General features: G+C 45.6%; 2 protein-coding genes across 3 annotated transcripts in view; one reads left to right on the top strand and one right to left on the bottom strand.

Moving 5' to 3' along the window:
* GFI1B (growth factor independent 1B transcriptional repressor) overlaps nucleotides 1–3,372 on the bottom strand; it is a 44,903-nt gene extending 41,531 nt beyond the window's left edge. The window contains exon 1 of the mRNA XM_068249909.1: nucleotides 3,286–3,372. The gene's annotated coding sequence lies outside the window, so the exon portion shown is untranslated. The remainder of the gene's footprint in view (nucleotides 1–3,285) is intronic.
* A 44,998-nt stretch (nucleotides 3,373–48,370) lies between these two features.
* On the top strand, nucleotides 48,371–143,963 carry TSC1 (TSC complex subunit 1). 2 transcript variants are annotated; one of them, XM_068248936.1, is made up of 22 exons: nucleotides 48,371–48,451; nucleotides 68,317–68,502; nucleotides 72,584–72,687; nucleotides 75,541–75,693; nucleotides 79,136–79,280; nucleotides 80,782–80,936; nucleotides 82,234–82,307; nucleotides 85,495–85,661; nucleotides 89,236–89,318; nucleotides 89,831–89,951; nucleotides 92,956–93,065; nucleotides 93,147–93,207; nucleotides 98,984–99,076; nucleotides 104,342–104,873; nucleotides 108,691–108,734; nucleotides 110,719–110,885; nucleotides 113,204–113,386; nucleotides 115,526–115,636; nucleotides 118,644–118,766; nucleotides 125,090–125,277; nucleotides 127,220–127,381; nucleotides 135,107–143,963. In XM_068248936.1, the coding sequence occupies exons 2-22, from the start codon at nucleotides 68,400–68,402 to the stop codon at nucleotides 135,582–135,584; spliced, it is 3,357 nt and encodes a 1,118-aa protein (XP_068105037.1). In that variant the 5' UTR covers nucleotides 48,371–48,451; nucleotides 68,317–68,399; the 3' UTR covers nucleotides 135,585–143,963. The 2 variants fall into 2 exon arrangements, with proteins under 2 accessions (XP_068105037.1, XP_068105038.1); XM_068248937.1 differs by having other exon boundaries at nucleotides 48,402–48,470.
* Nucleotides 143,964–144,179: the final 216 nt, after the last annotated feature.

The raw sequence follows: 144,179 nt of genomic DNA, 5'->3' as shown, positions 1-144,179 counted from the left end.
TGTGTGATTGCATGAATTTCTACAATCTCTAAGGACTCTTTCACACTAAGACGTTGTGTTTGATGCGACGTTAAGGTCGTATAACGTGCCCCGAACGCAACGCATGTTAGTTTTGGTTGGACATTATATTGAGCTGCGTTATGCGTCTCTTGATGCGTACTTTTGATGTGTACTTTTTGACGCATATTGATAGAACGAAAACGGCGCACGCGTCACATTTTTTAAAAAAACGAAAACATTACTGAGCATGTGCAAACATTGTAACGCAGCCAAATACGAGTATAACGCATAGCATGCTGCACTTTCATTTAACGTGCAGCGTTATACTCCAACGCAACGTAGGCACTGTGAACAGCCCATTGATTTTTCATTACTGTGAGTTGTTCTGCGTTAGGGGTTGCTGTAACGTGCGGCTGTAACATCGCACTGTGAAAGCAGCCTAAAGGTGGCCAGTGGTCACATACCATACAATTTTTTAAATATCTGTTCAATTCAAGAATTGCAATCAACTTTTCGGACTGATTGTAACATTTCAAAAATCTGACCAATGTACCACGCGCATATGTTCAATTTTTCCTCAATTGGGATACAAAATGATTGGAAATTCTGAGAAAATTGCTTGGGTGTATATATTACTAAATTGACAGTCTACCACACACCATTCAATTTTCATAAAAATTGATCAGAAAAAATCCACCATTCCCGAGAGACTGTTATCGAATAAAAATGCTTGAGAAAAAAAAAGCTTTAAATTTTTCAGGAAATCCGATCTTTTTTATTGAATTGCCGTAAAATCGGATCATTTTATTGTATCGTGTGTGGCCACCTTAACCCCTGGTACACATCATGCACTTTCTTGTCAGATAGACAGTCAGATAGAACAGATAATGGCCTCAATTCACTAAGATTATCTCCTATCTTTAATAACTCTTTTAGAGTTGTTACCATGGTGATAAGGCATGTAGTATTCAGGAAACATTTTACCTCAGGCAAACCTAAAGTTAACTCTTCTGTCTTTAAGTTAACTTTTCAATCCTTAAAATAACTCCAGAGTTAAAGACAGGCTGTTAATTAACTGCATGTGAAAATAACTACAGAGGAGGTAAATTAACTACAGAGGAGGTAAATTAACTACAGAGGAGGTAAATTAACTACAGAGGAGGTAACTTAAAGTGGACCCAAATTAAAAATACAAGATTTCAGAAATAAAATCTATTTTTTAAATTATAATAATAAATAGCAGCCTTTTTTCAGCTGCATGATGACAAATATAAAATATTTTACATTTATTGGAGGAACCCCTCCCTTCCTTTCAAATTGCCGGGATTTTTCCGGCAAACTGGTGAAGTAGATGGTGTCCGGCAATGGAGGAATTGCTAATGGCTGCCCCCAGTATATCCCTAGTTATGAAAAAAGAAAGGGTGAAAAACATGCACTTAAATGCTCAGAGGTTTGAAGGAGTGTTTATTTATCTTTGTATGTGTCAGAGTGGTGCAACTAAATATTTTTAATTAAAAAAATGTTTGGTTTGGGTCCGCTTTAAGGAATGAAGAGTTAAGATAAGTTTTCTCTTGCCTTATTATCTCCAGCATGATCGTAGTGAATTGAGGCCAATTTCTGACAGGTCTGATCTGATTTCCTAGCTTTTTTCTAATCGATTTTGTATAGAAGTGATCGGAAAATTGATCAGAAAAATTATCGGATATCAGATCGGACTTAACGGAAATGATCTACTCAACCTATACTTTCTGAGGGGAAATTGCATGGTGTGTACCTGGAATAACTCATGTGGCATACAGTTGCCTTAGTTTGAAAATCCTCTCTAAGAAAACAAATAAACACATGTAACTGTCTTTGGTATACCTACAGCTTAAATAATTAACCTTTTGTTACTTCTGTTTCATTAAAAACACAGAGTCCCTGATGTCCAACGACAAGTACACAAAACTGGAGCAAAAATTGGGCCACTTCCAATTAAAATCCTTGTTTCCTTTAACAGGTGAAACAAGTTTTTGTGTGCCATTTATATTTGCCTGTTTTTTAAAATAAACATAGCAGTGATTTACAATGATCGAATAATGATCATAATCACAAATATCATTAAAAGATAAGTAGGGGAGGAAAAAAAATTACAAACGAACTTCCTGACAAAAGTAAAAAAATATATCTAGGAACCAAACATATTATAGTGAAGTTAAATATACAGACAGTACCCTACTTACAAACAGGTTTGTACGTTGAATTTGTGTGTAAGTCGAGTCCTGCCCTGTGTTAAACATAGTGAAATATGGATTTGGTCATATAGTATGAACTATGTTTTTTGGTTGTTTTCAATGTGTTTGTGTTTTAACCTACTTACATCAGTTTATACCATACTGTAACAGTTAACAAAAAAAATGTAATAAAAAAATAGTATTATATATTTTGAGCAGTACATAAAGACAACTTTGTTAGTATATCTGAAATGTCGTAACTTGAATTGGTTGTATGTGGGGGGCTGTCTGTACAAAAATATATTGTTTTTGTTATTATTAATATTATTATTACTCAGGTGATTATTTGCAGTTATTCTTATTATTCATAAAATGTACCTTAAAACTTTCACAACACAATGATGGGAAAAAATAAACCAATAAAAGAAATGCAATAGCACAAAATATTTTGGAATGCAGAAGGGGTGAACTAGAAGTTGATATTGGTATCAATGACACATTTTAAAGAGTTAGAATCAACTGCAGATCTCTGCAAAGGGTTTGGAAAGTTGAGGGTCATGGGAAATTATCTTTCCTAAAAAAATGATTTATTTATGGTAACGCACTAAAGGCTCTTTCCACCTTTATATCATTTTTTATTTTCTAAGCCAGGGCTACAATTACATTTGTTGCAACATAAGACAGAGTACTAGACTCCACGTTGCCCATCACAAAATATTCAGATATCACCACCCTCTCTGTTAAACAGAAAAATAGCAGAGTGATGTAAATCACTAGAATAAACTAAAATAAAAGATGATGTTTGTCATTCATAATTATTGCAGTAAAAGGCGTCAAAATTTAAAAAAAAAAACAAAAAAAAAACAAAACCACAATTTCCTAGCCTTCTTTTTTTTTAGAATATTCTAAACTAAACAACTAAAATAAAATAAAAAATGTTACGTGAATTCACAATTAAAAGTCCAGTCATTCAAAGAAGGAGTAGCTGTGAATATATACAGCTATAAAAAAATTCTACAAAATATTTGAAAAGAAAAAAAAAAACAATTATAAAGTACTGAAACTTTAGTACCTGTGTGTTCTTGCTTCCAGGGATAATTAAAGGATCTCGGTCTTCTCCTTCCACTCAGTGATGTCAGTGATATACACACACACTGATGTGTAACACAACCGCCTTCACACCCTTGTATCTGGCCCATGCTGCTTCTCTTCCCCCGCCCTGATTTTTCAATCTGATTATTTGTGTCAAAATCTGGAGTCACAGCCAATGGGGAAGCTGTGAGCAATGACAATATTTGCTTATCAAAACTTCAGCAGACATGCAGGGCTGAGCAGAACTTCTCCTTTAGCGTGTGAGTATGATAAACACTTTAAAAGCTTTCTGTGAATTTTTTTCTTTGCAGTTGAAGCTTATCAGGGGCTGCCAAATGTGCGCTTTTTTCATGCAAAAATGGTGATTTTTCTCTTTTTTTTCCAACAATTTGATGAACTCATCTGAACTTTTTTTTATTTAGTGGCCCCTTTTCTTAGTATTTTTTTGAGAACATTGAATTCCGCAGAAGACATTTTTTGGGTGTTTGTGGGTTGTTCGTCTACTCCTGGGGATGTAGAAGGGGCGAGACAGGTAAAGAGGGCACCAGACATTTGGGTGCCACTGGGCACCACCATAGGCTGTAATGTGAATTACCGCTATAGTGGTGGCACTCAGAGGGGTAATTTGGGTGCCAGCAAAAGACGGAGCCCAATTACGAAAAAAAAACAGTGCAATTCAGTCGCCAGTAATAGTGTGGGCAGCCAAATTGCATCATACCTGTGAGTCCGTGGTAGCCTGGAGGTAGAATAGTAATCTACGCCGCCGAGAAATTTGCAATAGCAGGGTGAGCTGTTTTTTAGCTTCACCCTTCGCCTACATTTCCTAGTGCTCTATTTACTTGTAAGCAGGGAAAGGAGGGCTGTTGCAGCACTTTAGAAGGCCACAGATCAGTTCTTAAAGCATTTAAGGTGTTAAGTGACCTCACTTTCAATTCTTAAAGAGGAACTCTGAGCCCCTCCTTGAAAATATCTCAGCCATATTACCGACTCTCCATTGGTCGGATTCAGTTTAAATCATCACTCCAGGCACATCTGTTTTTCCATATCTGAGTGGGAGAGCTTGTTTTGGTCTGATGTCAGATCAGTAACTTTTAAAGTTAAAATGTTTAACATATTTTCCATTGTCCATCTGTCATTGCTGTTGGGAAAAACATGCTCTAGGGTTTACTTATCTATGTTGCTATTGGACTTTTTATCATTTTGTCTTCCTCTCTGGTCACCTTATTTTTACTCGTGCTTACAAGACTTCTCTCAATCTTCTCTCCTCCTCTGGAACTCCTTCCCTCAATACACCCGCCACTCACCCACACTTACTCATTTTAGGAGCAATCTGAAAACTCACCTCTGCAGGTAGGCGATGCTTACTAAACATACTCTCCTATCTAGGACACTTCAGCCACACATCCACCTACTTTCCGATACCTTAAACCTTTAGACTGTAAGGCTTTTTAGCCAGGGCACTCGTTCCCCTTCTGTCTCTCAATGCTGTGTAATATGCGCACATATCTTCCATCCCTGTGTAAAAATCTGCAGCCGAATTGTTCATTGCCTTAGCTGTAATCCACCGTTGTGTTGTATTCTAATGCTGGGAATACACGGATCGTTTTTTTCCGCTGGATTCTCCGCTATATCGATTTTGCTGCTTGATTCTCCACTCGATTCTCTTATTTTCCGCTCATTTTTCTTATCTTTTTCCATTTATTTATTTATTGTATTTATAAAGCACCAACATATTGCGCAGCGCAGCTTCCATTCACCTCTATTAGGAATCGAGCGGCAAAACGATCGAACATGAGATCGGGCATGTTGGAAATTATCTATCTAACCATCTATCTGCCGCAAAAACACGACCCGTGTATTCCCAGCATTAAAGGGTACCTGAGACGACTTAAAGTGGAATATAACCCAGAATGTCTTCTTTGCTCTAAAAGATTATTTACAGCATATAATATACTAACACAATGTTTTTCTTTTTAGTAAAACAGCATTCAAAGGGTTACATCACAGGGCTGACTCTTTCTTCTGCAGGGAGAACCCACATCCAAACTGCTGTTAAGCTTATCTTGTGTACACATTCTTTACTTGATACATTTATGTAAACATTCTCTGGCTGTGCTGGACTTCAGCTGATGAGTCCTGGGGTAAAACACAGGTCAGAAATCACTGGTGGCAGCATTCACAACAGAATCACAACAGTTATGAATAAAATGCACCAGCAGCTTTAAAAATAAATTAACTGAACTTTGTAAAGTTATAATATCTAAATGAATAATAATACTTGTGCACAAAAGCAAATACGATAATTGTATGGGTTATAAACAGTAGGAAACACATTTTTGTTCAAAATTTTGTCAGAGTTTTAAACCGCTTTAAAAGAAGAAATGTATACATACCTGGGGCTTCCTCCAGCCCCCTTCAGGCTGGTCGTTTCCTCGCCGTCCTCCCCCAATATGGGTCCCAGCAATTCTGTCAGTCGGTGCCAGTCGGGAGCGTTCTGCACCTGTGCTGTAGTACTGCGCAGAACTCTCCCAGCGAAGGGAACACCAACCTTATCCCCCACCCCCCATTACAAAATCAAACTTTCACATTGTTTAAGGTGGCCTTAGTTGTCATCCTTTTGTGTTATAACTGTACACATGTAAAAAAATCAGTAATAACTGTGAAATATAAATGAAAGAGTACTTCTCGTGTAAAATAGAGATCGTGCAATGTAAGGCTCTCTATTATTGCTGCCAGGATCACCGGCTGGTAGTGTTAATCACTCATCCGTTCACCTGTGGTTCATTAAAGACAGAAACTCCTCCCCCTCCATCTATAAGACAGCCATGGCCATGTTTCCCCCGAAGTCTTTCAAAGCTCTTTGGCCACCCCCACCTGCTTGGCGCAGCCAACCTCCAGCTTGGGAGACACCAATTAGGACATGGCTGGGGGCGGGCCATAACGAGCTTCAGAAAACTTTAGAAAAACACTGCTATCCTGGGGGGAGGGGCTTGGTGAGTAATTAACCTTACAACCTACCGATCTTTGTAGAAATAAAATAAAGCTCTCTATCTACCTAATAAAGCTTGGAAAGAGATGGACGGGACCTTGGGAACTTAGTAGGGTGGTTTTAGTCCCCCAGCTCCCAGGTTGACCTACTCCACGCGGAAAGTTACTGAGTGAAAAAAATGGAAAAATGGGCAATACATGTAGATATTATTATGACCTATATGTTATGTGATTTGTTTGAATCTATGTAAAATTCTCTTGAATGCATATCTTTGTTTTAAAGATACTATGCTTTATTTTTATGAAGCTGTTAAAAATGTTTTTGAAAACCCCAATAAAAACTTATTGAAACTAAAAGAAAGCTCTCTATTTTACACTGGAAGTAGTTTTTAATGGTGCTGACCAAGTATCCCATGTGCAACCTAGTCAATTCCTGTTACAGTCTTCTCCTCCTCCTTCCAACCAACCCACAACCTTCTCCTCCTTCACCTCTTTCCGCAAAGCCAATGAGCCAAACCTCAATTTTTTTTTGTATTAATACTCTTCTAGGAACCTTCTGCCTCTGCTGTGAGGCCTAGTACATTTTTGGAAAAACACCTTCAAAAGCTCGCTGCTTCACCTTTGAGACTCGATCTTTCTGCTCCCCAAAATGTGGCACTGTAGACTAATTAAAAAAATTACATTAATGGTATCAATAAATGGTATCCGGATTTAAACTATTCATATTTTGTGTCATGACATCTCTGATATCTCTGCCATGCAAATTAGGTGAAACATGTTAGTTTTGAACCCCCAATCCCAGAGAGCTGACTTTCTAAAGGTGCATACACACCTTCAGTCTTGATTAGCCAGTTTACCACTTCCATGTAGTATGAGAGATTACCTAATACCTACACAATCTGTTCATAGTATTCAAAATCTGTTGGCTCTCATACTACATGCAGGTGGTACAACTGGCCAATCAAAACTGGATTTCTTGGGCAGGGCGACCGCCCTGGGCGCAGACCAAAAAGTAGAAGGGGGGTGCAGGCAAGTACATAACTGCTAGGGAGCTGGTGACATGCGGTGCAGCCAAATAGAAGACAAAATATTACCAGCAAGATCACCTTCCTTGACTTCACCTGGGCTGCCTGCGTCAGATGTCAAGTCATCATTACTTCACCACCGCGTGATGACACCTAATGTCCTGTAGCGGTACGGCAGGCTGTGCGCGGCACCCATGGAGGAGTCGGCTTTCCGGGCTCTCTTCGCCTGTGTGTCCTCCTAGTCCCTGCTTCCTCCTGGATGAGTGGCTGGTCACTAGTAAGTATGCAGATCTACTTGTGACTTGTGGCTGTGTGACTGTCCCTAAAGATGATGGGACCGTAAGTCCACTGGGGTGGGGGGGAAAGGGACGCAATTTTTACACCCTCAACCTGGGTGCAATTTAGCCTAGAAACTACCCTGTGTGTACGCACCCTACCCTTTGGTTACAGTGAATGATGCCTACTATGAATGCTTTTAGCTTGCTATAGACCAACAAAACAACCTTTTTGCCATTGCTCATGTTAAAATAATGAAATAGAAAAAAAACGAGAGCCCAATATGGTGTAGTATGTTAAAGACAATTGATAAGTGGTTTAGTGAGAGAATTTATACTCACAAACATGGGTTACCATTCAGGCAACCACTCAATAGGCAGGTGAGGAGATTAGACCTGTCCTCACTCAGGATTAAGAAGTCGCTCTCTGTAGTAAAGAAACAAGAAAGGGGGTAGCACTCCCCTCCACCAGGAGTGGACACAGTATTTGTATGTAGAACAGAGGCGCCAGCAGGATAAAAGTCAATAAGATTTTTAAAAATTGCTTGGAGGAAGTGGTGGGCTTGCCTCCCAAAAGCAGACACGAGATCCTGTCTTCATATAAATCAATACATTTATTATACGGTACCCCAAAAACAGTGAAACGCGTTTTTCAGGCCCAGCCCGCTTCATCAGGCAATAAACGTTGGGACAAAACTGTAGACAAGAGACAGTACATTATGCTATAGTAAAGCCTGCAGTTACAAGTTTGCATATCAATATATTGCATATCATAAAGCATACCATATGAGAACTTGCTTCGTGGAGATGGCATGAAAGAGTTGGGTGTGCAAGTAAACAATAGGGGGTAGAGGCTGTGGTGCTCGTGATAGTAATGGGCTATGGGGTGTTTTTTACACAGATTTGCAATGAGTGGTATTGGTAATGGAAAAGGGTATATATCAGCAAGAGTAATGGGTAATAGAGCATGGAGAAGAGAACATGGCCCCCTCATTGCAAATCTGTGTAAAAAACACCCCATAGCCCATTACTATCACGAGCACCACAGCTTCTACCTCCTATTGTTTACGTGCACACCCAACTCTTTCATGCCATCTCCACTAAGCAAGTTCTCATATGGTATGCTTTATGATATGCAATATATTAATATGCAAACTTGTAACTGCAGGCTTTACTATAGCATAATGTACTGTCTCTTGTCTACAGTTTTGTCCCAACGTTTATTGCCTGATGAAGTGGGCTGGGCCTGCGAAATGCGTTGCACTATTTTTGGGGTTACCGTATAATAAATGTATTGATTTATATGAAGACAGGATCTCGTGTCTGCTTTTGGGAGGCAAGCCCACCACTTCCTCCAAGCAATTTTTAAAAATTTTATTGACTTTTATCCTGCTGGCGCCTCTGTTCTACATACAAATGTTAAAATAATGGGTTTTCTTAGACAGTATACCTAACACGATTTGCTAAAATTACACCAGATGAGGGTCAGACTGCAACAGAAAAGCTTTTTTTATTTGACTGACTGACATGAACTTGTGTGTTTCTTCCATTGTACAGTGTTTACAATCTTTTTTTACTGACACTGGGGCAATCTTGAACACACGTACTGTATGTGGTACCTTGAACAATTTCCTCAAAACCTCTAGTTAACAAAAAAATTGGTTCTGTTTGGTCAAAAAAAAATTGTAATTTGTATGGCCACTTTAAGAGTGTTTTTGGAGCGACTGTGTTTTTCATGCAGAAGTGAGCTAAAGATGGATGCTCACCCAGGATGAATATGAAGAAAAGTATTTACCACAGTGCCAGCCTTTGGACACAGGAAAAGGTGTTACATATACAGTACATTTATTGTAAGGGTGCCGAATAATGTTTTGTTTTATTTATCTTGCATACAGTTTCATTGTGCATTAAAAAAAAAAAACAGAGCTTACCTAAAAAGAAGATTTGATACTCACCTGTGGCCCATCTGAGTCCCACGCTGTCCTCCTGCAGTCTACCGTTCAGCTGTGATCAGCTCCGGTAATAGGCTCAGCCTCGTCACTCTGGGTCTACTGTGCATGTGCAGAAAACCGAGACTGGACCCGACTGAGCCTATTACCAGGGCTGATCACGGAAAGACGGAGTGGGACGGGTTTATGCTGCAGGAGGAAGCTGTGGGTGAGTATCAAATCTTTTTAGGTCAGCTCGGGTGCACTTTAAGGACATGTCTGCTCATCTTACAACCATCTGCTGTCTAAGGGGGTTTTATGTGTCCTCCTCATTTGTTTAGTCGACTACGACTCTTCTTCACCATAGTTACTTCTGCACGCCACTTGTGTCTGTCAATCACTGCTTCTTTCAGCTGTTGCATAGGCAAGTTCATAGCTTCACATTTACTGTCTATCCATCTTAGCCTTTGACGTCCTCTTCTTCTTTTGCCCTCAATTTTTCCAAGCATCAAGGATTTTTCCACAGAATCTGGTCTTCTCATTATGGCCCTTATGCAATCACCTTAACTTTCTCCTAAGTTTTCTCTTAGGTGATATGTTCACAACTTCTGCAATTCACTTTCTTCACCTGCGTTTTCTCTTACGAGAAATGTTTTTGATCTTCGATTTAAAATAACATTTTTCACTTTGTAATGAAAAAAATATCAAAAAAGTAGGTAAAAAGTACTATCAAAATTATTTTGAGTATTTTTTTGCTTTCTGATGCTTTAAAAGGCATTTTATTGACAAGTCGTAAAATATCACCAAGGAGAAAACTAACTACATATGGGCCCATGGCCCATATGCAATTAACTTTTTAACTTTTTCTCTTGAGTTTTCTCCTTGGTGATATTTTCAAACTTGTCAATAAATTGCTTTTTAAATCACCAGCAAGCAAGTAAATACTTAAAATAGTTTCGATTGTTCTTTTTTACCTAGTTTTTGGTACTTTTTCAGTTGCTAAATGCTCCGCCTCCTGAATCCTCTCCCGGTAACTTTGGCTAGTCAGTGCAGGCGCAATGTGGTCACGCGCACTCCCCTGTCATGCCTCTGAGGCCGGGAGCACCTGTGCCTGCGCAGTAGTACTGCGCATGTGCAGAATTCTCCAGGCACCGGGAGCACAACGGGGCATGCGCGCTCGGTCAGGCCATGCATGCGCAGTGAGCCCGACTCCTGAAGTTACCAGGAGCCATAACGGAGATTCCAGGAGGCAGAAGACGGCGGCGAGGGAGTGATCTAGCTGAAGGGGCTGGAGGAAGCCCCAGGTATGTATGAAGTCTTCCTTTTATTTAATCTCAAATTTACTTTAAAGGATTTCGAAGGTGAAAAATTAAATGTAGCCTTACTTACCTGGGGCTTCTTCTAGTTGTTTGGGTCCCTCGTCACAGCTCCGGTCTTCTCTGGGGTTCCGCTGGTAACCTCTGAAGGAATGTCGACCCCCGATGGGTCGGTGTCTTCTGCGCATGTGCGGCTGTTCACAGGCGCAGTATGCTCCTGATGATGTGGGCACATTCACACGTGAGACGAGCACACGCACCTGCATGCGCAGAAGATGGGTCGGCGATCCTTAAGAAGCTTCCAGCTGGAATAAGACCAAAGCTGCGGCCTGGGACACAAATGACTTCTAGGGCCTGGAAGAAGCAGGTAAGTAAAGTTAAAGTTATGTTTTAACCTCGGAAATCCTCTTCGCATTGCTTGATTTAATCTTCTTGCAGACCAGGGAACTCTGTAGCTTCCTCCAAACCCACAATTCAAAAGCTTAATGGAAGCTTTGGCAATGCTTGTGTTCCCAGCGACATGCGCAGCAGATTCGTCAGATATCGTGATGAGTTGACATGTGAATCCGTGCAGCTCTGAGCTGACAATCTGAACCCAGATAAGTTGCCCAGCAGAGATAAGAGTTGTCATGACTTGGTCATCTGCTGATATCATGCGGACAATTTCACAGCGAAAGCCACAGAACTGAGAATCCTCCCAGCCTCCCACCCTGATGGGCAGATAGCTCTGAACTATCAGGCCAATCGTAGAAAAACAGCGGCAGGACAATCTCGTGAAGGACATAAAGTGCTGATTGATGAAGTACCGGAAAAAGTTAAAGGGTACCTCCCATTACAGAAACGAGACTTCTATATGGCCTTGCTGAAATCCAATAGCCTATTATTAAAGGGGGTTGTAACATTCCAAAATAAAAAATGCCAAAGGTTTGAAGGTTGACTTTTTTTGTTTTATAAACACTTTTCTTTTATTGGTCGGATGAAATATGCTAATTTTTTGAGATAGGAATTTTGGGTTTTCATGAGCTGTATGCCAAAATCATCAATATTAAAACAATAAAAGGCTTGAACTACTTCAGTTGTGTGTAATGAATCTAAAATATATGAAAGTCTAATGTTTATCAGTACATTACAGAAAATAATGAACTTTATCACAATATGCTAATTTTTTTGAGAAGGACCTGTACATACCTGGGGCTTCCTCCAGCCCCATACGCACGGATTGCTCCCACGCCGCCATCCACCGCTGCCCGCAACTACGAGAACCGGTTCCCGTCACTGACGTCATCAGAGCTGGGCTACGCAGGAGAAGTGCGCCCTCTACGTATCTCTCCAGCGGCTGCTGCAGAGATACACAAACAGCGCACTTCTCCTACGCTAGACTGGCTCCGACTGACGGAACAACGGGGAGCCGGTTCTCCTAGCTGCAGGCAGCGGTGGATGGCAGCGTGGGATCGATCCGTGCGTATGGGGCTGGAGGAAGCCCCAGGTATGTATAAAATCTTTTCTTTAGATCGTCTCTGGTTCTCTTTAAGGCAAATCTGAAGCGAAAATAAAAGTATGAGATAAGGAATTGGATGTGTAGTACAGATAATAAACAGAACAACTGCAAAGTTATATTGCTTTATTTATAACATTGCATTATACTGTCACAGTTGCAGTTTAGAATTTACACTCTGGCCCATATGCAATTCACTTTTCCTCCTACGTTTTCTCCTAGGAGATCATTTTTCATCTTCAGTTTAAAAAAAACAACTTTTCAGCACACTGCAAATGAAAAAAAGTACCAAAAGTAAGTGAAAAAGTATTGTCAACATTATTCGGAGTATTTTCTTGCTTTCTGGCAGTTATTGACAGTGTTAAAATATCATGGAGAAGAAGTTAGGTGAAAAAGTGAATTGCATATGGGCCTTTGTAGTTTAAGCTGAAAAACAAAGCAGAAGCAATGACCCTTTTCACCTGAGTTTTCTCCCAGGAGATCATTTTTCATCTTTGATTTTAAATAACTTTCCAGTACTTTTCAACTAAAAAAAAGTACCAAAAAGTTGGTGAAAAAGTACTTTTAAAATTATGTTGAGCATATTCTTGCCTTCTGGGGGCTTAAAATGCATTTTATTGTCGAGTTTAAAAATATCACCTAGGAGAAAACCCAGGTGAAAAAATGAATTGCATATGGCCCCTTATCTCAAGCTGTCCCTCGCTGTTTCTTGGCTGTTTATGTTCTTCAGAAAACCGGACTGAGTTGGACCAAGTTGGTGGAGAAGCTCTTTTGCACAGATAACAACTCACGTTTTTATAGTTCTTGTGCTAGAAAACAACGTGAAAGTCTTTTCTTATGCTACTAATGTTCTGTTTATTAGCTGGACTACACATACAATTCATTATATCATAAGTTCATTTTTGCTTCAGATTTGCTTTAAGGGAAACAATGAGGATAGAAGAATTTATACTTACCTGGGGCTTCCTCCAGCCCCATGAACTCAGGAGGGCGACTCCGTTCATCTGAAAGCCTTCCTGTTAGTAAGGCTTCAGTTGCGTCCGGCATATAAATATAAATTCTTCCATCCTTAAGTCCCAGGTACACATTAAAGGACTCTTGGAGTTTAAGGTATATGGAGGCTGCCATATTGATTTACTTTTAAACAATACCAGTTGCCTGGCAGCCCTGCTGATCTATTTGGCTGCAGCAGTGTGTAAATCACACCAGAAAAAAAGTATGCAGCTAATCTTGTCAGATCTGACAATAATGTAAGAAACGCCTGATCTGCTGCATGCTTGTTCAGGGTCTATGGCTGAAAGTATTAGTAGAGGATTAGCAAGATAGCCAGGCAACTGGTACTGCTTAAAGAGAGTCTGAAGCGAGAATAAATCTCGCTTCAGACCTCATAGATAGCAGGGGCATGTGTGCCCCTGCTAAAACGCCGCCATCCCGCGGCTAAACGGGGGTCCCTGATCCCCCAAATCCCCTCGGTGCAGCGGGGGAGCGCTTCCGCATTGGGGCAGGGCTAACCGCCGCAGCCCTGCCTCCCGCGCGTCTATCAGACGCGTACCTCCGCCTCTCTCCCGCCCCTCTCAGTCTTCCTTCACTGAGAGGGGCGGGGGAGAGGCGGCGATGCGCGTCTGATAGACGCGCTGTGAGGCCGGGCTGCAGCCATTAGCCCTGCCTCCAGGAAGAGCAAAATTTAGGACCAAGTTGGTCGTTGATTTTGCAGGGGGGGGGGGGGTTGGGGGTGAAGGGACCCCCGTTTAGCCGTGGGATAGCGGCGTTTTAGCAGGGGCACACATGCCCCTGCTATCTATGAGGTCTGAAGCGAGGTTTATTCTCGCTTCAGAGTCTCATTAAAAGGAAGTAAATATGGCAGCCTCCATATCCCTCTTTCTTCAGTGGCCTTTTAAGTTTTTCCTATAAAATTTAGGTGAACTGCTCCTTGTTTTTCCATTTGTGAGTTGCGCCCTCTGGTGGGGAATAAAGGTGTTCATTTTACTGTCTCAGTTGTCCTCGTACACCTAGACTAGAGCTAAGCTACTTTTAGCAACCTATGGGCTTGATTCACAAAGCGGTGATAACCCAGTTATCACGCCTAAAAGACTTTAGGCGTGATGACCTTTTCACCACTGAGTTATCACCGCTTTTTCCTGCTCTTCGCGCGAAGTTACCGCGCGTAAAGTCCCATAGGGTTTAATTAGAGCTTCGCGCGAAGCGTCGGGTGCTGCGCGCGCACTTACGCGCGTACGCGGTAACTTCGCGCGAGTTTCTTCTTATCATGCCTAAAGTGAGTTTAGGCGTGATAAGGGCCTTTTCACCAGCGTGCAAACACTTTGCACCGCTTGGTGAATCAAGCCCTATGGGTTCTGATTCTGTTCCTTTAAAATGAAGTAAACTTACATGATATAAACTAACCATTAGAGATGGCTCGTATCTGCGAATTTAGGTTCGCAAACCTCTAACGTGAACTTTTGCAAAAGTTCGCGAACTGGCGAACTTTGCGAACCGCAATAGACTTCAATGGGCAGGTGAACTTTCATAACTTTAAACACTAATTCTGGCCACAAAAGTGATGGAAAAGATGTTTCAAGGGGTGTAACACCTGGAGGGGGCATGGCGGAGTGGGATACATGCCAAAAGTCCCGGGAAAATTACGGATTTGACGCACAGCTTGGTTTTAAGGGCAGAAATCACATTGCATGCTAAATTAGAGGCATAAAGTACTTTAAAACATCTTGCGTGTGTATACATCAATCAGGTGGTGTAATTAGTGTACTGCTTCACACTGACAGACTAAACTTACTGTGTAACAGCTGTTTGTGTAGTGATAGCCGTGCTGGACTGGTGTGCACGATGGCGAGAGTGCAGGCGATGGCGGTTTTCAAGCTCATATGGTGGCCGGGCTGAGGTAGCTCAATGACAGAATAACAGTGACTGTTCAGCTGATCGAATTTGGTCTGTCCACAAAGAAGCAACAACCTTATTATCTTGGGTGTGCCCCTCCCCCCCTTCCCCCAGACACTCATGTAGCCAGCAGTCATTGCATTATTGTGACACGCAAGCCCCTTCACCGCGGCAAGGTAACGATCACCGAAGGGGAATTGACACATGTACATGCCTTTTGTTTTGTTGTTGCAGCCGCAGTGCAGCCAGAAAAATTAGGCAGGCATGTACACGCACCAGAAAAAATTAGCTAGCCGTGGCCTTAAAAATTGAGGAATCCACCTGGAGTTCTGGTGGACCCTGTTGGTGGTGGCGGAGAAGGCAGTGAAGCGGCCTGCAGGCAGAGATGCTGTGTGGGGACTGGGGACCGACTTAGTCTTGGGGCAGGAAGTCACACGGCGTGCAGGCAGAGATGCTGTGTGTAGGGACTGACTTGGTCTTCAGGCAGGCCTGACCGTGATTTACAGACCAGGCATCCGTGGTCAGATGGATCCTCGACCCAACGCTGTGTGCCAGAGATGACACCACTTGCCTTTCAACATCACGGTACAGTTTGGATGGGCGGAGTTTATCACACGCCTGGCCGCCCTGCCTGCTCTCAGCTGGAACCTATCCGAGAGCCTCTGCGGACAGCAATGCCGGCGCACTGATTAGAGAGGAGAGTGGAGACCACGGCACACACTGAACTGGGACGCCAGTCAGCTGTCGGTCCATGCTACATCTATCCGGCCGACTGATCCACAGCAACAGACAAGCAAGGGCCCCAACACACCCCCCTGACTTGTCGGAGGAAGCTTGCAGCGCTGCAGAGAGCTAACCATTGCAGGTGAGATCCATCCATTTATTTCACCCTGCTTTTCAATAGTAATTATTTGTATTCAACAGTATCCATATGAAGCTCATGGAGCGATATAATGGACATTGATCCTTAATGCGAAGACCATTTGACGTATTGTTTAGGTCAGTGGTTCCCAGGTGGGCGATTTGGGTTCTAAGGGGGGCGGTAAATTTGTGGCAGGCGACAGGGGGTCGATCAGTATGAAAAGGCAGAAAAAATAAAGTGTCGCAGTGTCACTCGTTTTTAAGAAAATTATGGGCAAAAAATATGATCTGTATAAAATATGCAAGTGTGCATGATAGAGTTGCGTAATTCCTCAGGGCTCGTTGGTCACGCGCCGGTGTAATGTCAGATATTGCAGCCCGGAAGCAGCCTTCCTCACTGAGTATCGCGCATGCTCAGTGAGAAGTTAGACATTTTCCTGAAATATCTCTGCTTCCACACCACGTACACTCCCGAAATTTTCAGGGGAGGGAGGGGACCCCCAGATCTAGCTCTGTGTCGAATTGCAGCCCCCGAGCCCCGCTAGTTCCCGATATAGGTTTGCTGCAATCAGTCTCGGGAACCAGCGGGGCTCGGGGGCTGCAATTCGGCACAGAGCTAGATCTGGGGGTCCCCTCCCTCCCCTGAAAATTTCGGGAGTGTAAGTGGTGCGGAAGCGGAGATATTTAGGACGTTTTACGTGGCTGCACAATTTAATGGGACGCAGGCTCCTACTGCGCATGCGGGGCTGCACAACGTGCGGGGCTGCAATAGCTGACATTACACCGGTAAGGGGATTGGCACAAAGTAGTTGAGTCACCGGCTATTTTTAGCTGGCAAGGTCACAGCGCTACCCCCTCCACTGGCACCACCACCTGGCGTAAGGGTATACCGTACTAAGAGAAGGGGGGCGACAAGGGTGAGTCGTCTTCCCCTAAGGGGCGATACCTCCTAAAAGGTTGGGAACCACTGGTTTAGGTTTATCACTCTGGACTTTATCATATCAAGATATGATTAGTTAGCATATCATAGGCAGCGCTATCATTATATCAGGCAGACTGGGGTGGGAGAGTATGTATGCGCTGATTGAGCTGGCATGTATGGTGCACTGGCTGGCCAGGAATGTGTCACTTCTAAACTCTGCAACACTTTCCTTCTTTTAAATGTATGTCCTATCTTTTTATCCCTATTTTTGATACAATAAAGTAATATTTGTTTATAATTACACTTGATACCTATTATTTATAATTCAATACAGTTTGGGTATCGCCTTTTTTGAGAAATAATTGCGGCCTGGTATCTTCCACTATGGTGTGTGGCATTGCTTTTGTGTGCTGCTTTTCCTCAGGTGGTCATCCCATTGCAGTTTGTGCTTTTTCATCATGTGCCGTTGTAAGGTAGTTGTCCCTACGCGGGTCTTGGTCTTTCCACGGCTTAATTTTCTCTGGTAGAGAGTACAGTGGCATCGCCAGGGCCGGCCCTAGACTTTTTGCCGCCCGAGGCAAATTTTTAAAAAATTGCAAGCCACCGCTGCCCGAACCCCCCCCCCCCCCCCGTGGGGGGGCCACCGAGCTGGAGGGGTAGCTGGCAGGACGGGGGTATTGGGCCCCTCGCCTGGGTCCCCCGTCCTCCGCTCCCCTCCAGCCTTAAATAGAAGCAACCGCTATGTGTAAGAGGCACGGGCGGGGAGGACACTCACCTCTTCCCAGCGTGCGCTCCACTGACGTCACTTCCTGCAGCGTTGCAGGAAGTGACGTCAGTGGAGCGCACGCTGGAACGAGGAAGAGGTGAGTCCTCTCCGCACGTTCCTCTAACACATAGCGGCTGCTTCTATGTAAGGCTGGAGGGGAGCGGAGGACGGGGGACCCAGGCGAGGGAGGGGGGGGTCCGACCCCCCTTCCCGCCGCTGGCCCAATACCCCCGTCCTGCCAGCTACCCCTCCAGCTCGGCGGCCGGCTCCCCGCACCCACAGACGGGCGGGTGCCGCCCCTGGAAATTTGCCGCCTGAGGCAAAAGTTTCACCCCGCCTCATGAGCGGGCCGGCCCTGGGCATTGCTGTTATCTGAGGCAGACACACACTCAAAAATTTCAACACCGCTGGGCCCTGGGATGATGGCACTTTGGTAGCTGCCGACTGAGTGTTAAGTGGGGTGCCAGAATCAGAGCAGGAGGAAGAAGATATGTCACGGTTCCGTGCGAAAGCTGAGGAAGATGAGGTGTTCTGTGTTAAATAGTCAACTACGTCCTGACAATCTTGGAGGTGGATGGCACATGCCTTCTGAACACTGTACTTTGGTCCAGGGCCGCATGAAATCACTACAGTTTTCACATGTGCTTTATATTTACAGCTCACCTGAAAACGAATTAGAGGCCATAAAACCTTTTTGTGGCTTTGCAAACACTTAAAGGACAACTGTACTGAAAGGTAGATAGAGGCTGCCATATTTACTTCCTTTTAAGAAATACTCGTTGCCTGGCTATCCTGCTGATCCTCCACCTCTAATACTTTTAGCCATAGACCCTGAATAAGCATGCAGCAGATCAGGTGTTTCTGACATTATTGTCAGATCTGACAAGATTAGCTTCATGCTTGTTTCTAGTTTAACCTCCCTGGCGGTAAGCCCGTGCTGAGCACGGGCTATGCCACCGGGAGGCACCGCTCAGGCCCCGCTGGGCCGATTTGCATAATTTTTTTTTTGCTGCACGCAGCTAGCACTTTGCTAGCTGCGTGCAGTGTCCGATCGCCGCCGCTCCCCGCCGATCCGCCGCTATACGCGTCGCCGCAGCTGCCCCCCCTCCCAGACCCCGTGCGCTGCCTGGCCAATCAGTGCCAGGCAGCGCCGTGGGGTGGATCGGAGTCCCCTTTGACGTCACGACGTCGGTGACGTCATCCCGCCCCGTCGCCATGGCGACGGGGGAAGCCCTCCAAGAGATCCCGTTCTTTGAACGGGATCTCTTGATCTCCGATCGCCGGCGGCGATCGGAGGGGCTGGGGGGATGCCGCCGAGCAGCGGCTATCATGTAGCGAGACCTCGTCTCGCTACATGAAAAAAAAATTTTTTTTTTTAAAAAAACGTATTTGCTGCCCCCTGGCGGATTTTTACAAACCGCCAGGAGGGTTAATTCAGACATGACTACAGCCAAATAGAGTAGCAGAGCTGCCAGGCAACTGGTATTGTTTAAAAGGAAATAAATATGGCAGCCTCCATATACCTCTCAATACAGTTGTCCTTTAAAGAGAACCCAAGGTAGATCTTCAGGGGGCAGATAGGGCACAGAGGCATGTTCTCTGCCTAATGACATGGCTCTGTGTCCCCCCACCTCCACTCTCTCCCCACCCCCCACCCCCCACCGCCGCACTATAGCCCCCCGAATTTAGTGACGAGGAAGATCAGCAAAGATTTGTCACTTACTCGGAGGTAAACACAGGAGAGACGAATTTCCTATTCAAATGCCCACCAGAGGCATTCCTGCAGGGTTTCCTGAGGCTGAGCTGCCATTGGGCAGCTCTCTCTCCCTGGCGGCGCCTCCTGCTGCTCCCCCGCCTCCCTGCACTGCACGCTGCAAGAGACACACAGTCTCTCAGCGCAGCGTTGTGACCCAGAGGTCACAAAACTGAAAGTGGGCCATTGCGGCCTTTGGTAACAGCGGGGAGCGATGGTTTTTGCAGCTACCTGATCCGCTCACCCCCACGGATCAGGTAGCCTACTTTTTTTTTCATTGTTTGAGCCCACCTCGGGCTCTTTTTAAAAGCAGTAGGGATTTCTCAAAATTCCAACTTTTGCAAAACTATAGCATTTCACAATTTCAAGTTAAAAGTCCGACATCTAATTTCTGAAGTTATGCAAAATTATGTTTGCACTAGGCATAAGCCCGCCCATTTAAAACGGATGCTAGGGCTCAGCCGCAACCCCACTCACCACCACCTTGCCCATGCCGCAAGCTGTGCTCTCCGCTTCGAGCTCACACATGGCCGTGCTCCCCCGGCACCCATCCTCCTGCTCTCCTCCCGCGTGCTACACATGCCCAGTAGCGCAAACACACGGACACAGGGACAGGAGAGGACACAGGGACACAGGGATTTTATTATAGAGGATAATGCACATCAGATTTTTTTCTTTCACACAATGGGCTCGATTTATAAAACTATGATAACTGCTATCACAGCAGTTATCACGCGAGCTGCCGCTCACAAAGGTTTTTGCGCAAACAGCGTGACTTTACGTGACAAGCTGAGGCAGGGAACACACTTGACTTTCAGTTTTCCGTGCGCGTTTTCCTGCATACTTTTTCTGCACACCAAGTGTGTTTCCATGCAAGAAAACGCGCGCGTTTTTTCACAGCAGCTGATGTAATTGATAGAGAAAACTGACAAAATGTGCAGAGTCATCATGCAGAATGTCAGTTTTTTTTCTGCGCGCGAACAACACAGTAAGTGTGTACTAGCCCATTGATTAACATGAGTTCTCAGTTTTTCTGTGCAGAAAACGCGCACGAAAACTGTCAAGTCTGCCACGTGTGTGAAAACCTCGGCGAGCGGCAGCTCACGTGATTACTGCTGTGATAGCAGTTATCACAGTTTTATGAATCGAGCCCAAACAGTGAAAAATATCTATTAAGCATGCTCAGGGGACAAGCCTGGGAAAATTTTCACTGAAAGTGTAAAAGTTCTATGCAAAAATTCACAGCAAAATTATGACCTATTGTGGACATATCACAAATTTACACGAATCATACTTAACTCTATGGGCCTGATTCACAAAGCGGTGATAACTCAGTTATCACGCCTAAAAGACTTAGGCGTGATAACCTTTGCACCACTGAGTTAGCACCGCTTTGTGCAATTCTGCACGCAGCGCCCATAGGGTTTAATGGGCGCATCGCACGCACTGCACCAGGCGCCGCGGGAGTTGCGCGTGAGTTTCATTTTATCACGCCTAAACTGAGTTTAGGCGTGATAAAGGGCTTTTCACAAGCGTGCAAACACTTTGCACCGCATTGTGAATCAGGCCCACTGACTCCATGAAAATTTGGAATTTGTTTGGAATTCTATGCGGGTTTGAAAACGTTGGAGTTTTTGGAATTCAGCAATTCAGACCACCCTTAGGCAGTAGCAGTAGCTCAGGTACACACAATCAGATACTTAAAGAGAGGGAAACCTCAGGATCCTATTGAGGCTTCCCTCTCTCTTCTAACGGCCCCTGAAAATATTGTCAATAGGGCATGGCCACGCAATAGCCGACTGAGCCCGCCCCCACTCATGCGATGTAAGCTGGAGCTACGGCTCAGGGGCTTGTGTGCCATTAATACAGAATACAGAAGTGGAGCTGTGTGGTCCCGATTCGGAGGGGGGCCGCGCTCTGCAACACGAGGCTGCTGACAAGAGCCTCAATAGGATCCTGAAGCTTCTCTCTCTTCTGGGTAAGAACTTGTTTTGAACCCGAGCTTCGGCTCGAGTTCACTTTAGGGTGTCTCATAGCTTTGGACTAGATGAGGCAAGATTTCTGCTGCCATCTTGTTAAAGGAAACCTGAGATCAATAAAAAAAATTATACATACCTGGGACTCCTCCCCTTTCAGACTCATCAGTCCCTTGCCATCCTCTCAGACCGCCTGGGCCTGGATACTCCGCAAGGCGGCCCGGTAGTTCATCCAGTCGTGGGGGAACTGCACAAGTGCAGCTTGTCCATGCATGCTCCCCTATTGCGCTCCCGTCCATGGGAGTACAACGAGGAAATGCGCCTGCGTCAACTGGACCTACCTAGATGAATTACTGGACACCCAGAGGTATATAAAACTGAGTTAAAATCAGATAATACAAAAACAAAGAGGTGGCTTACCTCAATAAAGACAATCTCATAGGACATTGAAATTTATTTAGCACAGGCAACGCATTTTGTCGATCTGAGCCCACTTCCTCAGGCCAATTACAGTGCCAACAGGAATGATAACCAAAGTAATGAGCGCCTCTCTGGTTGGAGGGGTACAGGCTGGCCTCCCACAGTGTTTACCACAGTTGAGGTCAGCCACCTTTTTTCCTCAAGAGAGTTACCGCACCCAGTCCAGGCTGGACACCCGAGAGGAGTCGGATCATACATTTCCCCTCGGACCTCCCACGCATGCGCAGAAGATCCCAACTGACACGTCTGAACCAGTTACCGGGGCTGAATGGCAGACTGCGGGAGGACGGCGAGGGACTCAGACGTGCTCATGGGGCTAGAGGAAGCCCCTGGTAAGTATCCATTCTATGTATTCTAACAGCTCTGGTTTTCTTTATGAAGCTCTTCACGCCTTCTTCCTGTTAAGTCATTCAAATGCAACCTGGTTTTGGATGCTCTGCCAGTTAAAAAAAAATAGGGTCAACTTTAATAAATGAATCAAAAAAATATGCTAACAAAGCACTATACTGTACTTTCTGTGGGTGGTGTTACGTATTCCCATCAGCCCAAAGCAGTTCATGCCTCTTTATAGAATACTTCTTTTTGAAGCACTGTGTCTAATTTGACTTTACAATGGTGTCCCAGACTGACCTATAGCCATAATTTGCATGGGATGACCTCGAGGGGTTGTTTAGATGAGGTCACATTACTTTTGCAGCCTTTAGCAGAACTGTGGCTTTCTGTACCTGCAGCAGGTGAGCCTCTGTCATTCTTCAGCCTCTGTGTCTCTGTGTTGGTGAATAGCAATGATGACTTTGTATGATGAAAGCCATTTAAATTGTCCTGGTGGGCAGCACGGTGGCGTAGTGGTTAGTGCTCTCACCCTGCAGCGCTGGGTCCCCGGTTTAAATCCCAGCCAGGGCACTATCTGCATGGAGTTCGTATGTTCTCCCTGTGTCTGCGTGGGTTTCCTCTGGGCACTCCGGTTTTCTCTCACATCCCAAAAACATACAGATAAGTTAATTGGCTCCCCCTTAAAAATTGGCCCTAGACTACAGTACTTACACTACAAAATATAGGCATATGACAATGGTAGGAATTAGAATGTGAGCTCCTTTGAGGAACAGTTAGTGACAAGACAATATATATCCTGTACAGCGCTGCGTAAGATGTTGGCGCTATATAAATAATAATAATAATTCATGCAGGTTAAACAGTCACAGATTTATAACAAACTATGTCAGCTTTATTGCCAATGCAAGCAAAGTAGATTATCACCTGGGGCAGCAAAAAATCTTTCACAAAAGTGTGCTGTATGGAGGTGATTCACTGACGGTGGACATACACTTATCAATGTTTCCTGTCGATATTCAGCAGATTCAATCACTCTAATCAAACCTGTTAGAAATCTATGCCAATACGATGCTTGATCAATGGATTTCCTACCAAAATGGATCTAATCGAATTGGAAGAGAATTAGTGCCATAAAAAGGCCATCCAATTAATGTGTTGATTGATCTCCAGCCAAAATTGGTCAAAAGGATCAATCGGACATGATGGAAATTGTCGTCTGTGAGTGCTCGATCGTGTGCACACAGGCACATTCATGAGAAAATGGCACCGGGAAATTTGGGTGCAGGGTGAAGCTGAAAAACGGATCACTCTGCTCCTGCCAATGTCCCGGCGGCGTTAGTTTCTATTCCTCCTCCAGGCCGCCATGGACTCTGGGGTAAGACGTAATTTATCTGCCAGCTATTGCTGGCTCCTGAATTAAGCTATTTTTCAAGTGATTTGACGGCGCCCAAATTACTGCCTGGTATCAGAAAGTAGGTATCCACGCAACAGTCTTCAGGAACAAAAACAAAACAACAAGTTTATTGTCCCATTACACACATGCAATAAAGATCTGGCCAACTAGCCCACGATAGTTTCGGGGCCCCTGGCCGATGATCCTTTCAGGGCCCGTGAGGTCCCCTTTGTCAAGGCATAGGACAGAAAAAAGGGGACCCTAGGGACCCCAAAATGATGGTCAGCCAGTTAATCTTACTGGAAGTTACTGGAGGAGATTGGACGCGGATGCGGTTGGATGCGGCTGTGCGTGAATCTGCAGTATGCTGCAGATTCTCTGATTGCTCCGCATAACCAGCACGCAATGGAAACTGTTACATTGCCATGCATGGATTACAGTTCGGCCGCGGTACGAAACAGGCCCTTACAGGTTAAACTACTACCACAAAACTGTTTTGGTATGGAACGGAATGACTTAGTGAGTCTGAGGGTCAGAGGAAGTGGCTACCAGGCAAGTGGGCACCCAGGGTGCCTTATAGGTGACCTGCTCTATATCAACACACTAGTGATGGTCACCTCTAGTAGAACTCATAGAGAAGCATGTGATTTGTTCGATCAGCTGATAGATTTGCAAAGCTCTGATGTGCTATGATCACATGATCATGCCTAGCAAATCAGAGACTTACATATCTGTCATCTTACCAAACTGATCACATGCTTCTCCATGAGTTCTCCTAGACACGTATACTGAACTGTGAGCCAGGCAGAGTCGACTGTCATAGCTCCCAACTGTCCCTCTTTCGGAGGGGCAGTCCCTCTTTGGGAGCCCTGTCCCTCTGTCCCTCTTTCCTCCCCATTTGTCCCTCTTTTAGGACTTTGTCCCTCTTTCTATGTAAATATATATTTTTCTACTAAAAATGTGTTTGATTGACTATAAACTTTATTCCCATCCTTTAAATTGATGTATTTCTTATTTTCAATTGTTAATATGAAGGAAAATGGACCAGGATAGAAAGGACCAGTGTGGTTTGAATTATAGAACATATTTTTCATTTATACTGTATTTTACTCTAGGACAAATGCAGGGCTGTGGAGTCAAGAAGTCTGAGTCATTTTTGGGTAATTTTTGAGTCGTAGTCGGTGGTTTCATAAACTGAGGAGTCTGTTGATTTTTGTACCAACTCCACAGTCCTGGACAAATGTACATCTTTTATGTATGTATTTTACATTTTACTATTTTTTTTTTTGTAAAAGTTTATTTTTTTTAATGTACAAAACCTGTCCAACCTACATTTCCGATCTTACTCAGAGGTACACACCTAGCCGCTCACTCCGCTCTTCCAATGAACTTCGCCTAACCGCCCCCCGCATCACCCAGTCCCATGCACGCCTCCAGGACTCCTCAAGAGCTGCTCCAACACTATGGAACTCCCTACCTCCACCCATTAGGGCAGCCCCCTCCTTCAACATCTTCAAGAAAGCCCTCAAAACTCACCTTTTCACTCTGGCCTACTACCCCTCACAAGTGTTCTAAACCTACAGCTGAACTCTGGTCCCCTGCCATTCGTGTCCTTACCTCTCCCTCTAGATTGTAAGCCTTTGGGCAGGGTCCTCCTCCTTTTGTGTCCTACCTGATCTTGCACCTCCATTACTGTAAACCCATGCTATGCATCTGAGTGAATATAACTTGCCTAATCTCCATGCTTCATCCAGTGACTGATTAAGCATTACCTTGTACTAATACTGTGCTGTGTGATCTGGTTTTCTTGTATTCCTGTATTGTCATATTACTGTTTGTCACCCCTAAATATTGTCTGTAACCTAAATTAATGTTCAGCGCTGCGTAATATGTTGGCGCTTTATAAATACAATAAACAAATAAATAAATAATAAAATATTTTTCTTATGTAATCTTTATGGTACCCATGACGAGGGTTGTGACGGGGGCGTGATCAGGGGTGTGGCAGGGGCGTGGCTTAAGTGTCCCTCTTTCTCATCTCAAAAAGTTGGTGAGATGTATTGTATGGCTGCAGCCTGCAGGACTATTTGAATCAAAGAAGAAAAAAAAAAACATGAATAGAATACAAGGATCCTTCAGCGGGGAAGTTTCAGCTGTTTGTTTAGCTGGAGTTTGGCTTTAAGGTGCAGGTTGGAAAGAGGTCCTGTGTTGATTCTGCTGTTAGACCCAGGCACAGGCAGCTGCTGTCATTTCCCCTCTCCAGAATTTGATCTCTTTGCACAGTGAAGCTGCTTTGCATGAAAGAAACGGTAAATGACCAATTCCCAGGGTGCTTTGCATAAAACAAGAGGCTGCCAATTCCATATGAGCCACAACAACTCCTATTGTTAGGCAGCTGTATAGGACTGGAAAGAAATAAAGAAAAAGATAACAGATACATTATTGACTGAGCCCTCATCATGTAACTTTCTTTCTCCAGGCAACCTATCAGCTGTTACTTTCATTGTCTGATCTGCATTGGAAACATTAAAGGATACCCCAACTGAAATGTGACATGATGAGATAGACATGTGTATGTACAGTGCCTAGCACACAGATAACTGTGCTGTGTTCCTTTTTTTCTTTCTCTGACTGAAAGAGTTAAATATCAGGTATGTAAGTGGCTGACTCAGTCCTGACTCAAACTTGAAGTGACTACAATGTGACCCTCACTGATAAGAAATTCCCCTTTTTTACCTCTTTCTTGCTCTCAGAAGCCATTTTCTGCTAGGAAAGTGTTTTATAGTTGGAATTTCTTATCAGTGAGGGTCACACTGTAGTCACTTCCTGTCTGAGTCAGGACTGAGTCAGCCACTTGCATACCTTATATTTAACTCTTTCAGTCAGAAAAATAAAAAAAGGAACACAGCATAGGTATCTGTGTGCTAGGCACTGTACATACACATGTCTATCTCATTATGTGACATTTCAGTTGGGGTATCCTTTAAAAGGATGAACTGATTGGCTGTTAAAGTGTACCTGAGACGACAGGGTATAAAAGTTTTATACATACCTGGGGCTTCCTCCAGCCCCCTCCACACTGATCGCTCCTTTGCCGCTGTCATCTGCCTCCTGGATTGTTCGGTAGATTCCCTGTTATCTTTGGCCAGTCAGGGCGTACTGCGCATGCGTGGCTCGGCCACGCGCGCCACCCTACCACGCTCCCATCACCAGGAGTGTTCTGCACCTGCACAGTAATTCTGCGCAGGTGCAGAGCGCTACCAGCCACGGGGCAGACATCTACCAAACAATCCAGGCGGCGGAGGATGTTGGTGAGGGAGCGATCCACATGGAGGGGGCTGGAGGAAGCCCCAGGTATGTATAAAACCTTTATACCCTGTTGTCTCAGGTGCACTTTAAAGAACACCTGAACTGACTCCATAATTTTAAAAGACACGTGCCAATGTATGAATTATGAGGTCCTAATATTTACCTCCTTTGGTTTAGATGGGGTAATGAAAGTCAACCAGAATTTGCATGCAGTGTGCGAATTTACGCTGCAAAATGATTTTTCGCATAAATGAAAACATACAAACGCAATTCATTGACTTCTATTATATGTGTGGGGATCACATCTTCTCAAATTTGCTTGTGATTTTTGATAAGTGAAAATGCTGCCTTAAAGTGAACCCGGGGTGGGTTTGTGAAATCCTATCAAGACACAGAGGCATATTCTGTATACAATGACCAACCTCTGTGTCCTTCTATAGTGCGGCTAGCCACCCCGGGCTCTGCTGTCCCCCATTATAAAAGTGCCAGGCTATCGACACCCAGATTGTCGCTAGCCTGTTATTTATCTCCGCCCTGCTGCTCACCTCCGCTCCCCCGCCTCATGTATAGCGCGGCTCCCCGCCTGTGTCCCTTCCCTCCCTGCCTCCGTAAGCTTCCTCCAATCTGCCTGGGAAGGGAGGAAAGGGGACTCAGGGCGGGGAGCCGCGCTATACAGGAGGCGGGGGAGCGGCGCTGAGTGGCAGGGCAGAGATAAATAACAGGCTAGTGACACTCTGTGGGTCGCTACCCTGGTGCTTTTTATAATGGGGGACAACAGAGCCGGGAGGGGGGGGGGGGGGGCTTGACACACTATAGAAGGACACAGAGGCAGGTCATTGTATACAGAATATGCCTATGTGTCCTATTAGGGTTTCACAAACCCACCTCAGGTTCTCTTTAAAGCAGGATTGTCAGCCACAAAATCAAATTCCATTTACCCACTGCTCTGTGTTTATTATGTAGTCTGCATGGAGCCTGGCTCCTTTTTGGTTCATTGGTGGGGATAGGGAAGCTTGTTATCTCCCCTCCCACATTCCTGCTCCTCACTGATTGGGTGAGGGCAGTTCAGTGTTATAAGGCTGAGAAGGTAAATAAGTGGAAAGGTTCTGGATCCAATAAAGCCTTCCCGGTCCTCTCTCTGTCTCCTCGTTCCTCCGCTGTCCACCGTTTAAAATTGGCCCATTTGGGACTCCTTGGAAGGCTTCAGAAGCACTCGCATCCCCAATAGCTTCCAAAGAAGGGCGTATTTGAACTGCGCAAGCACGGACTTGTGTGTGCACAGTACAGATCCGCTGGCCTTTAGAAAGTACTTGGGGACACAAGTGCTTCCGAAAGCTGCCCGAGGAGGTCCGAAGACCTGCAGGTTAAATAATTTCACCATGGGTGACAGCACTGGAACAAGGGGATGGACAGAGGACCGAGAAGGCTCTATGGGATCCAGAGCCTTCCTCCTTCTTATGTGAGTATCTTAAAGGAGACCTAAAGTAAAAAAAAAAAAAAAAAAATTGCCCATTTACTTACCTGGGGCTTCTTCCAGCCCCCTGAAATTGTCCTGGTCCCTCCCCCTTTGTCCCTCCTTTTGTCCGGTTTGTGCCTCCTTTTGTTTCTGTTTGTGCCTCCATCTCCATTCTCCACCTTTGTGTTTTCTTCAGTCCCCCTGTGCTTCCTTCTGTCCCCCTGTTCTTCCTTCTGTCTTTATCCCCCTCCTGAGCTCCCCCAGCCCAGTGTGTAAGTACAGAGTATAGCTCAGCAGAAGCTGTGCTTTCCCCTCCCCGCAAGAGTCCTGCGCTGTGCCTGTGCAACCATTCTGTCTGTCTGTCTCCTGCTCCCTCTAGTGCTGGCACCTCACTCTCCTCATGTCACGTGTAATCATGCTACATGCGGTAGGAGATGCTGGGCACTAAGGTGAGTGGACAGGCGGAGAGATGAGAGCACAGCTTTTGCTGCGCTATACTCTGCATTTACACACTGGACTAGACAGGATTGGTGGGTTGTTTGTATCTCAGGGACTCTCTGTATTATGCATCCACCCTATACGGCACATGGTTTATAATCTCTAGTGTGTGGGTGTGTGATTTTTTTATTTATTTTTTTGACGGGGGACAGAACTTTTTGCCTGGGGTGACAAAAAAGCTAGAAATGGCCCGCCGTGGGATAACGGGGAGGGATCAGAAAGACTTCAGGGGGCTTGAAGCATTTTTTTTTTTTTTACTTAAGGTTCACTTTACAGAGAAACTTAAGCCACAGTAAAAAAAAAATCTGTTTTTCTTACCTGGGGCTTCTACCAGCTCTCCTGGTACTGTAGGATCCTCCGGTCTCCCGCCGTGGCCCTGGTCACACGCGTCCACATTCACGCTCCCGTCGCCTGAAGCGCCCTATTCAGGTGCAGTATAGATTTTCTCATTGTTTCTCATACTGTGCCTGCGCAGGACGCTCTGAGCAACGGAAGCTCAAATGAAAAGACGTGCGGCCAGGGCCGTGCAGGCTCAGTAGCTGGCTATTGACGAAATACAAACTGAGCCGCGACGGGGGACCGGAGGATCCTAGAGTACCAGGGGGGACACAGGGCGACTGAAGGGGGCCAGCAGAATGCCCAGGTAAGTAAACTGCCATTTTTTACTGTGACTTAAAGAGAAACTCCGACCAAGAATTGAACTTTATCCCAATCAGTAGCTGATACCCCCTTTTACATGAGAAATCTATTCCTTTTCACAAACAGACCATCAGGGGGCGCTGTATGACTGATATTGTGGTGAAACCCCTCCCACAAGAAACTCTGAGGACCGTGGTACTCCTGGCAGTTTCCTGTCTGTGAACCTTGTTGCATTGTGGGAAATAGCTGTTTACAGCTGTTTCCAACTGCCAAAAAAGCATACAGCAGCTACATCACCTGCCAACAGTAAAAATGTCACCATGTAATAAATGTCAGAATGTAAATCAGGGATTTAAAAGATTTTACAATGGGCAAACACTGACTAAATCATTTATACATAATTATTGTAAAAATGAAGCACTTTTTTTATTACATTATTTTCACTGGAGTTCCTCTTTAAGAAGAGCTGTTCTAACTGAAATGTTTTATACATACCTGGGGCTTCCTCCAGCCTCATACGCACGGATTGCTCCCACGCCGTCGTCCTCAGTCTCTCGCAGCTCCGATACCGGGACCCCACACTTCCGTCAGTCGGGCCAGTCTAGGCAGGCTCTACGTATCTCTCCAGCGGCTGCTGGAGAGATACGTAAGCAACGCACTTCACTTACGTCAGACTGGCCTCGACTGACTGAAGTGCGGGGACCCGGTATCAGAGCTACAGGAAGATTGAGGACAGCGGCGTGGGAGCGATCCGTGCATATGGGGCTGGAGGAAGCCACAGGTATGTATAGAACATTTTAGTTAGAACAGCTCTGGTACACTTTAAGTTTCCCTTTAAAGGGATACTTAAGTAAAAAAAAAAAAATGATTTTTACTCACCTGGGGCATCCCTCAGCCCCCTGAAGCTGTATGGTGCCCTCACAGCCTCCCTCCGATCCTCCTGTCCCCGCCGGCGGCTACTTCCGGGTTCGGCGACAGCCGCGGACAGGCTGGGAACGCGAGTGATTCTCCGCGTTCCTAGACGCTATATCACCCTCTATGCTGCTATAGCGTATAACATATACGCTATAGCAGCATAGAGGGTGATATAGCGGCTGGGAACGCGGAGAATCCCTCGCGTTCCCAGCCTGTCCGCGGCTGTTGCCGAACCCGGAAGTAGCCGCCGCCGGGGACAGGAGGATCGGATCGAGGCTGCGAGGGCACCATACAGCTTCAGTGGGCTAAGGGATGCCCAGGTGAGTAAAAATCATTTTTATTTTTTTTACTTAAGTATCCCTTTAAGTCTTTTTTCCCTCTGGCTTCAGAGTTGCTATAAGATTCCATGCCTTTTCCTCTGATGTGAGGACAGGTTTGAGGGGTGAGGCTGTGACCTCGATGTAACCCCTTGTTATTTACTGAGCTATAATTTAATGGCTTTGAAATGTCATAATCAGGCCACGATTTGCATGTCTTCATCCATAGGGCTTATCGCCAGTCTGGCCAAGTGTTCTATATGGTGTCATGTGAACACACTTGTGGGTTCCTCCTCTGCTCCTGACGATGTTTATGTTGGCACCGCTGTCTATAAATCTTTACCCTATCACATTTGCTTTGTGTTAGCTTTGTTCCGGCACATTGTGGGTACGTCTTTTTGGCTTTCTCAGGCCGTAGGCTGCATTGTTCACCTGCTGTCGTGTTTGTACGCCTTGCTTAATTACTGTATTCTTAAATCAGATTCACAAACAGACTTTGGATAAAGCAGTGGCATTTTAAAACTTACATCCAGGCTCAGTTCTAAATCGACTGTCTGATTACTTAATTAGCAGAGCGCCTAAAGCCTTGTACACAGACATGGATTAAGGTATAATGTAGAGTGACCATATTTTTGTGGGTCCAACCTGGGACGGGGGGGGGGGGGGGGCGGCGCGCTTAGCGCGCCGCGGCGAAAAGTGGGAAGGAGTGAGGAGCACGCAGCGGCGAAGACTGGGGGAGGGGGGCTGCGGCCGAAAAAATGGGCGTGGCCATGACATTGTATGGGCGGAGCTAACGTAATGATGTAACAGCGAGGCATAAGAAAGCAGTGTTTACGCCATGATGTGGACAAACGAGACTTTGTATCATGGGTGTGCAGAAACTGTGTGATGCTAATAGTATACCGTAACCACAAAGCAGCAAACATAGCCATCTATGACCATTAAATAATAAATGCAGTAACAGTTACCCCGGACACCAGAAAATAAACGCAATAGGCAACATGTCAGTATAAAATAAATGCAATGCGGGCAAACATGTCAGTACAAAATAAACGCAATGCGGGCAACATGTTAGTACAAAATAAACGCAATGCGGGCAAACATTTCACCAGACAATAAACGCAATGCGGGCAAACATGTCAGTACAAAATAAACGCAATGCGGGCAACATGTCAGTACAAAATAAACGCACTGCGGGCAAACATTTCACCAGAAAAGAAACGCACTGCGGCCAAACATTTCACCAGAAAAGAAACGCAATGCGGCAAACATTTCGCCAGAAAAGAAACGCACTGTGGGCAAACATTTCGCCAGAAAAGAAACGCACTGCAGGCAAACATTTCGCCAGAAAAGAAACAATGCGGGCAAACAATAACATTTCACTAGAAAAGAAACAATGCGGGCAAACATTTCACCAGAAAAGAAACAATGCGGGCAAACATTTCACCAGAAAAGAAACAATGCGGGCAAACATTTCACCGGAAAAGAAACAATGCGGGCAAACATTTCACCTGGAAAAGAAACAATGCGGGCAAACATTTCACCAGAAAAGAAACAATGCGGGCAAACATTTCACCTGGAAAAGAAACAATGCGGGCAAACATTTCACCTGGAAAAGAAACAATGCGGGCAAACATTTCACCTGGAAAAGAAACAATGCGGGCAAACATTTCACCTGGAAAAGAAAGCATTTACTCACCTGGCAGAAGTGTCCGGCCTCTGGCGCGCTGCTCCGTCCCGGGACCGTCTTGTTCCTCCTGCTCTGGTCTCCCGCGCTGACAGGGCTACGGCAAGATGGCGCCCGAAGCCCTGTACTAGTGACACAAATAGGTCTCCAGTACAGGGCTCCGGCAGCCATCTTGCCGTAGCCCTGCTCGCCTGCTGGTGTCGGAAACAGACACCGGAAGAGGAGGCTGGAGCGGGGCTGCGGGCAATGAACTGGCACGGCGTCTATAGACGCCGCTGCCAGTTCATTGAGGAGAGAGTGGCCAGAGTCCCGAGGCCGGGACGTCCCGCTGCTGAAAGCGGGACGTTTCCCGGGACCTCATTAAGCCTGGGACAGCGGACCCCGAATCCGGGACGTGTCCCGGGCAATCCGGGACGTCTGGTCACTCTATATAATGGGGCCCTAAGCAAGGTAATGGATTCAGGGCCACCTTGTAGACTTTTCGGTAAGCTAAAGTGAAGCGAGGTTAGGAAGGTGGTAGGTGGGCCCCTTGACACCCACTAGGCCTTAGGCACCTGCCTAGGTTGCCTGGTGGATGATCCTGCTCTGCTTGTACATACGCTAGAGGGTTCTTGGGCAAGGCGGGCAGTCAGGGCTGTATTTGCCGAGAATCTAGTGTCGCTACAGCCTCCCTATGCTGGAAGCCGTTCTGTCGTGCACCAGGGGTGTTGCTAGCCCCAAAGATCAGTGGCACATGCCCCGGATCTATTCTGGGGTGCCCCGGATGTCCCACAGGCAGAGCAGAGGCACCACAGCATCCAGCATGACACAACAGCACCCAGCATGCCCCATAGAGGCACTATACCACCCAACATAACATCAATGGGGGGTATGCTGGGTGCTGTGGTGCCTCTATGTGGGCATATTGGTTGCTGTGATGCTATGCTGGGTGCTGTGGTGCTTTTATGGGGCATGCAGGGAGCTGTGGTTTATTCTATGGGGGCATGCTAGGAGTTGTGGTGCCTCAATGGGAGGTCCATGGGAGCATGGGAGGGGGTCCACTAGAAGGCCAGGGAATGATATGGGGGGACTGGCAGCAGACCAGCTTGCCCAGCAGAAAGGCAGACCAGCCAGAACAGAAGCCTAGTTATGTTTAAGTGACCCTGCCTATTTATCAGATATGTTGCTCTTTTTTTTTTTTTTTTTTTTTTTTGTATAAATGGAGATGGGGGTTTCATCCAACATTTTTCTGAGCAGGCCTACTTAGACCGCTCTTAAGTTCATGTAATTCTGGCTCCACCCATGACCACACCCACATTCTGGTATATGACCACACCCATTTTTCGGCTGAGGTGCCCCAGATCTTTTAGGATCCTAGCAACGCCTCTGTCGTGCACTATGCCATCCTCTCTCTTTCCCACTTCATTGCACCAGAATGCATCGGTACAGCCCCGTACTGTTGTTCCAGGGATGGAGTCCTGATTCCCGTGGATGACATTCTTTGTGCATGTGTCCACCCATTTAGGCTTGTTTCCCATTGCAAATAATGGTTGCAAACATACTGCGATGCAAGCTCGATTTTTTATATTCCCACAAAAGCACAGCCACACCTGCACAGCAGCGTGGTGCCGCCCATGCCCAAGAGGCTCTGGCTTACTGCGCAGGTGCTTCTGTACTCTCACAGCCACGGTATGGCCAAGGTTGTGCTTGAAGAGGAGCACGGTCATGTTCAGAAATCGACAAGCTCTTGTCAGATTTTTGGGAGGGCTCCGCAAGTGCCAGCTGTGGTCTGGAGGACAGTGTTGGAAGCCTCTGCAGCACAGGTGTCAAACTCAAGGCCCGCGGGCAAAGTGCGGCCCTCATTGCCATTTTATGTGGCCCTTGAGAGCTTTAGTGAATCATTGTAAGCATTAAAAGAATAAAAACACACTGCCTTCCCATCCAGAGGAGCACACCGGTAATGGTGTTTCTGGCTTAAACATTGGCCTCAGTTCACTAAGATCATGCTGGAGATAATAAGGCAAGAGAAAACGTACCTCCACACATCGATCTTGCCTTATTAAGGTGCAGAGATAAGTTTTCACAGTGAGAGAGTTATCTTATCACTTCAGTACTTAAAGGAGTCATCAGGCGATTATAAGGAAAATAAGTGCTACTTACCCAGCGCTTCGTCCAGCCCCAAGCTCCCAGCATGTCCCTCGCTGCAGCTCCGCGGTGAGGCGTTCGCCTGTGAAGCTTCCCGGTCCCCGGCGATGACGTCGGGCCCACCTGGAGGTCGGCCTGTACTGTGCCAGTGCGAGCGCCGCTGTCAATCACCACCACATGGACCAGAGCATACTGCGCAGGCGCTCGTGCAGGCTGTGGGAGAGAGTTCCAAATGAGAGGTGACACTCGTGAGAAGTCCTGGATGTGAGAGGAGGTGACCAATCGGAATGAATGACAAGACAGTCTTGTGGGTGGAGCGAAAGTTCTGGGAGGGATGATATCTGGAGATGAATGAAGAAATGTATGAAGAGGATAGCTTATGTAGTGCCTTGTATGAGGCTACACTTGTACTGTAGCATGACATTTTAGCGTCCAAAAAAATTGTACACGATTTTTCTGATTAGCAATTATTTGCATGTAAATTTGTACGTGTTTTTATTCAAATTTTGTACGCGTAAATTTGCATTAGCCAAATTTAACATAATCTGCCTAGAAACAGCTTAGTCATGACTGCTGACAATTTCCTGTAACCATCCATTTAATGCAAATTTTCGCACAAATAATGCGAAAATTAGCATTGCATTGCGATGCCATTGCAAAGCATTATACGCGAATTGCGGCCGATACACATAAAATATCTAAAGAAAATGAAGCAGAACCTCTTACAACAATTCTATGGAAACGGCCTCATTCACTACCATTTGTTGCTAAACTAATACACATTTTCTATGCAAAAAAAAATCAAATACAAAATGCACAAGTGGAAACCTAGCCTAATGCTGGGCATACACGGCTCGATTTTGCCGATCGATTCTCCCACTCGATCGTTTCGCCGCTTGATTTCGCAGTCAATTATCTTACCTTCCACTCGTTTTTCTTATCTTTTTCCATTCACTTCAATACGGAATCGAGCGGCGAAACGATCGGGAGGAAGATCGGAAATGTCAGAAATTATCTATTATGTATTGAGCCATCTTAAAGGGAACCTAAACTGAAAAGGATATGTATTTTTCATTTTAAAATAATACCAGTTGCCTGACTCTCCTGCTGATCTTGTGTCTCTAATACTTTTTGCCACAGCCCCTGAACAAGCATGCAGATCAGGTGCTCTGACTGAAGTCAGACTGGATTAGCTGTATGCTAGTTTCAGGTGTGTGGCTCAGCCACTACTACAACCAAAGAGAGCAGCAGGAAGCCAGGCAACTGGTATTGTTTAAAAGGAAACATCCATATCCCTCTAAGTTTAGGTTCCCTTTAATGGCTCACAATTGAGCCGTGTATTCCCAGCATTATAGTGTTAGGAGTTTGAACTGGAATGCGGCCCTGTCTTGCATTCAGTGTATTCTGCTGCCCCTCCTGGCGCTTCTGCCATAGATGAATACATGGCAATCACAGTCAGAGCTCTAGTCTGTACTCTGAAGTTATATTACAGCTATGTTTACCTATCCGAGGTCCCTGGCATGAGGCCCGCACTGTCACCTGCATCACACCTGTTCCCATATGTTTCATTCTCTGCCTTATTTGCCGTCGTGCCTGGCCAACTCTATAAATATATATTCACGGCAGACTCAATGAAGGGGTGTGGAGAGCTGTATTTTTCCCAGGAAAATTAGTACATCCAGTATTGGGCCACACATTAGTTCCTTGACATTCTTAAAGCTCCAGATTAGACCGTCTCTTTAAAGTGACACTGAAGCAAAAAAAAACAAACGTATGATAAAATGAATTGTATGTGTAGTGTGGATAATTAATAGCACATTAGTAGCAAAGAAAAGAGTTCCATATTTTTATTTTCAGTTATATAGCTTTTTTTTATATCATTGCATCGTTGTCTAATATTTGCAGTTTACAAATTACTCTGCATTTTAAATGATGAAACAGAGCAGAGCTAATGAGCCTTTGAACTTCCTGGCAGAAAAGCCTTAAAGAGAACCTGAACTGAAAATTAAAAGTCAAAATAAACATGAACATGTACTACTTATCTCCTGTGTAATCTACTCCTCAATCTCTTTCTCCTCTCCTGCATCCCATTTGTCCACTATGATCAATGGAATTCTCCATCCTATATTTTAAAAATGGCCATTACCCCATAATAGCTTCCTGGTCAGTACACAGTTAAAATGTAATATTGCCCACTTGAGCCATAGCAAAGCATGGACATTACCTTGCACATTCAGTTGTAACTGGCAGCAGCTGATATATAACTGACAGCAACTGGTATATTTCAGTTCTGACAAAATATTGCCAGAACTGGAAGGGATCACTGTAAGAAGAAAACGACGAGCTTCTGAGAGGAACTGATGATGAGGTAAGTATGTAATATTAATTTGCAGCTACATCATGTGTTTATTTTAAATAATTTTACTCAGTTGAGGTTCCCTTTAAAGGGATATGGATATGGATGTTTCCTTTTAAACAATACCAGTTGCTTGGCATTCCTGATGATCTCTTTTGCTGCAGTAGTGGCTGAATCACACACCTGAAACAAGCATGCAGCTAATCCAGTCTGACTTCAGTCAGAGCACCTGATCTGCATGCATGTTCAGGGGCTGTGGCTAAAAGTATTAAGCCGCATCTACACGCGTAGATTCCCTGCTCGCTCCCCGCGAGGGGACAATGGCAGGGAATCGAGCGGAAGATAAGCGGCACCGGCGAAGACGAGCGGGGAATCGAATCTGGCGCACGCGCGGCGAGCGGGGAAGCGGCGGGTACGCGCGGGGACGCGGAAGAGGCGATCCGGCGGCTAATCGAGCCACCGGATCGCCACAACATCTCCCCGTGTAGACGGGGCTTTAGAGACACAGGATCAGCAGGGGAGTCAGGCAACTGGTATTATTTTTTAAAGGAAAAATCCATATACTTCTCAGTTTAGGTTCCCTTTAAACAATTAACAGTGAGAGACAGGTTGAGATAAGTGTTTCAGAAAATAGCATTGCTCTCTGACTGAATTAGTCAGAGAGCTCGGAGAAGCTCTTTTGCATAGATACCAATTGAAGTTTCTTAACTCTTTCTGTACTAGAAACAATATGCGACTCATATCGGTGCTGCTAATGTTCTATTTCTTAGCTGTACTACACATACAATTCATTATATCATTATATAATTTTCTCTTCAGATTCCCTTCAGATGTATTAAAAAGTTTTGCAAAAAAAAAAGAAAAATATAGGGTGTGTCATAGCTGTAAAACATTTACAGTAGATGAGCTGTGCTGTTTTTTTTCTGCGAAGAGTGATTTCTTTCTGAGTCTGGCTAGCATGTCTAATTTAAAGTGCCAAAAATTCTTGTTTCCAAAGCCAATTTTTGTGTTCCCAGCCTCTGCTATACAGATGCAGAGGCTGTCTATGGCGATTCAGGGGCAGGAGTTCGCCGGTGTGGTAGTGAGACCTCCTCAGAGGATACCATCATGGAACCAGGGATGGTTGTAGTCAGCCAACTTCGCTACGCTAAAACTACGCGTAGTTTTACGCAATTACGCTTTGCCAAACTACAGCTTCGAAATAAAATATTTGCTTCGTATGCATTTCGTAGACTACGCGTTAAAATACACAATTACGCGGATGCTTATGCCTGTATGTGGAAAATTTTAAGCATTAATTTCTCTTCTATGCGTACATTCCCCTTTCCAATGCGTAAATTTGTAAGTAAGTATACAATCGTACGCGTAAATATAGACACGAGTAATGTATTCGTAGTTCACTATGCAATATACATGTTAACTACGCATAGTGGGCGTAAGCTACGCGTGGCGGTACTTTGCTACGCATACATTCGTAAGGGTAGTTTTGAAACTTCGCCTACGAACTACGATGCGTAGATGCGAACTACGATGCGTAAATTCGCACTGGCGTAGTTTCTGCTCATCCCTGCGTGGAACCAGAGCCGGGACAAGGTCCTCCAGCACCCAAGGCTGAGACTGCAAAGTGCGCCCCTCCATCCCTCCCACCCCAGCCGTCACACACTAATTGCTATTAGACTAAGAGGTGCCCCAGGGCCCCCAACATCCCCAACACCTTAATCTCTAGTTATCTGGCTTGCAGTCAATGCTATGTATGTCCTTTTCTTATTTCTTTGCGCTTCAAACGCAATTGGGAATGACAGCTGCCCTGAGGCTGGAGCCTCTTCAGCCTCTGCCTCGGCCCGGCCCTGCGTGGAACCACTTCTGAGGATATCGTGGAATTATCGCAAGGTAAGTATCCCTGGTTAATTTAGAACAATAAAGGCCTTTTTTCGTAGTCGTGTTTTTCTTTCTTTCTTAACTCTTTGCAGAAATTGGTAAGGGGTAAGGGGTACTGTGTTCCCCTATACTAATTTCTCCTGGGGAGGGGGCGGGCCTCCAGGGATCCACACGTTAAAGGGGACCCCAGGTTGCCACCATGAACCCCCCCAGGACAGCGGTGGCCCCCACCTCCTCCTGGGATTGGACAAAGGCTCTAGGGGGGAGGGGGAGGCTTGGCCACCCCTCCGCTCCAGAGTCCCCCCCCCCCCATTCTATGGACTATGCGGGCTGGCATTGCACAGGGTGCGGAGCACCACGCGTCCAATGCTACACATTCTGGCTATCCCAGCTTGCATGGGGGTCAAGGGGTTAAGGAGGCTCAGGAGGGGGGACCCCACGCTGTCTGTTTTCATGAAATGTATACAATATGCATACAGAACTCGGAATGCAGCACCTTGCCCCGCAGCAAAGTGTCATTTTACACAGTTTAAAAAACATTTTTCCTATGAAACCTTGAAATCGCTTTTTTCATAAACTATACGGTCTTTTCACAAAATGTTTTTTACCATGTTCCTATTCATCTGCGTAATATATGTGGCAAATTCGATGATAATAGCATGTACGGGTGCTTTACAATTAGCCGCGGACGTTGGCGCTACTGAGTTCAATGGAAAACGAAATGCGGTACTCGGAAGTGCTGAATTTTCGAGTTTTCAATGTGTGCTCTGAACTCGGATTCCGAGAGCTCATCCCTACAGAAGACCACTTTTAAAACAATGTACTGAACCTGACACCAAATTGACCTTGAAGCGAAAAAAAATTATGATATAATGAATTGGTTGTGTAGTAGAATAATTACTAGAATATTTGTAGCAAAGAAGATATTCTCATATTTTTATTTTCAGTTATATAGTGTTTTTTTGTAACATTGCATCATTCTCTAATATTTGCAGTTTACACACTACTCAGCATTCTAAATGATTTTACAGAGCAGGCTAGTGAAATTTTGAACTGTTCTCTGCAGGAAAAAAAAAAAGAAACAATGCCAGACACTTGAGATAATAAGCTTCAGAAGACAGAGCTCTCTGCGACCTTGAAAGTCGTGGAGGTCAATGGCTCTTTTGCTTAGATAACAACTGGCTTAAAGGGGAACTGAAGAGAGAGGTATATGGAGGCTGTCATGTTTATTTCCTTTTAATCAATACCAGTTGCCTGGCAGCCCTGCTGGTCTATTTCTCTGCAGTAGTATCTGATTAAAACCAGAAACAAGCATGCAGCTAGTCTTGTCAGATCAGACTTATAAGTCTGAACCACTGAAACACTGGATCTGCTGCATGCTTGTTCAGGGGCTATGACTAATAGTATTAGAGGCAGAGGATCAGCAGATCTGCCAGGCAACTGGTATTGTCTAAAAGGAAATAAACATGACAGCCTCCATATACCTCTCTCTTCAGTTCCCCTTTAACTCTTCCTGTACTGGAAACAATATTAGACGTATGTCTCTGCTCCTAATGTTTTATTTCTTAGCTGTACTACACATACAAATCATTATATCATAATTTTTTCTTCGCTTCAGTGTCTCTTTAAAGCTACTGGACCCACCAGGGCTCAGGGCGGGTTCATTGGAGCAGCCGTTACTTAGAATGTACGAGTAAGTTATCAGCGCACGCTACACTGCACTACCACAGCATAGTGTGCATTGAGCTTGCTCCTCTCATTAAGCTGTGCTGCTTTAGCAGTGCAGCTTGATGAATAAAGCCCTATGTTTTTTTGTTTGTTTTCAAAGTTTTTTTAAAAAACCCTGAGCTAAGCCAAAAATCCCAATTTGCACTTACCTGGGGCTTCCTCCAGCCCCTCGTAGCCCCCGAGATCCCCCAGTGTCCTTCTGGCTCCTCTCCTGGTTCCACTAACGTCTGTATTAATCGCTGACCTCAGCTATCCGTAGTTAAAGCTACGCTGCACTTGTGACACCCTAAGCCTGATGCGGTGTGGTTTTAACGGCGCCCAAGTCTGTGCATGGGATGCAATAGCGCATCCCCTCAGCTCAGAACTCAGCTGCCATTGGCTGCTGACCTCATGATTACTGTGAGCCAATCACAGTAATCGGGAAGTGAAAAGACAAAAAGCCTCTGGTGCTTAAAGGACCTCTGTCGTGAAAATCTTAAAACTTTAAATACATGTAAACATACACAAATAAGAAGTACATTTCTTCCAGAGTAAAATGAGCCATAAATTAACTTTCTTCTATGTTGCTGTCACTTACAGTAAGTAGTAGAAATGTGACATTACCGACAGGTTTTGGGTTAGTCCATCTCTTCATGGGGGGTTCTCAGGGTTTTCTTTTTTTTTTTTTAAGCACATTATTGAATGGCAGTTGCTCCGTCCAATTGCCAAAAAATTGGGCAGTGAGCAGGGAGGCTGGGCAGCATCTTTGTATTATTATTATTATTTAGTATTTATATAGCGCCGACATATTACACAGCGCTGTACAGTATATATATATATATATATATATATATATATATATATATATATATATATATATATATATATATATATATATATCTTGTCACTAACTGTCCCTCAAAGGAGCTCACAATCTAATCCCTACCATTGCCATATGTCTATATTATGTAGTGTAAGTACTGTAGTCTAGGGCCAATTTTAGGGGGAGCCAATTAACTTATCCGTATGTTTTTGGAATGTGGGAGGAAACCGGAATGCCTGGAGGAAACCCACGCAGACACGGAGGGAACACACAAACTCTTTGCAGATAGTGCCCTGGCTGCTGGGATTCGAACCAGGGACCCAGCGCTGCAAGGCGAGAGAGCTAACCACTACGCCACCGTGCTGCCCACTGTATAAATCTTTGTATAAACCTTTTTCATGGAATGTCTTTGTAAAGAATAAAGGCCATGCTGAGAATCCCCCATGAAGAGATGGACTAACCCAAAACCTGTCGGTAATGTCAGATTTCTACTACTTACTGTAAATGCCAGCAACATAGGAGAAAAGTAATGTATGGCTCATTTTACTCTGGAAGAAATGTAGTCCAAATCTACACCAGTCCCCTGACAGTTCTGCTGCCCCATTTGGCTGCAGTAGTGCCGGCATTACACACCTGAAACAAGCATCTGCATGCTTTCTCGAGGTAAAAGTATTAGAGGCAGAGGATCGGCAGGACAGTCAGGCAATTTGCATTTAAGTTTAAAGTAAACCTAAAGCGAAAAAAAAAAAAGAGTTTAACTTACCTGGGGCTTGCACCAGCTCCCTGCAACCATTCTCTATCCACGCTGTTTATTCTGCAATGTTTCAGTCAAGCGCCCTCTTTCAGCCTGGCAACTCAGCGAGCTGGCGGCCACTGAGCACACGCTGGCGCATGCGTCCTGAATTGTGCTGCTGTTTCCGGGAGCGTTCTGCACGTGTGCAATAGATTTTTTACGTACTCTTATGTACGCAACCAGGAGGTGCGAAGACAGGGGCCGCACTTCCAGCTGAAAGACTGGTGCTGCAGGTGTCAGGAGCATCGTAGAATCACGGCGTGGGCACAGGATGGCTGAAGGGGGCTGGAAGAAACCCCACATAAGTTAAACTGTTTTTTTGTTGTTGTTTTTTTGCTTTAGATTTCCTTTAAAGAGAATCTGTACTGTTTGATTTGTACAATAAAAACATACGAATGGATCCCTCTTTGCCGTTTCCGCAGCTCCCCGCCGCGATCCTGGCTTTTAATCGCCAGTTTTAGGCAGTGTTTACAAACAAAAAACATGGCCGCCAACCAGGAAGTGACGTTTGTGTATATGTGTGTGTATATCACACACAGGAATAAACAATGCACACAGGAGTGAGCCTGGAGGGGGCGTGCATAACTTCTATTGATTACAACAGAGGCCGTCCATTCCTCCCTGGGTCGACAAAGCTTGACAAAGAAAAGAAGATTAGACATATTACAGAGACAGTGCAACTAGAAAAGGCTGCAGTAATCCACACCACATTAGAACAGGTATGGGAACGTATAGGATATAAGAAGTGAGGCTGAAAAGGTCTCTTTAAAAGTCACCAAGTATGGCAGCCTCCATATTCCTCTCACTTCACGTGTCCTTTAAAACTTTGAAGTCTGAACACAGACAGAGTAATCATTTGTGCGCAGAATAGAGCACTAACCATTCACACATGTCTACAGCAAAGGGCGAAGATGACCGCATCTGTGATTTGGACGATGAATGCCGAACACTGCCACTGGACTTCTATTAAAATCTATCTAGTCCTATCAGGGCCGGGCCGAGGCACAGGCTGGAGAGGCTCCAGCCTCAGGGCGCAGTGTAGGGGGGGGGGGGGGCGCACAATTCATTCAGCTGTCATTCATAATTGTGTTTGAAGCAGAAAGAAATAAGAAAAGGGGATACATGGCAGTGACTGCAAGCCAGATAACTAGATATTAAGGTGTTGGGGAGGTTGTGGGCCCTGTGGCACCTCTTAGTTTAATAGCAATCAGTGTGTGACGGCTGGGGTGGAGGGATGGAGGGGCACACTTTGGTGTCTCAGCCTTCGGTGCTGGAGGACCTTGTCCCACCTCTGAGTCCTATGTAACTCTGATCGCAGTCTGCTCCCACTATTGTTCTTGCAGAAAAACAAAATGCAGTTAGCTGATTGCCCTCTAGAGGGAGCATGGATTCACGTTATTAGATTGTTTACAAGAAGGACAGAGAGACTACTGAATTCTTTGCAAGCATGATTTCTAACATTTTGCTCTGGGGCAGACAGTTGCCAAACTAAAATTATAAGCATTTTCTCAGAATATTTTGAAGCCAATTTCTAGGAATACATTTTATGCAATTCTTCTCACCCAACCTAATGCTGTACAAATAGTCACAATTAAAAGGAACCTGAGATGGGCCACAATAAAAAAAAATATACAATATCTGGGGCTTCCTCCAGCCCCCTCTGGCCTGATAGCTCCCACACCGTCCTCTTCTGACTCCCCATTCGCCTGCAATTGGCCCCGGAAAGTCCTCTGGTCCGGGGGCCAACTGCGCATGTGTGGCCTGGCTGCATGCGCGCTCCCGCCGCGTTCACAATGCCGGGAGTATTCTGTGCCTGCGCAGTACAGTACAGCAACAGGAGCTAGACGGCCGGGGGAGCCCACCTGGGCATACTGCACCTGCACAGACTGGCCCCAACAGTAGGATTTTCCTGGTGCCAGTTGTGGGCGAACGGAGAGTCAGAAAAGGACGTTGTGGGAGCTATCAGGCGGGAGGGGGCTGGAGGAAGTATGTATATTTTTTTGTTGTGGCCCCATTTCAGGTACACTTTAAGCTGGCTACAGACTGTACATTGCTGACAGCGTTGCGTCGGGTACCGCACCGCAACGCCAAAACCAGGCCTTCGGGGATTACAGTGTTAGTATGCGGTAATCACTTTCTGGTCAGGATCCAAACAGGAAGTGACGCTCGCTTGCAATCGCTTCCTGTTTTAGAGATACGGAAGTGCGCAGAAGCGTATTGTAAAAATAGCCTTCCACGCATGCATGTCGTAACGCCTGCATTGTGGGAAACCCTGCGTCGCCATAAACTTACATGACTTCCGGTCCACTCCACGTCGCCGCAGGTCATCACAGAATTAGTGCGGTAACGTCGGTTTGTCCGCGCGGTAGATCGGCGACTTCCAGCGCACTGCACCGGACCGCATGCTGTATGAAAGCACCCATTGGCTTTTATTAGCATAGCGGTGAGGTGCGGTAAAATGACCCTCTGTACCGCACCAGTGTGAAAGGGGCCTTAAGGTGCCCATACAGTGGTAGATGGCCACCAGATTCGACCAGCAGATAGATCCCTCTCAGATCCTATCTGATCAGAGAAGGATCATTTGCACATACTGTGCACAGATTTCCATTAGAATTTATAGAACCAACTCCGCCCGAGATCTCCCCTTCTATGGGCTCCCCAGGGCTGTGCAGAATGTTGGCAGCGGAGTATACACTCACCTATCTAACGATTAGCCTCCCACATACATGCTATCTGTTCACGAGATTCAGGCGCCCTGGCTATGATGCAGAGAAGATACAGGAAGAGGCGTGTCGATGGATACGTGACCATACACTCCGCTGCAACACTCATCATAGCAGGGGGTGGGGGAGGACATTTTACATTGGGGAGACAAGCCAGGGGTCCGTCAGTTGTCCTGAAATTGAACGCCATTACTGCCGTGCACCCGACAGCCCCCTTTTGAGCGACATATTTCCATCCTGTCCAATCTTTAATTTTGATTAATTTCAGACAGAAATAACTCGCCCTCTGAGACCCCGTGTGCACCGACTTCTGGCACTTAGCCCTGCCCCCTTACAGACGAGTGCCATGGAACTCTTAATATTCGATACAGAGAACGCCACAATGCTTGTCTGTAAGTGGGCGGAGACAGAGAATGCCACAGTACTTGTCTGAAAAGGAGAGTCCTGCGCCTGTGAAGTAGTACTGCGCAGGCAGCTCCCAGGAAAGGGAGTGTAACGGGGCGGGTGTGCATGCCCAGGCCGCACAAGCGCAATAAACTCCTACTGGCCAAGATACCGTGAGCCGTTATGGAGGATACAGAAGGCATAGGACTGCGCTGAGGGAGCGATCAGGCCGGAGGGGGCTGGAGGAAGCCTCAGGTATGTAGGATTTTTTAATTGTCTTTTCCTCTCAGATTCCCTTTAAATCCCCCCCTTCCATGAGTTTGAACAGTGACATAAACCTGTTATCTAGGTGATGTTTGCTGTTACGAGGTACGGTTCTGTAAAACAAGAAGTAAATTAAAACTGAGCTTGGTTAAAAAAAAATGGGGGGGTACAAGTGACATCACAGAGAAACAGTAAAGATGGAAACCAGCAGAAATATATATATCCCATACTATAAAACCTGTGTCGCTGCGACCAACATTTGTCCCTGTGTCCGTTATATGCTACTGCGCATGTGCGTAGTAATGGACATGGACAGCTGGACGGGACCAGGGAGTGAGGCGGGTGCGCGCGCGGCGGTTGCGTGCATGCGCATGCGCACTGACTGGTGGCGGCGGCAGAAAAACAGACCACTAGTATATATATATTTTTCATATCACATTTTTCTTAAAGGAATACTGTAGGGGGTCGGGGGAAAATGAGTTGAACTTACCCGGGGCTTCTAATGGTCCCCCGCAGACATCCTGTGCCCGCGCAGCCACTCACCGATGCTCCAGTCCCGCCTCCGGTTCACTTCTGAAATTTCAGACTTTAAAGTCTGAAAACCACTGCGCCTGCGTTGCCGTGTCCTCGCTCCCGCTGATGTCGCCAGGAGCGTACTGCGCAGGCACAGACCATACTGGGCTTGTGCTATACACTCCTGGTAACGTCAGTGGGAGCGAGGACACGGCAACGCAGGCGCAGTGGTTTTCAGACTTTAAAGAGAATCTGTATTGTTAAAATCGCACAAGAGTAAACATACCAGTGCGTTAGGGGACATCTCCTATTCCCTTCTGTCACAATTTCGCCGCTCCTCGCCACATTAAAAGTGGTTAAAAACAGTTTTAAAAAGTTTGTTTATAAACAAACAAAATGGCCACCAAAACAGGAAGTAGGTTGATGTACAGTATGTCCACACATAGAAAATACATCCATACACAAGCAGGCTGTATACAGCCTTCCTTTTGAATCTCAAGAGATCATTTGTGTGTTTCTTTCCCCCTGCAGCTATTTTCCACTGAAGTGTCAGGCTGTTTCTTCCTGCAGAGTGCAGACAGCTCTGCCTGTATGTAATTCCTCAGTATGTGAAAGCCCAGCCAGCTCAGAGGAGGATTTATCCAGCTTGTAAAAGATAAGAGAGAAGAGAGAAGCTGCCCTAATCTAAATACACAGGCAGTGTGCAGAGAGGGGCCTGGAAGGGGGAGATGCATCACAGAACCACAACACTGAAGAACTTGGCAGCCTTCCAGACACAGGCTGACAAGTCTGACAAGAGAGAGATAAGTTAATTTATTACAGAGATGGTGATAGTAGAACATGCTGCAGTAAGCCAGAACACATTAGAATAGCTTTTGGAACTTGTAGGATGATAAAAAACAGGATGCAATTTTTGTTACGGAGTCTCTTTAACCTTCCTGGCGGTAAGCCCGAACTGAGTTCGGGCTATGCCGCCGGAAGGCACCGCTCAGGCCCCGCTGGGCCGATTTGCATAATTTTTTTTTTGCTGCACGCAGCTAGCACTTTGCTAGCTGCGTGCAGTGCCCGATCGCCGCCGCTACCCGCCGATCCGCCGCTATCCGTCGCGCCGCAGCCGCCCCCCCCCCCAGACCCCGTGCGCTGCCTGGCCAATCAGTGCCAGGCAGCTCTATGGGGTGGATCGGAATCCCCTTTGACGTCACGACGTCGATGACGTCGGTGACGTCATCCCGCCCCGTCGCCATGGCGACGGGGGAAGCCCTCCGGGAGATCCCGTTCTTTGAACGGGATCTCCGAATCTCCGATCGCCGGCGGCGATCGGAGGGGCTGGGGGGATGCCGCTGAGCAGCGGCTATCATGTAGCGAGACTTTGTCTCGCTACATGAAAAAAAAAAAAAAAAATTTAAAAAAAAAGATTTGCTGCCCCCTGGTGATTTTTTTGCAAACCGCCAGGAGGGTTAAAGTCTGAAATTCAAGAAGTGAACCGCAGGCGCGGCTGGAGCATCGGTGAATGGCTGCGCCAACACAGGATGTCTGTGGGGTAAATTCAACTCATTTTCTCCCGACCCCGTACAGTATTCCATTAAATCTGACAAAGAGCTCTGATCACAACAGGATAGTTGATCTAAATAAATAAACAATTTCTTATTGGATGATTTTTTTTTTAGTTAACATGGAGTTTCATCCAACTTGTAAGGTTTCTTCTACTTCCCCTGGAGTGGGATCAACTGGGATATGAGCAGATTCAGGATGGTGTTTTCTTTTTTTTTCTGTTTTTTTCCTTGATGGACGAATGCTTTTTTACAAACAAACTACAGTATGTAACTATGTAATTTTAAAGTAAAAGCAAAACAAAAAACAAAGCAAACAAACAAAAAAACTGGCTAAATGTAGACAGCTAATGTAGCAACAGGGTCACTCAGAGGGCAGATCTGTGCTGAAAGCCACTGAGTGCCAAGAACCACTCCTGCTCACTAGGATCTGGTCACCCGACACTCAGCTAGCTCTTCTTTGACCACTTCAAGTCACATGACACCCCCTCCCCTCTCGGAGTGGAGTTGAGATGACGTCATCGCAGCCGTATAGTCCCGGCTCCAGTCACGAGTGGCAAAGTGGCTATGATATCCCTCCGCAGAGATGATTAACAATTGTAGTCACCGGGCTTCAGCAATTGCCGGCCTAGAAATCCCGGAATGATGTTACAGTCCGCTGTGGAGGAGAGCTGAGAGGGCGGGTGGTCGGGAGAGGGCGCCAGGGGGGGAAAAGCAGCGGGGACTATTTTTCTTTTGGGCGGAGGGGGAACGACGGAAGAGGGAAGAGCTGCGACGCAAGATGGCGGCGCCCTGAGGAGCTGTGAGGTAAACAGCTTGTGGGTTGGTGAGTTGTGGAGCTGGGTGTCCCGGTGGTGTGGCTGCCCCGAGGACAGGGGTGGCTGGGGTAAGGGGAACGCTTGGCTTGGAGGTATGACATGGTGGATGAGGTGCTAGTGATCAGCCTGGCCATAGGGGACCTGGTGCTCGGGGCTCTGGCTCTCTGGGGCTGCAGGCATCATCAGTCTGACTTTGCAAGAGTAGTATTATTAGATGGGCTTTTCATGCAGTGGGATTATAATGAGCAAAAAGTGTTTTGCCTTTATGTAAATGAGTGTTATGTCATCTTATGTCTCACTTGTCTGGTGAGGTGAATGTTACTCTCCTGTACCTCAGCACAATGACAGCCCTCCCTCTGCTGGATGCTAGCCTGATGCCTGCTGCATGCCTCCATGCTACCAGAGTAGCTATTGCTGTACCCAGGGTTACCCTAGCCCCCGCCAAAGCTGTACCCAGGGTTACCCTAGCCCCCGCCAAAGCTGTACCCAGGGTTACCCTAACACCCACCAAAGCTGTACCCAGGGTTACCCTAACACCCACCAAAGCTGTAACCAGGGTTACCCTAACACCCACCAAAGCTGTAACCAGGGTTACCCTAACACCCACCAAAGCTGTACCCAGGGTTACCCTTGCCCCCGCCAAAGCTGTACCCAGGGTTACCCTAGCCCCCGCCAAAGCTGTACCCAGGGTTACCCTAGCCCCCGCCGTAGCTTTACCCAGGGTTACCCTAGCCCCCGCCGTAGCTGTACCCCGGGTTACCCTAGCCCCCGCCGTAGCTGTACCCCGGGTTACCCTAGCCCCCGCCAAAGCTGTACCCCGGGTTACCCTAGCCCCCGCCAAAGCTGTACCCAGGGTTACCCTAGCCCCCGCCGTAGCTGTACCCGGGGTTACCCTAGCCCCCGCCGTAGCTTTACCCAGGGTTACCCTAGCCCCCGCCGTAGCTTTACCCAGGGTTACCCTAGCCCCCGCCGTAGCTGTACCCCGGGTTACCCTAGCCCCCGCCAAAGCTGTACCCCGGGTTACCCTAGCCCCCGCCAAAGCTGTACCCAGGGTTACCCTAGCCCCCGCCGTAGCTTTACCCAGGGTTACCCTAGCCCCCGCCGTAGCTGTACCCGGGGTTACCCTAGCCCCCGCCGTAGCTGTACCCGGGGTTACCCTAGCCCCCGCCGTAGCTGTACCCGGGGTTACCCTAGCCCCCGCCGTAGCTGTACCCGGGGTTACCCCAGCCCCCGCCGTAGCTGTACCCGGGGTTACCCCAGCCCCCGCCGTAGCTGTACCCGGGGTTACCCCAGCCCCCGCCGTAGCTGTACCCGGGGTTACCCTAGCCCCCGCCGTAGCTGTACCCAGGGTTACCCTAGCCCCCGCCGTAGCTGTACCCAGGGTTACCCTAGCCCCCGCCGTAGCTGTACCCAGGGTTACCCTAGCCCCCGCCGTAGCTTTACCCGGGGTTACCCTAGCCCCCGCCGTAGCTGTACCTGGGGTTACCCTAGCCCCCGCCGTAGCTGTACCTGGGGTTACCCTAGCCCCCGCCGTAGCTTTACCCAGGGTTACCCTAGCCCCCGCCGTAGCTTTACCCAGGGTTACCCTAGCCCCCGCCGTAGCTTTACCCGGGGTTACCCTAGCCCCCGCCGTAGCTGTACCTGGGGTTACCCTAGCCCCCGCCGTAGCTGTACCCCGGGTTACCCTAGCCCCCGCCAAAGCTGTACCCCGGGTTACCCGAGCCCCCGCCAAAGCTGTACCCCGGGTTACCCTAGCCCCCGCCAAAGCTGTACCCCGGGTTACCCTAGCCCCCGCCGTAGCTTTACCCAGGGTTACCCTAGCCCCCGCCAAAGCTGTACCCCGGGTTACCCTAGCCCCCGCCAAAGCTGTACCCCGGGTTACCCTAGCCCCCGCCAAAGCTGTACCCAGGGTTACCCTAGCCCCCGCCAAAGCTGTACCCAGGGTTACCCTAGCCCCCGCCGTAGCTTTACCCAGGGTTACCCTAGCCCCCGCCGTAGCTTTACCCGGGGTTACCCTAGCCCCCGCCGTAGCTTTACCCGGGGTTACCCTAGCCCCCGCCGTAGCTGTACCCGGGGTTACCCTAGCCCCCGCCGTAGCTGTACCCGGGGTTACCCTAGCCCCCGCCGTAGCTGTACCCGGGGTTACCCTAGCCCCCGCCGTAGCTGTACCCGGGGTTACCCCAGCCCCCACCGTAGCTGTACCCGGGGTTACCCCAGCCCCCGCCGTAGCTGTACCCGGGGTTACCCCAGCCCCCGCCGTAGCTGTACCCGGGGGTTACCCCAGCCCCCGCCGTAGCTGTACCCGGGGTTACCCCAGCCCCCGCCGTAGCTGTACCCGGGGTTACCCCAGCCCCCGCCGTAGCTGTACCCGGGGTTACCCCAGCCCCCGCCGTAGCTGTACCCGGGGTTACCCCAGCCCCCGCCGTAGCTGTACCCGGGGTTACCCCAGCCCCCGCCGTAGCTGTACCCGGGGTTACCCCAGCCCCCGCCGTAGCTGTACCCGGGGTTACCCCAGCCCCCGCCGTAGCTGTACCCGGGGTTACCCTAGCCCCTGCCGTAGCTGTACCCAGGTGCCCCACAGTAGTGTTACCCAGGCTTAATCTTGTACCCACCGTAGGTTTACCCAAGTACCCCACGGTAGCTGTACCCAGGGTTTACCCAAGTACCCCACGGTAGCTGTACCCAGGGTTTACCCAAGTACCCACCGTAGGCTTACCCTAGTTCCCACTGTAGCTGTACCCAGGTTTACCCTGCTTCTCTACTTGCAGCACCTTCACCCAGGAATGGATGCTTGCAGCTAATTCTGTACATCTCTCCATATACTTTAATTTACTTCCTATTTATATCCTGCGAGCTTCCGGACCCCTCTTCCAGGGGAGGCAGGGGCTACAGTTGCAGGATGGTAATGCATGCATTTTTATGCCATTGCCTTTCTGCGGTTTTTAGTGCAATTGCAGTTTTGACAAGTGTGTGCATGTGTTGTTGTTTTTTTTTTTTTTTTTTTTTTTCTCTTCTTCCCTATTTGAATGCATAATTCACCAATCGCATACAGTTCGCAAGCAGAAAAGAAGCGCATGTTGTCAGTTGTCCACTCTTTTAGGAAAGTTTCTGTTGCAGGAGGTTCCTTTGAGAAGTGTGTGATGTATTTGATCAGGTGGTCAATTAGTATTTTTCTGATTGGCACAGGAAGCACAAGTGAAAGAATGACTATTACATCAAAGTTGAAATATGTGTAAATAAAAGATGTACCTTTTTTGTCCCAGAGTAAAATACGCTTTAAATTATTTATTTTTCATTTTGTTTGTTTTTTTATTGGTACTTGCTTAGGGCTCTTTCACATTAGGGCAGACTTTCTGCGTTAACGCAAACGGAAGCCGTTTGCGTTAACCAAGGTAAGATGAAAGTCCATAGACTTTCATTTTACCTTTCACACTCGACGCTGCGTTTCGATGCGTTGCGGTTCCGACGCACCCGGGCGCAGTTTTTCCTCCAACGCACCCGCGAGCCGGCGGTTTCCGTCGGGTTTAATTACCAGCTACCGCTGCTGATTGCGTCGCACCGCAGATACCCGACGACACGCCGCAGGCAGACAACGCGTGCAGGAGAACGGCTCCTGTTCGCGTTGTCTGATGTGAAAGAGCCCTTAGTAGGTCTGCTTGGTTGGCAGCCTGTTTCACATTCAGAATAGCTGTGATTGAAGAGCAGCTGATTTGCCATGAATCAGCTGCTCTGTTCCCTTTCACAGCTGAAAAATGAAAGTAATATAAGTGGGTTTTTTTTTTCCTCTCCCCAGATTTCTAAACTAGCCCTACTGTGAACCCTGCACCTAACCCTACTCCTCCCTGCTTAAAGCAGCAGGGTCAGCCATACTATGTCAGCAAAACCTGTAGAAGTAGATAACTACTTGCTCTACTTACATAACAGATGTATTGTACTGTCCATGTTTTGATTTAAGTGAATTTTACATAGTAAATAGAATTCTGTTGTAGGCATTTTTGTCTCTCTCATAGCTGCTTGCTTTGTAAACGTGAGTGCAGCAAGATCAGCTTTCAGCACTAGCTTCACACTGAGCTGCCCTCAGCCAATCAGTGAGGAGCAGGAATGTGGGAGGGGAGATAACAAGCTTCCTTTTCATCGTCAATGTACCAAATGGAGCCCGTTTGACTGAAATAAGAAACATTTGATTAGATTGGAGTGCTTGCAATGTAGGATGAAGTTCCAGGTTGCATAATGAACAGAGCATTGGGTAAATGGAATTTGATTTGACAATCCTTTTTTAACACCATTTTGGCACTATTACTTTAAGCAGGGCCTGTTAGTGTTAGGCATGTGGTTGACTGCAGAACTAGATTACTGGGCGCTACAATTTACCTCTTTTGGAGGCATATGTGCACGACATTTTTTTTTTGGGGGGGGGGGGGTTGACTCACTGCTACCTACAAGCTAGTTTTGGACTAGTCTATCTACTCATGTATGTTACATAGCTATTTGGGTTGAAAAAGACATACGTCCATTGAGTTCAACCAGAGGACAAAGTATAACGCCAGCCTGCTCCCTCACATATCCCTGTTGATCCAGAGGAAGGCGAAAAACCCTTACAAGGCACGTTCCAATTAGCCCCAAAAGGGAAAAAATTCCTTCCCGACTCCAGATGGCAATCAGATAAAATCCCTGGATCAACATCATTAGGCATTACCTAGTAATTGTAGCCATGGATGTCTTTCAATGCAAGGAAAGCATCTAAGCCCCCTTTAAATGCAGGTATAGAGTTTGCCATAAAGACTTCCTGTGGCAATGCATTCCACATCTTAATCACTCTTACTGTAAAGAACCCTTTCCTAAATAAATGGCTAAAACGTTTTTCCTCCATGCGCATCTCATGTCCTCTAGTCCTTTGAGAAGGCCTAGGGACAAAAAGCTCATCCGCCAAGCTATTATATTGCCCTCTGATGTATTTATACATATTAATAAGATCCCCTCTAAGGCGTCTTTTCTCTAGACTAAATAAACCCAGTTTATATAACCTTTCTTGGTAAGTGAGACCTTCCATCCCACGTATCAATTTTGTTGCTCGTCTCTGCACCTGCCTCTGCACATGTATTTTAAAATCTCCATTGTGTTCATGATGGTGGTCCTTGAGGGCATGGTCACATGATCACTATAAGCCAGCTAAAGAAGCACAAATTGTGTTTTTTTTATCTTGAGGTAAAAATTGCAAGGGCTTGTATGCACTGCAACCAGGGCTGTGGAGTCGGAGTCGGGCAATTTTGGGTGCCTGGAGTCGGAGTCGGGAAAAAATGCACCGACTCCGACTCCTAATGAATTTGTAACTGTAATTAAAATAGAAAATATGATAAAATGTTCTATTTCTCAGATAATAGTCATTAAAAATAATGTATATATACAGTATATATACAGTAATAGCTATGCTTAGTCCACAAAAATGAAATAAACCAATCAAAATTAGTTACTTGTGCTGCTTCAATAAAGCAGTCCCCGTATTTTTAAGGTCAGATATACATATCTGATTGTGACTGTATATATGATGTGTACACAGGAATCTCTTATATATACTAAATAACATCTATGCTGTAAGAATAAAGCCTGATGTGTAGCTGTGTCACTAATAGAGATGGTCAACGAGATGGAAATAATTCTGCATTGATGCTGATTTATGCAAATGTATGCACTCCCTTTGCTGATGAAATCAAATAATTTGATATGTTGTTAAAATTTGGTTTGGTGACTACAAATTAAAGGGTAACTGAGACGGATGAAAAGTAAAGTTTTATACATACCTGGGGCTTCCTCCAGCCCCCTTCAGGCTAATCAGTGCCTCGCTCTCCTCCACCACCCAGATCTTCTGCTATGAGTCCTGGTAATTCAGCCAGTCAGCGCTGTCCGGCCGCATGCCGCTCCCACAGCCAGGAACATTCTGCACCTGCGCAATAGTGCTGCACAGGTGTAGTATGCTCCTGGCGGCGGAGTGTGTGCATGCGCACTACGCCTGACTGGCTCAAGTACCTGGACTCATAGCAGAAGATCCAGGTGATGGAGGAGGACAACGAGGGACTGATTATCCTGAAGGCGGCTGGAGGAAGCCCCAGGTATGTATAAAACTTTAATTTCATCTGTCTCAGGTTTACTTTGTTACACAGTAGTACTATACTCTACATATGCACTCCCCACAGAGCTACAGGGAATCCACTGAGAATGCTGTGCACATTGAACACAGAGGTGTTGTCTGTTTACAATCTCCTCATTCCCCTGCAGAGTACCTGCACATCATTCTTACATGTACCCACACTACATTGCCTAGGGCCTGATAGATGTTCTTTGTTCCGGTTTGTACCTTATACAAGTACTCTTACCAAGGACTAGTTTTAGTCTAAAGGGAATAAATATAGTAGTCTACATATCCTTCTCACTTCAGTTGTCTTGTAAAATTCCTAAGCGTTGGCAGTTAAGAGACGAATTTCATGTTACATACTTTTAATCAACAAAATTGTAATATGCAAATTAGAGGAGTCGGAGTCGGTGGAATCCTAAACTGAGGAGTCGGAGTCTGAGTCGGAGGATTTTTGGACCGACTCCACAGCCCTGCCCACAAACATGCTGTTTAGCTGCCTATTTAAAAGCGTTACAAGTTTGAGGAACTGGTACGACATGAAGGCAAAAAGAGCAGATGGACAATTGATTCAAGACCAGTATAGAGAGGCCAGGAGCAGAGATGGATTAGGCTGGTTTCACAGTGGGACGTTACAGGCGCACGTTAGAGCAGCCTGTAACGCAGCCCACCGCACAGTAATGAAAAATCAATGGGGCTGTTCACAGTGCGGACGTTGCGTTACCTTGTAACGCTGCGTCACAAGGCAACGTACTGCATGCAGTACTTTAGACGCGGCTGAGCCGCGTTAGACTGCTTGCACATGCTCACTAATGTTGGGGAGGAACGGAGAGCGGCCAGGCACATGGCTAATTAATATGCACTGCACGTTATGACGTGCAGTGTTTACTTCCTGGAGCAGCCGCTCTGTGCGGCGATTGGCCGGCGGGACCATGTGATGCCGCATGCGCACAAGAGTGCGCATCACGGCATCACTGACGCCAGAGTGAGCTGCACAACGCGGCTCACTCTGACGTCCAGATCCAGCACCACCAGGCGTTGAGTTAGGGGGACGTTATGCGACCTTAACGCCCCCTCTAACGCAACGTCCTGGTGTGAAATTAGCCTTAAGGTGATCAGTATAAAGGAGATACTGAAAACCAAATGGGCATGTTACTTTTTCAGGTCATGTGTAGATGAATAGGTCAAAGAACAATCTTGTGGTACACCAACAGACAAGGGGAGATGTTAGAATCGATTGGCTAGAACAGTCAAACAGATAAGATGAGTTCCAAGAATGTGCCAGGCCAGTGGATCCCAGTGTGGATAGTTGGAGAAGCAGAGAATGATCATCAGTGTCAAAGGGGGCCAAGGTCTTGAGTGTGGAGAATAGGCCTGTGGATTTTGCTACCAGGAGGGTATTGTCATCTTTAGAAAAGAGTCTACCACATCTTTAAAGTGTGTGCTGAGCACTTCTTGCACATGTATGAGGCAAGTTGTCTTGCCAGGTTCGGGTCTCATTCCCTCAGGCGACTGCAGGGCTTAGTTCCCCTTATCCTCTTTGAGCCTGCCGCTGTTGGCCACAACCCTCTTTATCTTTGTGGTTGTGCTCCCATTCATATACTAACACAGTGTAATGCGCTTGCGCGACTACGGTCCAAGCCTGTGCAGTGACACAGACACTTGTACTCGGAGGAAAACACTGGGCATGTGCAGACAGTGCTTAGGCATGCCCAGTACATAGAAGCTAGTACTTGGATGGTAGTACCGCCACGTGAGCCTATCTGATGAGCTCTAGTCGAATAGGCTTAGGGGGACCCAGCACTGAAATAGTGGTCTCCAAGAGTATCCGGGAAGCCTTTGGACTATTCAGAAGCTTCCTACTACTGGGGTATCTGTCATGTATGTTTGTTTATTTATTTTCCCCCTCACAGGTTTGCTTTAACACCTTCTGGTCTCTCCACAAATTCTTCCCAGTTTTGTGTTTTTAAGCACAGCAGGGTTGTTGTGAAATTCATGGTATACAGAAAGAGGACTCTTGTCTTTTGCTCTATTTTAAAACGATTCCTGGAAGCCTATAGATAGCTGGTGGCAATGTGATGCAGTGATTACTGTCACAGACAATGCATGTGTCTGCCTCATGCACAGATGACTACACAGCAGCCATATCCATTCCCTGCTGCTGCTGTTTCCATTTATGGGAAAGGGTACACTTCATCAGCTGGATATTACAGGCATTGATTTTTCCTTTTGGAAAGCATTTAGCACCATCCTTGTTAAATATAAAAGCTCTGATGCCTTTTGAAGTTTAAATAGAATTTTATTTAAAGATTATATACCAGTGAAAAATACAGAACCGGTCATGTAAAGAGGTCTTCATCTCTTGAGGACCACAGGCTTACACCCCCTAGTGACCAGGCCATTTTTTACAATTCAGCACGCTGCAGCCTTAAAGAGAACCCGAGGTGGGTTTGAAGAATATTATCTGCATACAGAGGCTGGATCTGCCTATACAGCCTAGCCTCTGTTGCTATCCCAAACCCCCCTAAAGTCCCCCTGCACTCTGCAATCCCTCATAAATCACAGCCACACTGCTGACAAACAGCTTGTCAGAGCTGGCTGTGTTTATCTCTATAGTGTCAGTCTGCTGCTCTCCCCGCCTCCTGCAGAACTCCAGTCCCCGCCTGCATCCCTTCCCTCCCTGCTGATTGGAGGGAAGGGACGGGGTCAGGGACCGGAGCTATGCAGGAGGCGGGGGAGCAGCTGAGACTGACACTACAGATGTAAACACAGCCTCACAGCACTGCTGTGATTTATGAGGGATTGCAGAGTGCAGGGGGACCTTAGGGGGTTTTGGGATAGCAACAGAGGCTGGGCTGTATAGGCAGATCCAGCCTCTGTATGCAGATAACATTCTTTAAACACACCTCGGGTTCTCTTTAACAGTTCGCTGCAGGTCCATACAACTTGGCACACGAATCTTGCCTCCTTTTCTTGCCACCAACAGAGCTTTCTGTTGTTGGCATCTGATTACTGGTGTTGTGTGTTTTTTTTTTTTTTTTTTTTTTTTTTTTTTTTTGCCAGCCCGCAATCTCTCTGCTCCGAGCGAGCGTTCCCTGCTAATCTCCGCCCCCAGGAATTGCCGCCAGTCAGTGTTAAGCGGTCTCAGGGGAGCCACTCTGCGGCCGCCAATTAGCGTGAGACAGTCGCAGTGTGGTTAATGCTGCCAGGAGCAGTGGGTCTCAGCAGGGCTAATAACTCACCCGCTGGTGAGTAATCTATTAGACAGGTGAAGCTCCACCCCTTACATCGGCAAGACAGTAGCGGCCCTTTGCACACAGTAGTGATGCGGTGCAAACACTGCATCACACCGCAGAAACCAGCCTTCATATAACCCTGTCACTGCACCATGGCTTAGGCCCGCCCCCCAGCTAGTGGCCTACTCCTAGCTGGGCTGGAAGTACATCACTGGGATTCCCAGCAGTCCATGCATGTGCGCTGCACCGCGCTCCCGCACACATTTGCTGCATTGCCCATTAACTTGCATTGCTGCATAATCCGTGCAGTAGGCACCGATTATGCGGCAACACGCTGCAGACTTAAGGTCCGGAAGGTGGTGACTTTGATACTTCCCACACACCGTGTCACAACGTGTAAAGTGTGCATATTCTGCGCAGGCTTGCGAGGCCCTTGTGGCAGGGATGCGAAACGCAACAAAGTGCATATGTGTAAAAGAGACCTGAAGTGCATCGGAGATGAATAGTATTGCAGCATTTATACTTACCTGGGGCTTCCTCCATCCGGATGCAGGCTGAGGACTCAATCTTCCTGGGCTTCTCTGTTAACTTCTGAAATGGTGCTGGCCATGCCCCCTTGACCTGGAGATGCTGTGCCTGCACAGTAGTACAGCAGTATTACTTTGCAGGCGCTCCCAGAAGAGTGACGAGGGCGTGTGCACCTGGCAAAATTTCGTAAGCTGACCATAGGATGACAGAGAAGCCCAGGAGGACTGGGAGGGAGTCCTCGGCCTGCATGGGGATGGAGGAAGCCCCCAGGTAAGTATACAGCGCATCTGGAAAGTATTCACAGCTTAAAGGGAACCTGAACTTAAAAAAAATTAGTTTCACGTACCTAGGGCATCTACCAGCCCCCTGCAGCCATCCTGTGTCCTCGCAGTCACTCATGGCACCTCTGGTCCCCCGCTGCCAGCTAGTTTTTGTTTTTTGCCAACTAGGAGTCGGCCGGCCGCCATGCATACATTTTTACGCATTCCCGTTGTGCACGGAAGCTATTGCGGACATTAACAAGTACATTTTTACGTGTTACAGGTGCAATGCGTACATTTTTACACATTGCACCCGTGATGCGTAAAAAAGTACTTGTTAATGTCCGCGATAGCTTTCTACACCAGCGGGAATGCGTAAAAATATACGCATGTCGGCCGGCCGACTCCCAGTCGGCAAAAACAAAACTAGCTGGCAGCGGGGGACCGGAGGAGCCATGAGTGACTGTGAGGGCACAGGATGACTGCAGGGGGCTGGTAGATGCCCCAGGTAAGTGAAACTCATGTATTTTTTTTTTATTTTTTTTTTGGAGTTAAGGTTCCCTTTAAGCTGTTGGAGCTTGAGAGATGCTGCTAAGAGGAATGGGTGAATTGGCTAAGGATAGGTGTGCTAAGCTTGTGGCATCATATTCAAAAAGACTTGATGCCAAAAGTGCACCGACAAAGTATTGAGCAAAGGCTGTGAATACTTATGTACATGTGCTTTCTTTTTAATACATTTGCTAAAACTTCAAGTAAAATGTTTTTCATGTTGTCATTATGATGTGTTTGTGTGTAGAATTCTGAGGGATAAAAAGAATTTTCTCCATTTTGGAATAAGGCTGTAACATAAAGTGGAAAAGGTGATGCGCTGTGAATACAGTACTTACTGGATGAACGGTAAATGCTGCACTTTAGGGTGGACCTGAACTCTTGCACAGGACAGAAGGAAAACCTACATAAATGTACCCTGTATGTAGAGTTAAGCCTGTCTAATTCTCCCTCATCTGTGACTAATCACAACTGTAATTTGATCTCTCTGCTGTCAGCTGGCTGCCTTGGCAGAGCAGCTAATTGGTAAACATAGAATGTTAACCCTGTGTCTGCTTCCATGTAAGCAGGGAATAAACACATGGCAGATTTATTGTTGGATTTGTATCGGCTGTAACAAAGAAATGAAGTTCTGAGTTCACATCCGCTTTAAAGGATAACCAAGACGAAAATCTTCGGAGAAACGGCGGAAGCCAGCATATATAGTGACCTGTCCTGATTGCGACCGCTAGTCTCCACCCCCACCCCGTTCTCCTGTATCCCTCTCCTTTTGCTTCAAAAGCCCCCCAGCGGCCTCTTCCGGGTCCACGGAGTTGGGCTCCACTGTGCAGATGCTAGCATGGCTTGCGTGCATCCCTCAGCGCACAAGCTGCCTGCGCACGATTTCATGATTGTCATGCGTAGAGTGCTCCTGGCCACACTCGCGTACTTAGGTGATGCGCGCAAGCAGGTGAGCGTGCTAGCGCCTGCGCAGTGAAACCCGACATCGACCCAGAAGAGGATTTTGAAGCGAAAGGTGAGGGACACAGGAGAATGGGGGGAGCGGTGGCCGCCAGGTCACTAGATATGAGTTTCGTTCCGTTAGAAGATTTTCAGCTCTTGTATCCTTTAAGGCCGGATCCACACTGTAAGCACTTTTCTGAGCGCTTTGTGATTGATTAGCCACTTGCATACCTGATATGTAACGCTTTCAGGCAGAGGAAGAAAAAAGGAACACAATAGTTGTGTGTTAGGCACTGTACATACACATGTCTATCCTATCATGTCACATGTCATTTCGGGTATCCTTTTTAACATCGTGGTAAAAATCGATGTGATTTTTTTTTTTTTTTTTTTTGCGTACGTGGTTGCGGCGATTTTTTTACTACAGGGATTTTTTTTTAATTATTATTTTTTTTTTTTTTTTAATAAAAGTGAATGGGAGAAATTATTAAAAAGCGCTCCGAAACCACTAATCACAAAGTGCTCAGAAAGGTGCTTATAGTGTGGATCCGGCCTTAGTCAGATTTTTCTAGTGACAGAATATAATTTGGCAACAGAAGTAACATTTGGACTCTTGTTTACCATTCCGAGTCAGTATATTTAGAGCAGCACCTGAAGTGGGGCTTTGAAATGTGACGAAAAGTGACAAGTACTTTCAAGCAGTCTACTTGCTGCGTTCAGAGAAACCAATATTTATGTCAGGTGCATTTTCAGCATTGGTCATAACAGATCAAAGTTTATCTCCTATCTGAGGAAAATGGCAATAATTGGGACAGTTTCGATTGGGGTGAAAAAGCAGCAGCTAGTGATGAGTGATGCCCACTGATCTGACTGCAGAGAGCTAGACTGAGACTTGTTGCTAGAGCTTGCTACTCCTTTTCATGTCACCAGAGGACTTTTTACCGCCATACTGAATAAACCAATTTGTGCGACTGTTTGCTTCACTTACTAAAACATTCCCACGTATCACTGTGGACTTGCCCTGGGGAAGGAAAGCGATGGAACGTGTAATTTGGTGTGACAGATCTCAGTTGCGCTAGTCATATACTGTCAGAATAACTATTTTCTAGGCGTCGCAGTGGCGTGTCTGTGTCCCCAAGGCAATCTCCAGCAGAAGTGAAATCTTACTGCTGAAATACCAGATGAAAAGAAGGTGCCTTTAAAAGGCTGGGTGCACATATTTAAAGTGTGTCGCTAGTTAGAGAAATTGGACAGTTGCTAGGCTGACATCCTATAAGCTGTTAAAATGTTTTACTCTATTCTGGTTTGATCCTTTTATTGCTGTATGAGTGTTTTCTCTCCTGTTGTCTGTCACAAATGTCTGCCTTCTGGTGGTGGTTGTGTTTTTTGTTGTTGTAAGTAGCAGTAAGGCCTCGTTCACACTATACGCACAGCTTTGCGCACTTCAGCAGCTCGTACAGTATGCGATCAGAAGTGCATAGAGAGCACTTCTAGCGTTCAGACTATGCACGTTGCGCAGCAGTGTTATGCGCTACTGCTGCATGTATTTTTGCCAAAGCTCATTGTTGATCCCATTCACTGTAATACATGGGATCAGCAGCGCAATGCGGATGGCGTGCAATCTGGTGCGCTTGCGCCCTGAATGCACGGCCATACACTTTGCCTAATTTTCTTTTCTTACAAACTTTGTCTGCCACTTATCCCACTTAAAAGTAATCCCGAGTCAGGCTCGTTATGGAAAGCCACAGAACTGGGTGGTAATCCCGTAGCTGAGTGAGTTTCATGCAGGAGCTGCTGCAGACCACACGGAGGTATATTTATTTTTTTTCTTGTTTTTAGGGTCTAAAAGCTTATTAAAAAATTGGACAGCTTTTAGACTCTAAATCTGGAAATAATCATAATGCCAGGGAGGTTCAGTGCTATTTCTGTGATGTGTTTGAACTTAGAAAGGAACTTTAACCCAGGATTGAACTGCATCCCAATCCGTAGCCGATGCCCCCCTTTTCCACATGGAATCTTTTTCTCAAATAGATCCTCAGGGAAGCCTATATGGCTAATATTGTGGTGAATCCCCTCCCAAAGTGTGATGACATGCCCCTGACAGTTTCCTGTCTGTGACTTACCATGATGCATTGTGGGAAATAACTGCTGTTTCCTGCCAAGGAAGCAGTTTCTCCCTCCCTGTGCGTAAAACTAGAACAACCTTTTAGCTTATTACATAGTGGGTGTGTTTATAGATAATGCCAGTTGGTGCTGCTGGTTTGTTTTTGTTTTTTCCTTTAACAGTCAGAATTCTGCACGCCAAAACACCTCGGAGTTACTGTGCTGAAAGCAGATAAAATAAGCTAGACAAAGCTGCCGTAAGCTCCGTCCCAAGCACAGTCGTGCACACCGAGCGGTTTTTGGAGCGATACGCCGGCCGCATCCGCCTGGAAAAACGCTTGGCTAATGTATTGCAATGGGATGGTGCACACCGGCGGTTTGAGGTTTTTGCCAAGCCGCAAACGCGCCTCCTGCTGCACGTTTGCGGTTTTCGGAAGCGTTTTGTCCTCAATGTAAAGTATAGGAAAAACGCAAACCTCTCTGAAAAACGCTACTTCAGAGCGGTTTGCCAGGCATTTTTGTTACAGAAGCTGTTCAGTAACAGCTTTTACTGTAACAATATGTGTAATCTGCTACACAAAAACGCACCCAAAACCGCTAGGTATGTTTAGAAAACCTCTCTAAACATACCTAGAATCGCTCTGAAATCAGCTCCCAAAACCGCTAGCGTATTGCGGATCTGCTAGCGGTTTTGGTGTGCACTGGGCCTCACTGAGATAGTAGAAAAGGCCTGTGGATCACCAGTTATAATACACCCTCCACTGGTCATCCCTTTTATGGCTGAATATGCCTTGTCGTTTACTTTCCAATCTTGTAGGTGACTTGTGGGTCCAAACCATTTATGACCCACTGGCAGTGTACCCTTCCCACCAGTGTGGTACTCTCTCACCTATGCAATCAGAAATGGTGCCCCCTCTCAGCCTGACTGTTTTCGGCCTCTTGCTGTCCGGGGCCAAAACTAGTTGGGCTGAGTGTGGGCACCATTTCTGACTGCATATGTGAGAGGGTGCCACATTGGTGGGAAATGCACACTGCCAGTAGGTCCTAAATGGTCCATTAATTACACAGCAAATATCAATATCTTGAGATCTTGAGCTCTATTTTTTAACTTTTCACTTTGCAATGCATTTTTGTTCCCCCCCCCCCCACCCCACCTCCCATACTGGTTTCTATTTTGGTAAAGCTCCTAATTAAGCCCTGTACATATGCTAGATGTTTCTTGCACCCTCCCACAACAGAAGCATCGGTGAGAGATGCGGACTGCTGGATTATCTTGTCCGAAACGCCATCTGAGCCCATTGTTCTCCTTCTTACCCCTCCAGATTGGTTGTGCATCGGATGCTGGTTCTACTCCCGTTACTTTTTGAGTCACTTTTTATGCTGAAATTTCACATCTGAAGATTTCCTTAGCTGTTCACACTGCCTACCCATGTAACCAAAATAATTGCTGGGAAAAAGAACTGTATACAATCAAGAGCTTGGGAGTTTTTAGTAAACCCAGCGAGTGGTGTATTGTTACAAGAAAAGCATAATTTGAATAATTTGACATGTTGGTCAGCTTGTTTAGCTGACCATCTGCTTTTAAAGCGGACCCAAACCAAAATTTAGTTGCACCACTGTGACACATACAAAGATAAACACTCCTTCAAGCCTATGAGCATTTCAGTGCATGCTTTTCACCCTTCTCTTTGCATAACTAGAGTTATACAGGTGGCAGCCATTAGCAATTCCTCCTTTGCCGGACACCACCTAATTCACCAGTCTGACGGATTCTGTCCCGGCAATATGAAAGGAAGGGAGGGGTTCCTCCAATAAATGTAAAATATTTTATATTTGTCACCACACAGCTGAAAAAGGCTGCTATTTATTAGAATGTAGAAAATAGATTTTATTTCTGAAATCTTGTATTTTTTATTTGGGTCCACTTTAAGATCTGTTGTCATGCTAAAAAGAAAAGATCTTTCTTGGCAGAGAACCCGACCCACCAGGACTGATTTTCTTCAGCCAAGCATTGCATATGCATCGTAACCAAGCCTGGTGGTGAGTGGAATGCAGAACCTCCACTTGTTGTATTAGCACGGCACATAAAGCTTGGCTAAAACAGGCAGTAAACAGTTAGGGCTGGTGCACACCCTTTTCAGCGTTTGCGGATCCGCTTGGTCAATGTATCTCAATGGGGTGGTGCACACGAAAAAACGAAAAATGCCTGGGTGAGGCATTTTTGGGATTTCGGATGCGTTTCTGCCTCAATGTTAAAGAGACTCCGTAACAAAAATTGCATCCTGTTTTTTTTTATCATCCTACAAGTTCCAAAAGCTATTCTAATGTGTTCTGGCTTACTGCAGCACTTTGTACTATCACAGTCTCTGTAATAAATCAACTTATCTCTCTCTTGTCAGACTTGTCAGCCTGTGTCTGGAAGGCTGCCAAGTTCTTCAGTGTTGTGGTTCTGCTATGCACTCCCCCCTCAGGGGGGAAAGAAACACACAAATGATCTCTTGAGATTCAAAACGAATGCTGTATACAGCCTGCTTGTGTATGAATGTATTTTCTATGAGTGGACATACTGTACATCAATCTACTTCCTGTTTTGGTGGCCATTTTGTTTGTTTATAAACAAACTTTTTAAACTGTTTTTAACCACTTTTAATGCGGCGGGGAGCGGCGAAATTGTGACAGAGGGTAATAGATGTCCCCTAACGCACTGGTATGTTTACTTTTGGGCGATTTTAACAATACAGATTCTCTTTAAGTATAGGAAAAACGCAAACCGCTCTGAAAAACGCCTGTTCAGAGCGGTTTTGCCGGCGTTTTTGTTACAGAAGCTGTTCAGTAACAGCTTTACTGTAACAATATATGAAATCTACTATACTGAAAACCGCAGCAGCAATCCGCAAAACGCTAGCAAAACGCCATAGAAAAATTAAAAAAAAGCGTTTCAAAATCTGCTAGCATTTTGCGGATCTGCTAGCGGTTTTTGGTGTGCACCGGCCCTTTCAGGAGATTTTTTTTTTTTTTTTTTTTTTTCATGCTGTTTGTATGGGATAGTCCTCAGATGGTAGGTCAGCTTTAGGCATTTGCCAACCTTTTGTCTGAAGGCAACCATTTCAAGTCTATGGCTGCCTTAGATAATTTAAGTTTTGCCATAAAACGCAGTTGTGTTATCCTTTCAAATTGCACCAAAAAACAAACTGACTTTGTGCTGGATACAGAGGTTAGGGGTAGTCAATGCGTTGTAAATGATTCTGAATTGATGCATATTTTATGCAAATTTTTGTGCTTAGAGGCAGGGCTGGATTTACATCTCAAGCATATAAGCACAGACGTTCTTGCACCCTAAACTCCGCCCTCCAGGCATCCAGCCTGCCCTTCCAGCTCTCTGTATTACTTGCATTAAAATGGGCTGGTTACTGCTGAGGGCATAGAGAGCTAGATGGGGTGGGCTGGATCGATCTGCCCATCTAGCTCAGCCATCCAGCTCTCTATGATCCAGAGGCATTGACTCAGTGCGGCTCCAGGATTGTGAGCATGGGTTCACAGACGCCTGACAGCTGCCTCTCAGCACACTGTGCCTCTAGGCTTGTGCCTAGTGTGTCTATTGCTAAATCCAGCCTTGCCAGTGGCAGAAGGGACTTGGTTATCTGGAGCCTTGTTATGAGCCTTCTCCCAAACAGGCCTCCTTAAATTGTGTGATTGATCTATCTATAAACTCTCTTCTATGCTGGATTAATAGTCTTTATAGTAGGATTATACTCCTAAAGGCTGTGAGCCTAAAGCGGACAACTTTCTTTTTTATTTTTTCTCTGTCGTTCTCTGCTCATTAAGTGGAGAGTGAATGCCTCCTATGTCAAACGCCTTTACGGATCCATGCGTGAGTGGACCGCACTTCTGTGCAGTTCACGATAATCCCGGGACAGATGGATGCGTTCCCCATAATTAGCCTATGGGGGAGAAGAGCTGCCCCAGGCTCCAGCTGCATCATTTCGGAGCCCACATTATACTGTTTGCTCCCGCTGGCAGCACGTGATGCAGAAGTAAGTGAGACTAAACTAACATTTCAGGTGGCCATATATCAGGCGACTTGGCGGCCGATCGACCATCCAATTTGATTATAATCGAATTGGATGAAAATTGGTGCCGCCAAGTGCATGCCAGACCGACAAAGCGACCAATTTCGGGACTGAAATTGGTTGCATGGTTGATCGCGCACGCCGTAAGATGTTGGGCCGAAGTTGATTTGTCGGGTGTACAGCGTCGATTTCCAGGAACAAGCGACGAGATGAAACACCCGCCGCTACTGCCACAATGTATAAATGTGCCCGGTGTATGCGTTTAACCGTAGCCTGTCCTGTAGCAGCCTCCGCGCGGTGTCTGTAACCTCCGGGAGGCTCTCCATACATGCTACTGGCGCCTAGTGTCTGATGTTGGCATATAATGTCTGACGTCAGACGCTATGCACCAGTGGCATGTACAGAGAGCCGCCCGGAGGATTACGGACACCGCGCTGAGGCTGCTACAGGACAGGTAACGTATAAATGCGCACACTGGGGGGCACTTTATATATTGGTGGCGGCACGGACTCGGCCGATTCCCTGAAGATTTCATGCTGGAATCGGCCTGTAGTGTATGGGCAGAATCGACAAAAAACAATTTTATCTCTGATCAGATTCGATTATGATAAACTTGTCTCTTTGTCTGTGCCAGTCATCGCTAGATGTATGGCTACCATAGCTGCTCTTAGTTAAAGAGAACCTGTAACAAAAAAAAGTTCCACTGGGGGTTACTTACCTCGGGAGGGGGAAGCCTCAGGGTCCCAATGAGGCTTCCTCCTCCGCTGCAGGCAATCCAGAGCTGGATCCCCCGAAGTCTCTTGAAAATCAAGCTCGACAAGCCTGATAAGGCTTTCTATATTTAACTTCCCTGGCTCCAGCAGGGGCACTCTTGCGGCTCTCAGCATGGAGATAGGCTGAAATAGCCGATCTTCGTCGGGTCCGCTCTACTACGCAGGAGACTTGCGCCTGCACAGTAGAGCAGCCCGTCAGCGATCGGTTAACACTCACTGCAGGGAGCAGTAGAAGCTTGCTTATCTCTTGCTAATTGGCAAATATAATCATTGCTGATCAGAACCTCTCTGCCTGTGTCTTCAACCCCCCCACCCCACCACCACCACCACCTTCCTCCTCTTTTCTGCTGAAGTGACTCAGCTGTTGCCAGGGCGATTTGTCTTTACAGCAGATGGAGAAGGGAGCAGAATCAAGACAAAGGCACAAAGTGTCTCCTGGCCCCAATTAACCAGAGATTAGCAAGCCTGTGCTGCTGTATGCAGTAAACACACACACACACACATTTTAACACACAGGAAATGCATGGGATTGCTTTCAAATGCTCTTTTTTTGTAATTAATGCTGGGAATACACGTTTCGTTTTTGCCTTCGTTTTAGCCTTCGATTCGTTCAGTAAACGAATCGAGTGTTGAAAACGTATGTGAAAATAGTCATAATCTCATTATAGTTTCGATTAATAGACCCCAAAAACGACTAGTGATCGAACATGTTTGATATTATCTCTCTTTATCCATCTAATCGAGCCATTGGTAGGCTTGATGGCTGTTCAGATCGATTATATGTTCGTTTATGTTAGTCCGTCCCTGTAAAAAGGGATTTTTGTTTCTTTGCAGTCTTCGATCATTGGAAAAACGAAACAATCAGAATCGAAAAAAAACGAAACCGTGGGTGGTGATATTAACCGTACGTTAGATTATTTCGGGAACGAAAAGGACAAAAGGCACAATCGAAACGAAGGCTAAAACGAAGGCAAAAACGAAACGTGTATTCCCAGCATAAGATTGTCGTTTTGGGAGTGTAATCCCGCTTTTTAAAATGGTTATGACTACAAACATTCAATTTTTAATGTAATTAGGAAGGCAAGCAAATAACTGCTTATGTGTGCATCTATAATGAACATGTTTGGTGCAGGATTTCACTTGAATGATCTCTACTGATATGAAAAGCTGAATCTAGGGGATATCAAACTTTATAAATTCAGGAAATATGTCATGATTTTGAATGGTACTAATTGTTCTGACCAGTCTTCTCTTATGTTGTACCAGGTTGGAGGAGGCACAGATGAGGACCCTGCTGTGACCTTGAGCCTCCCGTGTCCCATCACCAGCACATACACCTGCCCAGCAGCATGGCCCAACTAAAAGTGTGGGAGCATGTCAACCTGCTCGAGTCTCCGGATCTGCAAGAACTGGACGAAATCCACAGGCTCATAAGAGAACACCTCAGTACCGGTACAGTGGAGGGATGCTACTATGGGGGAGATTACAAATACGTTTGTTACAAACATGTGAAACCTTAACGTTTAACACTTCATCTGCAGGATAGATTGTTAGATATAATCAGCAAGATAATTTTTCTGACTTGCATGCAAACTGGATAAAGTTCAGAACTGGGCCAATGGAAACCTGCAACTGCATTTGTTTGATCCAGTTCGAAGTTGCATGCATTTTGCGTTAGAGACACAGAAGCAAAAAAAAATTGATGAATTGGTTGTGTAGTACAGATAATTACAACAACATTAATAATTTCAGTTTGAGTTTTTTTTTTTCATAACATTGCATCATTCTCTAATATTTGCAGTTTACACACTACTCAGAATTCTAAATGATTTTACAGAGCAGCCCAGTGAACTTTTGACCTGTTCTTTTCTTTTTCTCTGGAGAGTAAAATAAATTACAGTGGCTGACAGTTGATAACAAGCTTCAAAAGACAGAGCTCTCTGCGACTTTGAAAGTCGTGGAGCTCAATGGCTCTTTTGCATAGACAACTGGAGTTTAACTCTTCCTGTACTGGAAACAATATTAGACTCCTGTCTGCTCCTAATGTTTTATTTCTTAGCTGTAGTACACATACAAATCATTATATCCCAATTTTTTTTTTTTTTTTTTGCTTCAGTGTCTCTCTAAAGTGAGTTTAGCTACTTGCTCTGTCCTGTTGTTCCAGCATTGTTCCCCATTGAAGTTATGCGACCTGCTAGGTGGAATACCTCTTCAGGATACCTACATAAAAAAAAAAGGGCACCTGGAAATGTGAATGCCTAGTAAAGCAGATAGTAGAATATCTGTAAATTTCCAACATTCTGAATTCCTCTCTCCCGAAATCTTAGTAAAAACAGTGAGCTTGTCACATGGGGTGAGTAGGAGGGGGTAAGTGGTATACCCAGAGTGACAGTGGTGGGGGATGGAGTAAGTGAGAAGATTTGTGGAAGGTAAGTATTTTTCAGTGTGAAATCTATAGACAGTAGTTCAGCTCCTGAAGGGCAAATTATCTTGGTGTAACATTTACCCCCATGATAGTCTGTAGAGTAGAGAAAATGTGGCCTATGCCTTAAAGTGAACCTAAACTGAGAAGGATATGGATTTTTCCTTTTTAAATGCCAGTTTCCTGACTCTCCTGCTGATCCTGTGTCTCTTAGGGCCCATTCACACCTGAGCGGGAATCGCACGATTCCCGCTCACGGCAAACCGCTAGCGGTTGTCCAAGAACCGCTACACAATGTAGCGAGTGGCAGTGTTCTCACTGCCGCGGTTGCGGTTAGCGATAACCGCAACCGCGCTGCATGCAGCGGTTTGCCGGCGACGAGCGTTCCGCGATTTGCGATCGTGATAAGCGTGCATAGCACGCTAATCGCGATCGCTCCAAACCCGCCGCAGTGTCCAGTGATTTTTCCGCGCTGATCGCGGGAAAATCACTCCCGCAGAACACCGGCGGTAATCGCCGGCGTTCTGCGGTTTTAAGTGTGAACGCCTTTAAGGGCTCTTTCACATTAGGGCAGATTTTCTGCGTTTCAACGCAAAGGGTAAAGTTTGCGTTACCCAAGGTGAAATGAAAGTCCATAGACTTTCATTTTAGCTTTCACATATAACGCAGCCTTTTTGTGCGTTGCATTACACTGCACCCAGGCGCAGTTTTTCGGCCGACGCTAGCTTTATGCGTTACAATGTTAGTCAATGTAAAACGCACACTATGTGCGTTTTTAATCCGTTAACGCAGGCAATCAGTCCCAGAATGCAACAGAGGAACAATGTGGAAAGTTGAAAAAAAAAATTACCTGCGTTTTTCTATGTGCTGTAACGCATTGAAAACGGATTAAAAACGCACACTCACTGCAGTGCAACGCATATCAAAACGCATTAAAAGGCATACAACAAAAGGTATGCTTTGAGCGTTCTCCAACGCAAGCTCTGATGTGAAAGAGCCCTAATACTTTTAGCCACAGCCCCTCAACAAGCATACAGATCAGGTGCTCTGACTGAAATCAGACTGGATTAGTTGCATGCTTGTTTCAGGTGTGTGATTCAGCTACTACTGCAACCAAAGAGATCAGCAGGACTACCAGGCAACTGGTATTGTTTAAAAGGAAACATCAATATCCTTCCCAGTTTAGGTTCCTTTTTAAAGGGGAATTTTAAATATGTGCAAACATAGACAAATAAGAAGTAGGTTTTTTTCCAGTGTAAAATGAGCCATAAATTACCTTTCTCCTATGTTGCTGTCACTTACAGTAAGTAGTAGAAATCTGACAGAAGTGACAGGTTTTGGACTAGTCCATCTCTTCATAGGGGATTCTCAGCAGGGCTTTTATTCTTTATAAAGATATTTCCTAAAACAGGATTTAAACAATGATGCTGGCCAGCTTCCCTGCTCGTTACAGTTTTTTGGCAGTTGGATAGAGCAACTGCAATCACTAAATGCTTTTGAAAATAAATAAATCCCTGAGAATCCCCCATGAAGAGATGGACTAGTTCAAAACCTGTCGCTTCTGTCAGATTTCTACTACCTACTGTAAGTGACAGCAACATAGGAGAAAAGTATTTTATGGCTCATTTTACTCTGGGAACAAATGTACTTCTCGTTTGTTTGCACATATCCTAAATTTTACAATGATTCGCCATAGTGCCCCTTTAACCTCCTTGGCGGTAATCCCGAGCTAGGGTTGGGGGTCAGGGTGGAAAACTGCAGCTAAGCGCGGTAATCCCGACCTCTGCTCGGGGTAGCCACCGGAGGCTGAATGCAGAGCAATGCGCGCAGCGTGAGCGCTTCTACATACCTCTCGAGGATCCTGACGTCGGCTGGCATTCTTATTCCCCTCCTCCGGTGCTCTGCTTCCTGCTGGTGAGATTGGCTATCATGACAGCCAGCATTCTCACTTTAGAGTTGCAGCGCCACCTGGAGGATGGAGGCATAACTGCAGCGCTGGAGCCCAGGGAGGTGAGCGATTGCTCGGGCTGCTGCAGATCTCCCTGGCAGCATGATTTTTTTTTTTTCAAGTTATAGGGTCTGAAAGGGGGCAAAAAAACATTGCACCGCTTTTAGACCCTAAAATCTGGAAAAAATCATAACGCCAAGGGGGTTAATCAGAGGACAGAAAGGGGGAGGGATACTTCTGTATTGATCTTTAGCATCCACTGACCTGTTTGTAAAGCATCATACTGTGCTTAGCTTCACTTGCCCAAAATGATTTTTAATGATTTTAGGTGACCGTTTTGATCAGGGCTGTCCAACTGTAGCCCTCAAGGGCCATATCTATGCCAGTGTTTAGTATACACAGTGAAATGTGTTCTACTTGATGAGCCACACCTCAATTAATTTGACCTGTGCCAAAAATGTGTGCGCACCTGTGCCCTTGAGAACTGGCTTTGGACAGCCCTGGCTCAGATGATTACCCTATAGACATGCTGCTCAGGTCCATGCCTAGCATCCTTTTCGGCATTCTGTTGCTGGTGGGCGAGTTAGGACAAGTAGGGTATTTTCCAGTGTGGCAGATTGCTGAAGTCAGTCGCCAACGTTGCGTGAAACCTCTACATAGACTATCACCTGAAACCATCACCAATGTATTATTTTGGGGCAGTGTAAGTCTTTCAAGTTCAGGCTTCATACTAATCTTTGTCTGGCTTTTTTTTTTCACTGTCAGATTTGTGGAGATAGAGGGCTAAAGGCTCGTACACACATCTGATTTTTCTAAACGACCGGTCATTTGGACGTCAAATCGGGAGTGTGTACGAACGGTCGTTCAGCTGATAAGACTGGTTTTGAGGGATCCACTTGGCGGATCGTTCAAATCCAGTCTTATCAGCTGAACGACCGATTGTACACACGGGCGATTTGACGTCAAAACGCCCGGACGCTCAAGCGTCCAAACGACTGGTCGTTTGGAAAAATCCGACGTGTGTATGTACCTTAAGGGTTGTTGGCAGGTGGAGATTTTGGAGCAGCCTTAATTAGCATAGAGGATACAGGGAATTGCTACATAATCTACAGGTTCTGTTAATTGACCCCCCCCCTCCCCCCCTACTTTATCTCCATTTTTAGACCGCTCTCCAGCCCTTGTAAACCTTCTGGTGGATCACTATCTGGAAACCAATTCTGAACAAGCAATGCTAATCCTCTCTATGGTACAAGAGCCCCATGACAAGGTAATGACTTGCCATTCTTATTTTCTAGGTTTATTTTCAGTAGAGGTCACCTGCTGCAGGGGAGGTCACATGCTGCAAGGGTTATCAAATATATTGACCTGGTCCCTGTGCTGGAACAGTGAATTTGAGGTGGTTGCTGAAGCCTCTGTTCTACCCAGAAACTCCTCTACTGAGGTAAATCTTTAAATATATCTTTTGGGTCACAGGTACACTTTATAGTAATTGAGGAAATTCCCTGTTAAGAGAGGCAGCCAGTATTCTATGAGAGCTCCGTTGGGAGGGTTTCAGATTTTCCAGGAAGAATATATAAATGACCACAGTAACTTTTTTTTCAACTGTAAGAAAAACATGAAGCGCATGATAAATCCCTCAGAGGCTCCTTATGTCTTCATTAGCTCCTCCCTAAACACCAGATTATGTCCCGGTGTGACTTGCCAGAATACAAGAGCAGGCGCCGGAATATAAATAGTATATACAAGAACCGGAACATACTTGCAGATGGTCTAAAATTCCTGCACAGGACTGACTGTAATCGAGTTATTTACTTCTGCAACATCAGCAGGACAGTCGGTGAACTGTTGGGGGTGAATTCATTCCCTGTGTGGAAAAAAAAAACCTTACCTTATGGATATTCTTCTGTATGAAAAGGGGTTTTAAAACCAAACTTGCTAGTATAACTACCGGTTTTACGCACACGCACACACTTTTCTGATCAATACCGTTGTGTTTCTCAATTCGTGATCAGTTCCTTGGGTACACTTCAATTTTAGTCCATGCTCTTGTATGAGCAAATTTGTAAATTTTCCTTATAATTGTAAGAGGCTTGTTGGTCCACACTGCTCATGCACAATATTTCAATTCAAATTCAGATGCAACTATCATTAGACTCACGGTTCCCAAGACTCACGGTTTCTGAGTCCTGATGCTGTAACTCTCATAGATCAGTCTCTTATCACAAGTGACTGCACTCACCGCGGATTCTTCACTAAAAGCCGCTATAGTCAGTGTTAGTCTCCACCGATCTCCGCGCTGCCTCAAATCCTTCTGAAGAGGACCGACGTTAATCGGTCGAAACGCGGTAAGGTTCTAGTTTAAATCAACCACAACGATCAATTAAGGGCAATGTTTTGGTGGCTGCATAGCGCGCTGTGGCCATTCAGAACAAAAAGATCCAATACCCTTTAGCGGTGACGTCACCCAACACTAGCGCAGACCGGAACCAGCTGAGCGGAAGTGTACAGCGAGAGGACTCTGGGATTGACGCACAACCAGAGCGGCCCTGCCGGAGAACGGCCAGCAGAGGGAGGGAGCGCAGAGATCGGTGGAGACTAAGTGTGTGTGTGTGTGTGTGTAGTGAAAACCGGTAGTTAAAATGCTAGCAAGTTTGGTTTTAAGGGCTCGTTTCCACTATTGCGGTGCGGAATCGCCTGGATTCCACCGCTGATGGAATCGCATGCGGATGCGATTCCCCATGCGTTTTTTGCCGCGAATTCGCATGCGAATTCGCATAGGTGAGGGTATATGCGATTTTAACCATGTCATTGCCTGTGTGAATTTACATCAGGACCTATGCGAATTCGCGGCAAAAAACGCATGGGGAAAACGCATGCGATTTCCCTATTAAATACATTGCATGCGATTCGCATGCATTCCACTCTCAGGCGAAATCGTTGGCTCTTATGTGCGTTTTTTCACCACTCAAAAAAACGCACATCACCAACGCAACAGTGGAAACAGGCCCATTCACTTGTATACCATGTGCGAATCCGCATGCGTCCAACGCATGCGGATTCGCGATAGTGGAAACGAGCCCTTAAAACACATTTTTATTTTTTACCAATAAAGTACATTTTATATATTGGAACTATTAGTGCGTGTTGTAAAATTTTACATTTTGCGTGCAATATTCTGAATAGAGGGTTTAACGTGTCCCTCTTCAACGCGCAGCTTGCTAGGGATCACACCCACCAGCCCCATTTTAATTTACATATTGATTATTCTTCTGTATGGTCAAAGCGTATCTGAGCAGAATCTTGGGTACAAAATTGCATACTTGCCTAAGCGGGTGGATGTCTGCAAATCCTATTGTTGCACAGAGCCAATCGTGCATGGAGTAAAAAGCCATGCAGGTGTGGGCCGTAGCTGCGCAGTGCGGCTGCACTTGTACATAGAGGGAAACGCAGTCTAGATAAAGTTGTAAAGCAGAAGAGCATCCTATTGGTCTGGAGGAGGATTGGAGAAGACTGTATCTTCCAGAGGCTTCCCTCTACCTAGGTATCTACAGTTGTCCTCACAAGTTTACTTATCCTGGCTAAATTTATGATTTCTTAAAGTTAACCTGTAAAAACAAAACTCTACTGTGGGGGGGGGTGGGGGGGGTACTCGAGAGGGGAAAGCCTCTGGATCCTCTGTCCTTTCGATCCTGCGCTGGAACCCCTAAAGTGTGGCTTTCATATACGCTAGCTACGCCCCGCTCAGGGCCATACAAGGGTTTGGAGTGGGAACAAGTTAGTGTTTCCTGTTCAGCATAGATCTCCTGCCCCTGCTTTCCCCTTCCCTCTGCAGGGAAGTGATTTGTGGGCAGTCCTGCAACGCGTAACAAAAATCTGTAGCTGAACTGCTGTCCAGAGAGTGAAACTCTCAGCAGCATAGGAAAGAGCTGGAGTGTGAAAGGTGCTACCTCATTGCAGGATGTCCACTCTGCTGTTAGCTGTGTGCTTGGTGGGGGGATGCCTAGGTCACATGTCTAACTTCTGTAAAGTGATTTCCTGCGCAAAGGATAAATCTCATATGTGTGAATAGTGACATCTGGGAGGCCAAACTAGGCCTTTTACCTGTACTCCTCTCCTACAGCACCTTCTGGACAAGATGAACGAATATTTAGGAAAAGCGGCAGCCCGACTATCCACCCTGATGCTACTGGGCCATGTTGTGCGTCGTCAGCCATCTTGGAAGCACAAGTTGTCACAAGCACCCATCCTGCTGTCCTTGCTGAAGTGTCTTAAGGTACTGTAGATACCGCTGTCTTTAATCTGTACTTAGCTTTCTCATTGGGTCACCATTTGTTGAGCTGAAGTTGCACAGCAGTGTATAAGAGGCAGAGCCCACTGGCTTCACTGCTATGCAATTATCCATTATGCTGCTCTTTGCTTAAAGTAGAACTCTAGCCAAATTCAAACCATAGTGAGATTCAAATAGCTATTAGTGTTTTACACTCTGTTATCAATGTCCTAAAAGAGTGCATCATGTCGCAATTCTAGCTTAAAAGGACACTTAAGCCAGAAAAAAAGTTTTACTCACCTGGGGCTTCTACCAGCCCCCTGCAGCAGTCCTGTGCCCTTGCAGCCACTCACTAATCCTCTGGTTCCCCGCTGCCAGCTAGTTTCGTTTTTGCCGACAGGCCCGACAGGACTGGCCGTGCGTAGCTTTCTCTGCATTCCCGATTGTAATTAGCGCTATTGCGGAGATACGCGTTGCCGCATTACCTACGCATAGATATGCGGCAACGCATATTTTTGTGTGCGTTGTGGCCCGCAATAGCGCTAATTACAGTCGGGAATGCAGAGAAAGCTACGCGAGGCCAGCCCTGTCGGCAAAAACGAAACTAGCTGGCAGCGGGGAACCAGAGGATTAGTGAGGGGCTGCGAGGGCACAGGACTGCTGCAGGGGGCTGGTAGAAGCCCCAGGTGAGTAAAACTTTTTTTTTTTTTTTTCTCCCCCCGGCTTAAAGTGGACCCAAATTAAAAATACAAGATTTCAGAAATAAAATCTATTTTCTAAATTATAATAATAAATAGCAGCCTTTTTTCAGCTGCATGATGACAAATATAAAATATTTTACGTTTATTGGAGGAACCCCTCCCTTCTTTTCAAATTGCCGGGATTTTTCTGGCAAACTGGTGGAGTAGATGGTGTCCAGCAATGGAGGAATTGCTAATGGCTGCCCCCAGTATATTCCTAGATATAAAAAGGGAAGGGTGAAAAGCATGCACTGAAATGATCATAGGCTTGAAGGAGTGTTAATTTATCTTTGTATGTGAGTGGTGCAACTAAATATTTTTAATAAAAAAAAATGTTTGGTTTGGGTCCGCTTTAAGTGTCCCTTTAAGGCTGTATTCACAGTGGAAGTTGCGGTTTAATGCAATGTTAAAGTCGCAACGTGTCTGCGTTACCATAACGAAACATTTTTTAATGCGACTTTAACGTCGCACTGAACGGCCCATAGGATTATCATTGCAGTGCGGTAAGCTGCGTTATAAGACTTTAAAACACGCGACCTAAAGGATCTAGCATTCACCACACTTTTTTAATGATCTAGTGGAATTGCAGTTATGATTCTCACTGTATCCAATTTCTTACTTCCTGTTGCCAGTGGCACAGAATGAAGTAAACCAATACCTAGATTAGGGCAAAAAAAATTGTTTGTGAAGGTGTAATATAAAGTTTAAGCTAAAAGTAAGCCTGCATGTCCAGAAGTCACAGTAGTAACAGTATTTAAAGGGAACCTTAACCCAATAAAGCCTCACTTACCTGGGGCTTCTACCAGCCCCCTGCAGCCATCCTGTGCCCTCAACGTCACTCCCGGATCCTCTGGTCCCCCACCGCCAGCTAGTGTTGTTTTGCCCACTCGGAGGGCCGCCACGCGTATCGTTGCATGCGTTACCGTAGTTACAGGATGCATTAGCTGGTGTCAACACGTATCTTGTATACAAAGCAAGGACACCCGCAATAGTGTCCTGTAACTACGGTAATGCGTGCAACGATACAAGTGGCGGCCCACCGAGTCTGTACGCCCCAGGTAATATGGGCCCAAGTGCAGGTGCAGAAGAGCTAGCTGTCGGCGTAGCCAGCAGGATACCGAGGAGAACCGGAGCTGCGGTGAGGTACTGAAATGGCTGATGGGGGCTGGAAGCAGCCCCAGGTGAGTAGAAATAGATTATACTAGTTCGCCTCGGGAGTACTTTATTGGCTGAGCTTCACTTGGTGTCTCAGGTGTGCTGCTGCTCCTTGGTGCTATGGCTGAATCGTGGACTTGGTTAAGGGCAGTACCTCTGACATAGATGATCAGGGTTTGAATCTTGGCTGAAGCTAGTAGCTATTTGGTAAGCGCATACAGGGGGCACTTTTATACACTGGTGGCGGATGTGGCCGATTCACAAGAGATTTCATGCTGAAATTGATCGGTAATCGACCTGCCGTATATGGGCAGCCGACAGATCTCTCTCGTCAGATTCGAACAGAGAGATCTGTCTCTTGGTCGAATTGGTCCATTGCTAGGTGTATGGGTACCTTAAAGAGACACTGAAGCGAAAAAAAATATGATATAATGAATTGGTTGTGTACTATGAATAATTACTAGAAGATTAGCAGCAAAGAAAATATTCTCATATTTTTATTTTCAGGTATATAGTGTTTTTTCTAACATTGCATCATTCTATAATATGTGCAGATTACACAACATTCAGCATTCAAAATGAGTCTTTCAGAGCAGTCTGTGAACTAATGACCTCTCCTCTGCCAGAGGAAAAGTAAATAGTTAACTAACAGTTGAGATAATAAAAGTCAGAAAACAGCCCTCTCCACCACTTTGAAAGTTGTAGAGATAATGGCTTTTTTGTATAGAGATAACTGGAGTTTCTTAACTCTTCCTGTACTGGAAACAATTAGACTGATGTATCTGATCTTAATGTTTTATTTCTTAGCTGTACTACACATACCAATCATAATATCATAGTTTTGTTTTTTTCGCTTCAGTGTCTCTTTAAAAAGGAACTCCAGTTGTAATAATGTAATAAAGTGCTTAATTTTTACAATTATGTATAAATTATGTAGTCAGTGTTTTCCCATTTGTAAAATCTTTCCTCACCCTGATTTACATTCTGACAATTACCACATAGTGACATTTTTTTTTTGTGCTGGCAGGTAATGTCAGTGGAAGGAGATGCTGCTTGCTTTTTTGGTCGTTTGACTCAGCTGTAAACAGTTTATGTCCCATGGTCCTGACATCACACTGTGGGAGGGGTTTCACCACAATATCGGCCATACAGAGCCACCTGATGATCAGTTTGTGAAAAGGAAAAGTTTTCATGGGAAAGGGGGTATCAGCTACTGATTCGGATGAAGTTCAATCCTTGGTCACGGTTTCTCTAACCGTCCTCCAGATGGACTCACAGTATGTCACTATGAAAGGCTACAACAAACTTTAGGGAAGGCTAAGCAATCTGCCAGTATGGGATTTTTTGTATGCCAGAGAAAACTGGAGAACCTGTGATAAAAACAAAATTGTGGTCAGGATGTACTAATTACACGCTAGAATTTTAAATAGGAGAGTTTTACAAAGTCTGCAGAGTCTGTTGTCTTGTGAAGTCATTTGATTTGGGAAGTTCAGCAGCCTAAACTTGCATGAAATCCAGTATAGTTTCGCCTGAACTTGTTTTGCATTTTACAGACTGACACAGATGTTGTGGTTCTTACTACCGGTGTTCTAGTGTTAATCACTGTGCTTCCAATGATTCCACAATCGGGGAAACAATATCTGCCTGAGTTCTTCGATATATTTGGCCGCTTGTCAGGCTGGTGCTTGAAAAACCCAGGTGAGTGTCTAAGACTGTTCCCTCTCCTGTTCACCTCATTCCAGTGCTCACACTGAGTGATATAGAGTAGATTCACTTTCTGAAAGTCACCCTGGCAGGCAGGGAGCAGTTTTGCTTTTCCCTTGGTAGACAGCCTCCTGCGTCATGGGAGGAGGTGTGACTTGCACTGCCAGCCTCCTTCAGTTGTCAGTGGAAAGGGACAAGGCTGGGTACAGTGACTTGTGGGAGGAGTGTAGCTCTATATGGAAAGGGTTGACACTGAGCAGGTAGGACCTCTGCTGAGCTGCAGTGCTGGCCACAAAGGTAAACTCTTAGTTGTAGAGGGAGGAGGTGGGTGGGGTCAGATTTTTTTTGCTCTTTCCCTGGGAAAGTGAGATTTGCTCACTAGGTGTGGAAATAACAATTTTTCTGGCAGCTGCCTGCATTATTAATACACAATAATTGCCTATTTAGGGAAAGTCTAGCTTGAGAAGGTTCAATGTTAATTAAAACTTAACCTTTAATATTTCAATTAAAATGAAACGCAGAGATTGGCTGTTTGATGTATATGTGTATATATATGTATGTGTTTGTATGTTGACCTAGTCTTCCACACAAAGTGCTAGTGCATAGGTGCCCAATAGGTCGATCGTGATCTACCGGTAGATCACGACTATTTGGTAGATCCTGGCCATACATCCCATTACATCTTGCAGCCAGCAGCTGTATAAGAGAGGAGTTTCGGGAATATTCATGGTACAAATCCTGCTCTACGTCGTGTGACAAAATCTCACAAGTTCTTTTGAAATGTAGCCTATGGCAATCTATCAAATAGCCAGATGCAGAATGCCCGGGCCATGCAGCTGCAGTGGCTTACGACATTATAGCCGAAAATACCAGAAGTGAGCCGCGGCGGGGACTGGAGCATCGTTCTGTATCGGCACAGGAAGCCTGCAGGGGGGGAAGTGTTACAGTACTTTAAGTTTTTAATTAATTTTGAACCTCCTTGGCCTAGACTTTCCCTCCATAGGCAATAATTGTGTCCCTGTACACTATTGCAGATTTACACTAATATTGTGCTGCTTCTGCATCATCAAGTTTCCTTTTTTTCCTTGTAATTTTTGTACTATAGAGTGGCAGCTGTGTTTGTATTTGTCTTTGCGCTGAAACTTGTCAAGCGACAGTAAAATGATTTTTGGTTGCTATGGCTTCCTGTAGTTTGCTTGTGTGATGGTTCATTCTCTATTATGCAAGTCCATGCAGAATTACATCCAAGGTGCAGTTCTATTTCTTGCACTATAAAATTCACACTGCTGTAGCGATATTACACCCTCACAGTGTGTTGTGGCAGGGGTCCTCCTTGAGTACTGTACAGGCTATTTTTATCTGCAGGCCATTGATACCGGTACGCTGTGTCCTGCTTGCAAAGATGGAAACGTCTCCACTACACTTTACCGTTGGCTTGGAATCAGAGAGATGACCGTGAAGTAACTGGCACATGTACATGTTTTTTATTTGCCAGGTCATGTAGCAGAAACGTGTCTCGTCCATCTCCACGCCAGTGTTTACGCCCTCTTCCATCGCCTCTACGGGATGTACCCCTGCAACTTTGTGTCCTTCCTGAGATCCCATTACAGTATGAAGGAGAACCTGGAGACATTTGAAGAAATAGTCAAGGTATTGTGGACTTGTTGCCAGAAAGAAGTAAGCCAGTACTTTGTAGATGCAGTGAAAACTGGGAGTGGTGATGTTTCCTGTTGCAGTATACTTGAGGCAAAATAAGAAAAAAAAAACATTGCCTAAGAGTGAAGCTTCTGGATCCTGTGGAGGTTTCCCATTTCCTCCTGGCCCCCACCGTTGCTGTGAGCGGATCCCCGGAACATTTCCGACAAGGGCTTCTCGAAAATGTGATCGTGACTATGTGGGCACAGTACGGCCTCATTCGAAGCATGAAGAGCATGGCTGCTAACCTCCGGAGGGTCCTGGGCAGTGGGGGTGAGGACGACACAGGAAGCCTCTCTAGGATCTGGGAGGGGGGGGGGGGTGTTTAGGTTTGTTTATTGCTTACTTTAAAGTGTAACTGTCGGGCATGAAATCAAAAATCAATTCTTTATTTATAACAAGTAATAAGGATGCTAACCAGGCAATCCAAAAGTTAAAATCACTATTACTTTTCTTGTTGATAAATGATCATTCCCCAGTTTCCCTGACTCTTATTTGGTGCTCAATTTGGTGCACACAAAATTTGGTACACAGAGGAAGTTGCAAGGCATGCTGGGTTGTCCTTTTTTGCTTCTATACTTCCTCCTCAGACTTAAAGGAGACCTAAACTGAGGGGGATATGGATTTTTCATCATATTTTTTTTTTCAAGGTTTTCAATCACTTTGTTGTAGTAGCATCACTCTCCTTATCTGAGTGTTTGGAAATTGGTTGGGGGGGGGGTCATGTTAATGCTTCCAAACAAACTGTAACTGGTATTGCGCAGTCGTGTGACAAATGGTGCAGGGTCAGAAGAAGTTAACCTCACAGGTGCAAGCTGAGTCGCACAAATGTCTGCCACACAACTTGTGGTCACAGAACTGATATGTGACTTGGAGATAGATGATCAGAAAGATGGTCATAGATCTAGCCTTCATATGAATTTAGAGGACATAAGGTGGATGTTAGAGCATAGGTGGTGAACAACAAGAGGCTACTATAGGTCTCACAGATACTAAAGAAGCAATAAAGAGGTTAGATTACTTGGAAATGTCAGGTCCAAGCAGTAATTAGGTGGGTACAGGTTAATGATGTTTCTAGAGAGGAGCCTCCAACAGGAGAGCTTATAGGCAGGTGCCTATATGGGAATTCTGGCCATGAACCTGAAAGTCTAAAAAACACAGTTAAAGCAGAATTAACCTAAAGCAAGTAATCTTATAGAGAAGCCATTACACTGTTAGTATTTGATATTGATAATCTTTCTGTTCCTTTCAGCCAATGATGGAGCATGTGCGAATTCACCCAGAGTTGGTTACTGGTTCCAAAGACCACGAGCTGGATCCAGGCAGGTACTGAGGAAGATATTTCTTAGGTTACTCATACTGTGGTGTGTACAATAAACGGTGGTAAAGCAGAATTACGTGTGTAATGTCTAACTACACAATGGCTATCATTCATAAAGCATTTTTTGCATGCGGAAATGCTGAAAACAGCTCACTTTACCGACGACTTAGCAAAGTCTCCATTCATAAAGGCTCTTTTTTCTGCATGCGAAGCTGACATTTCCGAGCAGAGCGCTAAATCACCGCCTTGTGCGGTGATTATCATAAAAAATGTAACAAACTGTCAATTCATAAAGATTACCGCAAGCGGTATGAGGACTGGGAATACCGCCCCCTCTGATGTGGCGATAACAATGTTAATGGAGACACAGACCTCCCCAGGCAGCTGCAGTTGAGCGGAACACGGAGAAATGTATCAACTCCGCAGCTTCTCCTGTTTCCGCAAGCCTACCGCCAGCCTAGTTCGGGAAATCTCTGCACTCCTATCGCAACTGTATACATTTTTATGAATGCCCACCCAGAAGTCTAAAATACCGCTTTATGAATGATGACCAATGAGTAGAGCAGTATGCAATACATTATATGCAGTAAAACTGTGGGAAAAAATGCTGATAATTTCACTTTTTTACCTAATCTGACAGTTACTGAATGCAGGGAAAAAATGTATTTGAATTCCTTTCAAGGGTACCTAAAGTGAGAGACTTATGGAGGCTGTCATATTTATTTGCTTCTCAACAATGCCAGTTGCCTGGCAGCCCTGCTGATCTTCCTGGCATCAGTCGTGTACGAGGTTCAGAGGTGCCTAAGTGAAATAAAATTATTAGTGAACCAAACACCAAGGGGTAAAGGTAATAAAGTGTGACTCTCTCAACTCTTTGAAGCACGTTGTCCTATCCCCCCCACCCCTACTAATAAAAGCTTTTGTTTGCTCTCTGCTAATGTGTGCAATATAATAATTACAGCAGTCCTTATCTGCCGGAAATGTCTGCAGTTGGGCAGGCCCTGCTGTCTGTAGAAGTAGGGTAATATAAGCCTCTGCTAAACTTTTAAATGTAAAATGGAAGTTTTTTTTTTTTTTTTTGAGCCACATGCATTTTTAATGTGCTATTGAGATGCTTTGGGTGCTAAAGATGGTGCTCTGTTCTCTTTAAAAACAGTTCAAAGTAGAGGAGATAAAAGTTAACTTAACTCTCCTCTCTGGGGGAGGGAAGGAAGGACTCAATGGTGCAGTTAAGAACTGCCATTTTATTGATCGAAAAAACAAAACCCATAGATTGCAATGCTTTTCTCTGGATTAGGCTCACGCTTAAGGCATATAAAGCTCTCCAATCGGTCATAGTTGAGCCTTGTGCCTCAATGCCTCTATTGTTAAACTGTTTTTAATCATTGTATTTAACTTTGGTGCCTCTGTACATTGTACATTAAAGAGGAACTCCAGCCTAAACAAACATACTGTCATTAAGTTACATTAGTTATGTTAATTAAAATAGGTAAAATAATCTCTTACCCACGCTGTTTTAAAAGAACATGCAAATGTTTGATTTCATGATGGCAGCCATCTTTTTGGTTGAAAGGAGGTGACAGGGAGCATGAGACACAGTTCCAACTGTCCTGTGTCCTGAGCACCTCTCCCAGTTGCTAGGCAACGGGAATAACATAGGAAATCCCATCATGCTCTGCACAGCATCAGGGAAAAAAGCCCAGGCAGTTTTCTTTGATGAGTGGAGCTTAGCTAAAAATGCAGCTAAAAATTATGCTTTGGTAAGAAAAACCGTTCTGGTGCTGTGAAACTGTTAAAGAAACACCAAGCCTTTTCAGTTCTGCGGAGTAGATTTTTAGTCCGGAGGTTCACTTTAATCTTACCACCTTTCGTGGAGGGTATATCGTTGAGTTGTTTTGTCCATAATTGCAGAGGGACTTTCTAACCCCAGTGGGGTTGGGTTTGTTCTCCCCACCTGCCCTACTGCTGTTGCGCACAGATATAAGTATTATTATTCACATCTTCTTAATCCCTGCATCACTAGGGATATGGAGGCTGCCATATATTTTATTTTAAAGTGGACCCAAATTAAAAATACAATATTTAAGAAATAAAATCTATTTTCTAACTTATACTAATAAATAGCAGCCTTTTTTCAGGTGCATGATGACAAATCTAAAATATTTACATTTATTGGAGGAACCCCTCCCTTCCTTTTCATATTGCCGGGACAGAAATCGGCAGACTGGTGGAGGAGATAAAAAAAACAAAACACAGGCTGCTACTGATGATGTCACAGGGGAGTTGATCTCAGCTTGTGTGAGTTTTCACATAGACTATGCCCCTGTGAGGGAAGGTAGCTGATGACAAACACACCCATGAAATGGCTGCCACCTGTATGACCCTAGTTATGAAAAGAAAAGGGGGTCAGAGTGGTGCAACTAAATATTTTGAATTAAAACATTTTTTGGTTTCGGTTAACTTTAAGCAATACCAGTTGTCTGGCTACCCTGCTGATCCTCCCCCTCTAATACTTTTAGCCATTGTCCCTGAACAAGCATGCAGCAGATCAGGAGTTTCTGACAAGATCTGACAAGATTAGATGCAAGCTTGTTTCTGGTATTATTCAGACTCTTATTGCAGCCAAATAGACCAGAATAGCCAGGCAACTGGTATTGTTTAAAAGGAAATAAACATGGCAGCCTCCATATTCTTCTCTCTTCAGTTGTACTTTTAAGTCAGAAACATATGATCTGCATGTTCGTTCAGGTTCTATGGCTGAAAGTATTAGAGGATCAGCAGGACAGCCAGGCAAAATCTGCATTGTTTTAAAAGATCTCGCACTCCTATTTAGGTAAAACAACGTGGGGCTCATGGTTATCTAAATTACTAATTAGCAGAAAGCTTCTTCTCATCATGTAACCGTAACACCCCTACATTTCCCTCTCACTGTTCATTTCAGCGCCCCACCTCCCCAGACAAGCCCAGATACTTAAATAGTTGCCGAGGTCTCAGGTGACACAGAACTTTTAAGAAATCGATATTGTTGAAAATATTGCATCAACCTCTGGATGTTTTGTGCTCAGAGTAAAATGGCTGCCAAAGCAATCTGTGGTGCAAATGCAGTCCATTTCTTACAGAGTGGATGTTGGCTTCATGTATCTAGTGGAGTTCTGGCTTTTACTACCAGTCCTTGATCTCTCTTTGACATAGGTGGAAGAGGTTGGAAACTCATGACATTGTTGTAGAATGTGCCAAAATATCTTTGGATCCCAATGAAGCCTCCTATGAAGAAGGATATTCCCCTCTTTCTGCCCGCCTCCGACAAAGGCAGCAGGAAACCGCGTCCAGTCCCTTCTCCGAGCCCCCTGGCAGTTCTGGTAGGTGAAAGACGCCGTCTAGTAATGCTGTGATTTGGTCTGTCTTTCTCTGACGTCACCTGTAAACTGAATTTTAGGTGTCTTTTTACTTGCATATATTTGTTCGATTTTCAAACTTGTATTTTAAGTATAATTGTAAGGTAAAACAAAATAAATAATATAATATACCGTATATACACTCATACAAGCCGAATTTTTGACCCCCAGAAGTTGGGGGTCGGCTTGTATGCGAGTCTTGGTGGGTGGTGGTCCCCCCCCGCCCCCCGGGGCCTCTCCGCTCCCCCCCGCGGCCGCCGCTGCTATTACCTGTTCGGCCAGCGGCCGCTTCCTCTAATCCGGCAGGTTCCCCTCTCCAACTCCATGCGTAAGTGTTTGTGACGAGGCAGGAAAGAGCGGTTCCCCTGGTAACGGCGATACACATCGCCGCTACAGGAAGCCACGCTCTTTCCTGCCTCGTCACCGCAGCAGCGCCGGGCGCACTGCTGTGAAACACTTACGCATGGAGTTGAAGAGGGGAACCCGCCGGTTTAGAGGAAGCGGCCGCTGGCTGAACAGGTAATAGCGGCAGGAGCGGGGAGGGAGGGCGCGCTGCGCTATACTGGGCACTATACTAGCTATACTGGGCAGCACTATACTAGCTATACTGGACACTACCTACCTATACTGGGCACTATACTAGCTATCACTTTTAAAGCTGCTGCGCTGCCTAGTACTGATCAATCCCCTAACAGTGCAAAAAAACAAATCATTCAAATTGACATGAATATCACCATAAATGTCACACAAAAGTGCGCTGTGGTTCCTTCTGTAAAATAGTCAAAGTCCTTCTGGTGCTATGCACTCCACTGCGCGCTCCTCCAGAAACCTAGAACAACATCTCCACATAGTGTGATACTGTATAATCATTCAATAATCATCAATACTCCATGGTGCGAGTGCGAGTGATAAGTGTCCACACGTGATCCCCACTACCCTAGAGGTCAAAAAGGCTCACCAGATGTAGACCACCGTGATTCAGGTGGCAATCTCGCATTCACAAATATGTATCACTCAGGACATCAGTGATCATATCCAGTTCCAGTATAAAAAATCCTTTAATAAAAGTATAAAACAATTTCATCGCGCAGTATGTCAATCCAAACTAAGTACACACTGCGCCTCTCGCGCACTTAGGCAACTTACAGACTCCCTTTAGGGATGAATTAGCGTGTCATAGCGGCAAGTCTCTCCAGCCTCAGATACGTCAATGGCCTCTCTGCGGCGTCCCGCTGTTCAGGCTCCCGAGACTCCAGACTTCCGCACTCCGACCCACGTGACCTACGTCAGGCGTACTGGAGCGCGCAGTGGAGTGCATAGCACCAGAAGGACTTTGACTATACTGGGGCACTACCTACCCATACTGGGCATTATACTAGCTATACGGGGCACTATACTGGGGCACTATACTATCCATAAGTTAGGATAGTCTTTGGAATAATTTTTTTTTTTTTTTTTTTTTTTTGGGGGGAAGGAAGCAACCTAAGTCAAGTATATTTATAGGCATCCCTTATAAAAAAATCCCAGTAAATATTTGGAGCTTTTCTACTATTCTTTTCTATTACACAGCCTGAATAGGAACACTAAAACCGCAATAGTAATTCCACTAAAAACTGTGAAATGCACACACATTGACTTTACCTCCAGGTACGGGCAAGTCTTAAACTGATCGGTGTGCTAACATACCTCCTAATTCCTATGAGAATAGCTATTTTCAGTAAAATTAATGCACATTACCTCATAATTTACGGCACCTCATTTAGCAATTCTGGTAGGTTTTAGTCATGTCTTAACTCATGTCATTACCTCATGAGGTAAGTTACCTCACATGAGGTAATTTTTTTAGATAACCCTACCAGAATTGAGGCCATTAGAGGAATGATAGTTGAGTGACTTGTGCGCCCCCTCCTATACTGCGCCCTGAGGCTGGAGACTCTCTCGCCTCGGCCCTGAGATCCATTGACACTACTATAGATGATACATAAAAAGCACAAGGGTTGGCTGGAATCCCAATTTTCTTCACCCAGTTCATTCCATAGCTTGCAGGACAGAGTTACACAAATCTATAAGGGATGTCGGTCTTTTTTTCACTATGAATGGGGTATGCTTGATCCATAGTAACCACTAGTTGGTGCATTTCATATAACAAGAATTCCAGCAGTTTAGAGACCTCCCTACATGGATGCAGGAGTTTACGTATTTCACTTTTCCCCGGGAGCGCGGTCGGGCATAACTGGTTCCTAATTTTACTTGTCTATTTTGATTGGAAGATCATTGGGATTTTCAGAACTTGTAAGAACATTTCCCTTGGATCCTTTTCAAATATGATTGGGCTGTGCTGGTCTCTTGCAGCCATTCGATTGTGCAGCCCATAGAAGTACAATATCTCCTGCAGTATAAAGAGCTTGCTACATGAATGCTGGGGATGCAGCACTTTTGTGGGGGATAACTGACCTCTAATTGTAGCTGTCTGGTTTGCCAGGGATCTCATTAGGATTCTCGGGATTGGGCAAGTGTGAGTCAGTCAGTTTATGATGTGTTGTGCTACGGCTGACGGCCCGTACACACACTGTGTCGCCCAACAGGCACTGGGACTTGATACCTTGGGTGAGATTGCAGGGCTGAGGCTGTGTAGATTTGTTCTGTTCTATGCAGGGGAGGAATAGCAGTGCGGTAAGGTTTGGGAAGTGTGTGTGTGTGGGGGGGGGGGGGGGGGGGGGGGGGTTGGGGGGGGCAGGCAATGCTATTGGCCATGGTTGTATTTACCATAAGGCACAATAGGTTCATGGAAGGCGAAGTCTTGGGTGCCAGGACATCTATGCCTATAGGCTCCTGTGAGGTAAATCCGGGCCTGCTATTGGCTGTAGCTCGGCCAAAGTAATCTGCCAGGACTGGCTGGCTGTGCGGTTGGGGGCTGCCGGACACACGTTGGATTCTCGGCAGAGGCAGTGATTAGCTGCCTTCAGAGTTTCATCTGGTGTGTGTATGGGGCCTTAAAGAGACTCTTAAGCGAGAATAAATCTCGCTTCAGAGCTCATAGTTAGCAGGGGCATGTGTGCCCCTGCTAAAACGCCGCTATCCCGCGGCTAAACGGGGGTCCCTTCACCCCCACCCCAACTTGGTCGTAAATTTTGCTCTTCCTGGAGGCAGGGCTAACGGCCGCAGCCCTGCCTCCAGTCGCGTCTTGCAGACGCGCATCACCGCCTCTCCCCCGCCCCTCTCAGTGAAGGAAGACTGACAGGGGCGGGGCAGAGGCGGAGGTACGCGTCTGATAGACGCGCGGGAGGCAGGGCTGCGGCGGTTAGCCCTGTCCCAATGCGGAAGCGCTCCCCCGCTGCACGGAGGGGATTTGGGGGATCAGGGACCCCCGTTAAGCCGCGGGATAGCGGCGTTTTAGCAGGGGCACACATGCCCCTGCTACCTATGAGGTCTGAAGCGAGATTTATTCTCGCTTTAGACTCTTTTTAAGTGCTTGCTTTGTTCTTCTTTTTTTTTTTTTTTTTTTTTTTTTTTTTAATCTTTCCTTCCTTGTGTTTAGGAAACAACTCCACAGCCTTTTCCACTCCTAAAGGATGCTTACGCGAGCTTGCCCAGAGATTTCATCAGGATTCAGAAGAGCAGGTAAGGTGGACAGTGAAGGCTGGTAAATTATACACTGGTGGAGTCAATGTAAAGGGACTCCAAGCACCTCTCTTGGGTATGCCTTTAAGACTGACCACTACTGCAAAGTACTTAAAGATGCATACCTTCCACTTTTGCTCTCCTCTTTCATTTGAAATGGCCGTTCTACACCAAGTGGTTTTCATTCGTTTTCAATTTAAAAATCGCGGCTGCCATCTTGGTTATGTTATAACTTCCGGGTCACCCCTGTCTTCTCTGTTAGAGAAGTGCATCACTGAATGAAGCAGGAAGAGGAAGTGACATGCATGGCCATTGGAAGAGGCTCCTCCAGAGGGGTCCTAGCACTACTTTGTTGGAAGTCATCTGGCTTAAAGGCATACCCATGAGAGATGCAAAACAATTTGTATGTTAGTATGTCGTCTCAATATTTAGCAGTGTTGGGTCTTTGGTTTTTTTTCGTTTTGAGGTTGAAATATTAATGGCACCAAATTTTTGTTTTGGAAAAACAATAGGTACCTATATGGAGTCCGGCTACTATGTGTGGCATGACCACGCCCCCCAGTTCTCCTCTTGGCCCTCCACCGGAATCCTCCCTGACTTTCCAGCCTTCCAGCAAAGTTCTCATCACGCCAGGTAGGTGTCGTCGTCTTACCATGTTGAGAGGTGCTCCCGTTTTTAAAGGGAGCAGTATATTGTTTGTTCATGCACTTATTTTCTGTACTAGAATATTGTGAATGAATATGAAAACAAATAGATCAGCAGCCACATCCATTCATAAAATGGGAAACAGTCGCAGCTAGTTAATTGTTCGAACAAAAAAAAGTGAACACTTTCTATAAACGGGAAAGTGTTCACTAGCGCCATCTTTTGGCCAAAAAAGTAAAATTGCACACACAATATCAATAAAATGAATAACTTCTACTTCCAAAGCCCCTCCCCCAACTAGCAATCACGCTAAACGCTAGCGATTCGGATTTAGCAAAAGTACAAAATTTCGTGTCGATTTCCCGACGTTTGCAATCACGATTTTCGTTATGCTATGCACTGCATAGCAAAAACGCGGCAATTATCGCTCTGCTGCGTGTTCACTTACGTAAAATTTGAATAGCGGTAGTGGAAATGACCTACCGCGATCCCTATGTTAAAAAGCAAGCCGTAGGGATTTGAAAATCACTGGTATTTTGCGATTCAGCAAACGCTATAGTGGAAAAGGGCCCCTGCCGCCGGAGGGGTCCGATCGCTGCGGCCGTTTTTTTTTTTTGTTTTTTTTTTCCACAGCCTCTGAGGCTCTCTCTCCCTCCCTCCTCCCCTCTGTGAACAGAATTGGAACAGGACGGCGATTCGTCCTGTTCCGCCTCTCATAGGCATCAGCCTATTAGAGGACGCCAATCCCCGGCCACTTAGAGGCCGGGAATCGCCGGTCTCGTACAACGCTGCCGGGGGCCGCAGCGCTGTATGCTTGTAAACAAAGAGGATTTCTTTCCCCTTTCGTTTACAAACAGCCTGCTAGCTGCGATTGGCGGCTAGCAGGCTAATCACGGAACTCCGTTTTGTGAAGTGGCAGGTTCCCTCGTTCCGATCGCGCATGCGTTTGGCCGTTCCCTGGGAAACTACAGCCCCAGGACTTGACGCCAAATGGCGTTAGGCGGTCCTGGGGCTGCCGCCGCGGTCACGCCCGTTGGCGAGAGAGTGTCTTTAAGTAGTTAAGGAGGGTCCTGGGCAGTGGTGGAGGACAGTGTGGGAAGCCTCTGGAAAATACAGAGGCTTCCCTCTCCTTAGTTAATGAATTTCCAGACTAAAAATCTACTCAGCAGCACTGAAAAGGCTCGGTGTTTCTTTAACAGTTTCACAGCATCACAACTTTGTTTTTCTAATCCAAGCCTCATTTTTAGCTGCACAGAAGACCACTGCCCGGGCATTTTCCCCCTGATACTGTGCAAAGCATGATGGGATATCTGATATTCTCGTTATGCTGTTTCGGTGCAAACTTTTTTCTTTTTAGTTTTGATTTTGAGATTTGAAACCTAGCGCGCAGCTGGGAGGGGGGATCAGGACACAGAACAGTTGGAACTGTCTCTCATGCTCCCTGTCACCTCCTTTCAACCAAAAAGATGGCTGCTCCCCTGAAAAAGATGGCTGCTCCCATGAAATCACATTTGCCTGTTCTTTTAAAACTGGGTGGGTAAGAGATTACTCACCTAAAGGATTATTAGGAACACCATACTAATACGGTGTTTGACCCCTTTCACCTTCAGAACTGCCTTAATTCTATGTGGCATTGATTCAACAAGGTACTGAAGCATTCTTTAGAGAAGTTGGCCCACTTTGATAGGATAGCGTCTTGCAGTTGATGGAGATTTGTGGGATGCACATCCAGGGCACGAAGCTCCCGTTCCATCACATCCCAAAGATACTCTATTGGGTTGAGATCTGGTGACTGTGGGGGCCATTTTAGTACAGTGAACTCATTGTCATGTTCAAGAAACCAATTTGAAATGATTCGAGCTTTGTGACATGGTGCATTATCCTGCTGGACGTAGCCATCAGAGGATGGGTACATGGTGGTCATGAAGGGATGAACATGGTCAGAAACAATGCTCAGTTAGCCCGTGGCATTTAAATGATGCCCAATTGGCACTAAGGGGCCTTAAGTGTGACAAGAAAACATCCCCCACACCATTACACCACCACCACCAGCCTGCACAGTGGTAACAAGGCATGATGAATCCATGCTCTCATTCTGTTTACGCCAAATTCTGACTATCGAGACTCATCAGACCAGGCAACATTTTTCCAGCCATCAACTGCCCAATTTTGGTGAGCTGGTGCAAATTGTAACCTCTTTTTCCTATTTGTAGTGGAGATGAGTGGTACCTGGTGGGGTCTTCTGCTGTTGTAGCCCATCCGCCTCAAGGTTGTGCGTGCTGTGGTTTCACAAATGTTTTGCTGCATACCGCGGTTATAACGAGTGGTTATTTCAGTCAACGTTGCTCTTCTGTCAGTTTGAATCAGTCGGCCCATTCCCCTCTGACCTCTAGCATTAACAAGGCAGAGGACTTTGTTAAGTAAAAGGACTTTTTTTTTAATCTATTCAGGACTATTATCTAGTGAGCGCACTGATACATTGTTTTTTGGAACAAGGCTTTTTCGCCCACGGGACTGCCGCATATGGATGTTTTTCCCATTCCACAACATTGTTTGTAAACCCTAAAAATGGTTGTGCATGAAAATCCCAGTAACTGAGCAGACTGTGAAATACTCAGACCGGCCCGTCTGGCACCAACAACCATGCCACGCTCAATTGCTTAAGTCACCTTTCTTTCCCATTCTGACATTCAGTTTGGAGTTCAGGAGATTGTCTTGACCAGGACCACACCCCTAAATGCATTGAAGCAACTGCCATGTGATTGGTTGATTAGATAATTGCATTAATGAGAAATTGAACAGGTGTTCCTAATAATCCTTTAGGTGAGTGTATGTTCCCTATCTATTTTAATTACCATAACTAATGTAACTTAATGACAGTATGTTTGTTTAGGCTGAAGTTCCCCTTTAAGTATTTGCTTGTGGGCTTTTATTATGCCTCGGGTTTTCTATAAGGTTTGCGTTAACATTTTCTGCATGGTTTATATTGTAGGTGGTAAAATAGCTCTCATGAGCACACCAGCAACCTCCCCACCAACACTTAGCTCTGATGACTCCGCATTTCTTGGAAACATTTCCTCTACTTCAGTTACCCCAGCCAAGGTAAGAAGCTTTGTGTCATTGAGAATACCTGCTTGTCACAACCCTTGACAGTGTAATGATGTGGTAACTGTTTCTGTGTAGAGCGATGGCTCCGATCAGTACAAGGTCAAGCAGCAGGTCCACAGGGGAGAAAAGGGCTCTGGTAAGATGCCGCTTCACTCTTATATATTTAAAGACCTACATGTTTCCTCGTTTTCTTCTGGGTAATAACTTTGTCTCTTGTCTTCTACAAATATTTGGTCAGGAGAACAATTTTTGTAGTAGGAAGAAACTCATACAGTACATTTTTTATTAACTTTTTGGGGTCACTAAATGAGTGAAGCTTTTCCTGCGAAGAGTTGTGTATTGTGTTGGCAAGGAAACTTGGTTTCTGGAAGGAAAATTAAAAACACACGTACATTGCTCTATGGTTTCTTCTTAAAGCAGAATTGTCAGCCTCAAAATCAAAATCAGTTTACCCACTGCTCTTGTGTTTATTATGCTGTCTACAACCTGACCCGTCGTTTTAACCATTCAAATATAATCATAAATGTTATGTAATATTTTCTCAGTCAGCCTGGCTCTATTTGGTACATTGCGACGAGAGGGAAGCTTCTTATCTCCCCTCCCACATTCCTGCTCCTCACTGATTGGCTAAGGGCAGTTCCATATGACACGTGGCTGAGAAGGGAGAAGCTGCTGAAAAATGATCTATGCTGTGCTCACATGTGCTCACATGTGTTCACAAAGCAATGTAGATATGACAGTGCAGGTTCTAGGAGTAAAAAAGGGTAAGTTTCCACTACTGCGACCCGATTTCTGCTGGAAAATCGCGGCAACGAATCCGCATGTGTTTGCGGTTTCGTTGCAGTTTCTATGCGGATTTTCATGCGGAAATGCTTGCGGTTTTCACAAGACTATTTTAACCATGTCAATGCCGGCAAGCATTGACATGGGGTTTTCAGCGAAAACTCACGCGGAAACGCCGGGAAAACTGCAAGACTAATACGCTTGCTGTTTTCCTATTTAGTTACATTACCGACGATTCGCATGCGAGTGTGCGGCGTGCAAATTCTGATGGTTCTGCCGTACAGACAAACCGCACAGAATCCCGCACAAGTGGAAACAGTCCCATTATTTTTAATGGGTTATGCGAATCTGCATGCAGAAAACGCATGCAGAGTCGCTGTAGTGGAAACGGACCCTAAGGGCCCTTTTGCACTTAATCAGTTGCTCTCAGTTAAAACGGAAAGAAAACTCATTTTCAAAGTAAGTCCCATGTTTTCCTATGGCACCTTTCACACTTAACTGAAATCTTCTTCCCAATGTACTGCTATGGAAAAAACGCATACCAACACGCACTAACGCGTACTAACGCATAGTAACGCACACTAACGCATACCAACTGATTAAGTGTAAAAGGGGCCTAAGGGAGAATATTACATCAGGATTGGCTTCAGTGAGAATCAGTTTTTTTTTGTTTTTTTTTTTTTATAGTTTTTTTTTTATTTACTTACTTTATAAAATTCACTGAAATCAAAACGTGGATAGTACAATACATACAGTATGTAAGTAGAACACTTATTTACTTATATATGTGTTGTTTTTTTTTGTTGTTTTTTCCTGGGATAGTATGGCTTTCCCTGCTGCTTTTCTTTCTCTCTATTCCTTTGCATTTTTCCACCCAGTGTTAAAGGGACTCCGAGCAGTGCAGAAGCTATGGAAAGATGCATAACATTTTAAAGCTTTCTCCTCTTTCCAGTGATATATAAACCGCCGCCCTATGCCTTTTAGTTTTCGCTATTTTTGCGATTGAAATTGCTGCGGCCGCGATTTCAATCGCGAAAATAGAGAAAACTAAAAGGCGTAGGGCGACGATTTAGGTGTCGCCAGAAAGAGGAGAAAGAGAGCTTTAAAATGATATCCATCTTTCCATAGTTACATTGTATTACACAGGCCGACTTTTTCTGCTGAATGGAGCTGCTGACACTGGGGAAAGTGTCGTCCTGTGTAATACAAGTAACTATGGAAAGATGGATATCCATTTTAAAGCTCTCTTTCTCCTCTTTCTGGCGACACCTAAATCGTCGCCCTACGCCTTTTAGTTTTCTCTATTTTCGCGATTGAAATCGCGGCCGCGGCAATTTTAATCGCGAAAATAGCGAAAACTAAAAGGCATAGGGCGGCGGTTTATACATCATTGGAAAGAGGAGAAAGAGCTTTAAAATGATATGCATCTTTCCATAGCTTCTGCACTGCTCGGAGTCCCTTTAAATCAGACAGAAATCTGCTATATTTTTTTTCTACATGATGAGCACATTTGCAATTAGTGTATTCTGCCATCTCCAAAGATCGCAACAAACACAGAATATTGTGTGCGGGAAAGCGTGAACACCGCGCAAACATGGGGCTGCCGAAGCCCAGGATTCGCAGGGAAATAATGCTTGGACAAGTGTGCTTCCTGCCTCAGGGAGTGCAAGGAACGTTCACCAGGCTTTATGCACTCTACAAAGCACATTTACTCAAGTAGTGTAACTCACATTTTTACATGCAATAACTATGCTGCCTGTTATACAAACAACTTAAGAATTGCATGTATAAAGGCAGTTGCGTTATTTGCTATATGAAAATACAAAGGATGACTGATTGTTTTTCCTGTTTTAGTGCCCCCCCCCCCTTTTTTTCCCCCAGCTATTGCAAATCCCATTGAATGGACATGTGCAGCAATCACAACAGAAAATGCGACAGGCAGGACTTTGTTTTCAAGTACACACACTTGGGTTACCATGGTGGGAATGGGGTGCCACAGTTCACGGTGCACGGCCGGATATCCTTACAATTTGCTAATTGCAAGTGTTCCAAAAATCGATCGATCAGTCAGCGTTTGTATCACAGCAGATTTGATCAGTGATCAAATCTGCTGTCTATCGGCGGAAAATTCGAGTAAGTGTATGGGCACTTTAAAGGTGGCCATACATCAGGCTACTTGGTGGCTGATCTACCACCCAATTTGACTATTTTAATTGAATTGGATGAAAAATCGATGCCGCCAAGTGCATGCCCAAACTACAAAGCGAAATTGTCGATAGTGCATGCTGCAAGATGTCGTGCTGAAGTTGGTTGTTTGGGTGCACGGCTGGAACGGCATGCAATTTCCCGACTATACCATCTGCCGCCTTGCCGCTGTGTAATGTCCCCCCGTGTAACGTATAGATTACGCGGCCTCTGCTTGTCCCCCCCCCCGGGTTTCCGGGATTCCTCTTCTGCATACACGCACGCCCCACATGGTTTCCTGGTAAGGGGGCGCGTGATTCACTTATGCGCGCCCTTACTATGAGACCATGTGGGGAGCGTGTGTATGCAGAGGAGGAAACCTGCGGGGGACAAGCAGAGGCTGCGGACGCTTAATCTATACGTTACACGGGGGGACATTACATTAAGGGGCACAGCGGCAAGGTGCTGCACAGGGCCGATTCTAGATCGATTTAATGCTGAAATTGATCAGGAATCGACCTGTGGTGTATGGGCAGCTGACAGATCTCTCTCAGATTCGAGAGAGAGAATTTTATCCTGGGCGAATCTGCCCATACATCGCTAGATCTATGGGCACCTTAACCACTTGACGACCAGGGGATTTATGGCTGATCTGTGCTGCGTGGGCTCTCCAGCCCGCAGCACAGATCAGGATGGAGCCAGGGCGATCAGACTTACCCCCTTCTTTCCCCACTAGGGGGATGTCCTGCTGGGGGGGTCTGATCGCCGCCGGCTTGCTGCGCTTTGGGGGGCTCTTCAAAGCCCCCCTCCGCAGCGTTCTCTGCGCTCCGTCCCTCTCCCTCCCCCTGTGAGCTTCGCAGGATGAATATCCGTCCTGCGCATTGAAGGATAGGCTTCAGCCTATCATAGGCCGGCGATCCCCGGCCAATCAGAGGCCGGGTATCGCCGATCTGCCTTACGGCGCAGCAGCGCCGTATGATGTAAACAGCGGGGATTTCTTCCCCTCGTGTTTACATTTTGCCGGCGAGACGTGATCGGCGGCTCTCCGGCTGTTCACGGAGACACCCTCCGTGAACGGACATGGAAAGGCCGTTTCCATGGAAACCCGCAGACGACCAGTTTACGCCAATCGGCGTTGTCTGGTCGTCAAGAGGTTAAAGGAGTTGTCAGGCATATTTGAATAAAATAAACGCTACTTACCGGGGGCTTCCTCCAGCCCCAAGCTCCCAGGACCTCCCTCGCCGCAGCTCTGCCCGCAGCCGTTTGCTGGAGCTCCGACCCGGTCCCCGGGTATGACGTCACAGCGAACTGGAGGCCGCTCTATACTGCGCCTGCGCGATCGGAGCTGTCAATCACCACGTGGGCCGGAGCGGACTGCGCAGGCGCAGTAGTTCTGCGCCTGCGCAGTCCGCTCCGGCCCACGTTGCGGGTATTGATGACGCAGTACAGAGCGACCTCCAGGTCGCTCTGACGTCATCGCCGGGGACTGGGTCGGAGCTCCGGCAAACGGCTGCGGGCAGAGCTGCGGCGAGGGAGGTCCTGGGAGCTTAGGGCTGGAGGAAGCCCCCTGTAAGTAGCGTTTATTTTATTCAAATATGCCTGACAACTCCTTTTAAGAAATAGAACAATAGTAGCAAAGATAAGAGTAGAAACTTTAGTCGTTATCTATGCAAAAGAGCTTCTGAGCTCTTGGGTCAAACGGTCCTGTTTTCTGAAGCACTTGTACATCAAAGAAACAGTGATGATAGCTTATGATAAGGTTTTACTGCAGGGAAGTTCAAAGGGTCTATAGCTCGGCTCTGTTTAATAGTTTAAAATACAGAGTGTTTTGTGAACTGCAAATATAACAGAATGATGCAATGTTATGAAGAAAAAAAAACTATATAACTGAAAATAAAAATATGAAAATGAGAGACTCTTTACTTTGCTACTTCTATTAATTAGCCTGCAGTGAAGTTTTAATTGCACTGAATGTAATCCTTAGTGTACCTGAAGGTAGCTTTGGCGATTGAATGGGTATATAAGTATTGTTGAATCCGGTGGCTACCAAGCTGGGCGTGGCCCTAGAGTTCTGGACCTCATGGGAGGGCCTTGGGGCAAGAAACACCACAGCGATTTTGCTGACAGGGTTTAACAATAATGCTCATTTCCTGGCAAACCTATATCCGTTCAATCACCATAGCTACGTTCAGGTACAAAGATTACGTGAATTGCATTTAAAACTTCACTGCTGGTATTCTTTAAATTTGCATGCAAGCCAGGATTATTGGCTTTTTACAAAGGATCGTGCTGCTGGTAAGACTGCTGTTTTGGACAGCTCTGTGTCCTTTTTCAAACCAAAGGTACGTATGCTTGTATTGCTCAAACTATAGGGTCACTTTAATTGGTGAATAGTGAGTAATAATGGTGGGGGTTAGCACAGTCTGGGTTTATCTGGCCTGTGGCTCAAGCTCCGCTTTAAAGGATACATGAAGTGACATGAGACACTAGCACACTAATACCTATGCTGTGTTCCTTTTTGTCCTTTTTATCTGCCTGAAAGAGTTAGTCAGGTATGCAAGTGGCAGTTTCTGTCATGTTGGGCGCGGGTTGGACAGTACCGTAACACTCACTGATAAGGAATTGCAGCCATGAAACCCTTTCCTAGCAGGAAAGAGATAAAAAGGGTCAATAGCTTATATATTTTAGCTCTGGCTTACTTTCAAAGTATGTGTCATTAAGCTGAGACAGTGAAACAGTAAAAACTTAAAAAAAGTAGATTTAAAATGAAAGAAAACTGATGTCTAAAAAACCCAAACAAAGTAATTATTAGGAGAAGGTTGGATACAATTGTTTCTCATCCGTTTATTTCCACCTCGTGTTTCTGTTAATAAACTGGAAATGTATTATTTGTACTACTATCAATGTTCTGTCACGTTTACCTTTTCTCTCTCCATCTCTTGCAGAAGACTCTCCCAAAGTAGTGAAGACGGTGTCTATGAGCGAACTTCCTGCAGTGATAGGAGAGTTAGGTGCTGACAACAATAATACAGAGGAAGGTGAGAGAGCGCATGCCACTAACTCTGATCATAGAAATGTCACATGACACATGCAGCCTGTATTGTAACGAGTGTTTTTAAACACTGCTGGTCAGAGTAACTTGGTAACATTGATTAGCACACCTAACTCTGTTTGGCCACCGCAATGAGGTGGTGTCGAAAGGGACCCTAACCTATGTTTAAGATCACCCAAATCCCTCGAAAACATGCAAATATTAGTGTAACCCGGGAGCAGCTCACCATGAAAATGGAATTTCAAGCCCATCAATAATTAATAGTAGTAAAATTTTTATGTAACAGTCTTCACAAAATAGGAAAAGGGTAACCGACCATTCCAACTCCTAAATCCTCATCACCTCCTCATTCTCAATCTCCAGCTTCTTATAATCCTATCTCTTCCCCCACCCCAAAATGCTGTCAATCAGAACTGGAGGCATGACTAGTAATGCACTCACTCTTCCACCTCCATACCCATTTGACTAAAGGGCATGGCTTGGCAGTTTTGGCATAAGAAAAGAGATGTAGTGCAGCCCATCTCCATACCATGAATTGTGTGCAATGATTGTTACCCATAAGAACTGGGACTTAATCCCTTCAGGCAACAGTTCAGGGCCGAGTGACGTGCAGACGTTGCTAGGCTGCAGTTGATCAATGCGTTCTGTTACTATGGAGCAGGAATGATGACCCCCATGGCTTCTGTCAGGCAGGGTAAGGAGGGGAACGGTGTACTCTGCTGAGATGACCCAGAATTCTTTTTCACATATGGGTGTTTGCATAGAGTGGGATTTAACTGGTTGATTTTGAAAAAAATAATTTTTTTAAGCTCTGCTAAACAAAACCATTGAAGCTAGCCCCACTCAGGGAAGGTCATTTTGAGTGCTGTGCAAGAGTTCAGGTCCACTTTAAAGTCTTCATTCCACATCTAGTTGCTCAAGAATTCACTGCTGTATGTTCTGTGTGTTTAACCTCTTGAGGGCCACAGGCTTACACCCCCATAGTGAACGGGCCATTTTGTACAATTTAGCACTCTGCAGCTTTAACAGTTTATTGCACGGCCTTACAACTTGGCAACCAAATAAATCTTGCCTCCTTTTCTGCCCACCAATAGAGCTTTCTGTTGGTGGTATCTGATTGCTGCTGCTGCAAAAAAAAATTGTGTATTTTTTTTAAATAAAATATGCTATTTTTTTCCCCCACCCACCTTCCTTCCTGAGATCCAATCACTGAGATCGCCTCTCATAGGCATCAGCCTAAGAGAGGGATCGGTTTCCCTGCCACTCCTGGGGACATCTGAGTGACAGAGCTGTCCCCTGAACAGCGCTGCACTAGATTGCAGCACTGTACAATGTAAATAGTGGATTCTTCTTTCGCGAACAGTCATGGTTGCGGGCTGATAGGCTGATCACGGAGCTCCGCATCTCGGCAGGGAACGATCTCTCATGCGAGTGTGCGTTCCCTGCTAATCCCCGCCCCCAGGGCATGATGCCAGTAGTAGTAAGGCGGTCCTGGGAGCCACTCTGCGACCGGTCATTGGCGTGAGGTGGCCGTGTAATGGTTAAGGATCAGCCTGTCTAATTGGCTCTTATCAGCAGCTGTGAATCAGAGCTGTGTGCTCTGCTCTTTGCTTATTTTTGTGCTCCCAGGAATGTCAAGGAAATTCAAACTTCGGGGTTTTTATTTTAAGGATTTCCATAAATTGTAATCAAAGTATTCTTCCCCCTAAAGGTTATGCTGTGGCTTATCTTTTACAGCAGAAAGGAAGTTCTGCGTTTAGTTCCACTTTAAGACATCCTAACTATTGATTAGATGCAGTATGATTCCTTACAACATTGTTTTCCTCTTACAGGGACAACAAGACCTGGTAAGTTAATGAGATCACTTACGGTAGCTCTGACTACTGAACAAGGCACAGTGGTCTGGTGATAGGTGGAGGCTCACATATGAGTGCAGTGTTCCTTTACACAGGTGCTATTCTTTCTGCACAGTTAAGATACCCATACACTATTCAAGTGCTTTTATAGATTAGATGTTACATTTGATATAAACCTTGATTGCACATAGACTAGACATGTCTGTTCCCTGACGGATTGATCGTAGGAGCCCAAGATAGTGGGGGGTAGTTTGTGATCTGTAGTGCACTGGGCTGCACAAAGCTTCTGGCTTCAGCAGTGTGATCTATTCTAGAAAATATTCTGCAGGAAATGGTGCAAAATGTTAATTCTCTAATTCTAACATTTGTATAGCACTTTTCTCCTGTTGAACTCAAAATGCTCAAGGGCTGCAGCCATTAAGGGCACAGCCACCCTGCAGTGTTAAGAAGCCTTGCCTAAGGACTCCTTACTGAATAGGTACTGACCCTAGCCAGGATTTGAACCCAGGTCTCTTATGTCAAAGGCAGAGCCTGTAAACCATCATCGCCTGGAAAATATTGAGCGTTAATCTGATCTGCCACTAACCGAATAGTGTATGGGTGCCTTTATACTCTATTAGGCCTGAGATGCACTGTGAGTGGTTTTCTGATCGTCAGTGTTGTCTGCATTTTTAAAAAAAAAAACGCTTCCATTGACTTGCATTAACCACTTCCTGTCCCTATGACGTGAATATAAATCTCTGCACTCTCCTCCCTGCAAAATCTTAGATGACACTGTTTATTTCTGAGCTGATAAAAACTCTGTAGTAGTGATGGCTAACTTTGGCTCTCCAGCTGTGGTGAAACTACAAGTCCCATGAGGCATTGTAATACTCTTGACAGCTCCAAGCATAACTCGGGGAGGCAGAGGCATGATGGGATTTGTAGTTTAATCACAGCTGGAGTGCCAAGGTTAGCCATCACTGGTCTATAGAGTTGAAAAGGAAGACTGCAATCCCCTCTACTCCCCCCAGGTAATTCAATAGCGGAGCTAATTGGTAAACAAGTGTAAAATACACATTCCAGGAGCAGACAGTAGCAGATTGTATAAATTACTTAATTGTTACATCTAATTATCAAAACACATGAACTGTTTAATTAAACAGGGGGGATAGACAAAATTTGTGGGTTTAATGTACAAAAGAACTTTACATTAAAGTTACGCTGTATGAAAGTGGATAAATTGTGTATTTTTCACTTTTTATCCTTTTTCTTTTAAAATGCATAGAAAATAAGGTAATTACTAAAAACAAATACCAGCCACAAAAAGCCCAATTTGTCCATAAGAAAAAAAGATATAGATAATTTAGCTGTGATAATTATTGATAGTTATTGCCAAAGTAATCAGAGCTGAACTGTGAAAATGACCAGGGTAGGGAAGTGGTTAAAATTGCACAATCGCCGTAATTGTGTTTTTTAAAATAAAGTAATTGCATCCATTTTGCCGCGAGTTTAATGCAAGTCAATGAAAGCATTTTGTATAATGCTGATGGTCAGAAAAATCAGTGTGTCTTGAGCCGTACCAATCACAGAAAGAGATTACTTTCCATAAGCAAGCCATTTGTATTGTATCTTTCACCGCCCTGGAATTTTAATTCAGGTGTAAGTTTCTCCCCTCTCTTCCTGTTTGACCTGCATTCTTCTTTTTATAACCTCCTATATTTATTTTTTTCTATATCTTGTCTAAGCAAATCTCTGTAAAGGACAACTGAAATTAGAAGAACAAGGAGGCTGCTATATTTATTTTCCTTTAAAGAACACCAGTTGCGTGGCAGCCTTGCTGATCTATTTGGCTGCAGTAGTGTCTGAATAATGCCAGAAACAAGCATACAGCTAATCTTGTCAGGTCTGACAATGTCAGAAACACCTGATCTGCTGCATGCTTGTTCAGGGTCTGTGGCTGAAAGTATTAGAGACAGGATCAGCAGGGCTGCCAGGCAACTGGTATTGCTTAAAAGGAAATAAGTATGGCAGCTTCCATATCGCTCTTGATTCATTTGTCCACCAAAGCTCTCTGCACATGCTAGACTCTTGTCAGAAATGAATGAGGAATGACGTGTCGCCCAGAGGGTTAAATGCCCAACAATGGAAAGGGCAATGATTATCGTCTATTGGTGAATCCTTTCGGATGAGAATCTGTTAGCTGGTTGAAAACATATGTATTGGATGATAAGCAATCAGTACATTCAGAACCCTTGTGTATGACTAGCTACGGACTTCCACATCTTTATTTTTATGCTTCTGCTAATAATTGGATCGATAGACCGTCTTGCTGCCGTTTGAATTAAAATGTGCTATTTTGTCAGACATCTATTATTGGGTGCTGTAATACTTTTAGCCGTAGACCCTGAACAAGCATGCAGATAAGATATTTGACTGAAGTTTGCCTGGGTTTATCGCATGCTTGTTTCAGGCATGTGATTCACACTACTGATTTATGAAAGCCCATCAGGATGCCAGGCAACTGGCATTCTTATACAGTTGGATAAGCGCACATCAATAATACATAAAACCACAGTAAAACAATCACTTTCACTTCTGGGATATTCACCCACCACCAGGGCACTCGTCGGAACAAACTCACCAAATATGATGTAACCTCTGCTAGATAGATTATAGTGAGCTTTAGGGAACTCCTCCGTGCATCAGGGTCCAAGTATCCCAGCCAGTCCTCAGCAATACAGGCAGCAGTACAAGTGTACCTCAGATGGGTAAAAAAACGCCTGTTCGGCCAGTCTGATCGAGCGCAGTGCGCTCCCTCTGTCTCCCTTTGGCGGAGAATAGTACTTCGTCTGCGCAGTACTATTCTCGCCCGCAGAGAGAGCTCTGCGAATTCCTCAGACTGGCCGCGACTGCTGAACTTACGGGACCCGGTGCAGAAGAGGCAGAAGACTGAGGAAAACGGCGTTGGAGCGATCCCATACATGCATGGGGCTGGAGGAAGCCCCAGGTATGTGTAAATCTTTTAATTACATTCGTCTCTGGTTTCCTTTAGGCATAAGCACCTGCGCAATAAGTCTGAGCAGCCCGTGCACGAGCGACTCCGTGCTACAGCGCAGGCGCAGCCGTACTTGCGTGGCTGCAGCTTGGCTGTGTCGTGCTTGAAGAGGAGTGTGGCCGAGATGTTCTCTAGGGTCCTGGCACATGGTGGCAGTAGCGAGGAGGCCCCGGGAAACCTCTATAGGATCCAGAGGTTCTTCTTAAAGTAAACCTGTAAAGTGAAAAAATATACAAAAAAACAATTTCCTCTAACACAGTACATTCTATCTATGTGCTTTGAGACCTATGCAAGAAAAAGCACTTCACAAATATTGTTGTTGTATATTTGACTGTTACATTCACTGTTTGATCTGCAGCTGCTATATCCCAGGAGCTGTGCCAGATCACATCGGACCGTGAGCTGGCAGTACGTCGCGGAGGCTTCGATTCCCCCTTCAGTCTCCAGTGTGACAGCCAGACCAGCACTCAGAGGAGGACACAGGTCTGTGACCAACCAGCCACTGAAAAGCACCGCTGCAATGGGTCCCAAGATGCCTCGAAGCAGGCATTCACCCCCATCGAGCCACCCACTGGCACAGAGAATAACTCAGGGAAGCCACAGACTACGAACTCTATGCCTGACGACAGGAACATCCTCACCCCCAGCCCTTCCAATTCTCAGGCTCGCTGCAGATCTTGCTTCAATCCTGCCCCATATGAGCACCTTTTCGAGTTGGCTCTGCCCAAGACTGCAAGCTTTTTCATCTCCAAAAAGACAGAGGAGCTGTACAAAAAATTCAGAGGGAGCAACGAGGAGACAGAGGAAAACGGCAAGTCTGTCTCTCCCGCAGAGGTGCTCGACCGGCTCATACAGCTAGGAGCTGACGCCCACACCAAAGAGCTGAACAAGTAAGGACCGGCCACCTTGTGGTGCAGATGCACGTATCTCTCTCTCGCCCCCTATGGATTAATGGGAATAATAGCACTGTTTTACGCCTTCATTTGACATCTGAACATCCCTTTAGATATGTTCGAGTGTGTTAGGGACCCAAAGCCTGTTATGCTTAATTATACAAATGTCATCACCCTAAAGCAGTGTTCCCCCAACCCTGTCCTCAAGGCCCGCCAACAGCACGTTTTGCAGAAAACCACAAACATGCACAGGTGAGGTAACTAGTGTCTCGGCAGAGCTGATTAACTAACTACTTCTGTGGATTTCCACAAAACATGTACTGTTGGTGGGCCTTGAGGACAGGGTTGGGGAACACTGCCCTAAAGCCAAGATCTACCTACTCAATAGCCTTCTGCATATCAGTATGCCTAGCCAGTAGCGATGGTTATGTCCAGGAGAACTCAAGGAGAAGCATGTGATTTGTTTGATCAGCTGATAGATTTGCAAAGCTCAGATTTGCTGTGATCACATCCTGCTGTAGCACATGATCATAACTAACAAATCAGGTACTTGCATATCTAGCACTTTACCAAACTGAACACATGCTTCTCCTTGAGTTCTCCTAGACATGCTCATCACTACTGGCCAGGCAAAACATCACTATGAGGAACTAGTGTACAGTATTGGCATCTTGAACAGTTGGCAAGATATCACATTCAAGTATCCAAATTTTTTTATGGAGTCAAAATTCAAGGCACAGATTATGGGTACAGCCAGTAGTACTAAATGGCAGGCACAGGTTAAGTGAAGCATATTTATTTTGGAAAAGCAGACAATTACAGAGGAGGCCTCCGGTGGGAAGTGCCTGTTTCGTCGGATGTACCTACATCATCAGTGATGGTGATTGAGGGCGCATGGAGGCCAGTATTGTCATCGTTCACCCTGTTCGTTATATGCTGCTATATGGTAGGGGGTAGCTCTTCACACTGGAGGCCTCCTTTTTTTTTTTTTTTTTTTTTTTTTTTTTTTTTTAATGGTCTACTCTTGCAAAATACATGTGTGTTACTTTTAACCTGTGCCTGCCGTGCTGTTCTACTGGATGAAGCCAGTGTCTCATGATGGGCAGTAGCACAGTTATGTAGGTGTACACTATAAAATAGATTGACCAGCACACAGCAAAAACGCAGATTCAGTCTATGGATTCTGAAGAGATTATAGGTTACTGTCCTTCAGGAATCTTCAGATTTGTGATGTGTGTAGGCACCTCAAGTTTTCCTCCCATGTGTCTGTTCCCTCAGTGGCTGTTCGTAGCTCTTGCTAGCAGTTTATTTTTAAAGACCGTACAGTGTTTACTGATTCTTTGTGATCCGATGTTACTTAAAGGGAACCTTAACTGAGGATATGTATTTTTCCCTTTAAAATATCAGTTGCCTGACTCTCCTGCTGCTCCTATGTCTCTAAAGCCCAATCTACATGATACGCTTCTTTGTGCAATTCGATTACGATTCTATTTACGATCCGATTGAATCCGAACAAAACAATGGCAAATCCAATTGAATTGAATCGGACATGTCGAATTTAATCGGATCGTAAATAGAATCGTAATCGAATCGCACAAAGAATTGTTACGTGTAGATATGGCTTAATACTTTTAGCCACAGCCCCTCTACAAGCATGCAGATCAGGTGCTCTGACTGAAGTCACGCTGGATTAGCTGCATGCTTGTTTCAGGTGTGTGATTCAGCCACTACTGCAGCCAAAGAGATCAGCAAGACTGCCAGACAACTGGTGTTTAAAAGGAAACCTCCATATCCCTTGAAGGCCTTAAAGGACATCTGAAGCAAGAGGGATTTGGAGGCTGCCATATTTATTTTTTAAACAATACTAGTAGCCTGGCAGCCCTGCTGATCTTTTTGGCTGCAGTAATTTCTGAATCACACCAGAAACAAGCATGCAGCTAATCTTGTCAGATCTGACAATGTCAAACGCCTGATATGCTGCATGCTTGTTCAGGGTCTATGGCTAAAAGTATTAGAGGCAGAGGATCAGCAGGACTGCCAGGCAACTGGTATTGCTTTTAAAGGAAATGAATATGGCAGCCTCCATGTCCCTCTCCCTTCGGTTGCCCATGAAGTAAGAGGAATATGGAGGCTGCCATATTTGTTTCCTTATAAACTATGCACATTTTTAAACACAGATTAGCCTTGAAAGAGGAAAAATAAATAAAGCATAACTTTTAATAAAAGATCAAAGATAAAAACGTAGTAGCGCTGCTAACACATACTAGTTTGGTGATAGAACAGTGGAAGGTGATACAAATGAACGGTAATATCCTCAGTTTACATTGCAGGAGATAAATTCACTCTTCTCACTGCACTGATACATAAAAAATACCCCCCCCCCCCCCTCCACATTAACAACCCGAACAATGCAAATTGTCTGGCTGCCCTGCTGCTCCTCTGCTTCTGATACTTTTAGGGTGCATACACACATCAGACCATAGTCTTTGGAAAATGAAAGATCACAGACCAATTTTACCCCCTTCCATGTAGTAGGAGAGCCATACTCTACACAGTCTATTCTAGGGAGCTGCACTCCCCATCAGATAAAATCTTTGCAAGATGCTGCACACACAGATGCTGTAGACATGCAACAGATCAGTATCTGCAAAAGATCTGTTCCTGCCAAAGATCCGTTCCCTCAACATGCATTCGTAGTCTATATCTGCAGATGATCATACACACCTTGTTTAACAGACATTCATCTGCAGATCTGATCCACCAGGATGGACTTTCAGATCTGCAGATGAAGTCTGTTAAACAAGGTGTGTATGAGGATCTGCAGATATCATAGACTTAAGGTGCCCATACACTCGTCAGATTGGCAGAAGATAGATAAGAAATGCATCTGATGATCTATCTGATGCGTTTTTAGAACATTTTTTACCAGGATAGAATTCCAATAGATTTCAGTTTGAAATCTGTTGAAATTCGATCTGATGGCATTTTTTTGCCATCAGATTTCCATTAAGGCCAATGCAAACTGATAAGCAATCTCATCAGATCGACCTAAATTTTCCACCCTGCTAGTTCGATGGAAATCCATCGAAATCGATCGAAATCGACCGTCGATCGGTCGATTGGCCAACCGATTTGCGATCGATCGATCGATCGATCGCGATCGATCGGTCGGCCAGAAAATCGGCTGAGTGTATGGGCTGCTTAAGAATGCATTTTGCAGGAATGGATCTTTTGCAGGAACAGATCTTTTTGCAGATAATGATCTTTTGAATGTGTACAGGCATCTTTGTGTGCAGCATTTTGCAAAGATTTTATCTGATGGGGAGTGCAGCTCCATAGAATAGACTGTGTAGAGTATGGCTCTCATACTACATGGAAGGGGGTACAATTGGTCTGTGATCTTTCATTTTCCAAAGACTATGGTCTGATGTGTCTTTAGCCACAGACCCTGAACAAGCAGGTAGATCAGATGTGTAACTGGATTTGCCACATGCTGTTTCAGGTGGGTGATTCAGACACTAGTGATGCGTGAAAGATCAGCAGGCCTGTTTAAAAGGAAATAAATATGGCAGCCTCCACATCACTCTCACTTTAGGTTTGCTTTATTGTATTTAATGATACTTTATTAGCAGAATGGGCAATCATGCTGAAAGCTATTGTAAATTTGTGGCAGCAATAGCTCTCTCTGATCATATTTAACCAGAGAGTAATTTATCTGACGGTTGAATCTGCTTCCCAACTGCCAGCGTATGGGCACCATTATTGTCTGTGAGTTTGATAGAGTATGCATTCACTGCTTTACTCTCTACCACAGGTTGCCTTTACCCAGTAAATCAGCTGACTGGACTCATTTTGGAGGTAAGTGGTTTTTATAGACTAAAGCCTAATTCACGTTATGTCCACTGCCCTGTATCTTGACTGATTGGGCTGCAATCCCAAAATAGACAAATAATGCTCTTATATTGCAGCAATTTTGTGTGTAGTTAACATTTTTCCGCTCTGTGTGTTGTCCATTGTAGAAAAGTCCTATTGCATGCAGTTTACAAAGAACCGTACCAAATCTGACAAAATGAAAGTCTTTGATAACATAACGGTCTTCCCCAAGCTTTAACCGCCTATAGGCAGGGCCTACATTGTCACAAAGGCTGAGACGGCCACCACCATAACAACATTGAAGAATCTAAGAGTCTCTCAGTCCAAAGGCCCATACACAGGTTCAGTGTTGCCCAGTGGGGATTAGAAGCCAATCCCTTGGGCGGCAGTGCAGGACCAAAGCTGTGCAGATGTGTTGCTGGCTTGCGAGTGACATGTTCTGCTGTATGTGGGAGTGGGCGGAGTGCTGCAGGAGAACAGTGCTCCGGGACGGATCGCTAGCCAAGTGGTCGAGTGGGGACAGTGGCTGCCGAACATTGCCTGATTCTCGCCAGAAGCGATTTCATCTAGGGTGTGTATAGAGCTTTAATATGCAAAGAGAGGACAGAAATATCTCCACTTTGCAAAGTCCCACTGTCCATGTGATGGACACAGGGCTTATCAGCACCTCGTGCTAGGAAACTTTGGGGGAGGAGAGGATAGTAGCAAAAAATGTTTGAGGAAAGGGAGGAGAGGAAAAATCAATACCCAACACACAAAACTTAAAAATAAAATTCTCTAATTTATCAGCCACTGGCAGTGTGCTAATCCTCTCACTGCTTGTCTCAAGGGTGGCGCAAGGGAATAAATGGGTGCCGAGACACACACTCTCACACACACTCACACTCTCACACACACACACCCAAACCTCCCTGCGACCTCAGGAAGCGGATCCTCCAACCCCCCCCAACACACACGCCACCCCCGCCCTGTGGGATTTTTGAGTAGACGGTGGACAGAATTGTGGAATTGTTGGATTACTGTGTTTCGAATTGGGCATAGCCAATTCACTACTCCCAAATACTTCCATCTGCCGCTGTCCAGCACCAAACAAGCGGACAGGATTAGAAGTTCACTGACTTGTGAGTCACGTTTTATTTCTTAGGACTCCAATGCTTTTTCCTTCCAAACAGAAAGGAAGACGTATCAGTCACATGAAATGCAAGGTGACTCACAAGTCGATGAACAACTCCAGATCCTGTCAGCTTGTTTGGTGCTGGACAGTGGCAGATGGGAGTATCTGGGTGTTGTGAATCATATGCTGAATTCAAACACTGACACGATTTAGAATGAATCCTCTCATAAGAGAACTATTGAGACGGTTGCCAGTCCAGATTTACAATTCATATGCTCAGAGCGCCCAGATCTGGCAAGCAATTAATTTCCTAAGTGGAAATCGGGTTGTAGAGCTTGATATACTACCTTCCACCCCACTACTTATTCTTCACTGCTTTACAAATGTCTCCAATCAATTTAAAGTTTGTTTGCTTAACCACTATTCATTGGGCAGCAGCTGAGTCTTGTGTGGAAGTCCTTTCACCAGATCACCAGTCCACCCTAGTGGAATCCATTCTGGTCTTACTGGTCAATGAGCTGTCCTGGTCTGAGATCTATCCTCAAGAATCATGAGCTGTGTTCTATGTTCCTGAGGCAACTCCATACTCTGGAAACTCTGAATCTGTAGCTCTGAATACCAGTGGCCTATAATTAGAGCGACATTGGACGAACCTCAAGCATTGAGAAGTTTGATCAAGAAAAGTTTGTTTTGTTTCCGATATTTGAACTTTCTACAGCTCTATGTGTTTGTGTAGGTATCCGTGTTTAAGTACCTCTTCCTCCATCAGAGCTGCAAGTCTCCTCCTACAAGCATCCTCTTACTGGTTGTCTACCTCATTTCAGTTTATCCTCTCCCTTTCGTCGACTCCATCAGGTTCTCCTCCATCCGATGAGATCCACGTGTTGCGAAACCAGTTGGTGCTTCTACATAACCAGCTTTTATATGAGCGATTCAAGAGGCAGCAGCATGCCCTACGCAACCGCCGTCTTCTGCGCAAAGTCATCAAGGTGACGGCACTCGAGGAACAGAACGCTGCTATGGTGAGTTGGGTTTTCTGTTATTTCTGATGAGTCTATTAAAAATTCTGAAACCTTCAAAGAAAACTTTTGTAGGAAAAATGGATAAGGAAAGATGAAACAGAAGGTGGGATCTGGAAACATTTGCAGTTGAGCTGCTCAGAGACTTAGGTGTACCATTCACGTAGCGCTATATGCGGGTATGCGCTGTTGCCCCAGTTGGGGCCGTCATATCTTTTAAGCAGGGGCCAACAGGGTGGGTAGACCGGCAAAACTGAGGGGCCCCGCAGATTATTGGAGCACTGAAGAAGCCCCAGAAAAGGCCACCTTGTAAAGGTTTACTTTAGGTAACCTTTAACTTCACTTTTAATGGCAGCTTTAACTTTACAGCTGCATTATTGATGGTGGCCACTAGAGGTCTTGTCTTTTTTATTTATGCCAACAAAATACGATAACCTATTGAAGTAAAGTATTCTAAAATTTAACTGGTAATGCTCATAAGTTACAATTGGAATGTACAATTGCACACGACCCTTGAGGCTTCTTGCACACCAAGACGTTGTGTTAGGTGCCACGTTAAGGTCGCATAACGTGCACCTAACACAACGTATGGTGCTGCAAAAGCCGACGGTAGAGTGAGCCGCGTTCGGCGGCTCGATTCCTATAATGTCTCCCAGAGTGGCGCTGATTGGCCAGCGGGACCACGTGATGCGGAGCGAGACACTCCGCATCACGTGGTCCCGCCGGCCAATCAGCTGCCGCCAGTGCAGTGAATATTAAGTAGCCATGTGCGCGGCTACTGTAGCTGGCTCTCCCCGCCTCCTCTCCGCCCCCCACTGCGCATGTGCAAACAGTCTAACGCGGCTATAGCCGCTCCAACGCCGTAGCATGCTGCACTTTGCACCGAACGTGCAGCATTACATGTAACGCAACGTGGGCTGTGTGAACAGCCCACTTGTGTTACATTGCTGTGCGTTGGGGGAGCGTTACAGGCGCACTAACGTGCGCCTGTAACGTCTTGGTGTGTAAGCAGCCTAAAGTGACAGTGACTGGCTTGGGTGGAGAGAACCCGTAAGGCAAATCAATTGATCCCAATCGACTTTAGTTATTTAGCAGGAATGACAGTTTGGTCCCTAAAGTCCATTGGGATCAATTGATTTGCCTTACGGGCGCTCTACTCTCGTCACTGTCACTTTATGGGTTGGCTGCAATTTCCCTAGTTTTGTTTTTAGAATTTGCCCTTAAACGCGCAAAATCGCCATAGCAAAAGCGCTAGCGTTTTGCGATCAGCACGTGTGAATGGGCTCTTACAGTGCGTGGGCAGCCAGTAGATCCCTCTTATCAGATGGAGAAGGAACTATTTGATGGTTGATCTGGTGGCTATCTATAGGTGTATGGCCACCTTTAGTGCTAGCTGAGGTTATCCTGTGGATCAGAGAAGGCACATTCCAGGGGAAAGATGAAGAATGTTATGTCTTTTCCTGTTGTACCTCTTGTAGCATTACAGTTTATTTTGGTACAGACCGCAGAATGGCTGTTCTAGTGTTTTAAACATAGCAAAGAAATGAACAGCGCTACTTAAAAACAGATGAGTGCTTACCTGCAAAAAAGTGCACACCCCACTCATGGGATTCAAATACACAATGAGCATACACATGACCTGTCTACCACTTGGAGGATGTTAGTTTCACTAACAATTTGCAATTTGTTAGGTACTTGTCCCTCCCACTGTCGAAGAAGTCTTTCCTCCATGGGAGGGGACCTAACACTAACTAAATTCTACCTATGCATAGCCTGGGCGCGCTACCAGTAAAAAACTGGTAGCGCGCCCAGGCTATGCATATGCATAGGTAGAATTTAGTTAGTGTTAGGTCCCCTCCCATGGAGGAAAGACTTCTTCGACAGTGGGAGGGACAAGTACCTAACAAATTGCAAATTGTTAGTGAAACTAACATCCTCCAAGTGGTAGACAGGTCATGTGTATGCTCATTGTGTATTTGAATCCCATGAGTGGGGTGTGCACTTTTTTGCAGGTAAGCACTCATCTGTTTTTAAGTAGCGCTGTTCATTTCTTTGCTATGTTTGATTGATTTATTTCTGGTCAGCTGCTCCCACTTAATAGTTTTCCTTTGGTGTATATGCAGAGCCTCTGTTTGGGTTCAAGGTGCGTTTGCAGTTTCTGGGGGGGCTCAGCGCATCTCTGAGCTGGGGCCATTCAGAGGCGGCCTGGTGATGCGCTGATCCCACTTTTTTTGTTCTAGTGTTTTGTATATTCTGTGCAGCCAACCTGTTGAAAAGTGAATTTTGTTTTCTGCTCTCATTCCTTAATGTTTCTACCACAGAAAAGTCAGATGAAGATGCAGGAGACGGACGTGCAGACCTTGAAGCAAAGCCTCTTTCAGGAGCAGGCCCGGTTCCGGAGGCTACGGGAGGAGAAGGACACAGTGGTCCAAACTCTGCAAGGCCAGGTCCGCCAGCTCCAGCAGGAGAGGGAGGAGTTCTACAGTCAGAACCAGGAGCTGAAGGTGACCTGGTAGATCGCAGTAGAACAGACTGGAAACGGTTCTCTGTGACGCTTGTAGCGACTGTTTGTTCAAGATTAGGGATGTGCCCTCCTCTGCTAGCATTTGTGTGACTAAAGGTGCGTACACACGCACTACAAAAGGAAACGACGGGTCCACTGGACACTCCTGCTGGGCGGTCTTCAGCCGACAGTATGTGCGTGTGTACGCGCTGTCAGCGGACTGATAAAAGTACTGAATTTCCTTCTTGAATGTTGCAGCCACATTAATAAATGAGTGAAAAATAGAAAGACCTGGTGTGTGTGTGTTTTCCCCCAGTTTGGATTGTGTACAGCTTAGCAGTTGTTGTAAGCTACCTACACACCTAGGATATTTGTTATTCAAAACTATTCAGATTGTTTTGCATGAAAGTCTAGTAGCGATTGTTGTACAAGCATATTGAAGCGCTTGCTTTTGGCAGGGGGTAGGCGGTGTTCTCGGCAGTGCCATAGCCTATGTTAATTGCAGCTATGTTGTGCCAGGGTTCTTAGACTGGCGTACTCTGCAATCGTGTTTTTTTTTTTTTTTAAGCAGTGTAGCGTTATTACAATCTGCAACGGTAACGCAGTCAGCAAGTGGCAATCTTTCATCAGTAAGTAAGGAAGTAGAAGGGTAAGGATTGGAAGGTTAATGCTAGGTGTAGAGGTAGTAGGAGGGATAGTGTAATGCCTTGTACACACCAAGTAATTTTCCGTCACAAAGATGGGTCAAGGCGTGATCTGTAGCGGTAGAAGAAGGGATAGTGTTAGGTGTAGCAGTAGTAGGAAGGTTCGTGTTCAGTGTAGCGGTAGTGGGAGGGATGGCGTTAAGTGTAGCTGTAGTATGAGGAGGATAGTGTTAGGTGAAGCGGTAGTAGGAGGGTTAGTGTTAGGTATAGCGGTAGTAGGAGGGGGATAGTGTTAGGTGAAGCGGTAGTAGGAGGGTTAGTGTTAGGTATAGCGGAACTGTATAGGAGTTGGGGGGCGCAATTAGACACCAGGGAACTTTTTTTTATAAGGTGGCCAGTAGACATTGAGGTTGGCCCGTGGCTAGGTCCCAGCGTTCAATTTCGGCCCACTTTGTATTTGAGTTGGACTCCACTGCCCCACAGTGTATCCAGATGGGAAGGATAGATGTAGGCATTGGGTTACCTTAATCTGTAGACAGGGCCGGGTTTAAGCCATGGCCTAGGGCACCACACCGGCAAGGGCACCAAAGCTGCAGGCTAAACTGGTGCAGCATTTGCAAGCTTACAAATGCTGCAGTACAGGGAGATCAGGTGAGTGTGTGACCATGGTACTTTGCTGCCAGCCGCCTGTGCAGCGACTGCCCTGCTCTCTCTGCACGTTTGCATTGTGGACAGCGGCTATGGACTTGGGCAGCATTGCAGAGTTACAAGCTGAGGATGTGGAATAGCAGCCGCCAGTCGCTCACATCTCCGCTCGTCTCCAACGTAGAAGCTTCCTCTTCCCATCTTCCCATCTGATATGCGGGCAAGTCACAAGTGAGAGATGCTGGTTGGAGGGACAGATATACAGCAGTGGCTGATGGAGACAGGGGAAGAGGAAGCTTCTGCGTAGAAGACGAGCGGAGAGGTGACACTTGGCTACTGCGGTGTCGAGGCGACCTTACTACCTATACTAAAAGGAGGGATTAAGGGTGTCCTCTAGCTACCTACACTTGAGGAGGTGGGGTCAGCAGGCTACCTATACTAGAGTGAAGGGGGAGGGGTTATATCGCTACCTATACTAAAGGGGGGCGTTTGGTGGCCTTGGGCGGTAAAGAATAGAAATCCGACCCTGTCTGTAGATCGTGTATACCGGTCTGTGGCCAACATTTCTCAGTTTGCAGTGTCCAGATATATTGCCTCTGCTGCTTTCTTCAGACATTGCAAGAGACAGCAGGGCTAGAAATCTTTCAAATTTTAAAAGGTACTCCTGCTCATCAGGGCCTGACATTTTGGCAGGGTACCGGAGGAAAGTGGATGGTGGATCCATTATATGCTTTGTTTTATGCAAAAACTATTTGAATCCACATGATTCTGGGAGTTAAGTGAACTGCTTACTTTTAACTTAATATTTTTATTATGTTAACGCCGTTTCTGTTTTTGTTCTGCCCCCAAAGTTGAGGCTTGAGGAATGTCGCACTACAATCGCCGAGCTGCGGACTGAGCTGAAGTTAGTCAACCACAAGGCGTGCAATTTCCAGTTCAAATTTGAAGATGCATCTCAGAAGGTGAGGAGTGCCAGTTACATGTGTGGAGTTGTGCTGTCAATTCTCTAAGGGGGTGATTCTTCTCTTTGCACAGTCCTGATTGGCTGGTCCTGTTTTAGCCACTCAAATTCCCTGAAGTTAGATGCCCCACTGTGCATTGGCTTGTGGCCATGTCTGTTACAATGACAACTATCATAATAGGTCAAAAAAGACACAGTATTTGTCTAAACATGCTCTGAAAAACGGAGGCTTTTTTTAAAGGGAATCTTGCGTTACTTTTTTTTTTTTTTTTAAACTTACCTGGGGCTTCCTCCAGCCACCTGGACTACTCCTGTTCCCACAGCATCCTCCTGATCCCCTCCGGGCAGCTGCGGTGACCCCTGCAAAGCTGGACTGTTGCTGCCAGTCGGCAGCTGCCGAGCACGTGTGGCCCTGAGCTGCACGCTCCTGTGGCCGGGAGCATTCTGTGCATGGACAGTATCCCAGCACTACCAGGATGCGTGTGGCCCAGTATCACGCCTATGCAGTGGCTGCTGACTGGCAGCAACAGCCCAGCTTTGCGGGGGTCGCAGCTGCTGCCCGGAGGGGATCAGGAGGATGTTGTGGGCACAGTAGGGTTTTTTTTTTCCCTTTACGGTTCTCTTTAAATGGAAACTTATGTAAAGAGAAACCGTGACCAAAGATTGAACTTCATCCCAATCAGTAGCAGATACCTCCTTTCCCAGGAGAAATCTTTACCTTTTCTCAAACGGATCTGGGGCTCTGTATAGCTGATATTGTGGTGAAACACCTCACAGTGTGATGTCAGGACCGTGGTGCTGACATCACACTGTGGGAGCATTGTTGCATTGTGGGAAATAACAGCGGTTTCCAACTGCCAAAAAAAGCAAGCAGCATCTCCTTCCACTGACATCACCTGCCAGGATAAAAATGTCCCCGTATGATAAATGTCAGAATGTAGATCAGGGAGAGGGAAGATTTTACAATGGGCAAACACTGACTAAATAATTTATACATAATTGTAAAAATTAAGCACTTTTGTTCACTACGGCATTTTCACTGGAGTTTCTCTTTAACTGAGAGAGATGGATGTTTCCTTTTAAAGAAACTAAAGCCTCCAAAAAATGAGGTTTTTACTTTAAAATCCTCTTTAAAGAGAACCCGAGGTGGGTTTGAAGAATATTATCTGCATACAGAGGCTGGATCTGCCTATACAGCCCAGCCTCTGTTGCTATCCCAAACCCCCCTAAGGTCACCCTGCACTCTGCAACCCCTTTATAAATCACAGCCACGCTGCTGACAAACAGCTTGTCAGAGATGGCTGTGTTTCTCTATAGTGTCAGTCTGCTGCTCTCCCCGCCTCCTGTAGAACTCCGGTCCTCGCCTGCATCCTTTCCCTCCCTGCTGATTGGAGGGAAGGGATGGGGGCAGGGACCAGAGCTATGCAGGAGGCGGGGGAGCAGCTGAGACTGACACTACAGATGTAAACACAGCCTCACAGCACGGCTGTGATTTATGGGGGATTGCAGAGTGCAGGGGGACCTTAGGGGGGTTTGGGATAGCAACAGAGGCTGGGCTGTATAGGCAGATCCAGCCTCTGTATGCAGATAACATTCTTTAAACACACCTCGGGTTCTCTTTAACATAATTGCCCATCCTAAAACGCTGAAACCCCAATTACTACCAACACCCTAGCCAAAATCCACAACTTTCTTGGTTGTGGATTTTGCTGCTCTGAGGCAGAGCTTTGGGCTGTAGCTCTGCCTCCATGCGCGTCAACCAATGCTGATCGCCGCCCCTCACAGTGGAAGAAGACTGAGAGGGAAGGGGGAGAGGCGGTGATCCGCGCTGATGGGACATGTATAGAGGCAGAGCTGCAGCCAAAAGCTCTGCCTCTATGCGGAAGGAGCCCCAGGGAGTTTAGGGTGATTTATGGAGTTTTAAGCCGCGGAGATGCAGCGTTTTAGGAGGGGCAATTATGTTAGAGGATTTTAAAGTAAAAACCTGTTTTAAGCGGACCCAAATTAAAAATACAAGATTTCAGAAATAAAATTTATTTTCTAAATTATTATAATAAATAGCAGCCTTTTTTCAGCTGCATGATGACAGATATAAAATATTTTACATTTATTGGAGGAACCCCTCCCTTCCTTTCAAATTGCCAGGACAGAATCCGGCAAACTGGTGGAGTAGATGGTGTCCAGCAATGGAGGAATTGCAAATGGCTGCCACCTGTACAACCCTAGTTATGAAAAGAGAAGGGTGAAAAGCATGCACTGAAATGCTCATAGGCTTGAAGGGGTTTTTATTTATCTTTGTATGTGTCAGAGTGGTGCAACTAAATTATTTTGAATTAAAACATTTTTTGGTTTGGGTCCACTTTAATCTGTTCTAACCAGAATGGAGAACAGTTCTGCATAAGAAGCTTCTTAACTCCTAGGTAATAGTGGCAATTTAGCATGAATTTCTAGAGATGCACTACAGTTAAGAAAAGTGCAAATCCATCCCTAAACTGCTGCTGATTAAGAAGAGCTTGGTAGCAGTTCTACAGATGTAGAACTGAAGGCTAGACATGATTGCAGAGTGAAGGCTAGACATGATTTGAATGTGCTCCTTCCCCCGCTGAACTCCTCCACAGAGCCTGCTGCTATCAATACGGCAGGTGTGTTGGTTATCTCAGCAACAGCAATTCTCCTCACACACTGCACTGTCTGAGAGACCTTCCTAGGTCCTATTTTACAACTGTTTTAGAAGGAATCTGCAGTATCTAATGATTTAGATGCCTGAGACAGTTCTGCATGGATTTCTAAAAACCTACTAATATTGTCTCAGACACTCTTGATAAATCTGGCCCTCTGTAAGGATAAAGGAAAACCCTCCCTTTATCTGTATTAAATTCCTAACAAATTGCAATGTGCATGAACCTCTATCCTCAAATGTTTGAAATCGCTGTCTGTCTTTGTTCCTGCCTATCTGTGTAAATCCATGAAAATGTGTAACTGAACTGTATTTCTGCTTACATGTGAAGCTGGACAACAGTGAGGCAGCACAGCAGCAGATGGAGCATCTGAACAGGCAGCTTATGATTCTCGGGGAGGCCAATGACCTGTATGTGGAACAACTTCGGCAAAAATACACCAATACTGTTAAGGTAAAATTGACTCTCCCTACTTTAAAATGTCGTCTGGTGGGGCCCTGTTACCCTGCAGTATCTGTAGTTTGTGATTGGATATGCAGTGTTCTCCCCAGGCTCTTTTAGCCGGGTGCTCCACCCGGCTAGTTTTGGTGAGCACCCGGCTGTCATCGGCTCGCCACCCCCTGCTGTAAGCAGGGTTGGTCAGAAAAGTGCTGATCCTGCATTCTCTCTCACCCCACCCAGCTACGGTTTCATGCCACCCGGCTGAAAAAATGTGTGGGGAGAACAATTGATATGTGAGTAAGAGGTTGCATACATGCCACTTCCATGTAGTATGAGGGTCAACATATTTTTGAATGCTACAAGCACATTGTGTAGGCTCATGCTGCATCCAATCAAAATTGGATGTGTTTGCACCCTAATAGCCTTGTACACACTACATTAAATTGGCTGAGGTGGCCGATAACCTTGTCTTTCGATTAATCTAGTGTGTGTACAGCGGCCCCAGATCGCTTTAGGTGTGTCAGCAGGGGTCTGCCTTACAGATAGACTCTGCCAAGGGCATTGATTCTCCACTCTGCCCGCCTGCTCACTTTGACGCTCCTCATGCGCTGCTCCGTCTGCCCTTCTCCTTTCTGCGTAACAACATAATGAATCGCTTGCCTGGAGGCTAGCAACAAACCTCTGTACAGCCTTGGCACCACACGGTCGACTCAGAGAAAGCGTCCCAATTCATGCCGGGTGACAGTCGTCATGTGTATACAATTCTTAAACGACAGCTGTAGTGAAAGGTATATGTAGGCTGCCATATTTTAAGCAATACCAGTTGCCTGGCTGTCCTGCCGATCAAGTGTCTCTAATACTATTAGCCATAGACCCTGCACAAGCATTCAGTAGATCAGGTGTTTCTGACATTGTCAGATCTGACAAGATTAGCAGCATGCTTGTTTCTGGTGTGATTTAGACACTATTGCAGCCAAATACAGCAGTAGGACTGCCAGGCAACTGGTACTGCTTAGAAGAAAATGAATATGGCAGCCTTCATATCCCTCTCGCTTCAGTTGTCCTTTAAGTCCTGCTGTGATGGAGGGGTTTGGAACGCAGAGAGAAAAGCAGGGAAATAGACTTTCAGTGATGACTAAAAACCAGCAAATTGCACATTCTAGCTTGACCGGAGCTGCAATTTGCAGGTGTTGGACTGGAACTTTTTTGAAACTACTAATAAAGTTCGATAACTGCTGATTAACCTGACAACAGATCATGGGAGAATACCACAAAATGGACTGTGCCTTTTTGTTACTTATACTTAAAGTGGTTCTAAACTCAGAACTTCCTATCTGCTCTAAAAGATAAGCCACAGCATACTAACATTTAGAGGTAAAAAAAATCTTCATTACTAAATATGGAAATCCTAAAACAAAAACTGGATGTTTTAACAGGATGAACTGTGCAAGGAGCACAGAAAGGGTTAAGCTTCAGTCTTTCCTGTGGAGGTAGAGCCATGGTGGTGCTGTGAGTCACAGCTACTGATGAGCTACTCTGATGTAGCTAATCTCACAGGGTACAATGCAATTGATTTCTACAGCACTTATGGTAGATATGAAGTGAAAACCTTTCATTGTCTGCTGTGCAAGACTTTGGACCCACTTTAATTTGAAAGCATTCTCCTTAATTTTTGATTGGTGGACAGCTCCTGAAACTACGTTGATGATTTTTAATCTCAGAAGTTTAGCGTCTGTACATTTTACCACTTCCATGTAGTATGAGAGCCAACTTATTTTGAATGCTTTGAACACATTGGGGTTGATTCACTAAACCGTGCTAATGCGTAACGCTATAGCGCTAAATGCATTACGCGCGTTGCGTGTCGGGGATACACAGCGTGCTTTATAAATATACAGTGACTATTGCAAGAAAGGAAGTACCCTAAAAAACCGCACCACTCAACCAAAAATACCAAAAATATGAAACCTCTTTATTAAGTACATAACATCATAAAAGTACATAACATCATAAAAACACTTAAAATCACAGGCAAAGGGGCACTCTATAATGTACATCAATTGGCACATAAAAATGGCACATAATCATAGTACCTTGCATAAAGACACCCATATACATAAACAGTATTGCAAAAAATTTCTATACATAGGTATAATAGGAAAATAGGGGACCCTCAGGTAAGTACCAGTGCTCAGTAATTGAGTGTAGAACAGAGGCGCCAGCAGGATAAAAATTCATAAAATCTTTAAAAAATGCTTGGAGGAAGTGGTGGACTAACCTCCCAAAAGCAAACCAGAAATTCTGTTGATGCAAGTTTAATACATTTATTATACGGTACCCCAAAAAAGAAATGCAACGCGTTTCGCAGGACAAGCCCGCTTCATCAGGCAAAATTGGGGACAACAGAATGTCTGTAGTAGCAGGAATAGCGCCTCAGTGTTTTTTTTTTTAGGGAACTTCCTTTCTTGCAATAGTTATAGTATAATTTGGTTCCTTTCTGCACACTCCCTTTGATCCATATTCTATGGTTTTTGTGGATGGTGCTTGCCCATATTTTGTTGTTTTATAAATGTACAGTGCACGCTGCAAATATACTTCCTAATTTTTCATTGCGCTTTGACGATCACGCGCGTTTAACTTCATGCAAGTATTTTGATTAGTTGGGCTTCTTTAACATTTGTCAGCTGTTTGTGGACTATAAATGCTTTGCTCATCAGCACCTGCTTCATACTAGTTTGCACCTGGGCAAGTTCCGTATATTCCGGTGTATAAGACGACCGCCCAACTTTTCCAGTTAAAATATAGTTTGGGATATACTCACATATAAGACTACCCCTCTGCCAACGTACACCAAATAAAAATAAAAAAAAAATCATATACAGTACTGGTGCTATGTCGAGCCCTGACTTATCAGAAGATTTTCAAGGGTTAAAAAGTAGTCTTATACGCCAGAATATACAGAAAGTGTTATTTGTATGTGTCCCTTAATTTTTTCGTTTTGTTTTATGGATTACGCGCATAATGAATTACTGGTCTAATAAAAAATGCACACATCTTTCACAACTCCCTTTATGATTTTAACTACCAAACTCTATCTAGAAAACACGCACTTTGCCGTAATCACCGCTGTCGCGCACTTGCGTTAGGCGTTGCACATGTAAAGAAATAACACGCGCGTTAAGAAATAACACTCTTTAATGATTTAACCCCATTGTGTATGTAGTGTGTCTCTGGATGAAGTCGGCACACCATCAATTGTTTTGGGTGCTTGACAAAGTGGCATAGGCAGTGCCACAGCTAATACAGATTCCAAGGAATGGCAGCACACCACTTATCCTACAGCACACACTTTACTGTGCCAGTTTCCACAAGAAAGTCCAACCATTGTTTCGGGGGCCACACGGGGTCGTCCTTTATCAAGGCATGTGGTTACCATTGTGTATGTAAGCTCTCATACTGCATCCAGTCAAAATTGGATATGCATGCACCTGAAGGTTAACGCTAAAGCTTTGTACACAACCTATATTAAATTGACCAAGGTGCCCAATAACTACGTCTGTCCAGAATCTAGTGTGTGTGTGTGTACAGCGGTCCCTCTGGGACAAGGCAAATTCTAATAGTACAACAATAAATGGGGGGGGGGGGGACTTGTCTGAACCATCAGCATCCGCTACAGTCATTACCCCTATAAAGTGAATGTGTGCCCGTAAGCCGTGAGGAAGCAGCAGAACCACCAAATTGCGTTTGTAATGTTCTAGTTAAAACCTAAATAGTGACGCCCTGGCAGGAAGTGATGAGGGGGAGTGCTTGGTGGGAATGTTTCAGATGCTTCTCTCTTCTGTACTTCGCTCCACACCCTATCCTCAACAATCTCCTCCCTCAACCGTGGGTATGCTGCATGGAAAATGTCATATACATTCAATTTCAAACAACCATTCTAGATCAGCCATGGTGCTGCCTCACAGTCCACTAGATAATATCCACCAATAGTAGGTTCTTATGCAGGTTATTCCACTCCGTTCTTCAGATCCAATGCACCTCAAAATAAGAGGAAGAAAAAGAAAAGTTAATCGCATAGACTGTAGAGCTATGGAGACCTTCCACCTGGTATGCCCCGTGTGGTATGTTATGGTAGCACCGCTTTTCTGTGATCCACCACCACTAGGAGCCGCTCTCACCTTCTGACCTGGCTGCCCAGACCCACAGACAGCTCATTCAAACAACGTGTAAGATCTCCAACTTCTCCCAGCTTCAGGTTATCCTCACGCACATTTATATAAAATAATAAAAAATAAACAGATCATTGCGTAGGCCAGGGGTCTCAAACTCGCGGGCCATTTGCGGCCCTCGATACAATATTTTGTGGCCCTCGCCGGCAAAAGCTTCCTTATAGTTCGCTTCAGTGCTCCCAAGTAATCCGCCGCATCCCCGACGCTAAACTAGGGCTGCAGAGCCCCCAAATCGCCCGGGGGACAATCCGCCGGCATTTCCTGGAAGGGGCAGAGCTTTCAGCTTCAGCTCTGCCCCTCCTGACGTCAATCGCCGCCTCTCCCCGCCCCTCTCTGTGAAGGAAGAGTGAGAGGGGCGGGCAGAGGCGGCGATGCGCCGCGGTTGGGAAATTCCTTATGCGGCCCAGCCTCATCCTGACTTTGCCTCCTGCGGCCCCCAGGTAAATTGAGTTTGAAACCCCTGGCGTAGGCGGTTTATCTTGCCTAGAGCAGAGGTCAGGAACCTGTTTGGCTGAGAGAGCCATAAACGCCACACATTTTAAAATGTATTTCTGTGAGCGCCATTCAATATGTTTCAAGCTGACACAGTGCGCATGCGCAGCAGAGGGCTCATGTCCCTGTTGCCATAGTAATGTGTATACAGTTGATCTGCCAGGCAGCAGAATTGTCAGACATGTCTTCAGCTTTTCTTGGGTTTCAGCAACATCAGCAATTTCCCCCGAGAGCCAGAGAGGAGAAATACCGACTAACAGCTTGTACAATTAGCTAGCTGACACGGGGGTTGATTCACTTTGTAAAAAGAGATCCCCGCACTTTGGCCCAATAGGCTGCTTGTCAAGTGACAGACAGCCTATTGGACCAAAGTGCAAGGATCTAGTCCTACAAAGTCACTGGACCTGACAGGATCCAGGATGGGACAGTTGAAGCAGCTGTTAGTTTTGGGGCAGCACGAGTAAGTTAGTAGTGCATGCTACAGCAGTAGCGTGCCTACTCTGAAAATTTTACTTGCTCTGCCACACTAAGCCGAGCTGCTTGAGCAGTGTACTTAGTGAATCACCCCCTATTGATTTGTCTGTGAGCCAGATGCAGCCATTAAGAGCCACATCTGGCTCCCGTGCCATAGGTTCCCTACCCCTGGCCTAGAGGCACAAAAATGCACAAAAACAGAAGGCAAAATTTCCTGCAGACTTCTGGGCCAGCCCTGAGTCAGTGGCATAAACTGAGATCAGAATTCTGGAAAACACGGTTGCAGTAGCCAATAGGGTAGGCCTTAAGTCTGTATGGATGGGTACACAGCTAAATGATCTACCAATATGAAAGGTTCAGTTCCAGACATAATGCTTATAAATTGGGCAAATGCAGTGATCTGCAAACTTTGCTCTCCAGCTGTTAGACACTGTAACATCAAAATTCCCCTGGGGGGGTACTCTCCTCGGGAGGGGGAAGCCTCAGGCTTCCCACGCCGTCCCATGGGGGTCTTGCTGCAGCCCTCCGAAGAGCGGCCCGACAAATCAGTCAGCCTGTTCAATATTTACCTTTCCAGGCTCCAGCGGGGGCGCTGTTGCGTCTTTCGGCTCCGAAGTAGACGGAAATACCCGAGCTGTCGCAGGCGCCGGAGACTTGCGCCTGCTCAGTAGAGCAGACCCGACGGCAATCTGGTATTTCCGCCTACTACGGAGCCGAGAGCCGCTAGAGCGCCTGCGCAGGAGTCGCGAAGGTAAATATTTACATCGCTGCTGTTTGGAGGGCTGCAGCGAGACCACCGAGGGACGGAGGAAGGCGCGGGAAGCCTCATTGGGACCCTGAGGCTTCCCCCTCCCGAGGAGAGTACCCTCCAGGGGAACTTTTTGATGTTACAGGTTTTCTTAAAGTCCCACAATGCATTAGCCTTTATGAATCATGACTGTGGCTGTCAGACTCCTGCAATGCATTGTGGGACTTGTAGTTCCTTAACAGCTGGAGAGCCAAGTTTGAAGATCACTGGGCTAATGCAAAAAACATTAGCCCAGTTGGACTAGCTGCTATTGGCTAATGTACCATGTATGGCCTAGGCTTCTTAGACACTGAAGTAACTGATGGCTGATGTTGGTCATGTATTCCCTGTAGGAAGCGGAAATGCTACAAGCAGCGGTTAGATATGACTTCGACTTGGCCTCGTACACGATACCTGTGCAGGTTGCAGCGGGGGATGCAACCGCGAAGCGAATAGCAGATCTAGAGGCGCAGCTGGCTAAAAAGGACGCGCTTTTCCTTGAGCAGAAGAAATTTCTGGAGGATGTCAAAATCAGGAATCGGTAACTCAAACAGCATATTTCTGACTCTCATTCACTTGTTGGGCACTTTCTCTTCCTCTCACTGCTGCTTACTTTTTGCTCCCGCTATTTCCACCCCTCCCACTCTGCTTGCCATTTTCCCATGCGTGTTCTGGTGTGCGCATGCGCTCTCTCTCTGTCTCGCTCCTATGTTTAGGGATGATCAATGAAAGGCAAATACGAGTTCATGCAGGGTTATGTATAAATTCTGCATACTTATATATGCGGCTTGAAAGTGGACCAATCAGTTTAACATCCTTGGCGTTCTGATTCTTTCCAGATTTTAGGGTCTAAAAGCGGTGCAATATATATATATTTTTTTTTTCACCCTTTCAGACCCTAAAACAAGGAAAAAATCATGCTGTTAGCGAGATCTGCACAGCCCCAGCAATCACTCACCTTCCTGGGCTCCAGCGCTGCAGTTATGCCTCCATCCTCTGGGTGGCACTGCAACTCTAAAGTGAGATGAAGGGGAAGAATGCCAGCCGACGTCTGGATCCCCGGGAGGTATGTAGAAACGCCTGCCGCGCACAATTCTCTGCACATATCCTCCGGCGGCTACCCCGAACACAGGTCAGGATTACCGCCCCTAGCTGTAGTTTTCCGCCCCGACCCTAGCTCCGGATTACCGCCACGGAGGTTAAACCTTGGCGGGACTTGATTGGTCCATTTTTATGCTGCATATATTTGCATAGAACATTTACATAATCCGGCATGAACTCCGAATTATTTGCATGTTGCCTCCCCCCCTCTGTAAAAGGATATGGGGGGTTGAGGGTTGAGGTGGCCATTAACATTACACGTCCCTAGACAGATTGTCTGATTTAATCGTAATAATGGGTAGTAACAGTCATTCGGGCCCACTAAAAGAAGAAAAACTGCTAACCAATTCAATCTGATCCATTTTCTGCATCCATTCCATCAATTTGATCTGATTGGTTAGCAGTTTTACTTCTGAACTTTATCTGTAAGACTTCCATTTCCGATAGATCATTGCGATCAAATCAGGTGTTTGATCGTTTGGGGAATTGTATCATTAATGGGCAATGGGAATGATCAGATTACAGTACATTCTTGCTCCTTTCAGTCTGTGGCAGGCGGTGATGGCGTGTGCCGTGATTGTCACGCCTATCCCAGAAGAATGTAACTTTCTCCCTTAAAGAGGAACTGTAGTGAAAATATCATTATGAATACATTTTTTTTTTTTAACAATATTCATTTATAGGTTATTTAGTCAGTGTTTTCCCATCGTAAAATCTTTCCTCTCCCTGATTTACATTCTGCAATTTATCACTGGTGGTGATATTCCGTTCAGATCACCTGGCAGAACTAAAGATGTTTGTTACGGAGAGTTCTATGCACAGAGGGAGATGCTGCTTGCTTGGCAGTTGGAAAAAGCCATTATTTCCCACAATGCAATGAGGTTCACAAACCGAAAACTGCCAGGACCATGGTCCTGACATCACACTGTGGGAGGGGTTTCACCACAATATCAGCCATACAGATATCCTTGATGATCTATTAGAGAAAAGGGAATAGATTTCTCATGGGAAAGGGGGTATCAGCTACTGATTGGGATGAGGTTCAATCTGGGTTAAAGTTCCTCTTTCAGAAGTGTTTTTGTTCCTCCACTCGCTCTCCCTTTTCCCGCTTACTTTCTCCCTACCTCTCCTAGGGATTGCTCTCCCCCTTCTCATGCAATTGTGCTCTTCTTCTCTTACTGCTTTCTTTCCTTAGCTTGCACTTTCTTTTTTTATGATTTTTCCCTCAGATTTCTTATTTTGAGCGCTTTTCCCTCCCTTCCCCTTTTTTGTTGACTTTAACTGAAGCATGAAATGATGTTAAAACACTAAAACAAAGCCTGGACTGCAGAAGTAAGAAAAATCTCAGATAATCTGACCCTTTCTTGCATATTCCGTTTCAGAGGGCAGCTGCAGGCCATAGAGAGCAAGTACGAAGCACAGAAGAGGATATGCCAGTCTTTCGAGAGGGAAATCCTCTCCCTGTACTGCCAGCTGGAGAGGGAAGGGTTAATGAAGGGTCGAACGGAAGAGAAGACAGAAACCGCGGAGGTTGCAGAGGAGAGGTGAGACTCTTTCCTTGCTCCTAAAGAGATTGAAATGGGTAGGGTCAAAAAACCTCAAAAATAAAAAGGACCCTGCTAAGAGCCACAGGGATAAAGTATTTTAAAAATTTAAGGGGAAAAAATATATATAAAAGGAGGGTACTCTCACCATGATTGTCGAAAAGACATCCACTGTATAGGCAAAAGGGAAAAGTGACCCTGTCATCTCTCAGGTGGACCATGGTCTCTCTGTGGTACTACAGTTGCACTCTGGAGAAAAATGTTAGACCACCCTTAGCAACCTCACTGGGTTTTAAAGTGAGCCTAAAGTTAAAAAAAAAAAAAAAAAAAAAAAAAAAATTAAAAAAATGCCCATTTACTTACCTGCAGTGGTGGGCTCGTAAAATTTGTGATTTAAATGAGGCTTAATTGCCTCAGCTGTGCCGCTGGGAGAGGTGGTTTCTTTCCCATAAGTCTGCTGTCTTCTATGCGTTTCAAACGTCTTGCAGACATCCTATTGGACACCTTGCAAGACTTACTACCATGCAATTCCTCCTTCAAGCCGGAAGGAGGAAGTTAACGGTAGGGAGTCTTGCAACGCGTCCAATAGGACACGTGCAAGATGTTTGAAACGCATAGACAGCGGACTTATGGTTAAGAAACCACCTCTCCCAGTGGCACAGCTGAGGCAATTAAGCCTCAATGAAATCACGAATTCGAGTCCTTACGGACTTGTGAGCCCATCCATGCCTGCTTACCTGGTCCCTTGCCGTCGTCCTGCAGTGCACTCAGCCATTTCCCTGTTGTCCCCTTCCTTAATCCGGCTGACTGACGAGACGGCCGGCCACTGAGCGTCCTCCATCGCTATCCTGCTGCCAGCGTTGGAGGGGGACAACAGAGGAATGGCAGAGTGTGGGATTATTGCGAGGGACCAGGAAGACTTCAGGAGGCTTTAGATTTCCTTTAACAGTGTACAATAGAAGTTCTTGGGACATAAAGGAATAGATCTCTAAAAACACTTTGTTTAAAATGGGAAAAGTAAGAAAAGCTACTTCCCAACAGGGCATGTGAACCAAATACATTATGAACTACAATGGGGGGTGTATTAACTAAACTGGGATAAGTACTGTATGTAGCATAACATGCATAAAGTCTTACTGCACGGTGAGTACTAGAGCAGAATGTGACATATGACATGCAATGCATTACACTCTGCTCATTGTGTGTAAGACGTTACTCACCATATTCTGCTTAACACAGTTTGAAAAATATACCCCAATGCGCTATGTGGTGGTTGTTCCTCTTACTCGGGTCATACCGTGGCTAGGAAATAATTCCATAGCATTATGCGCCTCTCAATTCCCAATAAGGCCTGTTTTTTTAGGATATTTTTGAGTACCTCCCATTTTGTCATATTGTCTTGTGTTGTATTACTGGGGTTCTTCGACTAGAATTTACTTAACCCTCCTTGGCGGTATTCCCGAGTGTAGTTGCTTATTATTGCAAATGGCAGTAATCCCAAACTACCCTCATGGATACTGCAGGGAGGGTCGTGTGTAGAGCACCCAGCAGAGCTCTGAGATCACTCACCTCCCCCAAATCCGGCTGACGCAGCCAGTCTTCTCTGTGTTTTCCGAAGGTCCTATCGCTATGCTGACAGTCATCTGTCACATGACGACAGAGGGCGATCTTGGCATAGATTGCCCCAGGAGGACTTGAAGCTGGATCCCAGGGACGTTAGTAATATATGCCCTGATAGGGAGGGAGCTCTATATGGAAACCTAAACTAAATGGATGGGAGGGGGGGGGGGGAGAGAAGAGGGCACTTTTATAACCACCTATACTGAGCAGGTGCACTCTCTGACTGCCTGCAATGATGGGACTGCTCTGGCTACCTATAATAAGGGGGGAGCACTGTCTGGCTTTCCTATACTAACTGTCTTTCAACCTATAACCTTGGGGGGAGGGGGGTGGGCTCTGCTTTCCTATACTTTGGAAACTTCTCTGGGGAGGGGGGAAACTTTACGGGGGATGCTCTCTGCTACCTACACTGGGGTGGGGGCTCGCTGCATGCTTATACTTAGCAGTGTGATTCTTTCCAGACAGAACATTGCGCTGCTTTTTTTTTTTTATGCTGAAGTCTGGAAAGAATCAGAACGCTGAAGAGGTTAAAGGAATTATGTGAAAATGTCTGCCCCATCCTTAATGGAGAGTTGAGTGAATATTCAACTCTTTCCTTTATGCCTTTGTCATGCCTCTTTCACACGGAGACTTAAGGCATAGAATTCACTTCCTGTCAGCTGTTCCCGTGCATAGGCCGGGTGCTTCTGAGGCCACCCTCTGATTAGTTTTTACCCCAAGGGTAGGGTTTGGGAGAGTGTTACAGGTTACCCAGCAAAAGTGCAACTATGGGCAAAATTTAAATCCTCCTGCAGAAACTATGCAGCCGCCAAAACCACGTATACTGGAGCCAGTTATCTGACTTCACACACCTGTTTCCTCTGTATGTGTCATGTGATTCCCCCACCAGGGGTCTGCAACCTTTAAGACATAAAGAGCCACTTGGACCAGTTTTCCGAAAAGAGAAAAAAACTGGGAGCCGCAAAACCATTATAAAACAAATCTAACACTGCATATATTGTTTCTTACCTTAATGCTATATACAGGATCAGATATGACCCCAATATGCACAAATCGTTAGCAGATATGACCCCAATATGCACAAATCGTTAGCAGATATGACCCCAATATGCACAAATTGTTAGCAGATATGACCTCAATATGCACAAATTGTTAGCAGATATTACCCCAATATGCACAAATTGTTAGCAGATATGACCCCAATATGCACAATCCTTCAGCAGATATGAAAAGAAAAACCCATTTACTCACCTAGTCAGAAGACCTCCTGTCACGATCTCCTCCTGTCCCGACCTCCGCTCCCGACCTCCTTGTGGCGCGCAACTCCCACGATCCTCTTCCTTCCCGACGTCACGTCCTGCCTGCATTACACTGCAGGGCTACCGGTAAATGGCCGCCCTAAGCCCTGCATTGCATCGGTCCGGCGGCCTCTCTAATAGGCTGCCGGCCAGCGGCAGCACACGTAACACGCGCGCCGCAGCCACTGACACACACTACCGGAGCCGCGGCAAAGGTGAAAAAGAGCCGCGGGTTGCCTACACCTGCCCCAGACTGTAAAGTGAGAGGCGCTGCTGGGAGATGGGGGCAGGATGCATTCTCGCAAATGGAGAAATTAATCCAATCATCTAAGGCACACCCAGTACACAAAGCTTTTTGGCTCTGAGGCTCAAGTAGAGAGTAAGAGAATTCACTTATATAAGTGCATGCTGCCCCCTTCTCAGTCCTTTCTTGTATGTGTCTGTTAGCCAGAATATTAAGACAGGACTTAAATAACTAAAAGGAGAGCGATTATAATGCAGCACACTTGTATTTAACTACTTCTCATCCCTATGATGTGAAAATAAAGGTAGCCATACACTGGTCGATTTGCCATTAGATCAACCAACTGACAGATCCCTATCTGATCGAATCTGATCAGAGAGGGATCGTATGGCTGCCTTTACTGCAAACAGATTGTGAATCGGTTTCAGGCTGAAACCGATCACAATCTGTTGAGCTGCTCCTGCCATCCCCCCCCCCGTATGCATACCTCCCAACATTTTAAAATAAGAAACCGGGACACTGGTCACACCCCTGGCCACACCCCTAACCACACCCCCTAACCACACCCCCAACACGCCTACCATCGTTTTTTTGATGATTTTTTTAAATTAAATATTTATACCCTTATATTTTTTTTAATAAGTATACCTTCATACACCCTGCCCGTGGGTGGGGAGGAGGGTAAGGGTGCCTGTGGGTGGGGAGGAGAGTGCCACTTTTAGGTTGGGGGGGCTTGCCTGGGCAGATAATGGAGGCGGAAAAACTGATCGAGGCTCCAGCCGCGGTAATGAGGCATGCGGGAGCTTCACTGCTTCCTCCCTCCCTCTCTCTGAATACCCCCCTATGTATGTCTGTGTGCCCCCCTCCCCTTCCTGTAGGCAGAGTGAGCGCAGCGGAGCGGGCAGTCGGGTCCTCTTACCGCTGATGCACGCGTACACTGTCTCTGGCATCCGACCTCCATGTGCTTCCTGTTTACTATGACGTCACAGGAAGCACATGGAGGTCCGATGCCAGAGAGACAGTACGCGCGGCGTGCATCAGCGGTAAGAGGACCCGACTGCCCGCTCCGCTGCGCTCACTCTGCCTACAGGAAGGGGAGGGGGGCACACAGACATACATAGGGGGGTATTCAGAGAGAGAGAGGGAGGAAGTAGTGCAGCTCCCGCATGCCTCATTACCGCGGCTGGAGCCTCGATCAGTTTTTCCGCTTCCATTATCTGCCCAGCCGGCCGGGATTCAAGAGGGGGGGCCCGGGACAGCGGGAGGGCCCCCCCAAATCGGGAGAATCCCGACCAATCCGGGACGGTTGGGGGCTATGCGTATACATTACCTGAAGCTGGCTCCGGGTCCTCTTCTCCGCGCTGCACCGCATCCCAGCGTACACTGTCACTCCGTGACCAGGAAGTTCAAATAGAGCGCCCTCTATATGAACTTCCTGGTCACTGGAGTGACACAGGAAGTTCATGTACGCTGGGATGGAAGCAGGAACAGAGCGGTGCAGCGCGGAGAAGATGCCCACTAGCCAGCGTCAGGTAATGTATACTTGATCGGCCGCCGCTAACGACGCGCTCCCTACCCGCGGGCGATAGACGGTAATTTCACGCACGGCGCGATCGACAGACCGATCCGATTTCGGGAGGAAATCGGATCGGCGGGTGCGTTTAGCGCGAACGATTGGCAGCAGATTCAATCCCAGTGATCGAATCTGCTGTCGAAACGGGCGCAAATCGGGCCAGTGTATGGCCAGCTTAAGTCTCTGCACTCTCCTCCCTACAAAATCTTAGATAACACTGTTTATCTTTGACCTGATGACATCCCTCTCCTTCTCCCAGGGAATTCAGTAGCAGAGTTAATTAGTAATGTAACATACACATTCCAGGAGCAGACAGTAGCAGATTGTATATATTAATTGTTACATCGAATGCATTCTCAAAACAAATGGACTGTTTAAATAAACAGAAGGGATAGACAAATGAAATGTGTGGGTTTATCCACTTCAGCCTACAGTGTCGTTTCACCTTATGCATCCGAGCAACGTTCACCTCCCATTCATTTGCCAATAACTTTATCACTACTTAAAACAATTAATTGATCTATATCTTGTTTTTTCCACCACCAATTAGGCTTTCTTTGGGTGGTACATTTTGCTAAGAATAATTTTTTTTCTAAATGCATTTTAACGGGAATATTAAGAAAAAAATTGAAAAAATTCATTATTTCTCAGTTTTCAGCCATTATAGCTTTAAAATACTACATGCTACCATAATTAAAACCCATGTATTTTATTTGCTCATTTGTCCCGGTTATTACACTATTTAAATTATGTCCCTATCACAATGTATGGCGCCAATATTTTATTTGGAAATAAAGGTGCATTTTTTTCAGAGAGCTCTCGCAGGAACAGAAGGGGTGACGTGGGATATAGAAAAATCGCAGCTTTCCAGAGAAAGTTGTCGGTTTTTCTTAGGGGGACATAGATCAATTAATGGGATCTGCATTCCCATTCATTGAGCGCGCTCGGCCCCGCAGCAGCTGTGCTGTCTATCTGGACCGATATATCCGTCCAGATAGACCGAAGTGGTTAATGTACAATAGAACTCTTTACATTAAGGTACAATGTATGAAAGTGGATAAATTGTATATTTTTTCACTTTTCGCCTTATTTTCTTGTTAAAATGCATAGAAAATAAGGCATTACTACAAACCTCTGCAAAAAGCCTAATTTGTCCTGAAAAAAAATACATAGATCATTTAGTTGTGATAATTATTGATAAAGTTATTGCCAAAGTAATCAGAGCTGAGCTGTGAAAATGATCAGGGTACGGAAGTGGTTAAAGTGTGTTTATAAGGTTTTAAAAGACCACTAAATTAAGAGTAATGTGGAGGCTGTCCGTTTTATCTCCTTCTAAACAACTGCTGATCTTTTATGCATCATTAGTGTCTGAGGGTGCATACACACATCCAATTAGGATTGGCCAATTTTACCATTTCCATGCAGTATGAAAGCTTGCCTATGCCATCTGCTCATAGTATTCAATATCTATTGATGCTCATACTACATGGAGGTGGTAAAATTGGACAGTCAATGGCCAATCAAAATTGGATGTGTGTAAAACAAGCATGTGCCAAATGCAGACAAACTCAACGTGAACCTCAAGCGAAAATAAATTTAGGAGATAATGAATTGTATGTGTAGTATGGATAATAACTAGAATAGCAACATTGCATCAGGCTGTTTCAGTTTAGACTCAAAGCAGCTTTTAACATTGCTCCCATTCACTTTCATTAAAATCGTGGAAAAATCGACACTATTTTCGCGTACGGGATTGTGAAATTGCAGCGATTTTTACCACGATTGAATGGGAGCAATTTTTTAAAAAAAGCGTATCAATCGCAAAGCGCTTCAAGTTTGAATGGGCCCTTAGGCTGTAAAACAAGCAAATCTAATGACACTTTGCATTTTTCTGCAGGAAAACCTTATCTCAAGCTGCCTCTGACTGTTTTTTGGCTGTTTAAAGGACAACTGTAGTAAGAAGACTATGGAGGCTGCCATATTTATTTCCTTATACCGGTTGCCTGGCTGTCCTGCTCATCTATTTGGAAAAAAGCATGCAGATAATCTTGTCAGATCTGACAATGGCAGAAACCCCTTATCTGCTGCATGCTTGTTCAGGGTCTATTGCTAAAAGGTTTTGAGACAGAGGATCAGCAGGGCTGCCAGGCAACTGGTATTGTTTAAAAGGAAATAAATATGGCAGCCTCCGTATCACTCTCGTTAGTTGTCCTTTTAAAGGGATCCTTAAGCCTGTCATAAGAAAACAGTTTTTTACTCACCTGGGCCTTCTACCAGCCCCCTGCAGCCGTCCCATGTCCTCGCAGTCACTCGCGGATTCGCCTCTCCCATGCCACCAGTGTAATTTTCGGCCGACAGGGTCACTGCGCCCACGCATGCCCGGCCATGCGTTTCCTACTACGCGGTCCCGTCCGCAATAGCGCAGGACGCTATTGCAGACAGGAACGCGAAGACTACGTATGGCCGAGCCTGTTGCCAAAACCGAAACTAGCTGGTGGCGTGGGACAGGAGTATCCTCGAGTGACGGCGCGGGGCGGCTGGTAGAAGCCCCAGGTGAGTAAAACTGATTTATTTTTTTAATTTGTTTATGACAGGCTTAAGTGTCACTTTTTAAGCTCTCCAGAAAACAGGACCTACTTCCACAAGCTGTTGTCTAGCTTAGAGAAGCATAGTAACTCGCGTATTTTACTCTTCCTGTACTGGGAAAGCGACTTCATAATTTCTTAGTAACGGTAGTATCGTGTATAGGTTTCTCTCATCATATCACTTCAGGTTTGCTTTAAGTCAAACATCTGATTTGCATGCTTGTTCAGGGTCTATGACTAAAAGTATTAGAGGCTAGAATATCAGCAAGATGCCAGGCAACTGGTATTTAAAAGGAGATTGGTATGGCAGCCTGCATATTCCATTCACTTCAGTTGTCCTTAAAGTATAAGTACACCAAGTACTTTAAAACGTGTCCCTCTTTAACATTACCTCTTATGTTGTAGATGTGACCTGGACTGCGCAGGAGTTGCCAGCTCTGAAGAAACCAAAAGAGATGAGGTGAATGGCAGCGATGCTCCAGCTGCCCTGCAGGCCATTATGTTGGGCAGTGGAGGCTGCAGTTACAACAGCAGCAGCAGCAGTAGTAGCAGCGGAAGCGGCAGTAACCAGTCCACCCCAGAGAAAGAAGGCTCCAACCCACCGCACAGCCATATAGAGATCCTGCAGTTACCTTCCAGGGGCCACCTTACTGTTGGCTCCTACCCCAGCGCGAGGAGCTTGCTTGGCATCCGGGCCCGGGAGCTGTTCCGGAACAAGAGCGAGAGCCATTGCGACGAGGATAGCATCAGCAGCCTGTCGGAGATCCTGAAGACCGAGCTGTGTCAAGGCCCCACATCTGAGGTCAAGGATGCCCCCCCTCCCTCCGCGGGCAGCTCCGGCCCTTCGAACGTACGGGTTCATCAAATCATGGATTACGACTAGACACATCATGACCACGGTTAGGAGGCAAGCAATCAGTGTTACTTTCCTTCTGGCTCCTGGCTTTAATCAAACACGGTCTGAACCCGTAATAAACGTCTCACTACTTCTGCTGTGCAACAGTAGCGGACCACCTGAACTGGAGGGGATGATTCCCTTTTCACTCCACCCCACGTTTTTGCCCCTCCCTTTTCCCATCATCTCAACTGCAAGCGCACCCCACTCCCAAAGAATAATGTTCAGCGCCGTTCTCGACTTTATAAAGCCAGGACCTGCTAACCAAAACACAGGTACCACGTTTGTGAAGACGAGATCCAAGCTCTGTCCGACTAGACTAGAACAATTGCCCTCCTGGCTCTCACGGTCTGTAACCATCTGCTGTTCTTACTCACTGGTTTGGGTAAGGCCAGTAGTCCTCGCGTTCCTAGTTGTTTTTTTTTTCCACCTCACTTTATTATCAGGGCAAGTCGGAATATTGAAGTACTGGAATGAACGTTTTATTTGTCAATACAGTACCAGGTTCACCCCTGTCCCACGAGTTAGGACATATCGACAGCGTCTTGCTTCAGCCCTCCCAGTGGCACTGGAAAATGGCAGCTCAGTCCAGCATAACGCTTGTTAGAAGTGGCCTTAAATCTTAGTTGGATGCCAAAACGTCGCAAGGGACCAACCGTTTTCTTTTTACTGGGCTCCTCCATGACTAGACTTTGTTCTTCCTGCCAGTTTCCACCCACGCACCTGCTCAGCTTACAGGGTCTGTCAGTGTAAACCGATGTTTCATTAATGGGGAAAATCTGGCGATCAAAATCCTCCACTGATATTTACAGCCCACTTTCGAGCAACGTTTTTCTAGTTCACCCTGTTATCAGTGTGTGAGCTCTTACTTTAAAATGTTGAAATACCATTTTAAAGTACCTTTTTTAAGAGCTATTGGACAGACTTCTGGAGCTGTAGACATCTGAGAGTCCAGTCTGTGCCCCGCCGCTTGCTGTTTCAACAGTAGGACGCATAGTTGAGCAGTAGCAGTAACCATGGTAACACAGCCTGATAGTCATTGGTTCCATCACATGGCCAAGGTTGTAAAACCGCTCCAGGCATCTCCTTGTAACAGGGTTTAAAGAATAACTGCTTATAAATGTAAATGTTATCGGTTGGCTGCCCCCTCCACCAAGGTGCATCAAACGTCTAAATTAGGCCTCTTACCTAGTATATCGGAATATATAGATCTGGCCACTGCAGCCCTTTGCTCCTCCAGTCTACACCGGCACTTGTAAACTATAGTGATGTCCTCTCCTGTCTTAGCAAAGGAGCTGGGAGGTGAGCAGGAGGCAAGGCATCTGGGCCAACATCACAGCTGTAGGCTGCCATTTCTCCTTCATCTGGCTCCCATCTCTTGTCCAGCTTCATTATGTAGACAGGAGATTACATCACTGCTTAAAGGACCACTGCAGCAAAAAAGTGAGCTTTTGAAAACCGAGAATCCCCCATGAGGAGATTGACTAGTCCAAAACATGTTGGTTCTGTCAAATTTATAACTGCTTCCTTTTTTTGCCAAAGTGCTCCTTTTAAAACTACCAGTGTGTTTTGTTGAGGGAGAAGGGGGTTAACCGATAACAGTACTTGTGTAAGTTCAGTTGTGCTTTAATATTATCTGAAGATTCCTCCAGTGAAGGGTCCTCACCTGTTCTCCTATCTGTATTCTTTACTGCGGAGGCTCAGAGTTCTGCTGCACTCCCCAGTCATAGCAATGAAATATCTAATGGGGAGAATGAGACTCTCAGGTATAGGAATCCGTTACGGAGGCGCTCACGGGGAGAGGACACTTATCCTGCAGGCATGTGGTCCATAGGTGAAGCTTTTTCATTAAATGTACATTTTTGCACTTTCACAGGATCCTTCCCAACAAAAACACTACACCCCGCACAGCTCCTACAGGGAACGCTGGCTTTGCTGTGGTAAACCCAAATGAAAGACCAGTGTCTCTGCAACACCCTCGCAGCAGTCAGTACTACAGATCCTTCTATATAGTGGAGGTAAAATGTGGAGTCAGTCCTGTTTGGGGGGTCTAGGGGTTCATTCAGAGGGGCATCTTTACACAGCATTATGTGCTTCTTTTAAAGTAAACCTGAATCTTAAAGTTTTATACTTACGTCAGTATGGATAAGCCTCTGGCTGATCGAGGGGCTTTCCCGATGCTCCAGGACCCTCCACTGCCAACCACGACCCTCTTCCTGTTTATGGCCATGTTCCCCTCAGAGTGTGACTGCGCTAGTGCATGGACAGCCACGCCTGCGCAGTAACAGGGCGGTGCTTGTGCTGAGAAGCCATGCACAAGCGTGATACTGTGTGGGCCATATTGTGCGCCTGCGCAGTGCGCCCACGCTCGTACACATGAGGGATGCATGGCCGCGAGCAACCTTTGACTTTAATGTTGAAGATTGCAAAAGGGTTCCCAGCACAGGAATGGAGGGGCACTGGTAGACTGGAGGAGCCTCGACCAACCTGAGGCTTCCCCTTACTGAGAGAAGGATCCAACTTTTTTTTTGCGTTTCCTTTAACCCCCTGAAAGCATTGGCCATGGTATCTGCTTGGGCCCATACACATGCAGGCAGTTCAGAGTGGTTATTATCAATGCATACATGCATCATTTGGTGATGGTGAAATCACCAACCTCTCTGTGTACAGTGCCTCGATTACCTACTTAAAGTAGGGGTAGAGAGCTGCTGCCTGTGCCCATTGTAGCGGTAGTTAAAACGCTCAAATTTAAAGCCCTCTGAAAGGTCAGACTGAAGTCCATGCCGATTTGAAGAAAAGCATTAAAACGGATACTTTGACTAGTAATACCCTTCATTAGCCTGCCCTGCATTGCCCGTCATATAAGCGATATTCAGGGTCACTGCACACCACAATGAGGCAATCCATATGGAACCCCATCAGCTAATCTTTCTTGCAAAGCTAGATCCGTTTGCTTCATGTCGCTGTACTTTGTACAACTTCTTTGCAATTCGCAGTACCTTACTGAATAAGCAATATTATCTTTTTTTCTTAAGATTAAGCTATCCCGAAGAGCCCCACCCCATATTTTTTAAGCAACTTTATAAATGTATAATTTGGAAGCTCCAGTTGGACATCTGTAGTTATTGACACTGGGGCTTATTATCGAGACTAGTGCAGAGTAGATTTGGCACAGTTTACGCTGGTTTTCTCTGCACTGGAATTGAAGGATCTGCCCATGTCAGACTGGGCATCTTGTATGAATTTGAATAGATCATGAATTGTGTGCTCTGCAGCGACCAATCAAGTTTTACCTATCAGGTTAAGTTACTGATTATGAGGGCTCTTCTTTGAGAGAGACTTTTTTTTTTTTTTTTTCTTTTAGATACGTTGCAGGAAGAGGGTTATTTTTACAAAAGGCTTAAGAGCTTCCGTTGTGCGTTGATCTAGCTACAGTCCAGGAAGTTACTTCCTCATCAAAATTTTGGTTCACTTGTTCTCAGGAACTGCTCTGACCATTCAGCTACATTACTTCTGTAGGTGACCAATTGGCCAACAAAGTCCTTCTGCCTGTCAACCGGCCACACATGTCTGATCAAGCTGTACCTACTTCACAGCCTCCTCTATTTAAAGTGTTGAGTCTTTCAACCCAGGCCTTCAATGCCATGAACTCTTGCACATCAACCACTATTAACTCCCTTCACATTGGCATGTCTGCACAGCTCCTCTGATAGAGCCTTGACCAAAAACTCATAGCACAGAATATATTTTGAGTGACTTCACCTTATTTCTCCACTGTGTCACAGCTGGGGCTCAAAGTGACTCTGAAGTTAAAACTTTTGGGCAATATAAACAGAGCAATACAATTATTCCAGAGCTACATCCTGTTGAGGAAAACCTCCCCTCTCTAACCTTCCTGGAATTCTTATTGGTCCCGCATTGTGGCGTATGGCTTTACTGACCAATGAAGAAGGTCTTGGTACTTCACTTTAATCTCCCATTCTACTCCCATCATCTTCAATCTCTGGAAATGCTGAAAAGTTTACTTCAGGGTTATTTTAAAGTAGTTTATTACACATATCAGCAGGAAGTACGCGATTGGTGGCTTCTTGGCTCAGGAAGTGGGAATAGTCAGATTATGGCCGCTCCCGAAACCGATGCTGAGGCGTACACGGGCGAGCCTCAGGCAGTGGTACCGACAGTGTAGCAGGTGTTGCATATCTGAAGTGGTCTACAAGGCTAGCCAGGATATTTGGACCGTCATCAGAGTCCCTGGCGGCACAGAGGAGCAGCTCCTTAGAATAGGGTCAGGGAGTCTGGACTTACCTGGAAAAATAACTGGTTCTCTCTTCAAAGAACTGATCCAAAGGGCATTTGAATAAATCTAAATCTTCACTTAAATTTGTTATAACAGTGCAACCTCAGGGGTCATCATTGAGCCTGTATCTTATTTTCTCCTGAGAGTGGCTTATTTGAAAATGCTGGGCAAATCCAGTTGCTGCCCATGATGTTAGTCCTCCACAACAGTCTGAACAAAATCCTATTCATCAGTCTTTAGGCCGGCATCCTGTTTATAGAAGCCCCAATATACAGTAAAGCGCTAGACATGGTGATGAAAAGGACACTATTTGCGGCAGGACTTGAGTATGTGAACAGTAGCTACAAATTGTAATTGAGAATAATGGTTATACAGAGATAATAGGGCCAGTTTAGACTGCGCAGTGTTTACCGCACGAATGAACCATGTAATGCATTGAAACGAATGGCAACATTCATCTCAATACGTTTACCATCAGTTACCGGTGTTTTTGCCACAGTCTATTAGGTTTTCCGAGACATCTGCATCTAGCTTCGGCTGTGTTTGCGGCTCTGTGTCCTCTTACGGGCTCAAAACACAAAGCAACTACGAAATGCTGGGGACTTATGCCAAATCTTTTGTGCTTGGTAGCAGAAAAGAATTTAGCATTGACTAAACGACCCACCGGCTCTTATGCTGGATACACACCATGCGTTCCCGCGTTCGATGCGGCCGTCGATATGCATCGATTCGATTATTTCCGACATGTCCGATTCAAGCTTCGATGGATCGTTAGGTCGATTTGCCATACTTTACATGGCATTCGACCTAAAAATCATCGAAATTCGTTCGGAAATGTTCGGAAATAATCGAATCGACGCATATCGACGGCCGTGTGCGACGTGGAAACTCATGGTGTGTATCCAGCATTAGACAAAGACTTGGTCTAGGAAGGAGCAGAAGACGATTACTACAGTAGGCATTCTCTGCAGAGTTTCTATTGTGGTTTCACTTAGATTATTCTGCTACTTTATACAGTATATGTTAGACTTTTGTCTTTTGATTTTAATTCTGCTGTAAGACCCTCCCATGTTTTGTAGTACATTCCCCGCACAAGGAGAACATTAGTTTACTTAAAGGACAACTGAAGTGAAAGGGATATGGAGGCTGCCATATTTCTCTTTTTAAACAATACCAGTTGCCTGGCAACCCTGCTGATCTGTTTGGCTTCAGTAGTGTGTGAATCACACCAGAAAAAAACATGGAGCTAATCTTGTCAGATCTGACATTGTCACAAACATCTGATCTACTGCATGCTTATTCAGGGGCTATGGCCAAAAGTATTAGAGGCAGAGGATCAGCAGGATAGCCAAGCAACTGGTATTGCTTAAATGGAAATATATAGGGCAGCCTCCATATCCCATTTGCTTCAATTGTCCTTTTAACCCCAGAAAACGATGAGGTCATGTGACCACTGTGATTAGCCAGTTCATGGTTTTTAGAAACACCCCATTTGTGCCATTTGGTGCTGTGAATTCAAGTCAGCTGGAAACGTCTGAGATGGTATAAAACCTAAAATTACCATCCCAATAACCAACGTATGCAGTGTGGATATTGGCCAGTCAGACACAGCAGCTGTTCTTTTTCATTGGTCCATTTTCAAGCTGTAAATGTAATGGTACTGCTGGTAAGAGTGGCGCTGTCCATAATCGCCTGTGGCTTGCGTCTAACTCATTTGGCCAATGCGTCACAAAGCTGAACTGTCTGGGGTCTTCTGTGTGGGGTCCTGTGATCACACAGGAGGTTGTTGAACTTCATTCCATTTGGCAGAATAATCCCAATAGAAAGGAAAGGAGGCCAAGAGTGAGACAGCTTCTCCTCCATTTCCCCTGTCTGCAGATGCAATGGGCTGCATAACCACTTTCCTACTGCTTACTCCCCACTCACTGCTTGTGTAGAATGATGACCTACTGATCCGTGCTTTGTCAAGATCATCCTTCTACTATTTCTTACTAAGCACAGTGGCCCTTGTATGGCTACAATGGAATTTCCTGTAAGAATCGCCAGAGGTTAGCTTGCTCCGTGATATTGGGTCAGTATTGCCCTATACATGTATCCATTTTAGTGCTTTCTTAAAGGGGAACTGAAGAGAGCGTTATATGGAGGCTGTCACGTTTATTTCCTTTTAATCAATCCCAGTTGCCTGGCAGCCCTGCTGGTCTATTTCTCTGCAGTAGTATCTGAATAACACCAGAAACAAGCATGCAGCCAATCTTGTCAGATCTGACTTTAAAGTCTGAACCACTGAAACACCTGAACTGCTGAATGCTTGTTCAGGGGCTATGATTAATAGTATTAGAGGCAGAGGATCAGCAGGGCTGCCAGGAAACTTGTATTGCTTAAAAGGAAATAAACATGACAGCCTCCATATACCTCTCTCTTCAGTTCCCCTTTAAGCTCCACACGCGTGTTAGTCCACAGTTGTTGTAAAATGAGGGATCCCCCGCTGGTTAGTAATGAACAGCATTGGCTTACATTTGAATTCAGTGACTGCATGCAGGCTTGGGCTTTCGGGTAGCGTACTACTCTAATTCGGAATTCAAATGAAGGGTAATGACTTCACGTGTGCCCACGGGATGCGGGGGGTTAACTTATCCAGAAGTCTTCGCTATTACGCCGTATAAGCCGCGTTGAAAGCCGCATTCCACCATTCACTTCTGCGATTTTCCCTTCCGCCTTGAAAGAGGAAGCGTGGTAGTGAGTCATGGAACGTGGCTTTCATTACGCCTATGACGCATAATGAAACGCAGACATCTTGAAGACTTCTGGGTAAATTAACCCCACTATCCCGCAGTCAAACATGAAGTCATTAGACTTCATTTGAATTCCGAAATCGAGTAGTATGCTACTCAAAAAAGCCCATCCCTGACTGCGTTTTGACTGCGCGCAGATCGGATCATTACTGCGAAATTAAAAAATGAGCACCCCACCCGAAAGTTCAAAATTTGCAACACGTCAGTAGTTTGAATGGATCGATTGTTTGTCATTGTTTAAAAATTAACGGCAATTATCACCTGAACTGATCTGCCAGGATGGATTGGTCTACATGGACGATAATCACTGTCTTTTTAAACTATTCTCGGCTGACACGACGTTTATCGTTCATTTCAGAAGACCGCAGTATAGAGCCTCTACAGAGCTGTACATCTGTAAGGGCCTATTTCCACTGAGTGCCGCATCCATTTACGAATTGGACGCGGCACCCGTACTGCTGCAAAGCCGCACTTCAGTCGCTGGCTATAGGGAGCGTTATCCCGTCCAACTCACGAACGTTATCCCGTCCAACTCGCATGCTGGGAAACGTGTATTCTGACTTAGTGGAAACAGGCCCTTACCCCATTTTTGTTGTGCAGTAAAACATTTTTATAAGAAGCAAAATTAGCATTAAAATTCCGTCACCGTGGAATAATCAGCAGCAGCGCATGGTCTATCTCGAGTGATCAGCTCTGGTATCTATACTTGCCTCTACCAGGAGATAACCTGGCCTGTTCAAGATTTCTGAGATGAGTACAACTTGCACTGTTATATAATCATTTGAGTGGAGATTGAATAGCCTATTGGACTGGTTCTCGCAAAGATAAATGCTGCATATAAATAGAATGTATTTTTTGTTTTTTTTGCCCTGGACTTCCAATAATGGCATAGCAATTACTAAACCTTGCACATGCTCCTCCTACTGCTCACAGAGGAGAGAAACACTGAAGTTGGGGAATTTTTTTCTTTTCTATGTTGCTAAGGCTTGATTTTGTACATTAAGCAGGAACAAGTCGATGTCCTCCCCTCTGTTGGCTGCGACGTGAGCAGCTGACGGATCTGTAAGTAGTCTCTGTTCTCGTCCCCACTCGTCACATTCTTGCCGCTGTCCAGCAGGCCTCAGTTCATATTGAATCCACATGTACTGTCAGCAGGCAGACTGGCTGCACACACAGTACATTAAGGCCGAAGCAGCCCGCAACAGGATGCCCAGAAATGTTTTAAGACTATTTGCTTGTGTTTAACTGTGAACAAATAAAATGGATTGTTTTGCACTATTCCGGCTTGTGACTCATGCTGTTTGTTTGTGTTTTTCATGCTTGTTGGAGATAGTCAGCAAGATGCTAAAATGTTCTGGGATTGCATGCAAATTTATGCAGTTTGAAATTCAGCCAATTAGAGGCACCTCCTGTAATTTGTAAGCTGAATACAGTTTGCATGGGACCTGACTTGTTTATATCTCACTGACAATATGAAATGCTTGTGGTACCCTC

This window comes from Hyperolius riggenbachi, chromosome 8 (genome assembly GCF_040937935.1).
Source record: "Hyperolius riggenbachi isolate aHypRig1 chromosome 8, aHypRig1.pri, whole genome shotgun sequence".
In the NCBI taxonomy this organism is placed as follows: Eukaryota; Metazoa; Chordata; class Amphibia; order Anura; family Hyperoliidae; genus Hyperolius; species Hyperolius riggenbachi.
The sequence above is the reverse complement of the archived record's forward strand: the minus strand, read 5'-3'. Positions and strand labels throughout refer to the sequence as shown.

Bases quoted from the DNA above. Each gene is read 5' to 3' on its own strand.
- TSC1 (XM_068248936.1), top strand. From the start codon at position 68,400: ATGGCCCAACTAAAAGTGTGGGAGCATGTCAACCTGCTCGAGTCTCCG. The intron at 68,503-72,583 runs GTACAGTGGAGG...CTCCATTTTTAG, and splicing joins AAGAGAACACCTCAGTACCG to ACCGCTCTCCAGCCCTTGTA. The intron at 72,688-75,540 runs GTAATGACTTGC...CCTCTCCTACAG, and splicing joins TACAAGAGCCCCATGACAAG to CACCTTCTGGACAAGATGAA.